The following is a 144,179-nucleotide window of genomic DNA, read 5'->3' as shown; positions in this document are numbered from 1 at the left end:
CCTTTCATTATGATCAATTGTGAACTGAAATTGATCACTTGGAATAGTGAGATGGCATTGGTACATGCCACCTTGATGGGATTGAATTGGAATCCCCTGGTATGTTTCTAACTCTACCATTTGGGGCAAGTCAGCTTGAGCATGTCCCAAATTATACATCTCTTCCCTCTCTTATTCCCACTCTTATGTTTAACAGGGATCACATTTCAGTTAAATTTTAACACTTAAAAATAACTGTGTATTAATTACAGAATTAAAACAGTCATATTAAGTGAAACAGACAAAAAAAAAAACTACTAAGAGGGATAATGTATTAAGTTGTTCATTAACAGTAAGGGCTATGCTGATCAAGTCACCATTTCTCATAGTGTCCATTTCACTTCAACAGATTTCCTTTTTGGTGTTCAGCCAGTTGTCACCGATCAGGGTGAACATATGGTATTTGTCCCTTTGGGACTGGCTTATTTCACTCAGCATGATGTGTTCCAGATTCCTCCATTTTGTTGCAAATGACTGGATTTCGTTGTTTCTTACTGCGGTATAGTATTCTAAAGAGTACATATCCCATAATTTCTTTATCCAGTCTACCGTTGATGGGCATTTAGGTTGGTTCCAGGTCTTAGCTATTGTGAATTGAGGTGCAATAAACATTAGGGTGCAGACCTCTTTTTTGTTTGCCCATTTAAATTCCTTTGGGTAAATTCCAAGGAGTGGGATGGCTGGGTCAAACGGTAGGGTTATCTTCAGGTTTCTGAGGAACCTCCAGACTGATAATTCCTGGAGCAAGGACAGTCTATTCAATAAATGGTGCTGGGAAAATTGGATTTCCACGTGCAGAATCATGAAGCAAGACCCCTACCTTACACCTTACACAAAAATCCACTCAACATGGATTAAAGACCTAAATCTACTACCTGACACCATCAAGTTACTAGAGAACATTGGAGAAACCCTTCAAGGTATTGGCACAGGCAAAGAATTTCTGGAAAAGACCCAGGAGGCACAGGCAGTCAAAGCCAAAATCAACTATTGGGATTGCATCAAATTGAGAAGTTTCTGTACTGCAAAAGAAACAGTCAGGAGAGTGAAGAGACAACCGACAGAATGGGAAAAAATATTTGCAAACTATGCAGCAGATAAAGGGTTAATAACCAGAATCTACAAAGAGATCAAGAAACTCCACAAAAACAAAACCAACAACCCACTTAAGAGATGGGCCAAGGACCTCAATAGACATTTTTCAAAAGAGGAAATCCAAATGGCCAACAGGCACATGAAAAAGGTCACTAGCCATCAGGGAAATGCAAATCAAAACCACAATGAGGTTTCACCTCACCCCGGTTAGAATGGCTCACATGCAGAAATCTACCAACAACAGATGCTGGCGAGGATGTGGGGAAAAAGGGACACTAACCCACTGTTGGTGGGAATGCAAACTTTCAAATAAATTTTTAAAAAATTTATGGTATATATACACTATGGAGTACTACTCAGCTGGAAAAGTGAAAATGAAATCCTGTCTTTTGCAACAAGATGGAGACAACTGGAAACCATTATACTTCATGAAATAAGCCAGTCCCACCGGCACTGTGGCTCACTAGGCTAATCCTCTGCCTGTGGTGCCAGTACCCCAGGTTCTAGTCCCAGCTGGGGTGCTGGGTGGCTGCTCCTCTTCCAGTCCAGCTCTCTGCTGTGGCCTGGGAGGGCAGTAGAGGATGGCCCAAGTGCTTGGGCCCTGCATCCGCATGGGAGACCAGGAGGAAGCACCTGGCTCCTGGATTTGGATCGGCTCAGTGCGCCGGCTAAGGCAGCCATTTGGGGGGTGAACCAATGGAAGGAAGACCTTTCTCTCTGTCTCTCTCTCTCTCACTCACTAACTCTGCCTATCAAAAAAAAAAAAAAAAAAAAAAAAAAGAAATAAGCCAGTCCCCAAAAGACAGATAAGACAGATATCATATATTTCCCTGCTCTGAGGTAACTGAGAGAGTACCTAAAATGTAATGTATTGGAGTGAAATGGACATTTTGAGATTCTATGATTGTTTACAGCCCTTGTCTCTTCCCTTGAGGAACAATGTTTGCTTTTTTTTCTTCATGCTATTTGTTGAACCCTTTTACTTAGAGTAGGGTTAACTTCACAATCATTGAGTAAACTGAAAATAGATCTTTGTGAAAATTAATAGTGGGGATGGGATAGAGAAGGAATAAGCATTGGGGTATGGGCAGGAGGAAGGGTAGGGTAGAAAGTATCACTCTGTTCCTAAATCTGTATATATGAAATACATGAAACTTATATCACTTAAATAAAATTAAAAAAAAAGTTTTGAAACTGTGGTATAGATGTGGTAAATATGAGTTTTTGAAAAAGTTTATCTCATTTGTGGCAGAATCTGGCCCAAATATTCATTAACTGGAATCATGAAGAAGTGTTCACCTAATCAGTGGTCAGGATTCAAAATCAGTAAAACAGTGATTCAAGCAAGAGCCAAAGCTTTACTCAGCTATCCATGAACTTGCTTTTTCGTTCATTTCAAATGAACATTTCTACTCACTGTGTTGTAAGAACTGTGTGAAAAGTAGAAACTTGAAGAAGAGAAAGCTATTGTAGCTATCTCTATGAACCTTCCAGCATTGGAAGCGTCACTGAATACGTGACTGCCAGTGCACAGAAGGTTTGAAGAATGTACAGTAATGATGTCCCTGAGTTGGTCTGGAGCTTTAAGAAGGCTTCTTAGAGGATGAGAAAAAAATTGCCTTGGTACCTGTAGCATAAGAGGTGTTACCATGGTGCAGGGAAAAAATATTTCCAATAGAAGTACTGCATAATGAGAGGGTCTTGAGTCAGCAACAAACATAGGCTTGTTTAAAGATTTCCAAGAAGATCAATTGATTGGCTCCTAGTTTGTGTGCTTTGGAGAAAAAAATTGATGAGAGCTGTTAATAAAATGGCCATATTCAGAAACTTTTAAGACATGTCAATAATTGTTGCTTTGGGGTGGGGCTTGGCCTGGCCAGCGGCATGCCGTGTCCCGGCCACATTGGGCTCTCCACAGACACCTGCTGAAACTGTGTCTTCCCTCCTCACGTCAATGGCTAACCTGTTACAATGGGCTACTTTGGATGGGGAGTTCTGGGTTTTTTTTAATGAGTTTGTTTGTGTTTGTTTTTCAAGAAAAGTACTTGTAGGTACTGCTAAAAAATAATTGTTGCTTTTTTTTTCTAAAATCTTCAAAAGATTTAAAAACAACAAAAATCTTGATAGATTTATGGCAGCCATTGGTATATGGAGAATGGAATGGAAGACTATAGGCATTAGAAAAAGAAAACTGGTTAGGGTTGTGTTAGACTTCTTCAGATAAACATTCTCTCTGACTCTCTCCATATATATATATGGAGATATATGTGTACACACACACACATATATACATGTACACATATATCTCCATATATGTGTGTGTGTGTGTGTATACCACCCCACTGTGTGTTTGTGTGTGTCTGTGTGTGTGTATGTGTGTGTGTCTGTGTGTCTATCTAGAGAAAGAGCATGTGTGAGAGAGATTTAAAGGACTTTTTTCAAGGGATTTTGAGCGATGACAAGTCCCAAATGGGTAGGGCTAGTAACCTGAAACATACCAGCCAGAGTTGATGTTGCAATCTAAAGTCCAAAACCAGTCTGAAAGCATAATCCTTCCTCTTAGGAGGACGTCAGTCTTTTAAGGCTTTCAGCTGATTGGACAAGGCACACTGACATTATGTAGGATAATTTGCTTTAGTCAGTGTTTGCTGATATACTTGTTAATCATATCTACAAAATCACCATCAGAACAAAATTCAGACTCTTGCTGGACTAAGCAACAGGACACCATAGCCTGTTAAGCTGACACACAAAATAAGCCATCACACAGATTCCATTTAATGTAAGAGGGGCAGCTTAAAGTAGATGTGATAACAATGAAGATGTAGACAAGTGGTAAATAACTGTTGGGCTCAATAATTACAAGACTAATGTCATGTTAGGAGTGTGGGTAGAGAAGGAATACAAATTATTCTCAGGCTGTGAATCCATAAATTGACTCAATGATTGTGCCTATGACTGGAGAGGAGCAAGTTGGGTATAGAAAAGAGATAGGGAAAGATAAATAAATATTCTAGTTGTCAGCACATAGAATTATGTTAAGATATCTATACAGCATAATATACGTAACGAATCTCAGGACAGAAGCTGGCTACATCCCTCAGTTTCCTGAGCTAGATGTGGGGCTGGCCGTGAAGAAATCACTCCAGAATTTTTTTTTCTACTCACTCTCTGAAGTATCCAGGAGACCTGCTTTTATACAGAGAATGTCACCTCTTTTGATCTGACAGAGGAATTCACAGGTTAGTCAGGGGCATCTTGTCCTTTTCTGGGAATCCCCATGTATCCAAGGCCAGAGAAAGGCGAAGAATATAGCCAAGAACATTAAGGATCTAAAACATATCATGCCCAGACAACCTTACTAGGAGAAAAATATCTCTAGCAACTTTACTTTCTACTGCACTTTTCATTCCATCTTAGAATTCATACTCAAACTAACTATAGTTATCATCCATACTTAGGATAGGATGTTGTTGAAAATGGGCATAATCTTACAGATTTTGAAGTGTATAATAACCAGAACATGCCATAGATAACTACATTTAAAATTAATTTAAAATATTTTTCAATACACTGTTATATGAAAGTTTGTTTTCTTATTTATAAATTCATTAGTGATAATTACCTTGTATTTCTAATTTAGTATTCAATTCTGAAATTCTACTGTACATTTACTTAAAAGTTCCATATTGGCAGGTTATATAGGAACAGACTTACCCAAGTATAGTCACTCAACTTCTTTTTATTATTATAATCATGAAGCATTATTATACAAAAGTTTTCAAAAATAAAGGAGTAACTAAGACAATGCTTTCCTACCAAGCTCTTTCTTTAGAGCCCCTTTTATCTCATTATTCCTGAGACTGTAGATGAGGGGGTTCAACATGGGAATCACCACTGTGTAGAACACAGACACTACTTTGTTCTGGTCAGTTGAGTAGCTGGACTTGGGCATCACATAAATGAATGTAGTGGTCCCATAGAACAGAGTGACTGCTGTGAGATGGGAGGTACAAGTGGAGAAGGCCTTGTGGCGCCCCTCAGTGGAGTGCATCTTCATGATGGAGGTGAGGATATAGATGTAGGAGACAGCTATGACAAACACTGTGACGGCAATGATGGAGCCAGCAGTAAACGATGGAACAACTGCAGGGACACTGACATCAGAACATGAGAGTTCAAGTAAAGGAGCAAAGTCACAGAAAAAATGGTTGACTCTGTTTGGTCCACAGAAGAGTAAAGAAAAGAAAATAAACGTAAAAGTAGAAGCATTAAGAAAACCACCTACATAAGCCACTATAAGTAACTGGACACAGACTTGTGTGGACATTTTGGTTGAATAAAGCAGTGGGTGACAAATTGCCACAAAACGATCATATGCCATGACAGCCAGAAGGCAGGCTTCAGCTGTCCCAAAGAAAGCAGCTGATCCAAGCTGGAAGTCACATCCAAAGTAGGAAATTGTGTTTTTCTCCCTTAAGAAGTTTACAAGCATGTTGGGTGTAACAGAAGATGACATACCCATGTCAGCAAAAGCCAGTTGGCTCAGAAAAAGGTACATGGGATGATGGAGCTGCGAAGAGATTCTGATAAGAACGATTGTGCTGAGATTGCCAGATATGGTCACCAGGTAGATGCATAGGAAGAGCAGGAAGAGCATGACTTGCAGCGTTGGGTCATCTGTTAAACCCAATAAAATGAACATTGAAACAGCAGTGTGGTTCCCATCCATCAAGGAATCCATGAGACAATATAGCTGCTGACAAAATCAACCTGTGATAATAAGAGTACATCAAAGAATGCACAAATATGAAGGGTCCCTTTTCATTAGTATGTGCATGGAGCTTATTACAAGCTAATCATTTATGTAAAGTTTGGACTAGGATTTTTTTTTTATTCTGGAGTCCCAGAATTTATATACTCATATTAATGTGTATTGAATCTTCCTGTATTTTAAAAATTGTTTTTACAGGAAATCCCAGAAAATTGCATAAAATAATGTATGCATTTCTACTTAACAGAGAGAGAGAGAGACATTTTCCATGAAATTATTCTCTCCCCAGTTGCCCACAACAGCTGGAGCTGAGCCAGGCTGAAACCAGTAGTCAGAATTCAATCCAGATTTCCCACATGGGTGGAAAGAACCCAGGTCTTTGAGCCATCCTCTGCTGTCTCCCAGGGGTGCGCATTAATGGAAAGCTGAAATTGGAATAATAGCCAGGACTCATAGTCACTGTGATGTGGGATGCAGGTACCCCAGGCAGCATCTTAAATACTGGACCAAATGCCTGCCTCTGCATTTCAATTTATAAAATATACCCAAGTATCTTTTAATCTAAAGCTTTAAAACTTTAGACTTGGGAAAACAACAGAAAGGAATCATAAGTCTAACAATGCTTTAAAGTATATAAATGTGGGTTTATGTAATGGAGACTTGAATCATTTATTGAATGATTTCTGAGTTCAAAATTACATATATAGATCTTTTTTAATTTCCATGAAATAATGTTTAATTATTCCTATTTTATAGATGAAGAATTTGCATTTTAAACTGTTAAGTAAAAAAAGTTAAATGACTTACCGAAAGTTGCATAAGAAATAGTAGAACCCGTATGAACTGCAGATATATTGCAGTCAGTCCTTTCCTTTAATAACTGTGCTGTAATGAAATTAAATACTAATTACACTGAAGTTTAGTACAGTTTTAATTTGGGGGATAACAGCTGGGTCTTTGAGTTTTGTGACAGCTAATACATAAAAGAGGTGCCTGGTTAGCCTCATAGTTCAAAATTTCTATCAGTTAAACAAGATTATTTATTTATTTTGCTAGTTATTTGTATTGAGAGGCTGGCAGGGAGGGAGGGAGGGAGGGAGGGAGACAGAGAGGCAGAGAGAGAGAGTGAGTGTGTGCTCCTATCCACTGGCTCACTCCCAAATACATATAATGGCCTGGGCTGAAGCTAGGAGCAGAAACTTAATTTAGGTCATCCACATGGCTGACAGGAACATAAATGCTTGAGCTGTTACCACTGGCTCCTAGAGTCTACATTAGAAGGGAACTGGAGGCAGGGAATTCAACCCAGACACTCTGGTGAGGGATACAGCATTTTAAATGTTAAGCTACATGCCCAACCCAAGACCAATTTTTAAAGGGGAAATACAGTGTTCTTGAAGGGATAAGGATGAAATGGAAAGAATTAGAAATTAAAGTTAGGAATGAGGTTACCTATTGTACAGTTATTAAATATTTTTAATATTTCCTATGAAAATATTTTGAAAGTACTTTCAAATAACATAATAATCATTTGTAAATAATGATTAGTAAGTACAGCATAATTGAATAAGTATTTATTCAAATACACTAAATCATTCAAATCAATCTTTTTCTAATTGGAGTATTATAGAATGAAATAATATCATCAACATAGTTTACTCAGGGATCAGCATTGTGGCATAACAAGTTAAGCCACTGTCTGCCATGGCAGTAAGCCATATGGGTGCTGATTCATGTCCCAGATGTTCCACTTCTAATCCGGTTTTCTACTAAAGTTCCTGGGAAAGCAGTACTTGGGCCCCTGCACCCATGTGCTAAGCCTGGATGAAGCTCCTGGTTCCTGGTTTCAGTCTCCCCCTCTCCCCGGCTGTTGCTGCCATTTTGGGGAATAGACCAGTGGATGGAAGATCTCTCTCTGTCTCTTCCTCTCTCTCTGTAACTCTTCCAAATAAATACATTTTTTAATATAAAAAGGCATAGCTTACTCAGACAGCTGAATATTGTTTGAGCCCAAAATATTAAAAAGTGTACAAGGTTTTACCCAGCTAGTGGCCAGGTTGATATTCATTCCCCAAGTTTTATGGTTTTATATCCTTGTCATTGTCCAAAGGGTTTGGTGAATGTGACATTAAATAATTCAGACCAGTATATAAAGAGGATATTTCCAAAAGATATATACTAACACTGTGTAACAAAAAAATATTTCACATCTCGTGAATATATTATCTTTATAGCTGAGTGCTGAGTTTTGTTAGTGTTAGAGACCATGTGAGGTTCCCTTACAGGAGGATAAATGAGAAATTTTGGTCAAGTGAATTGCATCTGTCCATGACAGTAATTTTAATATGGAAATTTAAGTTAATTCAGGCAAAGTCACTTGCTAGCCAATTGCCTGATTAAATCTTCCCTATTTCTCAACTACAGTTTGTGAATACAGATGCAACTTTAGAAAATGTATTCTCAAATCATAAACAGAAATCAGTAAACTCAGAACTGCCAAAATCTTACCTCTTGAACTAAGAACTTATTCATCTTAATAGTAATTAATTCAAAATCATGTATTATATAGCAGCCATGCTCTTTCATTGTTTTCCCTTGAAGACAAGTCTCTGAAGATTCTACAAGTTCAAATGTGTATTCTATAGCACCAGGGATCATTATCATATTCTCTAGTGCATATTGAGTATTTCAGTTCATAGAAACACAACTAATCTTCAGGGGTCCAGTCAATCCTCAGGTGATCATTTTTTTCTCTTTTTATGTTGTTTATAGATTTTAATTTGATTATTGAGACTAAAATATAATAAATTATCTCATAACTAAATATCGGTTATTAGTTTACTTTGGTATTTCAGGCTAAAGAATTCTAAATTGCAAACATAAAGTGGCAACTTTATTCTACCTTGTATTCATTTTTTTGTCATAATGATAAGTGTAGTACATTCTATTAGATATATTAGGGAATTTAGGGTGCAATGCCATTTGAATACTTGAATATTTTAAATAACTTATTTAATATATGTATATAACTTAATATTGAAAGAAACTAAATATTTTAAAAATTGGTTATATAGAAACCTTTGAAGTAAAAACAGGTTTGGATGACTTCCAGCTAAGGCTTGATTTCTTTTACTATGTGTCTCAAAGGGATGACTACCATTACTAGCCTGTATGACAAGATGGCTGCTGGTAGAAATAGTGAGCTTCTACTTGAAGACTCAGAATTATTCTCTTGTTAATCCTAATTTTACAAAATCCTTTCTCACCCTTCTAATGCTCCCTTGGTGTGTTTTGTCACTGGTAGTACTAACTGACTTTCATTCGGAACTTACGTTTTACAAAGCACTGTGATTTACACACATTTTCTTATTTAACCCTTACAAGTGTTTGGTTACCCAAGTTTTCCCGTTATCTTGTTTTATGGATGAATGAGTGTAGGCTTAGTTCAATTTACTTGTACAAATGCACTTAAGCTACTATTGTCACCAAGGCTTAAGTGTGCCAGTGATCACAGATTCCTTGCTTTGTGGATTTCTCTCCCCACCCTCAACTCCATGCCTATTTGGCTAACTCTGGCTAGACCTATAATCTGGTCCTGAGCACCAAACCAATGGTCAGAATCCTCATTTCCTCTCATGTGCCCATCAGAGAGAGTACCACGGATCTTTCATCCTAAATTCCTATAATTTTTCCATTTCCCATCATCCTACACTGCAGTAATTGTCCTAATTGATTTTCCTGCATGTACAGTGCCCTTCATCATACAGCTAAGATAATTTATTAAATAATTCCATTTTATTTTTTATTTTTTTAACTTTTATTTAATGAATATAAATTTCCAAAGTACAGCTTATGGATTACAATGGCTTCCCCCCCTCCATAACTTCCCTCCAACCCGCAACCCTCCCCTTTCCTTCTCCCTCCCCCCTTCCATTCTCATCAAGATTCATTTTCAATTCTCTTTATATATAGAAGATCAGTTTAGCATATATTAAGTAAAGATTTCAACAGTTTGCACCCACATAGAAACACAAAGTGAAAAATACTGTTTGAGTACTAGTTATAGCATTAAATCTCAATGTACAGCACACTAAGGACAGAGATCCTACATGAGGAGTAAGTGCACAGTGACTCCTGTTGTTGACTTAACAAATTGACACTCTTGTTTATGGCATCAGTAATCACCCTAGGCTCTTGTCATGAGTTTCCAAGGCTATGGAAGCTTGATCTGATCATATTCCGACAGGGTCATGGTCAAAGTGGAAGTTCTCTCCTCCCTTCAGAGAAAGGTACCTCCTTCTTTGATGACCTGTTCTTTCCACTGGGATCTCACTCACGGAGATCTTTCATTTAGGGTTTTTGTTTTTGTTTTGTTTTGTTTTGTTTTGTTTTCCACCAGAATGTTTTGGCTTTCCATGCCTGTAATACTCTCATGGGCCTTACGGGCTGATTCTGAGGCCAGAGTGCTGTTGAGAACATCTGCCATTCTATGGGTCTGCTGTGTATCTCGCTTAATGCTGTCACATAATTACATGCAGTTTACTTAAAATGGCTCATATTATAAAACAATGGTCCATTGCTCCATCATTACAAGTTCAAAATGTACTTCCCACAGGTGAGCACTTTTGACTCTGATTTCATGATTGAAATCCCTGAGTATCTGAAAATAATATGTTTTTCAAGTAAAAAAATTAGAATGCCTATCTGTGTTCCTTCAGTTTTCTCTTTTTAATTTGGATATAAATGAATCTTTGAGAAATCTGTTGTTTTTCCTTATGTGAAGGAATCTATACTACTAAACTACTACTCAAATAGTACTCTATACTTTGTGTGTCTGTGTGGGTGCAGTCTGTTGAAATCTTTACTTAGTATATACTACGTTGATCATCTGTTGAAATCTTTACTTAGTGTATACTAAGTTGATCGTCTGTTGAAAATGAATCTTGATGAAGGGATGGGATAGGGAGTGGGAGATGGGATGGTTGCAGGTGGGAGGGAGGTTATGGGGGGAAAAGCCACTATAATTCAAAAGTTGTACTTTGGAAATTTATATTTATTAAATAAAAGTTGAGAAAAGATTTATTTATTTGAGAGGCCCAGTTACAGACAGAGAGAGGGAGAGACAGAGAGGTCTTCCATCTACTGGTTCACTTCCCAAATGGCTACAGTGGTTGGAGCTGGGCTGATGCGATGCCAGACGCTTCTCCCGTGTGGTTGCAGGAGCCATTCTCCACTGTTTTCCCAAGCCATTAGCAGAGAGCTGGAGCAGAAAAGGAATAAAATAAAATAAAATAAAAGAACACAAAATGGTGCCATATGGGATGCTGGCGTCACAAGTGGAGGCTTAACCTACTATGCCGTAACGCCAGCCCCAAAACCAGTGGAATTTTTCTATTTAGGATGCATGGCAATTGCCAGGTTGGAGTGTAAATAGAAACAATGTTTCTGTAAAAGCCGAATGTCCCGAAATTTTCCAAAATTCAGCTTTTGCTGAAGCATTGTTTCTACCTGGACTAGCATGGCCTCTGATATGACCATGATGTTCTTGATGACATTGCTTTTGCTAAATTCAATAAAAACTTCAGAAAAAAACCCCAGATTGAACATTAGGATTTCCTCTGAGTGTGGTGTCCTGGAATAGAATTCCTGAAAGTTGGGGATGTGTTTTCAAGTTTCTGTGTTGATATTTGATTACTGTTTGGCTGACGTGACTTTTCTGGAAGAGGTGATGTACCTTCTACTTAACTGTTCTTTTCCTTTCTCTCACCCAAAATGATCTTATAAAATGGGTGTCACCCATAAGCCAGTGTAGCTAATTTGATAGTTGCATCATTTATCACCAGTATATTATATTCTGAGTGAATCTACTGTTTGCCCTGTGGATGCTTGCCTGATTTTTTTGGCTTCTTATTTCTAAATAGATAGAAAGCAATAAAAATACTATAAAATACAAGAACTTGTTAGAGGTTATGTATTACCATGCTCCCATGGGCTTTTCGGCCAGACCAGGAGGCCTTATGATCTGATTCTGAGGTCAGAGTGTTACTTAATGTGATTGTCATTATATGAGTCTACTGTGTAGACTGCTTCCCATGTTGGAACATTCTCTTCCTTTTAATTCTATTATTATTACCAGATGCTTGATCTTATTTATATGATCACTTTAACACTTAATACTATCTATATGTTCACTTTAACACTTAATATGATCACTTTAAAAATTAAGATGGTATTTTTACCACCGAGCTTAATAGGATTTAGAGTCCCATGGCAAGTTTTTAAACTGTACCCTTAGAAGTAAGTCTGTAGGAATGTATGCAGAACTATACAGCTTTACAGTTACAAGCTTCCTCCTTCCTCTCTTATTCCCACCCTTATTTTTTATTGAGATCTATTTTTAATTGACTTTACACACATATGATTAACTCTGTTAAGTAAGGAGTTCAATGAGTAGTATAAAAACACAAAAACACAAAGAAAAATGAAACTGCTCCTCGACACTCAAGACAAGAGCAGCTCAAGCCATCCCTTCTCAAAGTGTCAGTTTCACCTGTACATATTTTGTTTTAGGTGCTCTATTAATTCTCACAGATCAGGGAGAACATATGGTATATATCCCTCTGGGACTGGCTTATTTCACTAAGTATGGTGTTTTCCAGATTCATCCATTTTGTTGCAAATAACTGGATTTCATTTTTTTAACCACTGTGTAGTATTCCATAGTGTACATATTCCATAATTTCTTTAACTAGTCTTCACTTGATGGGCATTTAGGTTGATTCCATGACTAAGCTATTATGCACTGAGCTGCAAAAAACATGGAAGTACAGGTAACTCTTTTGTTTACTGATTTCATCTTCCTTGGGAAAATTCCCAGGAATCAAATGGCTAGGTCATATGGTAGGTCTATATTCAGATTTTTGAGGGATCTCCATACCGTTATCCATAGTGGTTTTACCAGTTTGCATTCTCACCAGCAGTGGATTAGGGTACATTTTTTCATGTCTGTTGGCCATTTGGATTTATTCTTTTGAGAAATGTCAGTTTAAGTCCTTTGCAAATCTCTTAACTAGATTGTTTGTTTTGTTGTTGTGGAGTTCTTGATATCTTTGTCGATTCTGGTTATTCTTTATTGGTTACATAATTTGCAAATAATTTCTGCCATTCTATCGGTTGCCTCTTCACTTCCCTGAGTGTTTCTTTTGACATACAGAAACTTCTCAGTTTGATGTAATCCCATTTGTTAATTTTGGCTTTGACTGCCTGTGCCTCTGGGGTCTTTTCCAAGAACTCTTTGCCTGTGCCAATGTCTTCAGGGTTTCCCCAATGTTCTCTAATAATGTGATGATGTAGAGTCATAGATTTAGATCTTTAATCCACGTTGACTGGATTCTTCTGTATGGTGTAAGGTAGGGGTGTTGTTTCATACTTCTGTATGTGGAAATCCAGTTTCTCAGCACCATTTGTTGAAGAGACTGTCCTTGCTCTAGGGATTGCTTTTAGCTCCTTGGTCAAATATAAGCTGGTTGTAGATGTTTGTATTGATTTCTGGTGTTTCCATTCTGTTCCATTGGTCTATCCATCTGTTTTTGTATGAGTACCAGGCTGTTTTGATTATCACTGTTCTGTAATATGTCTTGAAATGTGGTATTGTGATGCATCTGGATTTGTATTTGTTGTATAAGATTTCTTTAGCTATTTGAGTTCTCCTGTGTTTCCATATGAATTTCAGAATAATTTTTTTCTAGATCTGAGAAGAATATCTTTGATATTTTGATTGGTATCACACTGAACCTGTAAATTGCTTTCAGAAGAATGGAAATTTTGATGATATTGATCTTCCAATCCATGAACATGGAAGATTTTTCCATTTCTTTGTATCTTCTATTTCTTTATTTTATGTTTTGTAATTCTCACCCTAGAGATCTTTGACATTCTTGGTTAAATTTATTCCAAGGTATTGATATTTTTTGTAGCTACTGTGAATGAGATTGATCTTACGAGTTCTTTCTCAGCTTTGGCATTGTCTGTGTATTTTATAGCTGTGGGTTTTTGTGTATTGATTTTATATCCTGCTACTTCACCAAACTCTTCTATGAATTCCAGTAGTCTAAGTGGAGTCTTTTGGATCCCCTATATAAATGTACGTCATGTCATCTACAAATAGGGATAGTTTGACTTCCTCCTTCCCAATTTGTATCCCTTTGATTTCTTTTTTTGCCTAATGGCTCTGGCTAAAACTTCCAGGAATAGATTGAATAGCAATGGTGATAGTGGACAACCCTGTCTTGTACCAGATTTCAGTGGGAATGCTTCCAACTTTTCTCCATTCAATATGATGCTGGCCATGGATTTTTCATAAATTGCCATGATTATGTTGAGGAATGTTCCTTCTATACCCAGTTTGCTTAGAGTTTTCATCATGAAATGGTGATATTTTATGAATGACATGAAATATTTTATCATTAAATGGTTGTTTTTTATCAAATGCTTTCTCTGTATCTATTGAGATAATCATATGGTTTTTGTTTTGCAATTTGTTAATGTGATGTATCACATTGATTGATTTTTGAATGTTGAACCATCCCTGCACACTGGGAATAAATCCCTCTTGGTCTGGGTGGATGATCTTTCTGATGTGTTGTTGGATTCGATTGGCTAGAATTATGAGTTTTGCATCTGTGTTCATCAGGGAAATTGGTCTGTAATTCTCTTTCTCAGTTGGATCTCTTTTGGGTTTAGGAATTAGGATGATGCTGGCTTCATAGAAAGAATTAAGGAGGATTCCTTCCATTTCAATTGTTTTGAATAACTTGAGAAGAATCGGAGTTAGTTTTCTTTAAATGTCTGGTAGAAATCAGCAGTGAAGCCATCTGGTCCTAGGCTTTTCTTTGTAGTGAGGGCCTTTATTACTGCTTCAATTTCTTCCTTGGTTATGAGTCTGTTTAGGTTTTCTGTGTCTTCATGGCTCAGTTTAGGTAGGTTGTATGTATCCAGAATCTATACATTTCTTCTAGGTTTCCCAGTTTTTTGGCATACAGCCTTTTGTAGTAATTTCTGATGATTCTTTTTATTTCTGTGGTGTCTGTTATATTTCCTTTTTCATCTCCCATGTGGTGCAGGGCCCCAAGGACTTGGGCCATCTTCTACTGCTTTCCCAGGCCATGGCAGAGAGCTGGATGGGAAGTGGAGCAGCCAGGTCTTGAACCAGCACCCATATGGGATGCCAGCGCTTCAGACCAAGGCTTTAACCCGCTGTGCCACAGAGCCGGCTCCAAAGTTTTGTATTCCTTGAGGGGTGTCATGTGTGTTCCTTATTCTTGTTTCTTGAATTGGTGCATTTGTAGTTTGGCTTTTGTGAAGATACTTATTGATTCAGTCTTTGTTTCTGGTCCCCCCCCCCCCCCCGCTGTGGTAGCTTTTGTCTTTGTACTATGCCTCTGTAGATAAGTGGAGTGTCTGCTTTCATTGAGTATCTAGAGGCTTGTAGTGAGTGTGGCCAAGGAGCTCTGTTCAATTCTCCAGGGTTAAGGGTGTGTCTAAGGTGACACACCCAAGTTTGGTGTGATAAATCTCCTCTCTCTCTCTCTTTTTTTTAATCAGAAGAGAAGTTTATGCTGTTCAGATGAGCTCCTCTCCTCAAAGGAGACTGGTGCCTGAGCGCTAGCCCTAGTGGGTATAATATTCATCCACTCTACCCCAAAAAACACATTAGGATCTGTGCAGTCCTCAGTATAAGTTCAGATTCCTCAGCAATGTTTCTCACCAGGTAACCAGGAAGCCCTGAGTGTATGGAGTCTCCCACATTGACTGCCCAAGTCCCAGCCACACCATAATCTTCCAATACAACTCAGTTTTTTCACAGTCCTGGCATAGAAGCCTCCCACAGTCACCAGCTTACAGTCCACTGTTAGTTCTCCCTACCAGAGTCAGGAGTCTATACTTGGCTGGTTGCTGGGCACAGACATGAGCTGGCGCAGCTGTTATATATGTCCAAAATGGTGTCTGCTCTACTGGCTTGTCACATGATGCCGTTGTAAAGTTATCGGGGAGAGAGAAATGTGTCCCTCCTTTTTTTTCTCTCCTCTAGTTTGGCAGGTACATTATCCCCTATGAGATTCCAAGCTTAGTTCCCTCTAGGCTCTTCCTGCAGCTTTAGCACCAATGGCTTGGGCTGCTGTGGTCTGTTTTCGCCTCGTTTTCCAACGCTGGTGCACAGGCTCTTGGTTGCTGGAGTCCTGAGTTTTGGGCTTCCACCTCCTCCATGTAGGTCCACTGTGTTCCTCTAATTTGTGTAGAGTTTTCTCTGCAATTTTCTCCCTTACTCTTCCCTGAGACTGTACTCTCTACTTTATAAAAACTACTCGTGAACTAGAGCAGTAAACTCCCTCCCCACTCTGCCATCTTGAAATCTACCCAGGAGAATCCAGATACATTTTCTATTTTGCCTTTAATTTTTTTTTGTGATCCAGTTTTAAGTATATTCTCCTTTTTGCCATTGGATTATTGACATGAATGAAATACTTGGTTGCTTTTCTTATCAAAAGACAACACTACAGATTTCACATTGGGGATTTGTTTATCTCCCATATAGATTGACAAACGTTACTATGAAGATAGCTTTCCTCCATGGACTTCATATTGCATCTAAAATTAGTGGAGCTTTTGTATCTTGTGCAGACACTGAGGGTAGTCCATCAAAATAGAAGCTGTGTTACATTTATTTTTATTTTTAAACTTTTTTTTAGGAAAGAATATTTCAGATGAACATGTGGACCTCATCATCACTGAAGGAAAATTTCAGCATAGATCTGTAAGATTTCTAGATGACCATGGCCATTGTTTTCATGCTGTGGTAAGTAGCACATCCATAATTTTGGTAACCGAACTGGTGCTTTAGAAATATTGTTGTTTTTTTTTTTTAAGAGATGTGGCAGAATAATGCTTCTATTGCAACAGAATCAATTTTGGCTAACTGATGCTATGAACAATGGTAGGGCTGTCAACATTCAAAGCAGCAGAGGGAACATATCTCTATTTGGATATGATGTTTAGGTGAGGTGAAAAAAAGAAACCTTTTCATGCCTTTAGATATGAGTTTACAGTAGGTAATGATTGATTATGTGTCCTTTTTTAAAATTTAATTAAAGTTACACAAGTTTCATGTATTTCATATATACAGACTTCAGAACATAGTGACACTTCCCACCCAACCCTCCCTTGGTGTCCTTTTTTGATGGCTATAATAAGAATTTCAGCCACTGTAGCCTAAGACCTGATCTAAAAGATACCTAGACTAGCCATGTAATGTAATGTGGTGATTCTAAATATGTATCTATGTGACAGACATTTTCAAATATGTGAACTGTTGATCTGTGGGAGCTACTTTAAGATTGTAGGTAGAAGTGTTATACTTGGTCGAACTATGCTGAAGAGGGAAAGGGGGTGATTAGTTGAGCCCTTGCTGGGCTTTTAATTCCACTTGTTAATTCTACATGTATTGCTGTGGTTTTATTCACATACATCTGTTTGAAATTTTCTGTTACTGTTTTTTAAATGTGCAATACACATCAGCCTCACTGGGGTACTAAAGAGAAATGAATGTTTCAAACCAAAAAAGAAATACAATGTAATTAAAAATGGAAAGTAGATTTATGGCAGGTGAAATGGCAGTGGAGAAAATATTACATTAGTTATTTGTCTCACGTGGAAGAAGAATTTCCAAGTGGATAAGGCAGAGAGAAAGCACTTAAAAGTATTTAAAAGCAAGATTTATTAGAGTCAGAGACTTCCAGCCAGAGTGGCTTGGAGGGGCACTCCAAAAATGGCAAAAGCCAAAGAAACTGGTGTTATTGGGGTTTTCAAGCACAGTTTTGGAGGAAAAAAACTTGAAAATCAGATTGACATTTAGTTACAAGGCAAGGACAAAAATCCATCAAAAGACCTGATTTGCAATATTTTTACCCTGTCTGGCTTGCTCATGATAAAACAAAAGAACCATCAGAAGGGTGGGACACCTACTTTATTTTACAGTAAACTGTGAGCTCAGAAGCACAGAGTCACCATTCCCTTGCTATTCTCATGATAAGATTAGAGATTCCTGAGGAAGTAGGACAGGCACTTTTGATCTGGCTAAAGATAATGTTTGGGGGGAAAAAAACGCATTTTGACCCTTAATTTCCATTGGGACCATCCTGACTGCCTGTTAACCCATCTGACTCCTCACTCCTCACAGATGGAAGCAGACTTTTCTCAAAGCAATTCATGTAAATGACCAACAGGTATATGACAACATGTCCAGTATCACTAATCATCAAGGAAATGCAAGTTAAAACCACAATGACACATTAGCTCACTCAAGTGAGATTGACTGTTATTAAAAAGACAAAAGCTAACAAGTATTACCTAAGATGTGGAGAAAAGGGACCCCAGCACAATGTTTTTGGGAATATAAATTAGTACAGCTATTGTGGAAAACAGTTTGGAGGTTTCTCAAAAACTTAAAAATAGAATTATCAATTGATTCAGCAGTCTCACTACTGGGATTATAGCCAAAGGAAATGAACTGACTATCAAAAGACATGGCTCTCTTATGTTTATTGCAACATTGTTCACAAAAGCCAGGAAATGGTAGCAACCTAAGTATCTTTCATTTGATGGATAAAGAAAATATGGTACATATATGCAATAGAATACTATTCAACTGTAAAAAGAGATGAAATTATGTCATTTCTGACAACAGGGATGGAAATGGAGGCCCTTATCTTAATGGAAATTGGCCAAGCCCAGAAAGACAAAAACCACATGTTGTCACATGTGTGGAACCTTAAAAAACTGATCTCATAGAATTTGAGAATATAATAGTGATTATCAAAGACTGGTGAGAGTGGTGCAGGTGAGAGGCATGGGTACAGGTATTTTGAAAGGGTAGTATTTAACAGTTAGATAGGAATAAGAAGTTCTGGGGTTTTATTGCACAGCAGGGTAGCTATGGATAATGATAATATATTGTGTATTTCTCTAATGGTGATATAGCCAGAGGGAGAGCCTACTGGTCTACACTGTTTAAGTCTGACCTGGAGCCCTGAGAGGAACAGGGTGCCTGCTCTCCCAGAGGATAAGAAAAGGGGAACATCTCTCTCTCCCCACCTTCCCATCCCCCTCCCTCAATAGCACCCAGCTGAGAGAAGGCAGGCACCATTTTGGACATACATAGATAGCATCCGCTGCAGGTTTTGTGTGCGCACCCAGAAACTGGCAGGGACAGTTGCCATATTGTCAACAGAGGAAACTGCAGCAGCTCAGTTGCCTGTACCTGGCAAAGGGTGGGGAGAAGGAACCATTCAGCTGCAGAGACTCTTGTATGCAACTAGCATGATTGTGAAATGAGTAGAACAGTGACCAGTGGGTATTGTGCATGCATATGATCAAGGGATTTTACCAAAGGGAAAAATCTGTGTCCCCACTTACTCTGAGTCTGGCTGGGAGGATGGACGGGGGAAAGTCACCCACATAAGACTGTGAGTTGCCCCCAGCTTCTCACCATATCACAGGTTTTGGGTCTTAAACCACCTCTGGGAATACCTCAGGCTCATTGAGGATGGGACAGGCTAACAGAGCAGAGTGGATCATCTGCACCATATGAGGTTGGGAGCCATGTGTACTGAGACTCTGGGAACTCTGTGCATGAGAGGGTGCAGGGTGTAGGTGGTCTCTGAGCAATCACTGTGTGTGACTCCACATGCTCAGAGCTCCCTGATAGCCTGGGGTAGGTTATTGCAATAGAATCTGTGCTCATACTGAGGACTGCATAGATCTTTGTTCAGTTCATATGGCTGTACAGATGAGCATTGCACTTACTGAGGACTAACACCTGGGCATTGATCACCTTGGAACAGAGGAGGTGAGGGTATGATTATACCAACAGAGGTGGACATATCCCCCCGCCCAGGTCTGTTAACAAGAGATCTACCACACTCAATGTGGGTATCACCCTGGATATTCTCCCCACCCTGGAGCACTGACCTGAGCCCCCGGCCACATCCAGCACATACCTCCAAGTATTCACTGAATGAGCAGACATTCCACTAAGCCACAGAGGCATAGTTCAAATAAAAAGCCATCAGAGGAAAAACAAGTATTTCCTCAAATTCCTAAAAATTAACACAGAATTCAAGAAACAAGAATAAGGAAGACAACATGGGTCCCCTCAAAGGAACATGATAACACTTCAGTATTAGAATATGAAGATGAAAAGGTTGATGAAGTGCCTGAAATGGAGTTCAAATGATTAATCATAGGATTACTCAGAAGCAATGAGAAGCAAATCCACAAATTTAAGAAATTCATACCTAACATGAATGAAAAATTTTCACACAAGGTTAAAATTTTGAAGAGAAATAAAAATGAAATATTAGAAATGAATAATGCAATATGTCAAATAAAAATATGATGGAAAGCCTTAAAAACAGTGAGGCAAAAGAAAGAATATCTGAGCTAGAAGACAAATCTCTGGAGATTTTTCAGTCAGGCCGGAAAAAAGAAGAAATTAGAAAAAAAATAATGTTGGAGATTTATGGTATATGATCAAATGACTCAACATATGAGTCTTAGGAGTTCCAGAAATCACTGAAAGAATGGATGAGAAGGCCTGTTCAGTGAAATAATTACAGAAAACTTCCCCAATTTGAAGAAAGGAACATCCAAGTTCCTTAATATATATGACAGAAAAGATTTTCCCCACAACACACTGTATTCAAACATTCTACAGTAAAACATAAAGAAAAGATTCTAACATATATGTGAGAGAAATGCCAGATTACTTTCAGCGAATCTCCAATTAGGGTCACAGCTTACTTCCCATCAGAAATCCTAGAGGCTAGAAGAGAATGATGAGACATAGACCAAGTCTTAAGAGAAAAAAAAGTGTCAGCCCAGAATACTGTACCCTGCAAAGCTCTCATTTATGAATTATGGTGAAATAAAGATAATCCATAACAAACAGAAATTGAAAGAATTTGTCACAACTCATCCAGCCTTACAGAAGATGCTTAAGGATGTGCTATACACAGCAGTGCAGAAAGATAGTCATCATTATGAAAGAATGTGAAGGCAGAAAATCTCCCAGTAAAAGTACAAAGGGAATCCAAAGCAAACAGTAAGAATATTTATGAAAAAATGGAAGGGCCAAGTCGCTACTTATCAGTAGTAACCTTGAATGTAAGTGGCCTAACTCTCCAAATAAAAAATACAGACTGGCTGAATAAATTAAAAAACATGACCCATCTATTTGCTGCCTGCAAGAAACACACATCACCGCAAAGACAGACTGAAAGTGAAAGTGTGGAAAAAGATATTCCATGCTAATGGAAACTAAAAAAGAGCAAATGTAGCCATCATAATATCAGACAAAATATACTTTAACACAAAAACTGCTAAAAAAAGACAAAGAAGGGCATTATGTAATGACTAAGGGATAAGTTCAACAAGAAGATGTGACTATAGTAATATGGATATGCACCCAATGTCAGGGTGCCTGACTATATAAATGAAATATTAATGGATCTAAATGGAGACATAGACTGGATTGCAATAATAATGGGGGACTTCAACACCCAACTTTCATGAATGGACAGATCAACTAGAAAGAAAATCAACATGAAACAACAAGTTAACCTATACTATGGACCAAATGGACGTACATGATATTTACAGAATCTTTCAACTCACAGATGCAGAATACACATCTTCTCATCAGTGCATGGAACTTTCTCTAGGAAAGACCATATGCTAGGCCATAAACCAAGTCTCAGCAAATTAAAAAAAAAGCTAAATCATACCATGTATCTTTTCTGATCACAGTGGAATGAAGCTGGAAATTAACAAAGCAAGAATCTTGAGAACATATGCAAACTCATAGAAACTGAACAGCATGCTCCTGAATGAACAGTGGATCATAGAGAATGAAAAAATTTCTGGAAACAAATGAAGACTATAGTACAACATATCAAAACTTACGGGAGGGCCAGTGGTGTGGCACAGTGGGTAAAGCCACTGCCTGCAGTTTTGGCAGCCATATGAGCACTGGGTCAAGTCCTGGCTGCTCCACTGCTGACCCAGCTCTCTGCTATGGCCTGGGAAAGCAGTAAAAGATGGCCCAAGTCCTTGAGCCCCTGAACCCATGTAGGAGACCCAGAAGAAGCTCTTGGATCCTGGCTTAGGATCAGTGTAGCACCAGCCATTGCAACCATTTGGGGAGTGAACCAGTGGATGGAAGACCTCTCTATCTCTCTTTCTCTCTCTCTCTATGCATCTGCCTCTCTGTAACTCTGCCTTTCAAATAAATAGATACATCCTTTAAAAAAAAACTTAGGGGATACAGCAAAAGCAATGTTAAGAGGATAGTTTATAGCAGTTGGTGCCTACATAAGGAAATTGGAAAGGTGTCAAATAAATGAGCTAGCAGTGCATTTCAGGATTTAGAAAACAATAAATAACCCAAAATTAGTAGGAGGAAAGAAATAATCAAAATTAGAGAAGACATATACAGAAGTGAAATAAAAAAACAATATAAAAGATCAGTGAAAGGAAGAGCTGTTTTTTTTTTTTTTTTTTTTTTGACAGGCAGAGTGGATAGTGAGAGAGAGAGACAGAGAGAAAGGTCTTCCTTTGCCGTTGGTTCACCCTCCAATGGCCGCCGCGGCCGGCACGCTGCGGCCGGCGCACCACGCTGATCCAATGGCAGGAGCCAGGAGCCAGGAGCCAGGTGCTTTTCCTGGTCTCCCATGGGGTGCAGGGCCCAAGCACCTGGGCCATCCTCCACTGCACTCCCTGGCCACAGCAGAGGGCTGGCCTGGAAGAGGGGCAACCGGGACAGAATCCGGCGCCCCAACCGGGACTAGAACCCGGTGTGCTGGCGCCGCTAGGCGGAGGATTAGCCTAGTGAGCCACGGCGCCGGCCGAAGAGCTGTTTTTTAAAAAAAATATGCAAAATTGATACACTACTGGCCCAACTACCAAAGGGGAAAAAAAAACAAAGACCCAAATCAATAAAATCAGAGATGACAAAGGAGATGTGACAACAGACCACAGAAAATAAAAAGAATCATCAGGAATTACTACAAAGAGTCTATGTGCCAGCAATCAGAAAATCTAAAAGAAATGGATAGATTCCTGGATACATACAATCTATTACAATTGAGCCATGAAGGTAGAGAAAACTTAAATAGATCAATAACCGAAACAGAGATTGAATCAGTAATAAAGATCTTCACAACAAAGAAAAGCCCAGAACTGGACAGCTTCAATGCTGAATTCTACCAGACATTTAAAGTAGAACTAACTTCAATTCTTCTTAATCTATTCAAAGCAATTGAAAGAGAGGGAATCTTCTCAAACTCCTTCTATGAAATTAGCATCACCCTAACACCTAAATGAGAAAAACAAGAAACAACAGAGAAAGAGAACTGTAAACCAATATCCCTGAGGAAAACAGATAGTCATTAACAAAATACTAGCTAATTGAATCCAGCAAAACGCACAAAGATCATTCACCTGGACCAAATGGGATTTATCTCTGGTGTGCAGGGATAGTGCAACATTCACAAATCAATAAATATGATATATCACATTAACAAGCTGAAAAATAAAAACCATATGATTATTTCAATAGATACAGAGAAAGCATTTGATAAAATACAACATCCTTTCACGATGAAAACCTTAAGCAATTTGGGTTTAGAAGGAATATTCCTCAACACAATCAAGGCAATCTGACAGACCCACAGCCAGTATTTGATTAAATGGGGGAAAAGTTCTAAGCATTCCTACTAAGATCCAGAACCAGATAAGGATACCTCACACTTTCACCATTGGTATCCTGGAATTTTTAGTCAGAGCCATTAGGCAAGAAAAAGAAATCAAAATGATGTAATTGGAAAGGATGAAGAATTTTCTAAAAAAATTGGAAAGGATGAAGTCAAAATATCCCTGCTTGCAGATGACATGATTCTATATGTTGGGATCCAAAAGGTTCCACTGAGAGACTATTGGAACTCATAAAAGTGTTTGGTAAAGTGGCCAGATATAAAATTAACACGCAAAAATCAATAGCCTTTGTATACACAGACTATGTCATGGCTGATGAAGAACTTCTAAGATCAGTCCCATTCACAATAGCTACAAAAGAATTAAACACCTTGAAATAAATTTAACCAAGGAATTAAAATATCTATGATGAAAATTATCAATGATTAATGAAAGAAATAGTAGAAACCTCCCCCCCAATAGAAAAGTCTTCCATATTTGTGGATTAGAAGAATTAATATCATCAAAATGTCCATACTACCATTAGCAATTTATAGATTCAGTGCAATCCCAATCAAATACTTATGACATTCTTCTTGAATGTAGGAAAAACTATGCTGAAATTCATTTGGAAACACAGGAGACACCAAATAACTAAAGCAATCTTTACAACAGAAACAAAACTGGAGGTATCACAATACCAGATTTCAGGACATACTACTGGGGAATTGTAATCAAAACAGCTTGGTACTGGCACATAAGTAGACTAAATAGACTTGTAGACCACTGGAACAGAGTAGAAAATCCAGAAATCAATCCATGCATCTACATCCTACTAATCTTTCACAAAGTAGCTAAAATCAATCCTTGGAGAAATATACTCTCTTCAACAAGTGGTGCTAGGAAAACAGGATCTTCATGTGTAGAAATATGAAAACAAGACCCCTACCTTACACCTTACACAAAAATCAACTCAAAATGCATCAAGAACCTAAATCTATGATCCAATACCATCAAATTAAAAAAGGAGAGCACTGGGGAAACTGCATGATATTGGCATAGGCAAAGACGTCTTGGAAAAGACCATAGAAGCAGAGACAGTCAAAGCCCAAATTGACAAATGGGATAAAATCAAGTTGAGAAACTCCTGCACTGTCAAAGAAGCAGCAAAGTGAAGAGGCAACCAACAGAATGGGAGTAATTATTTGCAAACTCTGCAACTTATAAAGGATTAATAACAAGAATATATAAAGATATCAAAAAACTCAACAACAACAAAACAAACAATTCAAGCCAGCGCCGCGGCTCACTAGGCTAATCCTCTGCCTGCGGCACCAACACCCTGGGTTCTAGTTCCAGTTGGGGTGCTGGATTCTGTCCCAGTTGCTCCTCTTCCAGTCCAGCTCTCTGCTGTGGCCCAGGAAGGCAGTGGAGGATGGCCCAAACCCTTGGGCCCTGCACCCACATGGGAATCCAGGAAGAAGCACCTGGCTCTTGGCTTCAGATTGGCGCAGTGCACTGGCTGTAGTGGCCATTTTGGGGGGGTGAACCAATAGAGGGAAGACCTTTCTCTCTGTCTCTCTCTCTCTGTCTAACTCTGCCTGTCAAACAAGAACAACAACAACAATTCCGTTAAGAAATGGGCAAAGGACTTGAACAAACATTTTCCAAAAGAGGAAATTCAAATTGTCAACAGACACATGAAAAAACACTTAGGAGCATGACCCATCAGGGAAACACAAAAACCACAGTGAGGTTTCATGTCACCCCAGTTAGAATGGCTCTCATACAGATATCAACAACCAAAAATGCTGGCGAGGAAGTGGAGAAAAAAGTACCCTAATCCGCTGTTGGTGGCATTGTAAACTGGTACAGCCACTGTGGAAAACTGTATGTAGATAATTCAGAAATCTGAATGGAGATACTTCAGAAATCTGAATGTAGACCTACCATATGACCCAGGAACCCCACTCCTGGGAATTTACCGAAATGAAATGAAATCAGCAAATGAAAAAGTTATCTGTACTCCCATGTTTATTGTAGCTCAATTCACAATAGCTAAGATATGGAGTCAATACATGATCATTAACTTAAGCCTGTGTAAAGAAATTATTGTGTATGTATACCATGGAACTGCACAATAGCAAGAAAAAAAAGAAACCCTGCTGTTTGCAACAAAATGGATGCAACTGGAAACCATTATACTTAGTGAAATAATCCAGTACCGAAAAGACAAATGCCATATGTTTTTCCTGATCTGTTGTAACTTCTAGAGTAACTAAATGGTAATTTATAGAAGTGAAATTGTCACTTTGAAATGTGATGATTTTGAACAAACCTTGTCTTTACTATTGATGAATAGTTTTTATTTTCATACTATTTTTTTGAACTCTTTTCTTAGCATGGTGTTAATCTTATGAGTATAAAGTAACCTGAACATAGATATTTGTAAAATAAGAGTGAGAATAGGAGAGGGAAAACAAAGAATTGTTGAAGCATTGGCAGGAGGGAGGGTAGAGTAGACTGTATCACTATATTCCTAAATCTGTACATATTAAATACATGAAATGTGTATATCAAATAAACTTCAAGAAAAGATTATTCAATAAAAAGCAGCATTCAACATATCAGTGGTTAGGATTCAAAGACAACAGAATCAGTGGTTTAAGCAACTGAAAAAGTTTCATTAAGTCATTCAATAATATACTATTTTTTCATTCATGTATTTCACATATACATGTATGTTCACTTTGTTACAGGAACTGTGTAAAAATCAGTCTCCTGGAAAAGGGAAATTACTGTAGTAATGTGTGGGAGCAGTTAGCATCGTAGCAAAAATGTAAAGTAATTATATTTACATTTACAAAATTACATTTACAAAATTACAATATTACATTTACAAAAATGTAATTAAAAATGTAAAGTAATTATAACTGTAATGAGTGTTTTAAAAAAATATACAGTAGTCTGCAATAATGGTATTCTTATTTTGTTCTGGAGCTTCTGAAAGGGTTCCTAGAGAATGGTTGACAGTGTTTAGGTTTATACCTGTAGCATAAATAACTGTTACTAAGGTTAAGAAAAATGTGTTTTTCAGGTAGAAACTCTGTGTAAGAGATGTTCTTTTTTTAAGCTTTTATTTAATGAATACAATTTTCATAGATCCAACTTTAGGAATATAGTCATTTTCCCCCATATCTACCCTCCCACCCCTACTCCCATCCCACCTCCTACTCCCTCTCTCATCCCATTCTTCTTTAAGATTCATTTTTAATTAACTTTATATACTAAAGACTAACTCTATACTAAGTAAAGATTTCAGCAGTTTGCACACACACAATATAAAAAGTACTGTTTGAAAATAAGTTTTGCAGTTACTCCTCATAGTACAACTCATTAAGGACAGAGGTCCTACATGGGGAGCAAGTACACAGTGACCCCTGTTGTTGATTTAATAATTGAAACTCTTATGTATGACATCATGACATCAGTGATCACCTGAGGCTCTTGTCATGAGCTGCCAAGTCTATGGAAGCCTTTTGAGTCCACAAACTCTGTCAGTATTTAGACAGGGCCATAAGCAAAGTGGAAGTTCTTTCCTCCCTTCAGAGAAAGGTACCTCCTTCTTTGATGGCCCCTTCTTTCCACTGGGATCTCACTCACAGAGATCCTTCATGTAGGATATTTTTGCCACAGTGTCTTGGCTTTTCATGCCTGAATGCTCTCATGGGCTTTTCAGCCACATCTGAATGCCTTAACATTTGATTCCGAGGTCAGAGTGCACTTAAAGCGATTGTCATTTTCTGAGTCTGCTATGCGGACCACTTCCCATGTTGGACATTAACTCTTTTTTAATTATGTCTACTATTAATACCAGGTACTTGGTGCTATTTGTATGGTTTCTTTAAGACTTAATCCTATCTATATGTTCACTTTAGCACTTAATATGATCACTTTAACAATTAAGATGGCATTTTACAGCTTTACAATTACCAACTTCCTTCTCCCTCTCTTATTCCCCATTTTATTTTTTACTGAGATCTATTTTCAATTGACTTTGTATATATATATTACACTATATATAAATAATATATATTATATAATATATAATATTATAATATATATATGATCAACTCTATTTTAAGTAAAGAGTTCAACATTTAATATGAAAAGCGAAAAGAAAAAAAATATGTTCCTTGACAGTGAAGGCGAGGGGTGTTCAAGTAAGAGTTAGTCTTGAGGCAGGAGATAATATAGCTAGGTTTAAGGATTTGGAAGAAGACCAAATTATTGGTTCTTAGAATTGTGTGCTTACAAACCAAGAAGAAAAAATGTTCAGAGATTGAAAGGAAATATGTGTTATGTTCAGAAATTCATAGCACATGTTAAGTATTGTTGCTTTGATTCTAAGATATTTGGATTATAGACGTGGTTGGTGTATGCAAAATAAACTGGGTTAAGAGACAAAAGAAGAAAGCTGATTAGTTAGAGTTTGTACTTGGCTTCTTCAGAAAAAAATAGAAGCAAAGAAATCTCTAGATCTGTGTATTTGAATGGATTTAAAACAATTTATGGAAAATGTATATTATAAAAAAACTGCATGGATTTCAGATTGTTTTTGCACAAAATAAATTATATTTTAATTTCATTTCCATGAAGCTTCTAAAGTTTCCTTGTTTTTCAACCACAGAAAGCTTTCTTCTACTGAATATTCATGGGATACCGTTAAATCAAATTTCACCAAAATAACAAGTGTTCACTGAGAAAACAGTTTCCTTCTAAGCTCTCTCTTCAGAGCCCCTTTAATCTCATTATTCCTGAGACTGTAGATGAGGGGGTTCAACATGGGGATCACCACCATGTAGAACACAGACACTATCTTGTTCTGGTCAGTTGAGTAGCTGGACTTGGGCATCACATAAATGAATGTAATGGTCCCATAGAACAGAGTGACTGCTGTGAGGTGGGAGGTACAAGTTGAGAAGGCCTTGTGGCGCCCCTCAGTGGAGTGCATCTTCATGATGGTGATGAGGATGTAGATGTAGGAGACAGCTATGACAAACACTGTGACCACAATGATGGAGCCAGCAGTAAACGACGGAACAACTGCAGGGACACTGACATCAGAACATGAGAGTTCAACTAAAGGAGCAAAGTCACAGAAAAAATGGTTGACTCTGTTTGGTCCACAGAAGAGTAAAGAATAGAAGCATATGGTAAAAGAGCACGTGTTGAGGAACCCACCTATGTAAGCAAGTATGAGTAACTGGACACAGACTTGTGTGGACATTTTGTTTGTATAAAGCAGTGGGTTGCAGATTGCCACAAAGCGATCATATGCCATGGCAGCAAGAAGGAAGCACTCACTTGACCCAAAGAAAGCAGCTGATCCAAGCTGGAAGTCACATCCAAAGTAGGAAATTGTGTTTTTCTCCCTTAAGAAGTTTACAAGCATGTTGGGTGTAACAGAAGATGACATACCCATGTCAGCAAAAGCCAGTTGGCTCAGAAAAAGGTACATGGGATGATGGAGCTGCGAAGAGATTCTGATAAGAACGATTGTGCTGAGATTGCCAGATATGGTCACCAGGTAGATGCATAGGATGATCACGAAGAGGACGACTCGTAGCCCTGGATCATCTGTTAATCCCAGGAGAATGAACTCTGACACTGCAGTGTGGTTTCCACCCACCAGGGAATCCATAGGACAATGGAGATGCTGACAAAGTGAACCTATGATGAAAACAGTATATTAAAAATTTATGAACATTATATTGCCATTAATGTACACATGAAGATTATTAATAAATATGTCATTCAAGCAAAATTGGGACTAAGAATTGCTTTTTTATTCTACAATCCCAGAATCCATATTCTCATATTTATGTGTAATATATCTTTCTATATTTAAAAAGTAGCTTACAGCAGAAATAACAGAAATATATTGTTATTTAAGTATTTTAAAGTGTATCTTTAACTATAGATTCATACATTTGAGATTTATGAAAATAAAAACAAAGAATAGTAACTCTAACAAAAAGGATTAAAATGTTTAAGTATAGGTGTGTATAATAGAGACTAGCATTTTTGAATGATTACTAAATTAGGGGCCCAAGATTGAATTGAAAAGTATATAGATACAATTTTTTTGGCTTCATCGTTAAACTGATGATAAGGACTTGTGTCCCTCATTAGAATGCTTGGATTTAAGTCCCAGCTCCACCCCCAACTACAGGTTCCTGCTAGTGCAGACCCTGAGGGGCAGCAGTAGTGGCTCAAGCTATTGGGTTCTTGTCACCATGCGGGAGACCTGGATTCAGTTCCCAGCTCCCAGCTTTGGCCTGACTCCATATCAGTCCTGTTCATTACAGCCATTTGGCAAGTGAACCAGCAGGTTGCAGATGGGAACTCCCTATCTCTGTCTCTGTCTGCCTGTCTGTGTCTTAAATGGGAAAAAATTTATTTAGATAGGATGTTTCATTTTACTTTTCCTAAAATAATGTTATGTGCTTGTATTTTTTTATAGACAAGGAAACAGATTTTGAAAATCTTGAGTAAGCTACCTAAGGTTACATGAGAAGTGATAGTATCAGAACAGGACCACAGGCAGGCTCAACTCAGTCCATTTCTTCAGTAACTGTGCTAAACATGAAATTAAGTAATAGCTACAGTGAAGCTGAATACCCTTGTAAAGAGGGAATAACAGATTTAGCCTTTCATTTTTCTGATAGGTGATACATAATAAGGTTCATATTTGGTTATGTAGTTTACATTGTATCAGTTAAACAAGTCCATTAACTTTAAAAAGAAAAATTCAGTTTTCTTAATACAACAAGGAAGATATAGAAAGGAAGTTAAATTTATAAATGTAGCTACCTGTTGTGAATTTGTTAAATAGTTTTAATATTTCATATGAAAATGTTTAAGTAGAAATATCAGTGTAATCACAAGTAAAATGATCAGTATTTAGATCATAATTGAAGAATGTTTATTCAACTATGTCAAATGTTACAATGTTTTCTGAGTACAGTATTATAGAATGAAATCATATTATTTTAAAATAGTATATTCATAAAACTGAATAAAGCTTTATCCTAAAACATTAAGAAGTTTTCCCATATTCACCCAGCTAGTGGCCAGGTTGATGTTCATACTCAAAGTTTTACTGCATTATTTGTTCGTCTTTGTTCAAAAGATGTATGACGGTGATGCTAGAGCATTCAGGCCTGTACACAAATCAGGTCTTCCACAACCTATTTGCTAATAGTGTATAACAAAATTATTTCACATCTCATGAATATATTAGGATTACAGCTGAATGCTAACATAGATAGTGTTAAAGACCATAGTTCTAGTCTTATGGATAAACAAATTGGAAATCTTGGTTAACTGAATTCTATCTGTCTATTTACAATAATTTTGATGGTAGAAAATTCAGTTAATTCAGGTAAAGTCTTTTACTAGCCAGCTACCTGCTTATAAGTGCTGATTCTCAACTATGGCTTGTGAATACAGATACAACTTTAAAGGAAAAGATATATTCAAAAGGTAAATGAAATTGACTTACAAAAGCCCAAATATTACCTCTTGATAGAAGAGTTTGCTGTCATCTTACAGAAATAAGTTCTAAGTCATTGTTATAAAGCAGCTGTACTATCTTTCGTTATTGTTTTCACTTGGGGACAAATCTCTGAAGATTATACAAACTCAAATGTGAATTCCAAAGCACTAGGGATCATTATCACATTCTCAGGTGTGTATTGAGCAGTTTGTTTCACAAAAACACCATCCTCAAGGGTCACATCAGTTCTCAAATGATGTTTTTATTTTATGTCATTGACATACTTTCATTTCATAATCATTAAGAATGTATTATAATAGATTATCCCATAGCTAAATATTAGTCTTAAGTTTAATTTGATATTTTAGACTAAAGAATGCTAAACTATAAAGTAGAAACCTTAGCTTTAGTCATTCAGTATGTGTTCATTTTATAAGTATGTTGTAATGATAAATCTAAGATATTTCCTTAGATATCTTGGGGAATTTGGGGTGAGATGACATGTTAAATTGAATTTGAAATTAACAGTTATTTAAGATATGTTCATATTTTTACAGCAAAAGGTAAAATGCTTTCAAATTTGCATAGACAGAGACTTGTTGTAGGAATGTGCTTTGCAATATTTATTCCAGGCATTTGTCACTCTGTGATATAAGAATTCAAAGCATAGGTATAAATAAAGTGCAATAATAAGAGCAGGATTTGCTCAAAAAAATGAGTATACATATAGGCATAAGTGTGGGCAACTTCACAATGATAAAAACTCCCCAGGGGAGGGCCAGAGAGCTGCCCACAAGGAAAGAGCATGAGAAAAGGCAAAAAGAGAAGGGCACTCCTTTATGGGGTAGGGATGGTTCCCTAATTGAATATACAAATTGGGTGGGGTTTGGGTGGAGTTCATTGGGCATGATGTTTTCTGGGAGAGTTTCGTGGCATCTCCACATGGAGCTCATTGTACACATGCTTGTTGCATCCTCTCCGTCCTGGCCCTGGAGTAAACTCTGGAGCCTCATGGGAAAATGAGTATGCTGGATTGGCCTGCAAGGGTGCAGGGCTGCAGGAAATCTTCCAGCTTGGTTTTCTCTTCGTAACTCCCTGACTATTCTGGGTTGCATTTCACTGTGAAGTAAAAATAGGTTTGGTGTGATATTAATATCTCGGTTTTCAAGAGAAAATGATACTTAGGTATGTATATAATTTCTGCATATGAAGTGAGTGTCACAAAATGTTAAAACTATTAAATTATTTATTTATTATTTTATTTTCCCCCCAAAGAAAGCTTTTATTTAAGGAATACAGATTTCATGTATTTCATATGTACAACTTTAGGAATATAGTGATTCTTCCCACCATACCCACTCTCCCACTCATTCTCCTCCTCCCTCTCCCATTCCCAGTCCCATTCTTCACTAAGATCCATTTTCAATTAACTTTATACAGAGAAGACCAACTCTGCTAAGTAAAGAGTTCAACAATTTGCATTGTAAAAACAAAACAAAACAAAACAAGAGAGCTACTTGTTCAAGAATAGGTCCTTTTAAAACTTTGCCCAAGGGCGGGCAGGGAAGCAGGAGCAGTGAATCCCATTAGGATGGGTTTGGAGCTTGACAACACAGGTTGGGCCATATGGCCACCTGGCTTCCAGCAGTGGTGGCGGGGGCTGGAGCTTGGGATGTAAATCAGGGTGTAGATTGTGCCTACAATGTTTCCTAACATTCCCCCCTTTTGTTTTTTATAAAGCAGGCATTGTATGGCATTATATTGGCCCAAAAGTCCAGGAGGGGTAGAGGGACGATAATCTGTCTTTAGAGCTACTTCCTGCTGACATGGGGCGATGAGGTACTCTTTGCTGGCGTGGGGCGATGTCTCAATCGGCCATCTCCTGGGTGGGGAGCTGAGTATATCTTTTGGGACATTTTTAACTATTAGATCTCAAATACTTTGATCCTACTGTTGATATTATATCCTTGGCTTTTCTGTACCTTCAATTATATATATTTTGAACCATTTGCTATTGGTTTGCAGGATTCCTGCCTTGTCCTTTTTTGAAAATCTGCTTTTTTTCCATACATCATACTATATGATTTTTATTTTATGTTATTTTAATTGAAATAAAAGTGTATAACAGACCTTAAAAAAGTTAATGGAAAATTAGTGTTATGAAAAAAACTATTGATTTCAATGTTTTTGCATTAAAATTTTGTACTACTTGTTATAACATATTTAAACAGGAACTATCTGGAGGCACTAAAATGATATTAGTTCAAAAAGTACTATCAGAGTAAAATGAATTCTGTTAATATTGAAGTAAGAGAAAACATCAAATTTATGATAAAGCTTGAATTGAAGAATGGTGAAATCCTCAATACTTTATGAAAAGTTAATAGTAATAATGTGTCAAATAAGAAATTTATCAATGAATAATGTATTATAAAAGGGTAAAGATGATATTGAAGATGAAACCCCCAGCAACAGACAATCCACATTATTTGTGAGGATATATTTAGGCTTATTCATGCTTTAATTGAAGAGGACCAATGTTTATCAACAAACATGATAGTCCATAGCATGCCTATCATTTTATTCAGCTTATTTAATTTTTTTTCTTTTTAAATTTTTTTTATTTAGTAAATATAAATTTTCAAGTACAGTTTATGGATTACAATGGCTTCCCCCCCCCATAATTTCCCACCCATTCACACCCCTCCCATCTCCCGCTTCCTCTCCCGTTCCATTCACATCAAGATTCATTTTCAATTATCTTTATATACAGAAGATCGATCTAGTATATATTAAGTAAAGATTTCATCAGTTTGCACCCACACAGAAACACAAAGTGTAAAAATAGTTTCAGTACTAGTTATAGCATTACTTCAAATTGGACAACACACTAAAGACAGATCCCACATGAGAAGTAAGTACATAGTGACTCCTGTTGTTGACTTAACAATTTGACACTCTTGTTTTTGGCGTCAGTAATCTCCCTAGGCTCTAGTCATGAGTTGCCAAGGTTATGGAAGCTTTTTGAGTTCACTGACTTTGATCTTATTCCGACAGGGTCATAGTCAAAGTGGAAGTTCTCTCCTCCCTTCAGAGAAAGGTACCTCTTTCTTTGATGGCCCCATTCTTTCCACTGGGATCTCACTCGCAGAGATCTTCCATTTAGGTCTTCCTTTTTTTTTTTTTTTTTCCAGGGTGTCTTGGCTTTCCATGCCTAAAATACTCTCATGGGCTCTTCAGCCAGATCCGAATGCCTTAAGGACTGATTCTGAGGCTAGAGTGCTGTTTAGGACATCTGACATTCTATAAGTCTGCTGTGTATCCCGCTTCCCATGATGGATTGTTCTCTCCCTTTTTGATTCTATCAGCTAGTATTAGCAGACACTAGACTTGTTTGTGTGATCCCTTTGACTCTTAGACCTATCAGTGTGATCAATTGTGAACTGAAATTGATCACTTGGACTAGTGAGATGGCATTGGTACACGCCACCTTGATGGGATTGTATTGGGATCCCCTGGCATGATTCTAACTCCACAATTTGGGGCAAGTCCGATTGAGCATGTCCCAAAATGTACATCTCTTCCCTCTCTTATTCCCACTCTTATATTTAATAGGGATCATTTTTCAGTTAAATTTAAACACCTAAGAATAATTGTGTGTTAATTACAGAGTTCAACTAATAGTACTAGAACAAAACAAAGAGAAAATATTAAAATGGATAAAGTATTACATTGTACATCAACAGTCAGGACAAGAGCTGATCAGGTCACTGTTTCTCATAGTGTCCATTTCACTTCAACAGGTTTCCCCTTTGGTGCTCAGTTAGTTGTCACCGATCAGGGAGAACATATGATATTTGTCCCTTTGGGACTGGCTTAATTCACTCAGCATGATGTTTTCCAGATTCCTCCATCTTGTTGAAATGACCGGATTTCGTTGTTTTTGACTGCTGTATAGTATTCGATAGAGTACATGTCCCATAATTTCTTTATCCAGTCTACTGTTGATGGGCATTTGGGTTGATTCCAGGTCTTAGCTATTGTGAATTGATCTGCAATAAATATTAATGTGCAGACAGCATTTTGTTTGCCAATTTCATTCCTTTGGGTAAATCCCAAGGAGTGGGATGGCTGGGTCGAACGGTAGGGTTATATTCAGGTTTCTGAGGAATCTCCAGACTGATTTCCATAGTGGCTTGACCAGTTTGCATTCCCACCAACAGTGCGTTAGTGTCCCTTTTCACCACATCCTCACCAGCATCTGTTGTTGGTAGATTTCTGTATGTGAGCCATTCTAACCGGGGTGAGGTGAAACCTCATTGTGGTTTTGATTTGCATTTCCCTGATTGCTAGTGATCTTGAAAATTTTTTCATGTGTCTGTTGGCCATTTGGATTTCCTCTTTTGAAAAATGTCTATTGAGGTCCTTGGCCCATCTCTTAAGTGGGTTGTTTGTTTTGTTTTTGTGGAGTTTCTTGATTTCTTTGGAGATTCTGGTTATTAACCCTTTATCTGTTGCTTAGTTTGCAAATATTTTTTCCCATTCTGTCAGTTGCCTCTTTACTTTCCTGACTGTTTCTTTTGAAGTACAGAAACTTCTCAATTTGATGCAATCCCAAATGTTAATTTTGGCTTTGACTGCCTGTGCTTCTGGGGTGTTTTCCAAGAAGTCTTTGCCAGTACCTGTAACTTGCAGAGTTTCTCCAATGCTCTCTAAGAATTTGATGGTGTCGGGTCATAGATTCAGGTCTTTAATCCATGTTGAGTGAATTTTTGTGTAAGGTGAAAAGTAAGGGTCTTGCTTCATGCTTCTGCACGTGGAAATCCAATTTTCTCAGAACCATTTATTGAATAGACTGTCCTTACTCCAGGGATTGGTTTTGGATCCTTGATCAAATATAAGTTGGTTGTAGATGTTTGGGTTGATTTCTGGTGTTTCTCTTCTGTTCCATTGGTCTATCCATCTGTTTCTGTACCAGTACTATGCTGTTTTGATAACAACTGCCCTGTAGTATGTCCTGAAATCTGGTATTGTGATGCCTCCGGCTTTGTTTTTGTTGTACAAGATTGCTTTAGCTATTCGAGGTCTCCTGTGCCTCCATATGAATTTCAGCATCATTTTTTCCAGGTCTGAGAAGAATGTGTTCGGTATCTTGATTGGTATTGCATTGAATCTGTAAATTGCTTTTGGGAGAATGGACATTTTGATGATATTGATTCTTCCAATCCCTGAGCATGGAAGATTTTTCCATTTTTTGTATCTTCTTCTATTTCTTTCTTTAAGGTTTTGTAATTCTCATCATAGAGATCCTTAATGTCCTTGGTTAAGTTTATTCCAAGGTATTTGATTGTTTTTGTAGCTGTTGTGAATGGGATTGATCTTAGCAGCTCTTCCTCAGCCATGGCATTGCCTGTGTATACAAAGGCTTTGATTGTTGAGCATTGATTTTATATCATGCTACTTTGCCAAACTCTTCTATGAGTTCCAAGAGTCTCTTAGTAGAGTTCTTTGGATCCCCTAAATAAAGAATCATATCTGAAGTGAAATGGACACTATGAGAAATGGTGACTTGATCAGCATAGCCCTGACTGCTAATGGACAACTTAATACATTATCCCTCATAATATTTTTTTTTGTCTGTTCTACTTAATATGACTGGTTTAATTCTGTAATTATCACACAGTTATTCTTAAGTGTTGAAAATTAACTGAAATGTGATCCCTGTTAAACATAAGAGTGGGAATAAGAGAGGGAAGAGATGTACAATTTGGGACATGCTCAAGCTGACTTGCCCCAATTGGTAGAGTTGGAAACATACCAGGGTATTCCAGTTCAATCCCATCAAGGTGGCATGTGCCAATGCCATCTCACTATTCCAAGTGATCAATTTCAGTTCACAATTGATCATAATGAAAGGACTAAGAGTCAAAGGGAGCACATAAACAAGTCTAGTATCTGCTAACACTAACCGATAGAATAAATAAAGGGGAGAGTGATCCAACATGGGAAGTGAGATACTCAGCAGACTCATAGAATGGCAGATGTCCTAAATAGCACTCTGGCCTCAGAATCAGCCCTAAAGGCACTCGGATCTGGCTGAAAAGCCCACGAGAGTATTTCAGGCATGGAAAGCCAAGACACTCTGGCAAAAAGATCTCTGTGAGTGAGATCCCAGTGGAAAGAACAGGTCTTCAAAGAGGGAGGTGCCTTTCTCTGAAGGGAGGAGAGAACCTCCACTTTGACTATGACCGTGTCTAAACAAGATAAGAGTCGGAGAACTCAAGGGGCTTCCATAGCCTTGGAAACTCATGACTGGTGCATAGGGAGATTACTGATGCCATAAACAGGAGTGTCAAATTGTTAAGTCAACAACAGGAGTCACTGTGCACTTACTCCTCATGTAGGATCTCTGTCCTTAATGTGCTGTACACTGAGGCTTAGTGCTATAACGAGTACTCAAACAGTATATTTCACTTTGTGTTTCTATGGGGGTGCAAACGATTGAAATCTTTACTTAATGTACACTAAACTGATCTTCTGTAAAAAAAAAAGAAATTATCAATTCCCAACTTGACTCTCACTGGGATTAAACATGACAATAGGTCTGATCTGATTTCATCATCATTTAAAAAAAATCATCTATTATTTTTCACTTTATGTTTCTGTGTGGGAGCAAACTGTTGAAATCCTTACTTAAGGTATACTAAGCTGATCTTCTGTATATTAAGATAATCGAAAATGAATCTTGATGTGAATGGAACGGGAGAGGGAGTGGGAAAGGGGAGGGTTGTGGGTGGGAGGGACGGTATGGGGGGGGAAGCCATTGTAACCCATGAGTCGTACTTTGGAAATTTATATTCATTAAATAAAAGAAAAAAAAAAAGAAAATATGCTAGCCAGCGCTGCCACTCGATGGGCCAATCCTCCGCCTGCAGCGCCAGCACACGGGGTTCTAGTCCCAGTCGGGGTGCCAGATTCTGTCCCGGTTGCTCCTCTTCCTTTCCAGCTCTCTGCTGTGGCCTGGGAGTGCAGTGGAGGATGGCCCAAGTGCTTGGGCCCTGCACCCCATGGGAGGCCAGGATAGGTTCCTGGCTCCTGCCTTTGGATCAACGCGCTGCGCTGGCCGCAGCGCACCAGCGGCAGCGGCCTTTGGGGGGTGAACCAATGGAAAAGGAAGACCTTTCTATCTCTGTCTCTCTCTCTCACTGTCCACTCTGCCTGTCAAAAAAAAAAAAAAAAGAAAGAAAGAAAATATGATACACAAAAACCTACTGGACAACCAGCAGCACAGGGGCTGCCTGTGATTTGCAAAACTATTCTGCAATTTAGAAAAAATGATTCCTAAGTTGTCAGGAATTCGAGAGTCTTTCAAATGAGTGGACAACCAAAATTTTTACTGATAAACAACTTTCTCTTTAGGCCAATACTATAGAAATGGCCATACATACAATAAAATCATGGAACATGGCTCCTTTTAAATGGCAGCCATTAAAAACTTCTTGTGAAAGCCCTTTAAACATTTTGTACTGCACATCTATTTATCTTTATATCATTAATTTTGTTCTTTAGGGTACTTGCCCAAGATACCTGTTGCCTGTTCAAGATGTTCTCATGGGTAAGCCTTCCCACACAGTGCAGTGGTTCTGAGTCAAGTGTCTCTACTATTTACATTTTTAGCTACTTTACACAATTCTTAATCTCATTTGCATATACTCTATAACTCGAGGGTTATCACCTCCCAAACATGTTTACTTTCTCTCACCTTCTCAATGATGATTTTGAGTTGGTCACAAGTGTTATGTATAATGAGAATAAAAAGGGTCTGTAATTTATCAAACTCTTTTTTTTGTTTGACAGGTAGAGTTATAGACAGTGAGAGAGAAAGAGAGGGGGGTCTTCCTTCCATTGATTCACCCACCAAATGGCCACCACAGCCGGAGCTGCACCGATCCGAGGCCAGGAGCCAGGTGCTTCCTCCTGGTCTCCCTTGTGGATGCAGGGACCCAAGCGCTTGGGCCGTCCTCCGCTGCCCTCCCGGGCCACAGCGGAGAGCTGCACTGGAAGAGGAGCAACCGGGAATAGAACCAGCACCCATATGGGATTCCGGCGCCACAGGCGGAAAATTGACCAAGTGAGCCACGGCGCCGGCCCTCAAACTCCTTCTAAAGTTTAGGTAGGCAACAAACTCACTAATAGTCAAACTTGCCAGTGTCAGAAATATAGCTTAGAAAGTCAACACAGGGATATTAAAGGAAGTAATAATAGCACTCATTTTACCCCAAAAGTGTTTGCTAAACAGTTTCTACCTAGCAATTAATTGGTACACAAGATTTTGAAAAGAGAAATAAAGCTTTAGAAAACCAGTGTCAAAAGAGGAAGGGGCTGGCATTGTGGCACAGCAGATAAAGCCACCACCTTTGACACCAGCTGATTCCAGCTTCCTATAATTGTGCTTCCTTGGAGGTAGCAGATGATGGGTCAGTAATTGGGTTCCTGCCACCCACATGGCAGACTTCAAGGAGTTCCTAGCTCCTGGGTTCAGCCAGGCTCACCTTTGGCCATTGTAAACTTCTAGGGCAGGAACCAGAAGGGAGTTCTATCTGTCTGTCTGTATCTCTTTGTCTCTTAAATAAAATAAAATTATTAAAAATTAAAAAAAAAGAATCATATCATCTGCAAAGAGGGGTAGTTTGACTTCTTCCTTCCCAATTTGCATCCCTTTAATTTATTTTTCTTGCCTAATAGCTCTAAAACTTCCAGAACTATATTGAATAGCACTGGTGAGAGTGGGCATCTCTGTCTGGTACCAGATCTCAGTGGAAATGCTTCCAACTTTTCCCCATTCAATAGGATGCTGGCTGTGGGCTTTTCATAAATTGCTTTGATTGTATTGAGGAATGTTCCTTCTATACCCAGTTTGCTTAGAGTTTTCATCATGAAAGGGTGTTGTATTTTATCAAATGCTTTCTCTGCATCTATTGAGATAATCATATGGTTTTTCTTCTGCAGTCTGTTAATGTGGTGTATCACATTGATTGTTTTGTGCACATTGAATCATCCCTGCATACCAGGGATCAATCCCACTTGGTCTGGGTGGATGATCTTTCAGATGTGTTGTTGCATTCTATTGGCGAGAATTTTATTGAGGATTTTTGCATCTATGTTCATCAGGGAAATTGGTCTGTAATTCTTTCTCTATTGCATCTTTTTCTGGCTTAGGAATTAAGGTGATGCTGGCTTCATAGAAAGAATTTGGGAGGATTCCCTCTTCTTCGATTGTTCTGAATAGTTTGAGAAGAATTGGAGTTAGTTCTTCTTTAAACGTCTGGTAGAATTCAGCAGTGAATCCATCTGGTCCTGGGCTTTTCTTTGTTGGGAGGGCCTTTATTACTGTTTCAATTTCTGTCTCAGTTATGGGTCTGTTTAGGTTTTCGATGTCTTCCTGGTTCAATTTAGGTAGGTTGCATGTGTCCAGGAATCTATCCATTTCTGATAGATTTTCCTGTTTGCTGGCATACAAGTCCTTGTAGTAATTTCTGATGATTCTTTTTATTTCTGTGGTGTCTGTTGTTGCATTTCCTTTTTCATCTCTGATTTCATTGATTTGGGTCTTCTCTATTCTGTTTTTAGTTAGTTAGGCTAATGGGGTGTCAATTTTGTTTATTTTTTCAAAAAACCAGCTCCTCGTTTGGCTGATTTTTTGTACTTTTTTTGGATTCAATCCTGTTGAATTCTTCTCTGATTTTAATTATTTCTCTTCTCCTACTAGATTTGGGTCTGGTTTGCTGCAGATTTTCTAGATCCTTCAGATGCATTGAAAGCTCATCTATTTGGTGCCTTTCCAATTTCTTGATGTAGGCACCTATTGCTATAAACTTTCCCCTTAACACTGCTTTTGCTGCGTCCCATAAGTTTTGGTATGTTGTGCTGTTATCCTCATTTACTTCCAGAAAATTTTTGATTTCTCTTTTAATGTCTTCTATGACCCATTGTTCATTCAGGAGCATGTTGTTCAATCTCCATGTGTTTGCGTATGCTCTAGGGATTCCTGAGTTGCTAATTTCCTGCTTCATTCCTTTATGGTCTGAGAAACTGCATGGTATGATTCTAATTCTTTTGAATTTGCTGAGACTTGCTTTATGGCCTAGTATGTGGTCAATCCTAGAGAAGGTTCCATGTACTGCTGAGAAGAATGTAAATTCTTTAAGTGTAGGATGAAAAGTTCTGTAGATATCTGTTAGATCCACTTGGGCTATAGTGTCATTTAAATCTACTGTATCCTTGTTGATCTTCTGTCCTGTTGATCTGTCTATTTCTGAGAGTTGAGCATTGAAGTCCCTCAGTACTACTGTGTAGGAGTCTATGTCTTCCTTTAAGTCCCTTAACAAATCTTTTAAATAAACCAGTGTCCTGTAATTAGGTGCATATACATTGATAATTATTATATCTTCCTGTTGAATTGATCCCTTAATCATTATATAGTGTCCCTCTTTGTCTCTCTTAACAGTTTTTGTGGTAAAGTTTATGTTGTCCAATATTAAGATGGCTATGCCCACTCTTTTTTCATTTCTGTTGGCATGGTATATCTTTTTCCAGCCTTTCACTTTCAGTCTGTAGGGATCTTTGTTGGAAAGATGTGTTTCTTGTAAGCAGCAAATAGATGGGTTTTGTTCCTTAACCCAATCAGCCAATCGGTGTCTTTTAACTGGACAGTTCAGGCCATTAACGTTCAATGTGACTAATGATAAGTGGTAACTTTGCCCTGCCATTTGCCAAAGATAAGTTTTAATATATGCTTTGAATTCCCTGTGATCTTTTGCTGTGAGGTTTCCTTCCTTTACCTTCTTTCATATTGATGACCGTGTGTCTGTGTTTCTTGTTTAACCCATCTTTAAGCATTTTTTGCAGGGCTGGATGAGTGGCGACAAATTCTTTCAATTTCTGTTTGCTATGAAAGGTCTTTATTTCACCTTCATTCACAAATGAGAGCTTTGCAAGATATAATATTCTGGGCTGGCAGTTTTTCTCTCTTAGTACCTGGGCTATTTCTCGCCATTCCCTTCTAGCTTGTAGGGTTTCTTATGAGAAGTCTGCTGTGAGTCTATTTGGAGATCCTCTGAAAGTAATCTGACGTTTCTCTCTTGCACATTTTAGAATCTCTCTTTCTGTTTAACTGTGGTGAGTTTAATTACAACGTGTCGTGGTGAGGATCTCTTTTGGTCATGTTTACTAGTGGTTCTATGAGCTTCCTGTACTACGATGTCTCTGTCCTCCAAACCTGGGAAATTTTCTGCGATTATCTCACTAAAAAGGCCTTCTAATCCTTTCTCCCTCTCCATGCCTTCAGGAACTCCTAGAACCCAAATGTTGTTTTTTTTTCTTTGGTCTGACTGTATCCTTTCCTGTTCTATGTCTTCTAAGTCCGATATTCTCTCTTCTGCTTCACCCATTCTGTTTTTAAGGCTCTCTAATGTGTTTGTCATTTGATCTATTGAGCTCTTCATTTCATTATGATTTCTCGTCACTATCACAGTTTCCTGTTGTACCTGTTGTTTCGTTTCATTTTGATTCCTCCTTAATATTTCATTTTCACGAGAGAGATTTTCTATCTTGTCCATTAAGGATTTCTGTAGTTCAAGAATTTGTTTTTGAGAACTTCTTAATGTTCTTATCAATTTTTTGAGATCTGCTTCTTGCATTTCTTCTATCTCATCATCTTCATAATCTTGAATTGGGGTGTCTTTTTCATTTGGGGGCTTCATAGTGTCTTCCTTGTTCTTATTACCTCAGTTTTTGCATTTGTTGTTTGGCATATTGGAGTTATTTGGTTTCTTCACTGTGTTGTTTTTTCTTGTTATACTATGACTCTAGATTAAGTGGACTGTCTGTTTTTGATATAGCCTTAGAGGCATGAGTTGGGTGTGGCCTGAGAGCTCTGTCTGGTTCCTCAGGATTAAGGGTGCGCCAAAGGTGACACTCCCAGGTTAGGTTGGTAAATATCTCTCTCTCTCTTTCTTTCTTTCTTTTCTTTTTTTTTTTTTGATTCAAAACGGAAGTAATTCCACACAGCTGAACATAATTGGAGGCAGTTAGCAGGTGAATGATATACCCACAGGAGCCAGAGATCAGAAGCTCTTTCCCAAGGACCACACAGGGAATCTGTCCTGTCCTCAGTGTGGGCTCAAATTCTCCTGCAGTCTCCCACTGGGTTGCCAAAGTTACAGAATTGTAGCGTCTCTGGAGAGTACTCACGTGAATTCTGTGAGTTCTCTCCCCCACCATCTTTTTTTTCACAGTCTCAGTTCATTAGCACCACACATTCACTAGGTCCTAATCTCCTGTTATTTCATCCTCCCCCCCCCCCCCCAGAGTTAGGTTTTTCTGCTAGGCTCAGGGACAGTGCAGACCTGAGGTTGCCCTGCTTATGACGTATGTCCAAGATGGCGCCTGCTCTTTGTCTTGCTAGCCTATGAGAGGTGAGCAGAGAGAGAGATAAACTCGTGTCTGTATTGGTCACTTTTCTCTCTCTCTCTCTCTCTCTCTCTCTCTCTCTCTCTCTCTCTTCTAGTTAGCCTGGTGAACTTTTACCTATGGGGTTGTTTCCTCTAGTCTCCTCTTTCTGCTTGCCTGCCGGTGTCTTGGGCTATTGAGGTTCGGCTCACCTCGCGTTCCAGCGCTGGTGTGTTGAGTCTGCCGCTGGTGTCCCGAACTGTGGGCTCCCATGCTCTCCACGGAGGTCCACCAAAGTCTTAACTCCAGAGATTGATGTTTGCTCAAGTTTTACTGAGGCAGTTTGAGCTTCTTCAATTTTCCTCCTCCCCTTCCAGTGCTGTTACGCAGACTCTGCGACTCCTGCAGCTCCGGTGGCTCCGGCGGCTCCCATGGCTCGGCTTCCACGCGGTGGGCGACCTTGCTCTCCCCGTAGGTCCTCCGAGTCACAGCCACTACATTCGGAAGAGTTTCCTCTGCAATTTTTTCCTGATCTTTTTCCTGAGGCTACCATAACTCCACTTTTATTAAGCTATCTTTTCCCCGACTATCGGTGCGTGCCCTCACTATTCCGCCATCTTGGCTCTGCCCAGTCCGTGAATTCTCAGCTTATTTAATTTTAACTAAAAATTAAAGTAGAGAAAGCTTTCTCTTAACAGTGCAAAAACTGTTGCACACAGGTCAGATGCAGATAAGTGGAATTGAGATCTTGAAGTTTTGCTTTAGAGAATTCTAACACGATGTGAAACATGGCTTTGCCATTATGATGCTGAAGACAGCACAAAGTAATGACTACTAACACATGTAAGTGCTGCAATCAAAGCAAAAGTTAGACTGCTCAAGAATAAAGTTTAGATATTGGTGGTGTGCCATAGTGCATTAAACTGGCACCTGCGATGCCAGCATCTCATATGGGCACCAGTTTGTGTCCATCTGCACCACTTCTGATCCAGCTCCATGCTAGTGGCCTGGGAAAAATAATAAAAGATGTCTCATGTACTTGGGTCTCTGCCACTTATGTGGGAGACTTGGATGAAACTCTGGGGTCCTGGCTGTTGGCTTTGATCTGCCCTCACTCTGGCTGATAACAGCTATCTGGTAAGTGAACCAGCAAATGGAACATCCCTCTGTGTCTCTCTGACTTTCAAGTAAATTAATCTTTTTTTTTTTTTAAAAAGACAATCAAGGATACCATGTTTCCTCAGTTAATAATGTAAAAAAGACTGCAATGACATTGTTAATTGCTTAGGACCCTGGTTCTTTGGCAATAGAAAAAATAACTGATATTGCTTATAAATGTCTTGAAATTGATGAAACTTTCATTAAAAATCATTTATTTTTTATCTTTCATTCCATTTTTCAATGAATGTCTTTGAAATCCCTTCATGTTTTTAAAGATTTATTTTATTTTACTTGGAAAACAGAGTTATAAAGAGATGGATAAAGAGAGATAGAGAGAGAGAGAGAGAGAGAGAGAGAGAGAATCTTTCATATGTTGGTTCACTATCCAAATGGCCATGACAGAGAGACCTGGGCCAGTCTGAAGCCAGGAACAATAACTTTTTTTAAAAGTTTATTTATTTTATTTGAAAGTCATAGTTACACACAGAGAGAAGGAGAGGCAGAGAGAGAGAGAGAGAGAGAGAGAGAGAGAGAGAGGGAGAGATCTTCCATCCACTGATTCATTCCCCAAATGGCCGCAATGGCTGAAGCTGTGCCAATCCAAAGCCAGGAGCCAGGAGCTTCTTCCGGGTCTCCCACGCAGATGCAGGGACCCAAGGAATTTGGCCATCTTCCACTGCTTTCCCTGGCCATGGCAGAAAGCTGGATTGGAAGAAGAGCAGCTAGGACTTGAACCGGCGCCCATATGGGATGCTGGCACTGCAGGCTGGGGCTTCAACCCACTGCACCACAGCACCGGCCCCAGGAGCAGTAACTACATCCAGTCTTCCCACATGAGCAGCGGCCCAAGCATTTGGGCCATCTTCTGCTGCCCTCCAAAGCTTGGTAGCAGGTAGCTGGATTGCAAATGAAGTAGCTGGAACTTGAATCAGAGCTCATATGGGATGCTGGTGTCTCAGGTCATGGTTTAACCCACTACACAACACTGGCCCATCTCTTCATATTTAAATGTACAACTTATATATTCAAGGTTCTATGCACTGTGGAATGGTTAGATTTAGTTAACTAGCTTATACATTACCTCACATAGTTACCAATTTTGTGATAAGAATGTATGACATATATTAATCCTTGTCAGAAACATATATTGCAAATATTCTCTCCCATTCTCTAGATTATTTGTTGATTGCTTTCTTTGCTATGCAGAAGCCATTTGATGTAGTCTCATATATTTTTTGTAACTTGTATAAAGATTTAATTAAATGAAAGGCACAGTTCCAGAGAGAAGGAGAAAGAGAGAAAGATAGATCTACCATGCACTGGTTGACTCCCCCAAATGGCTGTAGTGGCCAGGGCTGGGCCAGGCTGAAGAAGAGATTCATCCAGGTTTCCACATTGGGGGCAGGGACCCAAGCACTTGGGCCATCTTCTGCTACTTTCTCAGGAGCATTAGGATCAGAAATGGAGCAGCTGGGACTCAAACCAGCACCTGTATGGTATTATGGTATTGCCTAACCTCCTGCACTACAACCCCATTCCATCATCTATTTTTATTTCATTTGCCTGTGCTTTTGATGTCCAAAATTTCATTACCTAGTCCAATTTCAGGAAGCTTTTCCATTGAGTTTTCTTCTGGAGCTTTCATGGTTTTGAGTCTTATATAAAGTGCTTAATACATTTTGACTTATTTTTTTAAAAATATTTATTTTGGCCATTGGAGGGTGAACCAACGGCAAAGGAAGACCTTTCTCTCTGTCTCTCTCTCTCACTGTCCACTCTGCCTGTCAAAAAAAAATATTTATTTTATTTATTTGAAAGAGTTACAGAGAGAGGTAGAGATGGAGAGAGAGAGGTCTTCATCCTCTGTTTCACTCCCTAAATGGCCACAACAGCTAGAGCTGAGCTGATCCAAAGCCAAGAGCCAGGAGCTTCCTCTGGGTCTCCCACATGGGTGCAGGAGCCCAAGGATTTGGGTAATCATTCGCTCTTTTCCCAGGCACATTAGCAGGGAGCTGGATCAGAAGTGGAGCAGGTGGGGCTCAAACCTATGCCCATAGATGATGCCTGTGCTGCAGGCCAATGCTTTTACCTGCTGTGCCACAGCACCTATGCCTTGACATAATTGTTGAGTAGCATATGAGTTGAGGATTTGATTTCATTCTATGGACTTGTAGTTTTCCTAGCACTGATTATTAAAAGGATTCTTTACAAATTGTGTTTCACTTGACCATTGATGAACATTAATTAACTATCAATGGATTTGTTTATGAACTTTCTATTCTGTTCTGTGAATAATAAATATGTTGTTTTGGATAGTAAGACTTTGAAAAGTATTTTGAACCCTGATATTATCATGTCTTCAAATTTGTTCTGTTTGCTCAACATTGCTTTGGCTCTTCAAAGTCTTTTCTGGTTCCTTAAAAGTTTTCCTGGTCACTTTTCTATTTCTATGCAGGAACTCCATTATAGGTCTCCCAAATGGGCAGCAGAAATACAAACATGTCGGCCATCATCTGCTGCCTTCCAGGCACATTGGCAGGAAGCTGGATTGGAGGTGAGGAGAAGCTGGGAGTTGAATCAGGCACTGTGGTATGGGATATGGGCATCTCAGATGGTGGCTTAAGCCATTGTACCACAGTGCCTATTCTTGCCACAGCTTGCTACAGTAGCCATACTATTTCAAATTCCTATCAGAAGTGCACAAGGTTCCAATGTCTCCACATCCTTATCAACACTTGCTATTTTCTGATTCTGAGAAATATCTGCTGGATTCTCAAAAGTGACTTTATGACTGCTGGCACCATGGACCACTAGGTTAATCCCATATGGGTGCCGGGTTCTAGTCCCGGCTGCTCCTCTTCCAGTCCAGCTCTCTGCTGTGGCCTGGGAAAGCAGTAGAAGATGGCCCAAGTGCTTGGGTGCCTGCACCCACATGGGAGACAAGGAGGAAGCACCTGGCTCTTGGCTTTGGATCTGTGCAGCGCCAGCCGTAGTGGCCATTTGGGGCATCAACCAACAGAAGGAAGACCTTTCTCTCTGTATCTCTCTCTCACTGTCTAACTCTGTCAAATAAAAAAAAAGTGACTTTATGACATACATATGTTTTTATAGGTTCTACTACTAAGATGGCAACAAGTCAACAATATGGTTTGATATACAATATTCTAAGAATACTAAAAAGCTTTAAATTTCCTGTATCTTATGAGTTAGCTATAAATGGTCTCATAAACAAGGTATTAGTTCAATGATATCTTTAATTTTTAACCACATGATAAATGTTGAAGCAGTATTTTAGACTATTATGCAACTGGAAAAATATCTCAATTGTCTATTGCAGGATGGTAGAATTAATTATAAATTCAAAGTATAACTTTCTAATCTTTTAATCAGGCAGTATGTTTTAATAAAAGCAAACTACTCATTAAATGTGATCATGGAACAACTTGAAATACACAGAACAAAGGATGACAAACATGACTGTCCAGGGTTCCCTCATTTTGTGACACTCAGATTTAACTTTTAGGAATGATAAAGGGTAATTTCGGTAGAGGGCAACATTCACATTTAGCTTCCATCTCAGGAGTCGACTTTCTAACTGCCTCAGCTGGGACAGGTTCATGACAGGCTGGCTGTGCTTGAGCCTGCTTTGCCAGCAGCTTTAGATCTGCCATGCACTTGGCAGTTGTCTCCTCTTCCTGCTGTGCACCGTGTGCTTCTCCACCCCGTTTATCATGTGCTCTTGTTCCTTTCCCTGCATCATACTCTGCAGAGATCTGATAGTCCAGGCAATTCTTCACCTCCTTGTATACTCTATGATGCTGTTCCCAGTAAGTCAGCTCCAAGGCCATAGCAATGTTATTCCTCTGCACATCAAAAAGGTAGTGGAGCCACTGAAGCAGAGGCTGCTGTGACTTCTCCAGTTTGTTTGGATTTGTTTGATGGAAGCCTGCTTCACCTCCTCTAGTTGAGTGATTTTTTTTTTGCTAATTGAGTTTATCAACAAATTTGCTAATTGAGGCACCATATTTTTAATTACATATGCAAGTAACCCTACTATTGATATGGTGGAGAAGGTCCCTGGGGTGATCACATGTATTTCTTTGGATAGACAGTTTAAGTTAAACCCAATTTCAAGCTTGTAGGGTCCTATTACACCAGTTTATGGATAAAGGAACTTGAAGAATTCTTCAGGGATCAGTGTAAGATAAACTTTTCCTCCATATTCAGGGAGAGGTGGTAGAGGGACACGACTTGGCTTCCCTGTGAGGCAGATTCTTGTTGCCTGCTGTACCCCTGAACCTAGAAGCCCTGCATTCTTTTTTTTTTTTTTTTTTTTTTTTTTTTTTTGACAGGCAGAGTGGACAGTGAGAGAGAGAGACAGAGAGAAAGGTCTTCCTTTGCCGTTGGTTCACCCTCCAATGGCCGCCGCGGAGGCGCGCTGCGGCCAGCGTACTGCGCTGATCCGATGGCAGGAGCCAGGAGCCAGGTGCTTTTCCTGGTCTCCCATGGGGTGCAGGGCCCAAGCACCTGGGCCATCCTCCACTGCACTCCCTGGCCACAGCAGAGGGCTGGCCTGGAAGAGGGGCAACCGGGACAGAATCCGGCACCCCGACCAGATTCATTTGAATCTGTTTTGTTTTTGTAACATTTTTAGTTTACATTATGGTCAAAGTCTTAGTGCTCTGCTCAATAAAGAGTTCAACAAATTCATAAAAATTTCAGCAGGGATACAGGCAAGGGCTATAAACTATAGTAAAATGAAAGTGTATTCAACTTCACCCACATAAAGTAAATTTTAAAATTCACAGTTCATTAAAACTATAGTATTATGTGATTCTTAACAACTTGACAAATATTTTAAACAAAATTTTACAAAACACTATATTTGCAGCAAAAATTATACATCCAGGCTTTTCTTTATTATTTTGTTTAAAATTTTACTCCCATATATAAGGAGAATGGGCAACATTTGTCTTTCTGTTTCCAACTTGTTTGACTCATATGATGTCCTTCAGTTGCAGCCATTTTGATGCAAATGATAGAATTTCATTATTTTACAGCTGAATAGTATTTTATTGTGTATATATATATATGCATACATTCATATGTATATGTATCATTTTCTTTATCCATTATCACATTATCTTGACTATTTTTGCTCAGGATCACCTTAGCTATGATGGGTCTTTTGTGATTCCATATGAATTTTAGGATTTTTTTCTCATTCTATAAAGATGTCATTTGGTATTTTGATAAGGATTGTATTGAATCTGTAGATTGCTTTAGATAGTATAGATTTTTTTAATCATATTAATTCTTCCAGTTCATGATCTAGGAATATCTGTCCATTTTTGTGTCTTTGATGATTTCTTTCATCAATGTTTTATAATTTTCATTGTAGAGATCTTTTTGCTTCTTGGTTTACATTTATCCCTAAATATTTGATTTTTTGGTTGCTATTGTGAATTGCATTTCTTTTTTTTTTTATTTTTATTTTGGTAAGTTTGTTCCTGGAATATAAAAAAGCTACTCTTTCCTTTTTTTACAGAAAGAAAGTTTTTTTGTGATATTGAAAAAATTAAGAAGTGAGTGATGTAGGAAGTTAAGACTGAGACATTAATACAAAGTTAGACTCACAATCAGATCTTATCTATAGACTAAAGTAGTCAAACAAAATACACAGTGTACATTCTGAAAAATCTTTTGGTCAGATTTTAATTATACAATTTGTGGTGGGGCAAAGACAAGATGAACAGTTGAACCCAATGAATGCTTATTTGATGATCAAGAAAATAGTTAATTTTTAATGAACTATCTTCATTTTCTCTTATGTTTTTCGATTTTTATTAATATAAAGAAGAGCAAATTTCATGTATTTCTCTTCTTTTTTGGTGTAAAAAAAGAGGTATTTATTGCAAAGCCAGAGCAATTAATGAGACATCTATTCTTAATTCCAGGGGTCTCCAAGGTCAGAGATAAAGGTTCTTTTTTGCATTTTTTAAAATTTTATTTTGTGTTTTTAGTTTTAAGATTTTTATCAAGTGAGAAAAATGAATAGGAGAATGAAGGCCCTATCTAAAAGAGAGATAAATCTGGATTCTTACTGAGCACCAGGAGCCAGCCACGTGGAAAAGCATGCAGGCCAGAAAGCATGGAGTGGATGGCCCAAAGGCCACGCACTCTGGATGCGCAGGAGCAGCCAGGGTCTGCAATGATGAAAAAGGGAAAAAAGGAAAAATTTTATTTAAGTAATATAAATTTCATGTATTTCATATATACAGATTTAGGAACATAGTGATACCTCCCACCACACTCTCCCTCCCACCCATGCTGCAACCCTTCTTCCTCCTTCCTCTTCTATTGCCATTCTAAATTTTTACAAAGATCTACATTGAGTTTACTTAATGATTGTTAAGTTAACCCTACACTAAGTAAAAGATTTCAACAAATAGTATGAAGAAAAAATATACTGTTCCTCAACAGTAGTAGAGACAAGGGCAGTAAACAATCATCGAATCTCAAAATGTCCATTTCATACCAATATATTATATTTTAGATACTCTATTAGTTAATGTATTTCATAGATACAGTTCCAGGAAGCTAACCACTCCCTCCCTCCCTCAATCCCCCTTTTTCCTTTCTTTATTCCTTTTATATTTGCAATAATATATTTTCTTTTTTATTTTATTTAAGGTAAACAAATTTCATGTATTTTATATAAACAGATTTAGGAACATAGTGATATTTCCACTCTACCTCTCTCCAGCCCACATTCCCACTTTTCGTCCTCCTTCCTCTCTTATTCCCTGTCTTAATTTTTACAAGGATCTACTTTCAGTTTACTTAACACTCATTAGATTAACCCTATACCAAGTAAAGAGCTTACAAAAAGTAAGAAGAAAAAACACGGTTCCTCAATAGTAGAGACAAAGGCTGTTAAAACTAATCAAATCTCAAATGTCAGTCTTACACATTACATTTTTGTATTCTGTTAATTACCACAGATCAGGGATAACATAGTATTTATCTTTTTGGGACTGGCCTATTTCACTAAGTATAATGGTTTCCAGTTATATCCATTTTGTTGCAAAAGGTAGGATTTTATTCTTTTTTATGGCTTAGTAGTATTCCATACTATATATGTATATCTTAATTTTTTTATCCAGTCATCAGCTGATGGACATCTGGGTGGATTCCATGTCTTAGCTATTGTGAATTGAGTCACAATAAACATGGGGGTACAAATAAATCTTTCATATGTTTATTTCATTTCCTTTAGGTAAATTCCCAGGAGTGGGATTGCTGGGTCACATGGCGTATCTATTTTCGGGTTTCTGAGGTATCTCCATACTGTCTTCCACAATGGGTGTAAAAGCTTGCATTGCCACCAACAGTGGATTAGGGCATCTTTCCCCCACATCCTTACCAGCATTTGTTGTTTGTTGATTTCTGTATGAGAGCCATTCTAACTGGGGTGAGGTAGATCTTCATTGTGATTTTGATTTGTGATGACTTGTGATCCTGAGGATTTTTTTCATGTTTATGTTGACCATTTGAATTTCCTCTCTTGAAAAAATGCCTGTTCAAGTCCTTTGCCCATTTCTTAACTGGATTGTTTGTTTTATTGTTGTTGAATTTTTTGAGATCTTTATAGATTCTGGATATTAATCCTTTATCAGATTCATAGTTTGCAAATATTTTCTTATAATTTGTTGGTTGCCTCTTCACTTTGTTGAGTGTTTCCTTTGTAGTGCAAAACCTTCTCAATTTGATTTTATCCCACTTGTCAATTTTGGCTTTGATTGCCTGTGCTTCTGGAATCTTTTTTTTAAAGATTTATTTGAAAGTTAGAGTTACACAGAGAGAAGAGAGGCAGAGAGTGGGGTTGGAGGAGTCTTCCATATGCTGGTTCATTCCCCAGTTGACTGCAATGGCTGGAGCTGAGCCAATCAAAACCAGGAGCCAGGAGCTTCTTCCAGGTCTCCCACATGGGCGCAGGGGCCCAAGGACTTAAAGCTATCTTCCACTGTTTTCCCAAGCCATAGCAGAGAGCTGGATTGGAAGTGAGTGGCCAGGTCTTGAACCAGCACCCATGTGGGATGCTGGCACTGCAACCGGCGGCTTTACCCGCTATGCCACAGCACCTGCCCCCTGGCATCTTTTCCAAGAAATGTTTGCCTATGCCAATGTCTTGCAGAGTTTCCCCCAGTGTTCTCTTCTAGTAATTTGATGGTATCATTTTGTACATTTAGATCATTGATTCATTTTGAGTTTATTTTTTATAAGGTGTAAGATACGGGCTTCATACTTACTTCTGCACACAGAAATCCAATTTTCCCAACACCATGCAGCACCATTTGTTGAAGAGACTGTTCTTTCTCCAAGGATGATTTTAGCTCCTTTGTCAAGGATTAGTAGGTTGTCAATGCAAGTTTTGATTTCTTGAGTTTCTACTCTCTTCCAGTGGTCTACATGTCCATTTCTGTGCTAGTAACAGGCTGTTTTGATTGTAACTGACCTGTAATATATCCCACAGAGTTTGATATGTTTCATATTCATTTGTTTCAGGAAATTTTTTATTTTATTTTTAATTTCTTCATTGATCCACTGGTCATTCAGTAACATATCATTTAATTTCCATGAGTTTGTAAGGTATTGTTCTTATTGATATCTAGCTTTATTCTTTTGTGATTTAATAGAATATATGGTATAATTTGAATATTTTAAATTTATTGAGACTTGATTTATGGCCCAATATATGGTCTAACCTAGAAAATGTCTTCATGTGCTTATGAAATAATGTGTATTCTAAAGCTGTTGAATACAATTTCAGTAAATATCTGTTAGGTCTGTTTACTCATTAATGTGGTTCAACTCATCTGTCTGTTGATTTTCTGTCTGTATGAATTGTCTATTGATGATAGTGGAGTGTTGAAGGCCCCCCACTGTTATTATATTGGGTCTCTCTCCCTCTTTAGGTTTTATAATAGTTGCTGTATACATCTGGGTGGTTTTGTGTTGGGTGCATATATGTTGAATCAGACCTGTCATTGATATGCAATCCCCTTCTTTGTCTCTTTTTTATAAGTTTTCATTTAAAGCCCACTTTTTCTGATATGAGTGTAGATACCACTGTTCATTTATGGTTTCCATTTGCATGGCATATCTTCTTCCCACTCTTCACTTTCAATCACACCTGCGATGTGTGTTTCTTGCAGGCAACCTTGAGTTGAGTCTTGTTTTGTTTTTTTTTTTTTTTTTTTTTTTTTTTTTTTTTATCCATCTAGTCAACCTGTCTTTTGACTAGGAGATTTAATCCATTTATATTCAAGTTCAATACTGATAGATAAGAGCTAACTACTGTCATTTTGTTGGTTGGTTACTGATTGAATCTGCTCTGTTAGTGATTTGGTACTGCCACCTGTTTTCATATTTATTTCTTATGTAGGACTCCTTTCAGGAGATAGATTTACTTACTTACTTACCTACTTATTTATTTGAAATACATAATCATAGAAAGGTGTTAGTGGTATAAAGAGAGTGTGTGAGACAAAGATAGAGATATAGGCATAGATATCTTCCATATACTAATTCATCCCAAAATGGCCACAACAGCCAGTTATGGGCCAGGCTGAAGCCAGGATCAAGGAGCTCCATCATGGTATTCCATATGAGTGACAAGGACCCAAATACTTGGACCATCTTTTGCTGCTTCCCAGGCACATTAGTAGGAAGATGGATCAGAAGCAGAGTTATTGAGACTTAAATAACTGCACTCTAATATGGGATGTCGGTATTGCAAGCAGAAGCTTTAATCCACTGTGCCAGCATGCTTTAGGATCATTTGTAAGGCTGCTCTGATGGTGAATTCTGTGTTTTTGATGATCTAGAAAATACTTTATTTCTTCTTCTAGAAATACTTTATTTTTCCTTTATTGGATATCCAGCAAAGATACAATTTTCTTGGTTTGAAGTTTTTTCCTTTCAAGGCTTGAATATATATCATCCCTCTCTTCTGACTTGAAGGGTTTCTGTTGAGAAGTCTGCTGGTTTTCCTTTGTATGTAACTTGAAATTTTTTCCCATTGCCTTTAGGATTCTCCCTTTGTCATTAAGTTTTGGCAGTTTGACTAAAATATGCCTTGGAGCGGCTTTATTTTTTTGGTTAACTCTTGTTGGGCCCCTTTAAGTTTCCTGTATCTGGATGTTCATATCACTTTTAATATTTGTGAAGTTTTCAGCTATTATTTCTTTCATTGGATTCTCATTGCCTTTGTCCTTCAAGTGTTCCTATGATATGTAAATTTGCTTAATAGTATCCCATATTTATGTGTGCTGTCTTTACATTTTTAATTGTTTTCTCTCTCTTTTTTAAGTGACTCTGTTATTTCAGAAGTCTTATCCTCCAGATCAGAAATTCTTTCTTCTACTTGGTCTATTCTGCTGCTGAAGTTCTCAATTTTTTTTTTTACTTTATTGAATGAAGTTTTCATCTCCTAAATTTCTGTTTTATCCTTTTTAGTTATTTCTGTCTCTAGACTGTATTTCTCATTCTTGTCATCTTTTGTTGTTTTTTTTTTTTTACTTTTATTTAATAAATATAAATTTCCAAAGTACAGCTTTTGGATTACAGTGGCTTTTTCCTCCCCACAACTTCCTTCCCACCCGCTATTGTTTTTATTTGTTTCTTTAAACTGTCTATCTGGAACCTCTTGCAGATTTTCAAAATTATAATTAAATAGTAATGTGCAGGAAGTAAAAAATGCCTGAGGGAATCATATACATTCTAAGACACATTTTTGACAAGTAGAAAAGAATGACAATAATTTCTACTGTTGAGAATAAGAGTAAGAACAACTATCACTGAAAAATCCCTATCATATGTTAAGGTTTTACAGACATTCTTTTGGCTATCACATTGTATGATATAAAGTTCTGGACTCTGGATAGCTAGAGCAGTTGTCTCAAGATAATTATCCCCAGTGGCTCAAGGCTCTCATTAGAATGCTTATGGTTCTAAGCTCCATCTGGGACAAATGAAGAAGATGACACTTCCTTTTATCTAACAGGAGACTATAAATTCATAGGGGGCTCACCACAGGCATTCAAAGGAAAAAGTTGCCTTAAAATTGGCCTGCAATTTAGATATATTTGAAATCAGAGGAAGAACTTCTGAAAGCAACACCTAAGATGTGAGACTGCAAATTCTCCCTGCAGCTTAATTACCTCATGATTTTAAAAGGCTGAGAGATGATGATTCTTTAGAAGATAGGAATTTTACAGAACTTTTATTCTTTACAATGAATGTCATTTTATATTTTTTAATCAAGCACCTGTGGGTGTTTATTGTCTGTTAGAAGATATTAAACTATTAGCACAGCTATAAACTAATAATGTTCCCAAGAAAATTGTATAGGGGAAACCTTGAAGATCTGAAAACAGAATAAGATAGCAAACTTAAGACAAAATACAGGAGTAGAAATTGGGTAAGTACTTGGAAAAATAAGAAGGCCAACATAGTCTTATAGCCATCATGGTTGCTAATGGCTACCAGGATCTTTGGGAGGAATGGAAATAATATTATACTGACATTTCTTTTATCATTACTACAATTGAATGGTATGAGGAAAGCAGAATTTGCCGTTGACATACATGAAAACTATCGCAGAAATCAAAGGTTCTCAACAAAATTAACTGAGACGGAGTAGGCAAACTACACATACCTAATAAGCCTGAAGATTTCTTTCACAGGAGAGATTTAATGTGAGTTTGTATTGGGCATGAATGTGTGGAGATGTATTATTTTGAAAGAGCTCTGCTATAATTCTTTTATGCTCCTTTGCAGAGGACCGTTTACAACCAAATGTGAATTGATACTACAGAATCAGGTAGTCTTTAGAATGTAGAAATAAAGTTTTTTTCTCCTAGGCTCTGAGCAACCTCATTTGGAATTTTGAAAAGTTTTGTTTGATTTGTTGTTGTTCAGTACTCATAATTAAGTGAGACTTTAAAAGGTAGCTATTATTATATTCACATTTCTTGGTGACATGATTCTTAAAATGTATTTAAAGAGCAGTAAACTATCTTCAGTATGTGTCCAAATTAAATATATTTGAATATATGTGTCTATCTTCAATATGAGTCCAAATAAAATATATGTAGAAGAAACCAATGCATTATGGAGGAATTAGTGAATGGACTGATTTAGTAATCATGGAAAGCTTTCTGGAAAAGGGGATTCCATTCTTTCCTATGGTCATTGAACTATTCTTGGTCAAAAACCTCATTCACTCTGCTTATGCTGGAAGTTGGAGGATACACAGTTTTATAGCCATTTCTGTCCTAATATAATAGTCAAGCATATCTTAAATTTTCAGGGCAGGTGTTTGGCTTGGTGGATAATTTACTGCTTAGAACACCCATGTCCAACATCAGAGTGTCTTGGTTTGAGTCTCTGCTCTGCTCCCAATTCCAGCTTCCTGCTAATGCACACCTTGGAAATCAGCAGGTAATGGCTCAAGCCTTTAGCTCTCTGCCACCCATGTGGGAAACCGATAGAGTTCCTAGCTACTCCTTTGCCCTAGCCAAAGGCATTTGGAGAGTGAACTAGCCATGGTATGAGAACAATCTTCTCAGTCTCTCTCAGCCTCTCAAAACATATAAACAACCTTGCCAATTATAGAAAATAGCAAGGCTAAACTAGAAGAGCCATGAAATGACATGGTATACTTAGTAAATAGTGGCTGCTCCTTATATAGAGGTTGGCTTCAAGGAATGAGCTTAACTGATCAAGACCTTTAACCCATGTTAGGCGCTTGCACTTCAGGAGATTTTGATTGTGCAAGCATGTGGTTTTCCCCATTCACAGTATCTTGCTATAAATATGCTGTGCAGGTGCACTCACCAGCTGTGTCATCCATGGTAAGTGAAGTACCTCTGTGAATCATAGATTCCTCATTATAAACAGGGCCATTAAAATGTGTTTGTTTTATTTACTTAACAAAGGCAGACAGAGGGGAGTTCCAATCCACTGTTTCACTTCCCAAAGGCCTGCAATGGCTGATGCTGGACCAGTGCAAAATCAGGAGCCCAAAACTCAACCCAGGTCTCCCATGTGGGCAGCAGGTTTCCAAATACTTGAGCTATCATCTGCTGCTTCCCAGTAAACAGAACAGCAGGAAGCTGGAATTGGGAACAAAACCTTGGCTCAAGTCCAGGCATTCTGATATGGGAGATAGGCATTCCAAGTGACATCTTAACTGCTACATCAAATACACACCCCTAAATAGGGTTATTTTAATTGCATTTATCTCTTAAGGAAGCTATGACAGCACATGAGACTGTATAACTGAAACAAGCAGTAAAGATTCAAGGTTGCCTATATTATTTTGTTTATAAGCAAAGGGCATCCAAAATCAATATATAATGAAGAAACATAGAATGATCATAAATTTGCCATTCAAAAGCAGATAATATGTAAAGGACAGGACTAGGAGAGGGAAGTTCATACATTAGCCCTAGGGAGTAAATACAGAGAAAGAGCAGAGATGATAATTTTAAAAAGATCAAGATGTTGACAGATGGAATTCTGTATTTATGGAGTGACTTATTAGGTAAAAGATGTGAAAGAAGAAAATGGAGTCAGAGGCTAACTCTCTAAATAAATAAGTAAATCTGTAAATAAATAAAAAAGGGAAATTGTAGCAAATTCTGATATAGGGGAATATGGCCAGTTCTGCTCAGACAACCTAGTATTCAATACTTGGAGGACATTCTGGCTTTGGAGTTTTCCAAATGAAAATGGACAGTTCTGTTTTTTTCTTTTTCTTTTTTGGTTTATAGAGGCTGGAATTTGAGAGTCATAAAATCAGTGGTAGCTGAAGCAATAGAGGTAAATGTGTATGTAATGGATTCAAAGATTTATCCAATTGATCTTCATTGAAGATTGCTTAGTAGAGTTGTTACCCACCCTTGGGTCTTTGTACTAAGTGTGATCTGTGCCTGTGATGTCCTCTCCTCTAATTATATGTTGACGTAATATTTTCCTCTTTTCTCTGTTTAAGTATGCTACCTCCTCAGAGAGGGTTTCTCTGACTACACAAATAATAGACATACACTTTCATGTCAGAGTTTCTGCGTGTCTGATTCTGTGTCATGTTTCCCATGCATAGAATTGTCTGACATATCACAGGCATTTAGTCAATTTAGTTGAATCAGTTTGTGTTCTGATAGTCACATAACTGCTCTGTCCCTTGCTTTCATGTTTTTTTTTTTAACTTTTTAAACAAACATATCTCTCCATTATGTTTTTCCCTGAACATATTTTTGGAAGATTTATTGATTGATTTGAAAGGCAGAGTTAGAGAAAGAGAGAGAGAGAGGTGTCTTTTCTCTATGTGAGTTCATTCCCCAGATGCCAAAAATGGCTGGGACTGGGCCAGCCTAGAGCCAAGTGCTATAAACTCCATCTGGGTCTTCCGCATGGTGGCAGGGACCCAAGCACTTGGGTCATTTTGTGCTGTTTTCCCAAGTGCAATAGCAGAGCTGGTTTGGAAGTGGAGCAGCCGGGACTCAATCTGCACTCACCTGGGATGTTGGCAACATAATCAGTGGATTAACTCTATGCCATAATGCCAGCCCCCCTGCCTTTGTGTTTTATAAAATCCGAAAGAAAATTCTTCACATAGATTTGTTGAGATCATAGAACATAGTGCTGCCAAACACTGGCATATTGTCTGGTATGTTAAAGATATTGAGTAGGTCTGACACTTGTATTCTTTGTAAACAAATGCAATGCAAAAAGAAGACAACAACACCTCATCTAACAGTATAATTGCTTTGTGTTTTATCTTCTTTTGTCTTTAAATTCTGTACAAACTTCAGAAGAAATTCCATCCAATGTTTCTTTCTTTCTCTCTCCCAGCCTTTGATTTCCTATACCTGTTCCTGTTTTTGTTTTGTTTTGTTCTTCACCTTTAACAGTGAATGAATGAAATATGGAGTTTATGGAATCTATGGAGACTATGTATATGACTATTCTGCCCTCATTTCCTACATGGATTTTGTGTTTAATGAACAATTAAAATACAAATATGACTTATAGAATTGTTCAAGGAACTTAAGTTGATTCTCTTCAGATGTGCACTACAAAGTAAACCACTTAAGTTTACCAGCTAAAAAATATTTTGGAGGTTCTGCTAAAAGCTCTTGGAAGTTTACTATAATATCATGAAAAGAATTTAATGTTCTAGAATGAGGAACCAACTTAAAATCATATATATTAATTTCATGTGAGTCCATTATTAGAAAACACTTCAGTGAGAAATTCTCAAGAACTTCAAAATTAGTGCTGTTTTAAAAACTGTTATTTTATGAACAATTGACTATATATATATATGTATGTATATCAAACTTCAATAATTGTCAAGAATAGAAACAAGTTACAGCATGCTAAATTAATTTGTTTGGCTTAGTCATTGTCACAAACTACCACCCTTGGAGACACTGCATTTTGGAGTACATTGATGAAGATAGGCTTATATTGAAAGAAATGTGAAAATTCATTTGGAAATTTTTACTAGTATCTCCAGGATTTTAAAAATATTACAAATGATTTAAATAATTGAATCGTTTCTTTCATAAAATCGACAGTTCATTAAGCACTTCTATATGCCAGCATACCATTAGATCACAGAAGACATTTGAAAAATATGAGATCTCAAAATCCAGTATATATGATTTTTATTAATATTTTGTGTTTTTCTTACAGACACAGAATGGAGAAAAGACATAAGTATCAGTTTTGTGAGTAGAATTCAAGAAGATATTTGGGTTCACGCTATGGAATCATACACCCTTTCATATTGGAATCATCCTTCTCGTCACTTGGACCCTGACCTTGAGTTCTATCAGGTACACCTAACTCCCTTTTGTGATGTTCTCTAAAAGTACATTTTACTTGCCCAAGTTCCCTGAATTGAAGCCCAGATGAAAGAAATGCATAAGAAGCTTTTGACTATTATCTCAGGATCCTGACCAAGAGCATCTTTACGTCACTGGTGGAAAGTGGCTCTACCTACTAGAATGGGCAACCACACTCGAGTGAGCACATTCCTTTTGTGGGGGTTTTCCAGTTTTCCAGACCTGCAGAATCTACTCTTTGTGGTGATTTTCTTCTCGCATGTGACCATCCTGGCTGCAAATGTGTCCATCATGGTGGCCATCAAGCTCAGTCACAGCCTTCACACCCCCATGTACTTTTTCCTCTTTGGCCTCTCTCTCTCAGAAACTTGCACCACTATGGTGATCATCCCCCGCATGTTACTGGACTTGCTATCAGAGAGCAAGACCATATCTCTTCCTGAGTGTGCCACACAGATGCTTTTCTTCTTTGGCTTGTCATCTAACAATTGTTTCATCATGGCTGCCATGTCCTATGACCGTTACACAGCCATCCACAACCCTCTGCACTATCAGACACTTATAACAAGAAAGATATGCATTCAGCTTATGATGGCCTCTTGTATCATTGGGTTCCTGGTTTCTCTGTGTGTCACCATCACTGTATTCAACTTGTCTTTCTGTAACGCCAACACTATTGACCATTTCTTCTGTGACATTGCACCTGTGGTCCACCTTGCTTGTGATTACACACCCCATCATGAAATGACTATTTTTGTGCTCTCTGCTTTTGTATTGGTTGGCAGCTTTATTTTAATTATGATTTCCTATATCTTCATTGTGTCCATAATTGTGAGGATGTCTTCTACAAAGGGGAGGTATAAAGCCTTCTCAACTTGTTCCTCTCACCTCACGGTTGTGTTTCTACACTATGGCTTTGCTTGCTTTGTCTACTTGAAGCCCAAGAACAGTGACACATTCTATGAAAACATGCTGATGGCTGTGATATATACAGTGCTAACACCACTGCTTAACCCCATGGTTTACAGTCTAAGAAATAAAGAAATGCAGATAGCCCTGAGGAAAGTTCTAGACAATGTCAATAGGTTTATCCCTCAGATAGTAAATAAAAGATCCAAGGATATTAAAAAAAACTTGCCAAGTGTTGATAAATAAAAGAGATGTAGAATTCTCTAAAATATTTATTATATTATTTATATTACATAAATTCATTATACTTATTACTTAGTGCACAAAGCAATAAAAGCATTGTCTTATTGCTGGTGTATCCTAGTCTTAGTCTTTTTCTACAACAAAATTCCATGTGGTTTCAAAATGTTTTAAATTGGTGGCCTGTGTTATGGCATAGTAGGCCAAACCTCTACCTGCAGTGCCGGCATCCTAGTGAGTGTTGGTTCATGTCCCAGCTGCTCTTCTTCTCTTCCAGCTCTCTGCTTATGGCCTGGGAAGGCGGTGAAGGATGGCCTAGGTGCTTGGACCCCTGCACACACATGGGAGACCTGGAAGAGGTTCCTGGCTTCAGATGGGTCCAGCTCTGGCTGTTGTGGCCATTTGGGGAGTGAACCAGCAGATGGAGGACATTTGTTTTCACCTCTCCATCTCTGTGTCTGTAACTCTGCCTCTCAGAAAATATTGAAATTTATTACAGCATATGAAAATATTTCAAAATGTTCATGGAAAATGGAATTAAAAGATAAGGTTATTTTGGGTGTAAAATATTTCTGAAAGTTATGCTTATGGATGGTCTTCAGAAAGTTCATAAAATATGTATTAGGAGAAAACTGCACAGATTTCAAAAACTATTTTGCACCAAAACGAACTTACCTTTTAACTAACTCTCTTTTTCTATAAAGCTTTTGATGTACCCTTGTATCTATATGTATACACAAACATGCACATATCTGTATGTAGTAAACATCAAAACATGCTTTGGAACACCATATTTTTATAACATTGCTTGCCTTTGTGGAAAGAAGTTTATACTAAGAAGGAAAAGAATGAGGAAGAGAGTGAGGGAATTGGGAGAGAACACACATAGTGGAAAAAAAATCACTATTCAAAAAAGGGGAAATCACAAACACACAAATTTAGAGTTTAAATGATGGAATGCAATAAATAAAAGTTTCAGAGAATCATCAGAAAATATTTTGTTCAACTCATACAAATATGGAAATAGATACAATATGTTAAAGGAAAAACTTAAGCATAAAAGAAACAATGCATAATGATTTGGAAAAATTTTTGTCCCATCTAGATTTCTTTTGCTAAATATACGAGACATATGACTCATGAATCCCTCAACATCTCAGCAGAATTTAGGAACAGAGATGGGATTATCTAGAGATAACACGTGAAACACCTTCTTTAATGGTGTGCATACCCTTAGCATACATGGCAGACCCAAAAGGTTCTCAGGAATTGTGCATCTTCAGACTTAAAGAAACAGAACAAAATGAAGGATGTCTGTCAGATTCTCAAAATTCTACAGGCAGGAAACAGACTGGTGAAACTACTCATATGTGCTGCCTTAAAGGAAAAGAAAATAGGACTCCAAGTTTGAACCTTTCATCTAAAAATGATACCTTGCATCTTGAGTCCATGGCTGTGGGCAGATAGGCTGGAGTTTACATACACAGATCTCAGGAAACGCCCCAAAGAAGGAGCCACAGGACCTGAGAGAGGAGCATCAAGCCAAAGTAGTATTTCCAGAACATTTAGAAGTTATCAAAAACAAATACATGGACTACAGAAATCCAAGCAGGACATGACAGAAAATCTCTCTCGTGAAAATGGAATCTTAAGGAGGAATCAAAATGAAATAGGAATTTAGTATAACATGAAATTGAGATATTGAAGAGAAATCAAAATGAAATGAAGAATGCAATAGAACAAATAAACACATTTGAGAGCCTTAAAAACAGAATCAGTGAGGCAGGAGAGAGAATATCAGACTTAGGAGACAGAGCACAGGAAAGTATACAGTCAAACCAAAGAAAAGAAGAGGAAATTAGAAATCTAAAAAATATTGTTGGGAATCTACAGGAAACTATTAAAAACCCAACATTCGGGTTCTAGGAGTTTCTGAAGGCATTGAGAGAGAGAAAGGATAAGAAGGCTTTTTAAGTGAGATACTAGCAGAAAGCATCCCTGGTTCAGAGAAAGAGACATCCAAGTACAGGAAGCACACAGAACTCCCAACAAACATGACCAGAAGAGATCCTCGCCAGGACACATTGTAATCAAACTCACCACAGTGAAACATAAAGAAAAGATTCTAAAATGTGCAAGAAAGAAACATCAGATTACTCTCAGAGGATCTCCAATTAGACTCACAGCAGATTCTCATCAGAAAAACTACAGGCAAGGAGGGAATGGTGAGATATAGCCCAAGTACTAAGAGAAAAAAATGCCATCCCAGAATATTATATCCTGAAAAGCTCTCATTTGTGAATGAAGGTGAAATAAAGACCTTTCACAGCAAACAGAAATTGAAAGAATTTGTTATCACTCATCCAGCCCTGCAAAAGATGCTTAAAGAAGTGTTACACACAGAAACACAGAAACAAGGCCATCAATATGAAAGAAGGTAAATGAAGAAAACCTCCCAGTAATAGATCACAGGGAGTTCAAAGCATATATTAGAAATATCTTTGGAAAAATGGCAGGGCAAAGTCACTACCTATCAATAGTCACATTGAATGTAAGTGGCCTCAACTCTCCAATTAAAAGACACAGACTGGCTGAATGGATTAAAACACAAACACATCTATTTGCTGCTTACAAGAAACACATCTTTCCAGTAAAGATTCATGCAGACTGAAAGTGAAAGGTTGGAAAAAGATATTCCATGCCAACAGAAACCAAAAAAGAGCTGGCGTAGCCATCTTAACATCAGACAAAATAAACTTTAACAAAAAACTGTTAAGAGAGACAAAGAGGGGCACTATATAATGATTAAGAGATCAATACAACACATGTAAGTATTAAAATATATATGCACCTAATTACAGGACACCGGTTTATTTAAAAGATATGTTAAGGGACTTAAAGGGAGACTTACATTCCAATACAATAGTATTTGGGGGACTTCAATACTCCACTTTCAACAATTAAGAGATCAAACAGACAGAAGATCAATAAGAAAACAGCAGATTTAATCAACTATAGACCAAATGGACATAACAGATATCTACAGAACTTTTCATCCAACACTTGAAGAATACACATTCTTCTCAGCAGTACATGGAACCTACTCTACGATTGACCACATACTAGGCCATAAAGCAAGTCTCAGCAAATTCAAAAGAATCAAATCATACCATGCATCCAGACCAAAATGGAATGAAGCTGGAAATTAGCAATGAAGGAATCCCTAGAGTATATGCAAACACATGGAGACTGAACAACATGCTCCTGAATGAACACTGAGTCATAGAAGAAATCAAAAAAGAAATCAAAAACGTTCTGGAAGTAAATGAGGATAACAACACAACATATCAAAACTTAGGGGATACAGCAAAAGTAGTGTTAAGAGGAAAGTTTATAGCAATAGGTGCCTACATCAAGAAATTGGAAGGCCGGCGCAGCAGCTCACTAGGCTAATCCTCTGCCTAGTGGCGCCGGCACACCGGGTTCTAGTCCCGGTTGGGGCGCCGGATTCTGTCCCGGTTGCCCCTCTTCCAGGCCAGCTCTCTGCTGTGGCCTGGGAGTGCAGTGGAGGATGACCCAGGTGCTTGGGCCCTGCACCCCATGGGAGACCTGGAAAAGCACGTGGCTCCTGGCTCCTGCCATCGGATCAGCGCGGTGCGCCGGCCGCAGCGCGCCGGCCGCGGCGCCCATTGGAGGGTAAACCAACGGCAAAAGGAAGACCTTTCTCTCTGTCTCTCTCTCTCACTGTCCACTCTGTCTGTTAAAAAAAATAATAATAAAAAAAAGAAATTGGAAAGGCACCAAACAAATGAGCTATCAGTGCTTCTCAGGATCTAGAAAAACAGCAGCAAGCCAGACCCAAAAATAGTAGGAGAAGAGAAATAATTAAAATCAGAGAAGAAATCAATAGGATTGAATAAAAAAAATTACAAAAAATCAGCCAAACAAGGGGCTGTTTTTTTTGAAAAAATAAACAAAATTGACACCCCATTGGCCCAACTAACTAAAAAAAGAAAAGACCCAAATCAATAAAATCAGAGATGAAAAAGGAAACATGACAACAGACACCACAGAAATAAAAAGAATCATCAGAAATTACTAAAAAGAGTTGTATGCCAGCAAACTGGGAAATCTATCAGAAGTGGATAGATTCCTGGACACATACAACCTACCTAAATTGAACCATGAAGACATAGAAAACCTGAACAGACCCATAACCCAGTCAGCAATTGAGTCAGTAATAAAGGCCCTCCCAACAAAGAAAAGCCCAGGACCTGATAGATTCACTGCTGAATTCTTCCAGATATTTAAAGAACTAACTCCAATTCTTCTCAAACTATTCAGAACAATCAAAAAAGAGGGAATCCTCCCAAATTCTTTCTATGAAGCCAGCATCACCTTAATTCCTAAACCTGAAAAAGATACAGCAGAGAAAGAGAATTACAGACCAATTTCCCTGATGAACATAGACACAAAAATCCTCAATAAAATTCTCGCCAATAGAATGCAACAACACATCTGAAAGATCATCCACCCAGACCAAGTGGGATTGATCCCTGGTATGCAGGGATGATTCAATGTGCACAAAACAATCAATGTGATACACCACATTAACAGACTGCAGAAGAAAAACCATATGATTATCTCAATAGATGCAGAGAAAGCATTTGATAAAATACAACACCCTTTCATGATGAAAACTCTAAGCAAACTGAGTATGGAAGGAACATTCCTCAATACAATCTAAGCAATTTATGAAAAACCCACAGCCAACATGCTATTGAATGGGGAAAAGTTGGAAGCCTTTCCCCTGAGATCTGGTACAGGACAGGGATGTCCACTCTCACCACTGGTATTCAATATAGAACTGGAAGGTTAGCCAGAGCCATCAGGCAAGAAAAAGAAATTAAAGGGATGCAAATTGGGAATGAAGAAGTCAAACTATCCCTCTTTTCAGATGATATGATTCTTTCTTTAGGGGACCCAAAGAACTCTACTAAGAGACTATTGGAACTCATAGAAGAGTTTGGCAAAGTAGTAGGATATAAAATCAATACACAAAAATCAATAGCCTGCCTTTGTATACACAGGCAATGCCACAGCTGAGAAAGAATTGCTAAGATTAATTTCATATACAATAGCTACAAAAGCAATCAAATACCTTGGAATAAACTTAACCAAGGATGTCAAAGATCTCTATGATGAGAATTACAAAATCTTAAAGAAAGAAATAGAAGAGGATACCAAAAATGGAAAAATCTTCCATGCTCATGGATTAGAAGAATCAATATCATCAAAATGTCCATTCTCCCAAAAGCAATTTGTAGATTCAATGCAATACTAATCAAAATACCAAAGACCTTCTTCACAGATCTGGAAAAAATGATGCTGAAATTCACGTGGAGGCACAGGAGACCTCGAGTAGCTAAAGCAATCTTGTACAACGAAGTTTCTACTTAGTTGATCTAAGGGATGGCCTGGGCATTGGAATATATAAAAGCTTCTCTGTTAATTTTAGTATACAGGTACCTTTGTAAACCCATGCTTTTGTGAGTTTAGTTTCCATGGACAGAAAAATCACTGGGAAAGTCCTCTCTCTTCTGCTTCAAATGTGTGATAAGTGGAAATTCTTCCTGGAGTCATGGATTATTGACCAGTGTTATTACTCCCCCGAGTTTATAAGAGTAATGTACCTCTTTTCAATCTTCCATCAATATTGGAGATAAAACTGAAGGAGAATCCAGATATATGTATTGCTCATCTATAACTGAAATGGTACTTGACCTAGTCCCTGAAGAAATTTGGGAGGTGGAAATGGCCATTTTATCTGTTCATTCATTCACTTAGAAAATGTTTCTTGAACATTAGCAGAATTTCAGTCTCTCTTCTAGAAATTATAAAATAATGATTTTCATAGTCAAGGACGCTTCCCTCATGGGGCTCATATTCTAGTAAGCAAGGCAGATAGTAAACTATAAACTAATATATATTGAGACAATGATCAGCTGCAGGTGCTGTAGAAGAAGTGAACAGTGAAATTTCCTGTAGCAACTACGTGCCATTGCTGCATTCCCTGGGAAACCTGAGCCTCTCATGCTAGGCCTCAGTTATCTGTTGGGTCAGCTGCGAACAGTGCTATGGTTTGAATGTTTACAACCCATAATTCAGATGTTGTCAACATAATACTATTAAGATATGAGCCTTTAGGAAGTGATTAGGCTATGAGGAATCCTTCCTGCATGACTGGAATTAGGTTCTCTCTCTCTCTCTCTTTTTTTTAGAAGACCGATGTTGCGAGTTTTTTTGTTTCTTTCATTTCTTTTCTTTTCTTTTTCTTTTTTTTTTTTTTTTACTTATTTGACAGGTAGAGTTATAGACAGTGAGAGAGAGAGACAGAGAGAAAGGTCTTCCTTCCATTGGTCCATTCCTCAAATCTTCAAATGGCCGCCGATCTGAAGCCAGAAGCCAGGCGCTTCCTCCTGGTCTCCTGTGCGCGTATAGGAGCCCAAGCACTTGGGCCATCCTCCACTGCCTTACTGGGCCACAGCAGGGAGCTGGACTGGAGGAGAAGCAACTGGGACTAGAACCCGGTTCCCACATGGGATGCCAGTGCCACAGGTGGAGAATTAACCTAGTAAGCCACGACGCCTGCCCTAGGTTCTCTTTTAAAAGGGCTTGAGGGTGGAGTTCATCCTTTTTGCTTTTCTGCCTTCTGCCATGTGAGGACATAGCATTCTTTGCCACTGGAGAATGCAGTATTAAGGTGCCATCTTAGAAGTGGAGAGCAGGATTCACTTGATCTTGGCCTACATAGTCTGCAAAATTATGACAGAATAATTTTCTATTCTTAATAAATTAAATATTTTGTTATAGTAGTACAGAGTGAACTAAAAAAGGTAGGCTTGCTTTTCTGAATGAATTGATGTTAGCAGAAGATAAGTATATAAATTCTGTATGTGTGAATATGTGTTTGTGTGTATGTTATTAATCTACCTGAGACCACAGAGATAATGTTGAGACCAAGATTTAAATACTGTCTTGCAATCTGCTTATGAAGACTGTATTCTTTTTTTTGACAAGCAGAGTGGACAGTGAGAGAGAGAGAGAGAGCAATAGAGAGAAAGGTCTTCCTTTACCGTTGGTTCACCCTCCAATGGCCACTGTGGCCAGCATGCTGCGGCTGGTGCACCATGCTGATCCTAAGCCAGGAGCCACGTGCTTCTTCCTGGTCTCTCTTGCAAATTCAGGGGCCCAAGCACTTGGGCCATCCTCCACTGCCTTCCCAGGCCACAGCAGAGAGCTGGACTGGAAGAGAGGCAACCAAGACAGAATCCGGTGCCCCGACCGGCAGAGGATTAGCCTATTGAGCCATGGTTCTGGCTTGAAGACTGTATTAAAACTTTTACCACTTCTTGATTAAATGTAATGTTCATCAATATAAAATATGCTTTCTTAAAGCCTTTAATAGTTTTTTTTCTATATATTACTATGCTTTCTTCTGTTTTCATTTTCCTGGTTATAATGTTTTATAGCCATTTTTTTTTATTTGACAGGTAGAGTTATAGACAGTGAGAGAGAGACAGAGAGAAAGGTCTTCCTTCCATTGGTTCACTCCCCAAATGGCCTCTACTGCCAGCACTGTGCCGATCCGAAGCCAGGAGCCAGGTGCCTCTTCCTGGTCTCCCATGTGGGTGCAGGGGCCCAAGCACTTGGGCCATCCTCCACTGGCCTTCTGGGCCACAGCAGAGAGCTGGACTGGAAGAGGAGCAACCAGGACTAGAACCCAGTGCCCATATGGGATGCCGGTGCCTCATGCAGAGGATTAACCAACTGAGCCATGGCGCCAGCCACACAGCCATTTGTTTTCAATCTTCTTCCAAATTCAACCCAACTTGCCATTTTTCTTTTGTTTCATTTTTTCTTTCCTCATAAGTGGTTGAGAAGATATAAAGTGTTCTTCAAAAAGTTCAATAAATTTATTTTCTTGTGAAAATTTTGAAATTCACATATATGGTTCATGGAATGCATATTATGAAAAACTAATCATGAATTTCCAATTTTGTGTTGAAGATTTACTTATTTATTTGAAAGGCAGAATTACAGAGAGAGAGAGAGAGAGAGAGAGATCTTCCATCTGCTAGTTCACTCCCCAAATGGCCACAAGGCCTGGAGTTGGGCCAGGTTGAAGCCAAGAGCCAGGATCTTCTGCATCTCCCATCTGTATGGGAGCACTTGGGCCATCTTGCTGCACATTAATAGGGAGCTGTATCGGAAGTAGAGCAGCTAGGACTCAACCCATGGTCCAAATGAGATATAGGCTCTGCAGATGATCAAACTATTTAAAAGTATTTTTCAATTTTTATTTACATTTTATTTGAAAGAGATCTTCTATCCACTGATTCACTACCCAAATGTCCACATCAACAAGGGCTGGGCCATACTGAAACCAATACACCAGAACACCATCTGGATCTCTCACATGGGTGGTAAGCACCCAACCACTTGAGCGGTTCCTGATGCCTCCTAGGAATGCATTAGCAAGACACTGAATCAGAAGTGAAGGATGCTAGTATTCAAACCTACAGGCACTTTAATATAGGATGAAGGTATCCCAGGCAGTAACTTAATGCCTGGTTCTTTGTGAACATTTTGAAGAACATTGTATATCCTCTTTCTAGAATTCTAAAGTTGCATTATGCCAAAGGAGTCAGTGAAGTTAATATAATCCTGGGCAAAATTATAAATGTACCTATTATCTGTTCCACATGACTCTTTTCTGGTAAGAATGGAGGAGTAATGTCAACAAAATTGCACAGAAAAAAGTCCCAGTCCTTGGATTCCCACAGAAACATCTATGTAACAATAATATATGAATCAAAATACCTTTATGAGAAATCCAGTATCCAGTTAAGAAGTTACAGTACCCTAGACATGCAAAAGGCAAGAACACCTGATTGAAACACAAGGAGAGAAATTTCACTTTACCCTGTTGGCCCTTCTCCTAGTCCAGCACATCTCAGTACTGACAAAGATCATCACATCCTGTAACTGCTTGCTCAGGGGTACAGAGATTGCAGCATGCATGCAACCTCCTGTTCTTTAAGTGAGCTGCTTGAGGGGCCAGTTTCTGTCCTACATTATCCAGAACACTAATGGACATAGCATACGCTTGCAGGAAAAGCTAAGAATGGAGGAAATGTACAGAGTTTTTGTATGTAGTTAAAGTTAAGTTGTTACCAGCTTTAACTAGATTTATAACTTTAAGATGTTATATGTAAAACTTGTGGTAAACACAAAGAAAACATCTCTGAAGATACACAAAAAGAGACAGGAATCAAAGAATACCACTTCAAAAACATAACAAATCACAAAGGAATACAACACAGGAGAAAAAGATGGTCAAAAAAAAGCATAAAAGAGAAAATAATTAACAAAATGACAAAAGTGATTTCTTATCATATTACCTTAAGCATAAAAGGATACAAATCTTTATTCAAAAATCACAGAGTAGCTGAAATACTTTTTTGAGAAAATCGAGACTCAACTATATGCCATCCCAAATAGATTTGCTTTATATTTAAAGGCATAAAGAGGCTGAAAATGAAGGGACAAGAAACAGTATTTCATACAAATTATAACCAAAAGAGAGCAGGGATATCAATATTTATACAAAACTGTTAATCAAAAACTTAAAAGAAGCAAAGGAGGTCATTATATAATGATAAAAGTTTAATTCATCTTGGGAAAAATATTTGCAAATTATGCAAGCGATAAAGGTTTAATAACCAGAATCTATAAAGAAATCAAGAAAATAACACACTTAAGAGATGGGCCAAGGACCTACATAGATATTTTTCAAAAGAGGAAATCTGAACGGCCAACAGACACATGAAAAAATGTTCAGGATCACTAGCCATCAGAGAAATGAAAATCAAAACCACAATGAGGTTTCACTTCACCCCAGTTAGAATGCCTTACATTCAGAAATAAACTAACAACAGATACTGGCGAGGATGTGGGGAAAAAGGGACACTAACCCACTGTTGGTGGGAATGCAAACTGGTTAAGCCACTATGGAAGTCAGTCTGGAGATTCCTCAGAAACCTGAATATAACCCTACCACATGACCTAGCCATCCCACTCCTTGGAATTTACCCAAAGGAATTTAAATTGGCAAGTCAAAGAGCTATCTGCACCTCAATGTTTACTGCAACTCAATTCACAATAGCTAAGACTTGGAATCAACTTAAATGCCCATCAAGAAAGACTGGATAAAAAAATTATGGGATATGTACTCTATAGAATACTACACAGCAGTAAAAAAAAAAGAAATCCAGTCATTTGCAACAAAGTGGAGCAATCTGAAACATCATGCTGAGTGAATTAAGCCAGTCCCAAAGAGACAAATATCATATGTTCTCCCTGATCGGTGACAACTAACTGAGCATCTAAAAGGAAACCTGTTGAAGTGAAATGGACATTATGAGAAACAATGACTTGATCAGCCCTTGTCCTGACTGTTAAGGAACAATTTACTGTTTTATTCCCTTTATTATTTTTTGTTCTACTTAATGCCATTGGTTGAACTCGGTAATCAACACACAATTATTCTTAGGCATTTAATTTTAACTGAAAAGTAATCCCTGTTAAATATAAGAGTGAGAATAAGAGAGGGAGGAGATGTACAGTTCAGCACATGCTCACTCGGACTTACCCCTAATGGTAGAGCTAGAAACCCGCCAGGGGATTCCAATTCAGCCCCATCAGGTGGTACGTTCCAATGCCATCCTACTAGTCAATGTGATCAGTTTAAGTTCACAATTGATTATATGATAGGATTAATGTCAAAGGGATCACATAAATGAGACTAGTGTCTGATAATAATGACTGATAGAATTAAAAAGGGAGAGAATGATCCAACATGGGAAGCGGGATGCACAGCAGACTCATAGAATGGTAGATGTCCTAAATAGCACTCTGAACTCAGAATCAGCCCTTAAGGCATTCTGATCTGGCTAAAAATCACATGAGAGTATTTCAGGCATGGAAAGCCAAGACAGTGTGGCTAAAAAAGACCTAAGTGAAAGATCTTTGTGGGTGAGATCCCAACAGAAAGAATGGGCCATCAAAGAAGACAGTACCTTTCTCTGAAGGGAGGAGAGAACTTCCACTTTGATGATGGCCTTTTCTAAATAGGGTCGGAGTTTGTGAACTCAAGAGGCTTCCATAACCTTGGCAGCTCATGAGAAGAGCCTCGGGTGATTACTGACGTCATAAATAATAGTGTCAATTGTTAAATCAACAACGGGAGTCACTGTGCTCTTACTCCCCATGTAGGATCTCTGTCCTTAATGTGTTGTACTATGCGAATTAATGGTAAAACTACTACTTAAACAGTACTCTATTCTTTGTGTGTCTGTGTGGGTGCAGTCTGTTGAAATCTTTATTTAGTATATACTAAGTTGATCTTCTGTGTATAAAGATAGTTGAAAATGTATCTTGATGAAGAATGGGATCAGAGAGGGAGTGGGAGATGGTATGGTTGCAGGTGGGAGGGAGGTTATGGGGGGAAAAGATGCTATAATTCAAAAGTTGTACTTTGGAAATTTATATTTATTAAATAAAAGTTGAAAAAGTTTCATTCCTCAGGAATATATTATAATTTTAAATATATATACTCACAATATCACAAGATTGAACAACATTACAGACCAAGTATTCTTAACAGACTATACAGAGCATTCCACACAACAATAGTAAAGTATGTATTATCAAGTGCACATGGAACTTTTTACCAAATAAATCTTCACATGTTGAATATCAAAAAGTAACAGAAGGAAAACCGGGATTTACAGAAATATATGGTAGAGTTAACTAGTACATTGTTAAATAAACAATGATTAGAGATCAGAAAGGAATTCAGAAAATATACCAATAAAAATGAAAACAGAAAAGCAACATACCAAAACTTACGGGATGCAGCAAAAGCAGTACTAAGAGGAGGATTTATGGCAAAAAAATACCTACATTAAGAAAGAAGAAAGAATTGAATTTAAAAATCCACTTTATCCCTCAAGGAACTTGGAAAGACAAACTAAAGGAGCCCTCCTAGACGTGTGCTGCTGCTCATTCATTCTGATCGTGTATGTGGAGTGCCTGCAATTTGGAAAGCCGTGACAGATAATTATGGAAATGTAATGCCAGTATACTGGAAATTGTCCCACACGAGGACCTTACATTTGCTTTCTCTGAACCTCTCTGAAAAGGGATAAGTAACAGTCTATTCTTCCATACATCAGATGATGAGGAGCAGAGAAAACACCTGGATACGGAACCCCTCTTCACTGCCAATCAGGTTATTGAAGAAACTGAAGAAATGATGCAGGAATCATCAGACCTGAAGATGATGAAACCCCTTGCAGTCAGATCAGCTGTCATTGCTTTCCCAGGAAATCCAAACTCTTAAGAGGTACAAGCAGTTATGAAGAGAGAGTGAAAGGCTCTCTGTATCTGAATTAAATGAACTACTGGAAGAAATCAAGACTGCCATTAAGGAGTACTCCTAGGAGCTGGTACAGCAGTTGGCCCAACGAGATGAACTGGAGTTTGAAAAGGAAATGAAAAAGAGCTTTATTTCTGTTCTGATTGAAGTGCAAAGCAAACAGAAGGAGCACAAAGAAACAGCCAAAATAAAAAGGAAACTCAAAAGTGGCAGCTCCCAGAATGCAAAGGAGTGAAGTCATGTGCCTGGCACATATTTGACCACAATCAGTCCTTATGATAATAAAAAAATGGACCACCATCTGTTGAAGATCTTCAAATATTAACAAAAATTCTTTGGGCCATGGAGAAGGACAGTGAGAAAGTCCTGAGCTTGTTAACCTATTATACACTGAAGGATTTGTGTCCCACGTAGAGCAGCGTTACTTCCAGAGCAATGCTGTCTTCTGTGGACTCTGGCTGGATTTCCCATAGCATTCTCATTATTCTGAAAGCTGCCTACCACAACCTTCCTGCTGTTGAAAACCCAGCTCACTTGAACTTGGGTTTGTGACTAAATATTACTAGATAATGACCTCACTAATTCTTTATATTATAGAACCAAGAGAAGGATGGCACTATTTTGAATTCTGGAGATGGTTTTTGATAAATCTGCTAAGAATTACCAACTGTTCTCTAAGTAGGGAGAAAGGGACAGTAATATTAGCCGTGTGTATGTGGTCACGTTTCATTAACTGGTCATGTGCTTGTTTGGGTTTGTATGCCTTTCTGTGAGGCAGATGCACTGAAGAGCTGGACATCAGCACTGGGAGATTCACACTATAGCGATTCTTTAGCAAGGGCAAGAACCAGCACTGATTTTTGTAAGAGAATCACAAGGAAAAGCATTACTTATCAGTATTGTCTACAAAGATTGAAATTCAACACACTTAGGCTGTTCATCAAGCAACACCAGAATATGCATTACTTCAGTTCAGTAGTGACCATTGATGCTGATTCTATAGCTTGCTGCTGCTCCTCTGACCCTTGTTTCACATTTAACCGTTAACTTGCCATTCATCTTCAGACTCTTGTATTGTTTTTTCTCCTGTGTCTGTGAAGTAGTGTCCCTTCTAAGGGGTTGGTATCCTTTAAGGTGCTTGAGAAACCGTATGCCACAGCATTGCCTGTCTCTCAGCCGTGTGTTCTGTTTCATTCACACCTGTGTACGTTCTTCAAGGACTAACTCTAGAGACAGCTACTCATGAATAATAATAATAAAGACAAACTAAGCCCACAATTAGCAGAAGAAAGGAAATGACAAGGATTAGAATAGAAATAAATGAAATAGAAAATGGAAAAGCTGAAATAGCTGTTGCAAAAAAAAAAAATAAAACTGAAAAACCTTTATCTACAGTGACTACAAAAAATAAGAGAAGATTCAAATAAATAAATGAGAAGACTTTATAGCAGATTCACAGAAATTGAAAGACTCATAGGAGACTACTGTGAACAATCACAAACAAAAAATTAGGTAACATCAAAGAAATGATGAATTAGAAACATAAAATCTGCCGAAACTGAGTATAAGCAAACAGAAAACCTTAACAGACCAACAAAGAGTAAGGAGATTCAATTGACAACCGGAAACCTCCAAAGTAAAAAAATGGACCAGATGGTTTCACTGGTACATTCTCCAAATATTTAAAAATTTAACAACAGTATTTCTCAAACTCTTCTTAAAAGACTGAAGGAGAGGGAATGCTTCCAAACTTGTTTTATGCAGTCAGCATTAACAAGCTACCAAATCCAGATAGGCACATTACATGAAAAAAAAAAAAAAAAAACTACAGAACAACATTCATGATGAGCATAAGCACAAATTCTCAGCAGTCTAGTAAAAAACTGAATTAAGCAGCACGTTTTAAAAGGCATTCACAAAAAAGATCATATACTGTTACCAGTTGCAGAGGGGAGGGCGGTTGCCAGAGCAAGTCTCGTGGGTTCTTTTCCTATAGAAAGAAAAAGCTGGGAAACAATTTGCAGAGGCAGAAACTTTTATTAGAAAAGAAACTTTTATTTGATTAGCAAGTGACAGCAAAAGTGTCTGGACCAAGAGGAGACCAGGCAGAGTGCCTGAGCAGGACACTGACTTTGAAGAAGTATCCTGGGTTTTTAAGGCATTACTGTCTGTTCACTGGGTCATCTTATAGGGGCTGCCCATTAGACATACATATATAGGGGATTTGACATACATATGTTGAATGGCTTGGGCTCATGGAGAGTGAGGGTCTCCTGGAGACTGTCTCCTTGGGGGCTCAGGCCCCTCCTCCTCTGGTAGCTCTGGGAGGAAGATTGCAGCCAGCCCTGGAAGTGTGATTTAAAGCTGCAAGGTCACACATGCAGCTCAAGAAGCTATTAGTGGGGGAGATGCCAGCTGGTCTGGAGACAGGCTTTCCAGCCACAGTTGACAGCTTGCTTCTGAAGGACATTCTACCTATGTCTGAAGGGGCTCACTGACCCACATCCCCACTGTATGGCCTCATATACCATGTCCAAATGGGATTTATTCATGTGATGCCAGGATGATTCAACATATGTAAGTCAATCAGTGTGGTACAGAATGAAGATTTAAAAAATCACGGAATCATCTCAATAGATGCAGAGAAATTATTTGACAAAATTCCATGCACTTTCATAATAAAAACTCAAGAAACTAGGTATGGAAGGAATTTACCTTAATATAATAAAAATGACATATTTTAAACCCACAACTAGTGTCATACTCAATGTTAAAGAAGTGAAAGATTTTCCTAAGATCAGGAACAAGGAAATGGTATCTACTTTTGTCACTTCTATTTATAGTTTCAGAAGTCAGAATAATTACACTAGAAAAAGAAATAAAAGGCATCCAAATAGAAGAGAAACAAAATTATGTCTGTGTGCCTATGACATGATCTTGTGTGTAGAAAACCATAGTCAACAACAACAATAAAAAGTGCCCAAACTAATAAGTGAATACAGTAAGTTTCTAGGATCGAAAATCAACACACAGAAAAAAGTTACTCTTACAGATACAAACAATGGACTATCTTAAGTAGAAATTTAAAAAAAAATCTCATTTACAAAAGTATCAAAAAGAGTGGAAGAAATATAAATAAAATTTACTAAGTAAAAGATTTATATGCAAAACTGTAAAACATTGGTGAATAAAATTGTGAAAGACGTAAATGGAAAGACATTTCATGTTCATGGATTGGAAGACTTCATAGGTTAAAATGTCCTTACTACCTAAGTGGTTAAAAGATGGGAAGTAATAGGGAGATTACTGATGCCATAAACAGGAGTGTCAATTTGTAAAGTCAACAACAGGAGTCACTGTGCACTTACTCCTCATGTAGGATCTCTATCCTTAATGTGCTGTACATTGAGATTTAATGCTATAACGAGTACTCAAACAGTATATTTCGCTTTGTGTTTCTATGGGGGTGCAAACTGTTGAAATCTTTACTTAATGTATACTAAAATGATCTTCTGTAAAAAAAAAAAAGAAGAAATTAGCAATTCCCAACTCGACTCTCACTGGGATTAAACATGACAATAGGTCTGCTCTGATTTCATCATCATTTAAAAAATCATCTATTATTTTTCAATTTATGTTTCTGTGTGGGAGCAAACTGTTGAAATCTTTACTTAATGTATGCTAAACTGATCTTCTGTATATAAAGATAATCGAAAATGAATCTTGATGTGAATGGAAGGGGAGAGGGAGTGGGAGGGGGGAGGGTTGCGGGTGGGAGGGACGTTATGGGGGGGAAGCCATTGTAATCCATAAGCCGTACTTTGGCAATTTATATTCATTAAATAAAAGTTAAAAAAAATGCAAAAAAAAATTCTGTGGAGGCCGGCACCGTGGCTCACTTGGTTAATCCTCCACCTATGGCGCCGGCATCACATATGGGCTCCGGGTTCTACTCCCGGCTGCTCTTCTTCCGGTTCAGCTCTCTGCTGTGGCCTGGGAAGGCAGTGGAGGATGGCCTAAGTGCTTGGACCCCTGCACCCACATGGGAAACCAGGAAGGAAGACCTGGCTTCTGGCTTTGGATCAGCGTAGCTCTGGCCATAGCAGCCATTTGGGGAGTAAACCAATGGAAGGAAGACCTTTCTCTCTGTCTCTCTCTCTCACTGTCTATAACTCTACCTGTCAAATAAATTTAAAAAAATTCCAATGTTCTCTAATAATTTGATGGTGTCAAGTCATAGATTTAGGTCTTTAATCCATGTTGAGTGGATTTTTGTGTAAGGTGAAAGGGGTCTTGCTTCATGATTCTGCACGTGGAAACCCAATTTTCCCAGTACCATTTATTGAATAGACTGTCCTTACTCCAGGGATTGGTTTTGGATCCTTGATCAAATATGAGTTGGCTGTAGCTGTTTGGATTGATTTCTGGTGTTTCAATTCTGTTCCATTGGTCTATCCACCTGTTTCTGTACCTGTACCATGCTGTTTTGATTACAACTGCCCTGTAGTATGTCCTGAAATCTGGTATTGTGATGCCTCCAGCTTTGTTTTTGTTGTGCAAGATTGCTTTAGCTATTCGAGGTCTCTTGTGTCTCCACATGAATTTCAGCATCATTTTTTCTAGATCTGTGAAGCATGTCTTTGGTATCTTGATTGGTATTGCATTGAATTTATAAATGGCTTTTGGGAGAATGGACATTTTGATGATGTTGATTCTTCCAATCCCTGAGCATGGAAGATTTTTCCATTTTTTGTATCTTCTTCTATTTCTTTCTTTAAGGTTTTGTAATTCTCATCGTAGAGATCTTGAACGTCCTTGGTTAAGTTTATTCCAAGGTATATGATTGTTTTTGTAGCTATTGTGAATGGGATTGATCTTAGCAGTTCTTTCTCAGCTGTGGCATTGCCTGTGTATACAAAGGCTGTTTATTTTTCTGCATTCATTTTATTTTATTTTTCTCCTTTTTTAAAATTTTATTTAGTAAATATAAATTTCCAAAGTACATTTTATGGATTGCAATGGCTCCCCCCCATAACTTCCCTCCCACTCACACCCCTCCCATCTCCTGCTACCTATCCCATTCCATTCACATCAAGATTCATTTTCAATTCTCTTTATATACAGAAGATCGATTTAGTATATATTAAGTAAAGATTTCATCAGTTTGCACCCACACAGAAACACAAAGTATAAAATATTGTTTCAGTACTAGTTATAGCATTACTTCACATTGGACAACACACTAAGGACAGATCCCACATGAGAAGTAAGTACGCAGTGACTCCTGTTGTTGACTTAACAATTTGACACTCTTGTTTATGGCGTCAGAAATCTCCCTAGGCTCTAGTCATGAGTTGCCAAGGCTATGGAAGCCTCTTGAGTTTGCCAACTTTGATCTAATTTAGACAAGGTCATAGTCAAAGTGGAAGTTCTCTCCTCTCTTCAGAGAAAGGTACCTCCTTCTTTGATGGCCCCATTTTTCCACTGGGATCTCATGCACAGAGATCTTTCATTTAGGACTTTTTTTTTCCAGAGTATCTTAGCTTCCCATGCCTAAAATACTCTCATGGGCTCTTCAGCCACATCTGACTGCCTTAAGGGCTGATTCTGAGACCAGAGTGCTATTTAGGACATCTGCCATTCTATGAGTCTGCTGTGTATCCCACTTCCCATGTTGGATCGTTCTCTCCCTTTTTGATTCTATCAGTTAGTATTCTCAGATATTAGTCTTGTTTGTGTGATCCCTTTGACTCTTAGACCTATCAATGTGATCAATTGTGAAATGAAATTGATCACTTTGACTAGTGAGATAGCATTGGTACTTGCTACCTTGATGGTATTGTATTGCAATTCCCTGGCATGTTTCTTTTTTTTTAAATAAATCTTTATTTTTTTATTTTTTATTTATTTTTTATTTTTTGACAGGCAATGTGGACAGTGAGAGAGAGAGAGACAGAGAGAAAGGTCTTCCTTTGCCATTGGTTCACCCTCCAATGGCTGCTGCGGCCGGCGCATCGAGCTGATCCGAAGGCAGGAGCCAGGTACTTATCCTGGTCTCCCATGGGGTGCAGGGCCAAAGGACTTGGGCAATCCTCCACTGCACTCCCTGGCCACAGCAGAGAGCTGGCCTGGAAGAGGGACAACCGGGACACAATCTGGCACCCTGACCGGGACTAGAATCCAGTGTGCCGGCGCCGCAAGGCGGAGGATTAGCCTAGTGAGCCATGGCGCCGGCCCATCCCTGGCACGTTTCTAACTCCACCATTTGAGGCAAGTCCTATTGAGCAGTCATTGATTTTATATCTTGCTACTTTGCCAAACTCTTCTATGAGTTCCAAAAGTCTCTTAGTAGAGTTCTTTGGATCCCCTAAATAAAGAATCATATTGTCTGCAAAGAGCGATAGTTTGACTTCTTCATTCCCAGTTCGTATCCCTTTAATTTCTTTTTCTTGCCTGATGGCTCTGGCTAAGACTTCCAGAACTATATTGAATAGCAGTGGTGAGAGTGGGTATCCCTGTCTGGTACCAGATCTCAGGGGAAAGGCTTCCAACTTTTCCCCATTCAATAGGATGCTGGCCATGGGTTTTTCATAAATTGCTTTGATTTTATTGAGGAATTTTCCTTCTATACCCAATTTGCTTAGAGTTTTCATCATGAAAGGGTGTTGTATTTTATCAAATGCTTTCTGTGCTTCTATTGAGATAGTCATATGGTTTTTCTTCTGCAGTCTGTTAATGTGGTGTATCACATTGATTGATTTGCGAACGTTGAACCATCCCTGCATACCAGGGATAAATCCCACCTGATCTAGGTGGATGATTTTACTGATGTGTTGTTGTATTCTATTGGCGAGAATTTTATTGAGGATTTTTGCATCTATGTTCATCAGGGAAATTGGTCTGTAATTCTCTTTCAATGCTGCATCTTTCTCTGGCTTAGGGATTAAGGTGATACGGACTTCATAGAAAGAATTTGGGAGGATTCCATATTTTTCAATTGTTCTGAATAGTTTGAGAAGAATTGGAGTCAGTTCTTCTTTAAATGTCTGGTAGAATTCAGCAGTGAATCCATCTGGTCCTGGGCTTTTCTTTGTTGGGAGGGCCTTTATTACTGTTTCAATTTCTGAATCAGTTATGGGTCTGTTTAGGTTTTCTTTGTCTTCATGGTTCAATTTAGGTAGGTTGCATGTGTCCAGGAATCTATCCATTTCTGATAGATTTCCCTGTTTGCTGGCATACAAGTCCTTGTAGTAATTTCTGATGATTCTTTTTATTTCTGTGGTGTCTGTTGTTAACGTTTCCTTTTTTTATCTCTGCTTTTATTGATTTGGGTCTTTTCTATATTTAGTTAGTTGGGCCAATGAAGTGTCAATTTTCTTTATTTTTTCAAAAAAAACAGCTCCTCGTTTTGCTGATTTTTTTGTAATTTTTTTTTGATTCAATCCTATTGATTTCTTCTCTGATTTTAATTATTTCTCTTCTCCTACTATTTTTGAGTCTGGCTTGCTGCAGTTTTTCTAGATCCTTGAGATAAATTGAAACTCATTTATTTGGTGCCTTTCCAATTTCTTGATGTAGGCACCTATTGATATAAACTTTCCTCTTAACACTGCTTTTGCTGAATCCCATAAGTTTTGGTATGTCGTCTTGTTATCCGCATTTACTTCCAGAAAATTTTTGATTTCTCTTTTGATTTCTTCTATGACCCATTGTTCATTCAGGAGCATGTTGTTCAGTCTCCATGTGTTTGCATATGCTCTAGGGATTCCTGAGTTGCTAATTTCCAACTTCCTTCCCCTATGGTCTGAGAAGCTGCATGGTATGATTCTAATTCTTTTGAATTTGCCAAGACTTGCTTTATGGTCTAGTATGTGATCAGTCCTAGAGAAGGTTCCCTGTACTGCTGAGAAGAATGTAAAATCTTTAGCTGTAGGATTGAAAGTTCTGTATATATCTGTTAGGTCCATTTGGGCTATAATGTTGTTGAAGTCTACTGTCTCCTTATTGATCTTCTGTCTGGTTTATCTATTTCTGAGAGTTGTGTATTGAAGTCCCCGAGTACTATTGTATTGGAGTCTAAGTCTCCCTCTAAGTCCTTTTTTTTTTTTAAACTTTTATTTAATGAATATAAATTTCCAAAGTACGACTTATGGATTACAATGGCTTCCCCCCCATACCGTCCTTCCCACCCACAACCCTCCCCTTTCCCACTCCCTCTCCCCTTCCATTCACATCAAGATTCATTTTCGATTATCTTAATATACAGAAAATCAGCTTAGTATACATTAAGTATGGATTTCAACAGTTTGCTCCCACACAGAAACATAAAGTGAAAAATAATAGATGATTTTTTCTTAAATGATGATGAAATCAGAGCAGACCTATTGTCATGTTTAATCCCAGTGAGAGTCAAGTTGGGAATTGATAATTTCTTTTTTTTTTTTTTACAGAGGATCAGTTTAGTATGCATTAAGTAAGGATTTCAACAGTTTGCACCCCCATAGAAACACAAAGTGAAATATATTGTTTGAGTACTCGTTATAGCATTAAATCTCAATGTACAGCACATTAAGGATAGAGATCCTACATGAGGAGTAAGTGCACAGTGACTCCTGTTGTTGACTTTACCAATTGACACTCCTGTCTGTGGCATCAGTAATCTCCCTATGCTCCAGTCATGAGTTTCCAAGGCTATGGAAGCCCTCTGAGTTCTCCGACTCTTATCTTGTTTAGACAAGGTCATAGTCAAAGTGGAGGTTCTCTCCTCCCTTCAGAGAAAGGTACCTCCTTCTTTGAAGACCTGTTCTTTCCATTGGGATCTCACTCGCAGAGATCTTTTGCCAGAGTGTCTTGGCTTTCCATGCCTGAAATACTCTCATGAGCTCTTCAGCCAGCTCCGAATGCCTTTAGGGCTGATTCTGAGGCCAGAGTGCTATTTAGGACATCTGCCATTCTATGAGTCTGCTGAGTATCTCACTTCCCATGTTGGATCACTCTCCCCTTTATTTACTCCATCGGTTAGCGTTAGCAGGTACTAGACTTGTCTATGTGCTCCCTTTGACTCCCGGTCCCTCCACCATGACCAACTGTGAACTGAAATTGATCACCTGGAACAGTGAGATGGCATTGGTACATGCCACCTCGATGGGATTGAATTGGAATCCCCTGGTATGCTTCCAACTCCACCACTTGGGGCAAGTCAGCCTGAGCATGTCCCAAATTATACATCTCTTCCCTCTCCCATTCCCACTCCCATGTTCAACAGGGATCACATTTCAGTTAATTTTCAACACTTAAGAATAACTGTGCATCAATTACAGAACTAAACCAGTCATATTAAGTAGAACAGATAAAAAAACTACTAAGAGGGATAATGTATTAAGTTGTTCATTAACAGTCAGGGCTATGCTGATCAAGCCACCGTTTCCCATAGTGTCCACCTCACTCCAATAGGTTTCCCTCTTGGTGTTCAGTCAGTCGTCACCGATCAGGGAGAACATATGGTATTTGTCCCTTTGGGACTGGCTTATTTCACTCAGCATGACGTGTTCCAGATTCCTCCATTTTGTTGCAAATGACTGGATTTCGTTGTTTCTTACTGCGGTATAGTATTCTAAAGAGTACATATCCCATAATTTCTTTATCCAGTCTATCGTTGATGGGCATTTAGGTTGTCTCCCTTTAAGTCCTTTAACAAATCTTTTAAATAAACCGGTGCCCTGTCATTAGGTGCATACACATTGATAATTGTTGTATCTTCCTGTTGAATTCATCCCTTAATCATTATATAGTGTCCCTCTTTGTCTCTCTTAACAGTTTTTGTGTTAAAGTTTATGTTGTCCGATATTAAGATGGCTATGCCCGCTCTTTTTCATTTCTGTTGGCATGGTATATCTTTTTCCAGCCTTTCACTTTCAGTCTGTATGGATCTTTGTTGGAAAGATGTGTTTCTTATAAGCAGCAAATAGATGGGTTTTGTTCCTTAACCCAATCATCCAATCTGTGTTTTAACTGGACAGTTCAGGCCATTAACGTTCAATGTTATTATTGATAACTAGTAACTTTGCCCTGTCTTTTGCCAAAGATATTTTCTAATATATGTTTTGAACTTCCTGTGATCTTTTGCTGTGAAGTTTCCTTCCTTTACCTTTTTTCATATTGATGATCTTGGAAAAGACCTTAGAGGCACATGCAGTCAAAGCCAAAATTAACATTTGGGATTGCATCAAATTGAGAAGTTTCTGTACTGCAAAAAAACAGTCAAGAAAGTGAAGAGGCAACCGACGGAATGGGAAAAAATATTTGCAAACTATGCTACAGATAAAGGATTAATAACCAGAATCTACAATGAGATCAAGAAACTCCACAACAACAAAACAAACAACCCAGTTAAGAGATGGGCCAGGAACTTCAGTAGCCATTTTTCAAAAGAAGGACTCCAAATGGCCAACAGGCACATGAAAAAAATGTTCAGGATCACTAGCCATCAGGGAAATGCAAATCGAAACCACAATGAGGTTTCACCTTACCCCAGTTAGAATGGCTCACATACTGAAATCTACCAACAATAGATGCTGGAGAGGATGTGGTGAAAAGGGACACTAACCCACTGTTGGTGGGAATTCAAACTGGTTAAGCCCCTATGGAAGTCAGTCTGGAGATTCCTCAGAAACCAGATTTTAGTGGTAATGCTTCTAGCTTTTCCCCATTCAATATGATTCTGAATTTGTATTTGTCATATATTGCCTTGATTATATTAAGGAATGTGCCTTCCATACCTAATTTGCTTAAGGTTTTGATTGTGAAAGAGTGTTGTATTTTATAAAATGCTTTCTTCGCATCTGTTGAGATAATCATATGATTTTTGTTCTTCAATTTGCATCAAATTACTAGAGGTAACATTCGGGAAACTGCAGCACATTGGTATAGGCAAAGACTTCTTGGAAAAGACCCTAGAAGCACAGGTAATCAAAGCAAAAATAGACAAATGGGATTCCATGAAGCTAAGAAACATTTTTTAGAAAGCTTTTATTTAATAAATATAAATTTGATAGATACAGCTTTTGGAATATAGTGGTTCTTCTCCCTATACCTACCCTCCCTCCCACCCCCAAACCATCCCACCTCCTACTCCCTCTCCCATCCCATTCTTCATTAAGATTCATTTTTAATCATTTCTATATACAGAAGATCAACTCTATTCTAAGTAAAGGTTTCGACAGTTTGCACCCACAAAGACACACAAAGTATAAAGTACTGTTTGAAGACAAGTTTTACCATTAATTCTCATAGTACAACTCATTAAGGACAGAGTTCTACATGTGCAGCAAGTGCACAGTGACTCCTGTTGTTGATTTAACAATTGATACTCTTATTCATAACATCAGTGATCACCTGAGGCTCTTGTCATGAGCTGCCAAAGCTATGTAAGCCTTTTGAGTGCACAAACTCTGTCAGTGTTTAGACAGGGCTATAAGCAAGCTAAGAAACTTCTGCACTGCAAAGGAAACATTCAGCAAAGTTAAGAGGCAACTGACAGGATGGGAAAAATATTTGTATACTATGCAACTGATAAGGGATTAATATCCAAAATCTATAAAGAGCTCAAGAAACTCAATAATAAAACAATCTAATTAATAAATGGGAAAAGGACTTTAAGAAGCATTTTTCAAAGGATGGAATTCAAATGGCCAAAAGACACATGAAAAACTTCTTGGGATCACTATCCATCAGGGAAATGCAAATCAAAAACACAAGTGTCACCTCACCACAGTTAGAATGGCTGTCATACAGAAATTAACAAACAATAAATGCTGGTGAGGATGTGGAGGAAAAGCTACCCTAATCCACTGTTGGTGGGAGTGTAAAGTAGTACATCCATTGTGGAAGACTGTATGGAAATTCCTCAGAAAGGTAAAAATAGATCTTCCATATGACCCAACCATCCCACTTATAGGAATTTACCCCAAAACATGATGAAATCAGCATATGAAAGAGTTATATGTACTCCCATTTTTATTACAGTTCAATTCACAATAGCTAAGGTGTGAAATCAGCCCAGATGCCCAACAACCAATGACTGAATAAAGAAAATGTGATACATATATATACACTATGGAATACTCCTTAGCTGTCAAAAAGAATGAAATCCTGTTTTGGCAACAAAATTGATACAACTGGAAACCATTATACTTAGTAAAATAATCCAGTCCCCAAAAGACAAATATTGTATGTTTTCCCTCATCTGTGGTAACTAATAGGGTCCAAAAATGTAATGTACATGAGCAAAATCAACACTTTGTGATTTGATTATTGTTTTACAGCCATTGTCTTTACTGTTGAGAAACAACGCTTTTCTTTCTTACTATTTGTTGAATTCTTAATGCAGTTTTAAGCTTATGATTATAAACTAAACTAAAGTGTGTTGTTGTAAAAAGTTAAAGAAAGAAGGAAGTGGGAGGGTGGGATGGGAAGTGTCACTGTTTTTAAATCTGTATATATGTAATACATGAGATTTGCTCCCCTTATATAAATACAAATTATTAAAAATAAAATATATATCTTGACTGGCTCCGTGGCTTGATAGGCTAATCCTCCACCTGCGGCACCGGCACACCAGGTTCTAGTCCGGTCAGGGTGCCAGATTCTGTCCTGGTTGCCCCTCTTCCAGGCCAGCCCTCTGCTATGGCCCAGGAGTGCAGTGGAGGATGGCCCAAGTCCTTTGGCCCTGCACCCCGTGGGAGACCAGGAGAAGCATGTGGCTCCTGGCTTAGGATCAGCGCGGTGCGCCGGCCACAGCGCGCCAGCCGCGGTGGCCATTGGAGGGTGAACCAACGGCAAAAGGAAGACCTTTCTCTCTGTCTCTCTCTCTCACTGTCCACTCTGCCTGTCAAAAATAAAAGAATAAAATAAAATATATATCTTTTAAATTTATTGAACATGTTGAAAAATAATAATAATAATAAATGGAATGAGATATGAGCCAACATTATGGTGGAGTGGGTTAAGCTGCTGCTTGCAATGATTGTATGCCATATCAGAGTGCTGGTTCAATGCCTGGTTTGACTGCTCCACTTCTGATCCAGCTCACAGCTAGTTGCTTGGAAGCTTAGCAGAGATTGGCCTCAGTAATTGGGCCCATGCCACCTGTATAGGAGACTGAGATTAGTTCATGGCATCTATCTTTGGCATGGCCCAGACCTAGCTGTTGTAGCTACTGGGGGCGTGAGTCAGGGAATGGGAGATATCTCTTTCTCTGACTCTCCCTTTTGCTCCATCACTGTGCCTTTCAAATAAATAAATCTTTAAAAATAGGTTAAATATTTCATGTATAACTGGAAACCTTGGAACTCCTAGAAGCAAACATTTAGTGAAAGCTCCATGACATCAGTTTGGTGAGTGATTACTCAGATATGATACTAAAGCAAGGTAACAAAAGCAAAAGTAAACAAGTGGACTATATCCAACTATGAAATTTCTTCACAGCAAAGGAAATAATCAGTAAAGTGAAAGGCATCCTATGAAATGTTAGATAACATATGCATATCATATATGTCATATATATGCTAACATATAAATATATGTTAATTTCCAAAATGTGCAAGGAAATATTTTAAGCAAAACATAATAACCTTATTACAAAATAAGCTAAGAAACTGAATAGACATTTCTCAAAAAAACACAGATGATCAGCAAGTATATTAAAGATTGCTCAGTGCCGCTTATCATGATGTGAAATACAAATCAAAAGCAAAATGGGTATCATCTCACACTTGGAAGAATGGCTATTGTAAAAAATGTAGATGAGGTGTTGTAGAGGATGTAGTGATTTATAATTCTTGTACACTGTTGGTGAGAACGCAAGATGGTACAGCTGGTACAGAAAACAGTATAGAGATGGGGCCAGCTCTGTGGCACAGTGGGTTAGTCTTCTGCCTGTGGTGCAGGCGTCCCATATGAGCACCGGTTCTAGTCTCGGATGCTCCACTTCCAATCCCACTCCCTGTAAATGTGCCTGGGAAAGCAGTGGAAGATGGCCCAAGTCCTTGGGTCCCTGCACCCATGTGGGAGACCCAGAAGAAGCTCCTGGCTCCTGGCTTTGGATTGGCTCAGCTTCAGCTGTTGCAGCCATTTAGGGAGTAAACCAGTGGATGGAAGACTTTCCTCTCTGCCTCTGCCTCTCACTGTTTGTAATTCTACCTCTCAAATAAATAAAATATTTTTTAAAAGGTATAGATCTTTTTCAAAAAAGTAAATATGCAAAATTTGTGATCCAGCTCTCCCATTTCCAAAAAAATGAAGTCAGTATTTCAAAGAGATAATAGCACTCCAATATTCATTGCAACACTATTCACAGCGATGAAGATGTAAAAACAATCTAATGTGTATTGAAGGATGAGTGGATAAACAAAATTTGGTATGTACATGTGATGGAAAACTATTCAGTCTTACAAAGAAGAAAATTCTGCAGTGAGTACAAAGTTTGTTAGCAAGACAAACAAATTCTAGATAACAGCTGTACAATATTGTATTTACAGTTAACAATATTTTATCATAATAAAAATTTTGTTAAGAAAGATCACATGTTGTGTACTCTTACCACAACAAAATAATTCTTAAAAATTATTAATTAATTTGATACTATGTACCCATCCCTCTGTAGAGTTCTATGAATAGAGTGTTGAACTAGGCAAATGAGATCCCTCCCTTATGGTAGTTGTAGGGCAGTAGGTAGTAATGACCTTATTTAAACTAGTTCCTATTTAATTTAAAGTGTTGTAAGTGTAAGATGTATTTCAGGCTTTTCTGAAACTGTTTACCAGCAGAATATGACTTAGTCTAGACTGTCAGGGCAACCTTCAATTCCAAAGCAAATTTAAACCTGAGACCTAAGACTCCTATGACTAGGAGTTACATTTCCATCAGGAGGGTAATAGTGAGATATGTGAGAAATCATAATACCATTTGACTATAGCACAGTGACTGTTACATAAAATATTTATTTTAGTAATTCAACACTAATTCAACAAATATCTGTTTTAGCACCTCCTGTATTTATAATATTAGACCATTAAATATGTATCCAAAACTAGTCATAACACTGAACCTTTGTACCAGGGAAAGAAAAAGATCTTCCACTATAATGAGTACCGATCAAGTGGCTTGGGCAAATGTTTTGTGGAATATGTGGTGAAAAGAATTATATTCTCTCAGATATAATCTGGAATACTTTCATGGAATCAGTAGCCTCCTATTTATACCATTCATCAGCCACAGTATTGCTTTAATACAACCTAAATGAGTTTTTTTTTTTTCTAGGACAGATGGCATTTCACATCATGTCTGTTTACTCATTTGTTGCGGTTTAGGTGTATGAGTTATAAGATTCTCCTAGCATGGATCATCAGGCTTAGCTCTGTTATGGAGAAAGTTGACCTATGTTGAAATACCAAACTATACCACATAAATATGTATAATTGTTGGGTTACTAAAAATTTAACTTAAATACTAAACAAACTCTTCCAGAAAACCCAAATTGTCTTTGAAGATAGGTGACATAAAAACCTGGTCCACAACAAATTGTCATATTTCAGAAATGTCACAGATTTCTGCAGCCACACCAGTCATTTTGATCTAAAAATCAATTTCATTGAAGAAAACTGTTGTAATTTCTGTTTCAAATCATTTACTTCAAAGACAAAATGGAGCCCCTGAGTATTTAGGAAAATTTCATTCATACACTTTCTTTTTTTTCTTTTTTCTTTTCTTTTTTTTTTTTTGACAGGCAGAGTGGACAGTGAGAGAGAGAGACAGAGAGAAAGGTCTTCCTTTGCCGTTGGTTCACCCTCCATTGGCCGCTGCGGCCGGCGCGCTGCGGCCGGCGCACCGCGCTGATCCGATGGCAGGAGCCAGGAGCCAGGTGCTTTTCCTGGTCTCCCATGGGGTGCAGGGCCCAAGCACCTGGGCCATCCTCCACTGCACTCCCGGGCCACAGCAGAGGGCTGGCCTGGAAGAGGGGCAACCGGGACAGAATCCGGCGCCCCAACCGGGACTAGAACCCGGTGTGCCGGCGCCGCTAGGCGGAGGATTAGCCTAGTGAGCCGCGGCACCGGCCCATTCATACACTTTCACATAATTATGTGTATATTTTATTTCTGTCCCAATAGATGTGTACATGTAATTTCTCTGTCCTAGGGGATCATCAGCGCAATTTTTCAAAACAAGTGAAGTAAGTAATTTGAGGCTATGTCCCAAATGACCAAAACTTCACTTAAATAAGGCTTTGCTGTACAGCAACAATTCCTTGGAGCCTGTCCCCAGTCTTGCAGCTAGATGTATCGCTAGTTTGTGCTTATTTGTATGGATACAGAAATATTTGAATCTCCTGCATATACTAGAAGTAACAAATTGACTATTTCAAGAAAAATTATAGAAATTGAGAACATATTACTTATATAAGTAGTGCTTGGTGTTTTCATCCACATCATATAAATAAACACAACAATTGAGGTATGTATTATTATTATCTCCTTTTTGCAGGAGAGGAAATGGAAGATCAGAGAACTTTTGCTAAGTTGCCTGAGATTCCATAGATGTAGTAAGAGGCAGAACTAGAAACTGATTCTAGTTTTAGATGGCTAAAAGGTCCATGGTATTTCTTTCTGCACACCACTTTGCCTTCAAGAGAACAACCACATCCAACTTGGAAAACATTTTTGTCTTTCTTACATCTATTTTCTTTAAAAATATAAAATTCATTTCTGGCTTGGGCCTTAGAGAATTATGACATGTACTCCTGTACTATTCATACCATGGTGTACCATTGTCATGATTCGCCTGTAACTTTAAACAGTTTGATAGAATGGTGGCAAAGAGCATGGCTGCTAATAATGATTCTTCAAACAAAGTTTCTTAAAGAAACAGCACATTATTTTGAAGAATATATGGTCTTTAGAGCTATGGGAAAGGATGAATACGACTGACATGTTCTCCTTGTCCTTCATCATGTGCTGTATTTTGAACAAAGGGATCATTATTCTGAAATGCAGATTAATCTATTTTTCAATGTAATTTGCTGGCTTCTCTGGACTGACTACTTCTATCCTGGCCATCCTAAGCCTCTCCCCTGTGTAAACTCTTCCAATTCTTATATCCCTATGGATGTTTACTAGAACTTTTATAACTAAAGCTTACCTGATCCAAATCCCAATTGCTCTTTGAATTATTTAATCCTAGTTCATAATGATTTTTATTGCCTCACAAAATCCCTAAGTATAGAAAGGTTTGGTGTAGGAGATACATCATGGGGTACTTTGGAAAATAGCTAGGATATTTGTCCATGAAACGGTAAAATTGTCCTCTTCATCTTAAATATAGACACTGGAAAGCTCTTGGTATCAATGTTATAACTAATGATGTGGTATATTTTATTCAAAGAAAAGGAGAAAGAGAAAAAAGGGAGGGAAGGAGCCATGGAGGGAGGGAATGAGAGTAAAAGAGATAGCAACTGTATAACTGTTTCTTATTCTAATTAACTATATAAATGGAAGTACCATTTATTAAGATAGAGAATACTGAGAAAGCATCATATTTGGAATAATAATGAAGAGAATCAAAAGCTGATCTTCTGTGAATGTTTAAGTTACTTTTTATGTTATTATAGTCACTGTTGTTATAAATAACCTATTTATATCTCATGTGCACATGAGGATTAGACTTGTTATGTGGCAACAAGTAGGAATACAATAGTTGGGTCCTAAGATAATTGAGCCTTCAATTTTAATACTCTGTGAAAAGAAAATTTGTGTGCACAGAGTATTCTAGAAATAAGGCAAGTTATTTAAAAATTAATTACAAGATTATGTTTAGATATATACATTAATAGTGGTGTCATTTCTACCAATTTAATCTTCTCTGATTCTAGTTTCAACAGGCACCATTAAATGGATAGATGGAGAATGACAATGACACAGCAGTGACAGAGTTCATTATTTTGGGATTGACTGATAACCCTATACTATGTGCCATCTTCTTTGTGGTTTTTCTAGCAGTTTATGTAGTTACTATAGTGGGAAATATCAGCATAATCATTTTAATCCGTTGCAGCCCACAGCTTCACACCCCAATGTATCTTTTCCTCAGCCATTTGGCCTTTGTGGACATTGGGTATTCCACATCTGTCACACCAGTCATGCTCATCAGTTTCTTAAGAGAAAAAACTACCATCCCTGTCACTGGCTGTATAGCCCAGCTTGGTTCTGATGTCACTTTTGGTACTACAGAATGCTTCTTGCTGGCCACCATGGCCTATGATCGCTATGTGGCCATCTGCTCGCCCCTACTCTACTCCACCCACATGTCCTCAACTGTATGTTTCCTCCTATTGGGGGCTTCCTACTTGGGTGGGTGCATGAATGCCTCATCATTTACAGGCTGTTTCATGAACCTGTCCTTCTGTGGCCCAAATAAAATCAACCATTTTTTCTGTGACCTCTTCCCCCTGTTGAAGCTTTCTTGTGGCCATGTTTATATCGCTGAAATATCTCCTTCCATCTCTTCTGGGTCAGTCCTTATAAGCACATTGTCTACCATTATTGTGTCCTACATCTACATTCTCCACGCAATTATGAAGATGCGCTCAACTGAGGGAAGGAACAAAGCTTTCTCTACCTGCACTTCCCACCTCACTGCAGTCACTTTGTTTTATGGGACAGTTTTGTTTGTTTATGTGATGCCCAAGTCAAGCTACTCAGCTGATCAGGTCAAAGTGGCATCTGTGATTTACACAGTGGTGATTCCCATGTTGAACCCTCTCATCTACAGTCTGAGGAACAAGGAGGTGAAAGAGGCATTGAAAAAGTTGGTGGCTAGAACACATTGGTTTTCCTGAATTAAATCAGACAGACATAACTCCGTATTTGAGAAACATTTGTGTTTGATATTTTAATGATATTTATGATTAATTTTATTATTTAAATTTTTTATACCTTTTTTAATTTTTTTAAATTTTAATGTTTACAAAATTTATGTATTTCATATATACAGATTCAGGAACATGGTGATACTTTCCACCCTACCCTATAGTGCAAAGCTCTTATAATAACTCCAATGTTTGCTTTCATTTATAAAGTTGTGTCATTTATAGGACACATGCCAGATTCAAATTAAATGTGGATTTTTAAGATAAAAATATTTCAGAAAATAGTTTCTAACTTCCCTTATTCAACAATTACAGAGTCCAATTTCAATAAAAGATTTAATAGGGCATTTGGCTCAGTGATTGGGATGTCACTTGGAATACTCACATCCATTATCACAGTACTGGAGTTTGAGTCCCAGTTCTGCTTCCAATTCTTTTTCTGCTTATGTGTACCTTGGGAGGTAACGGGTGATGGCTTGAAGGCTTAGGTCCATGCCACCTATATATTAGACCTAGTTTGAGCTCCTGGCTTCTGGCATCGGCCTGCCGTAGTTCCAGGTGTTGTGGACATTTGGGGAATGAAACAATATAAGACTGATATCCATTTGTATATCCCTCTGTCTCTCTCCCTTTCAAAAAAAATCAAATAGAGACATATTTTTATCAAAAATCCAATTCCTATAGTCTCTTGTAAAATAACATTTAGGAAATAAATTTTTAATTGATGTATATAATTGATAATGTTGACATGACAGATAATTTGGGTTACTTTTTCTAAAGATACTATCCTGCAGTAGTCAACAGATAATTAAACTTTTGGAAACAATAATGTTAGTATCTCAGAAAAATTTCTATTTTTTAATCATTTTATTTAAGCCAAGGCAAAAATCCTGATTCCCTCTCTTGGCCATTAAGATTTTCAACCAAGATAACACAGAAGAAAATCTGAATAAATCTCAACTGACTCTTCTCATCACTGAAGTCTTAGAATAAGATTTTGGAAGCAGACATTTCTTTGATTTGACTGGGACAGTATGACTTCTTTGAACAATAGCTTATGAATAGGAGAAATTATGGTTCAGGCAAAGATTTAAGTGCCACACATTTTTGTAATGTCTTTCAAGGAAATGTCCATCATTGCTGCCTCTCCCACAGCCTGGTTATTGTTTTTGCCTCCAAATTCATTCAGATTTCTCATTGACTACCACTGGCACACCTCTTCATCCTGCCTTCCATACTTCACTCTTCTATAGGGTTCATCCTCAGCTCTCTGCCTTTCTTCCTGCCTCCAAACAGCACCCTTGGACGACCTCATTTTCTCTTAGGAGGTCAGCTGCCACTTGTGTGTTGGTAGTATCCCTGTCTCCAGATAGAACTTTCCTTGGAGGACAGATGACTTCTTCATCAGCCTTTTCCCCAAGACTCTCAATTGTCCTAACTGAATCTATTGTATTTTTGCAGAAATATACCTTCTTCTCTATCTTCTTTCTAAATAAATGCCACCTCTTTGTGAAGCCTGGTTTGCTAACAGTTAGGATGGTCTTCACTGTACACACATCTAAATGGCTGGCCTCCTTTCTTCATTTTACTTCTCTCAAAAGGAAGAAATATCACAAACTGGCTTCATTTTATCTATGTCCCTTTAGTTTACAGGCTTAAGTGGTCGCCCAATGACTGTGATATATCCTGGAAAATATCTCTCCTGTGTATTTCAACTTGAAGGAATTCAAATAATTTAGTCACCATTTGTACAGGCTATGGTTGTAGCTGATGTTATTAGTACTTTTTAGGTAGGACATATGTTTACATTAATTTTCTTCTCCGAAGTTCTGAATCAACTAGAGAATGACAAAAGGAGAAGGTACATGGAAGAACAAAATATTACCTATAGAAATTAAAGATCTGAGAGAATGCAGTATATGGTTGTGAACACGTGTGTTTTCATGTTCTGAATCCCAGAATAAGATGTTCTTTGCTTCCCTATCACTGGCAGTACTATGCCTTTACCCATCAGCATACAGTATGCCAGGGCAGTCAAGAGTATCAAGAGAAGGCTTATTTCCAAGAAACAGGAGGAAGGAGAAGAGTTAGGATGCTTTTGGGGGATGAATTGTATCCCCCATATTATTATCCTAACTTTTATTCCCCAGTACCTCATATGGTGACTTTATTTGGGAATAGGTTCATTGCAGATATAGTTTGTTAAAATGAAGTCATACTAGAGTGACCCCTGATCCAATGATGGATATCCAGTTGAAAGGGGAATTATGGACACAGACAACACAGAAAAATGTCATGTAAAGATGAAGACAGAGATCTGGAATATACTGCAAAATGCTAAAGGGTGCCAAGGATTGCCAGCAAACATCCAGAAGCAGGGTAAAAGACATGAAACAAATTCTGTCTCGCTACCCTCAGAAGGAACTAAAAGTGCCAAAACTTCGGTCTTGGACTTCGAGCCTACAGAACTGTGAGACAATTCATTTTTGTTGTCTAATCCACCCAGTTTTGGCCCTTTGTTATTGTAATCCTAGCAAAATAATGTATCTGTATATCTAGTTTTTCCCTCGAAACCCACTTTGAGTTAATTACTCCTTCCAAGAGAGGAGGAACTGAAGACTTGGAAAGAAGCCACATGTGAGGTGTGCTAGTGAATGACTCTCCAAAAGAGGGGGGAAACATTAAGAATGGTACAAAGCAGGTTATTCAAAGAAAAAGAGTCAGTAAGTAAAGACCGATGATACTAACAATATCCACATTGGGAACAATCGGAAACCCATTTCATCAGTTATTTTCAAGTCTTTGATTTACTGAGGAGTACAGATTGTTGCCTAGAAAGCAGAGATTTGAACTAGAATGATTTTTTTTAAAAGATTCTGTCCTGCTATGTTATCAAGAGCCTCTTAGCCTAAAACATTTTGTGGAAACTGTTCTCTTCTGAAATGGATTGGTACTTCTGGAGTTGTAGATGTTTCTTATGATTCTGTGAAACACTTTGTGTAACGGAATATTGGAGGTTAAAAGCAAAGGAGCAAGGGGTGAGTTCTTCGGGGTAATAAAATCATGTGTATATTATGATTGGTGGTGGTTATTCAGGTGTATATATATATATACACATATACACACACAAATATATTTATATATATATTTGTCAAAAATCATCAACCTGTAAATATGTTTAAGTTCAGTGTGTGGAAATTATATATCAATAAAATTATTTTTAAAAGGGTTCTACAAGAGAATTATTTGTTTTCCCTTTCATTTTTCCTCCCTTTTATTTGCTTTTTAGTTATAAAAAAGGAAGAAATGCCATGTATTTTATTAAAAGATTTTTATTTATTTATTTGACAAGCAGAGTTACAGACAGTCAGAAAGACAGAAAGAAAAATCTTCTTCCGTTGGTTCATTCCCCAAATGGCCGCAATGGCCGGAGCTGTGCCAATCTGAAACCAGGAGCCAGGTGCTTGTTTCTGGTCTCTCATGTGGGTGCAGGAGCCCAAGCACTTGGGCCATCCTCCACTGCCTTCCCAGGCCATAGCAGAGAGCTGGACTGGAAGAGGAGCAACCAGGACTAGAACCGGCACCCATATGGGATGCCGGCACTGCAGGCGGAGGATTAACCTACTGTGCCACAGCGCCAGCCCAATGCCATGTATTGTTTTAAGAACACTTTTATTTAATGAATACAAATTTCATAGGTACGACTTAGGAATATAGTGGTTCTTCCCCTCATACGCGCCCTCCGACCCCCCACTTCTCTCATCCCATTCTTCATTAAGATTCATGTTTAATTAACTTTATATACAGAAGACCAGCTCTATACTAGGTAAAGATATCCACAATTTGTACCCACACAAAGTATAAAGTACTTTTTGAGAATAAGTTTTAGATTTAATTCTCATAGTTCAACTCACTAAGGATTGAGGCCCTACATGGGGCCCTACAGTGACTCCTGTTGTTGATTTAACAATTGACACTCTTATTTATGATGTCAGTGATCACCTGAGGCTCTTGTCATGAGCTGCCAAGGCCATGGAAGCCTTTCGAGTCCAAAAACTGTGTCAGTATTTAAACAGGGCCATAAGCAACGTGGAAGTTCTCCCTTCAGAGAAAGGTGGACCTCCTTCTTTGATGGCCCCTTCTTTCCACTGGGGTTTTACTCACTGAGATCCTTCACGTAGATCATTTTTTGCCATGTCTCTTGGCTTTCCATGCCTGAAATGCTCTCATGGGCTTTTCAGCCGGATCCAAAACCCTAAGAGCTGTTTCTGAGGTCAAAGTGCTGTGTAGGGTGTTTGTCATTTTATCAGTCTGCTCTGTGGACTGATTCCCATGTTGTAACATTCTCTCCTTTTTATTCTATCTATTGTTACTACCAGAAACTTGGTCTTATTTATATGATTCCTTTGATACTTAATCCTATCTGTATGATCAATTATACACTTAATATGATCACTTTAACACATAAGATGGCATTATTACCACCCAGCTTACCGAATTTGCAGTCCATGGTAGCTTTTAGTTTTACCCTTCGGGGTTAGTCTGTGGGAATATATGCAGACCTGTACAGCTCCTCCCTTTCTTATTCCCGTTCTTACTTTTTACTGAGAACTATTTTCAATTCACTTTATACATCTATGATTTTTCTATGTTAAGTAAAGAGTTCAACCAAAAGTATTAAGTAGAAATAAAATAATAATAATAATAAATAAAATAAAATAATAAACTGATCCTCGACAGTCAAGACATATTGTCAATATGGTATTTGTCCCTTTGGGACTGGCTTATTTCACTAAATATGATGTTTTACAGATTTCTCCATTTTGTTACAAATGACTGGATTTCATTGTTTTTACCACTTTTATAGTATTCCAGAGTACATATCTCATAATTTCTTTATCCAGTCTTCAGTTGACAGGCATTTGGGTTGATTCCGTGTCTTAGCTATTGTGAATTGAGCTGCAATAAACTTGAGGGTGCAGATAACTCTTTTCTTTGCTAATTTCACTTCCCTTGGGTAAATTCCAAGGAGTGGGATGGCTGGATTGTATGGTAGGACTATATTCAGATTTCTGAGATATCTCCAAACTATCCTCCATAGGGGTTTTACCAGTTTACATTTCTACCAAGAGTGGATTAGGGTACTTTTTTCCCACATCCTCACGAGCATGTGTTATTTTTTGATTTTTGTATGAAAGCCATTCTTTCTTGGATGAGGTGAAACCTCATGTGATTTTGTTTGCAATTCCCTGACAGCTAGTGATCCTGAGCATTTTTTCATGTGTCTGGTGGCCATTTTAATTTCCTCTTTTGAGAAATGTCTGTTTAAGTCCTTTGCCCATTTCTTGACGGGTTGTTTGTTTTGTTGTTGAGTTTTTTGATCACTTTAAATATTCTGGTTATTAATCTTTTATCAGTTGTGTGGTTTGCAAATAATTTCTCCCAATCTATTGATCACCTTTTTACTTTCCTGACTGTTTCTTTTGCTGTACAGAAGCTTCTCAATTTGATGTAATCCCATTTGCTAATTTGGCTTTTATTGCCTGTGCCTCTGGGGTCTTTTCCAGGAACCTTTGCCTTTGGCAATGTCTTACAGGGTTTCTCCAATGTTTTCTAGTAATTTCATGGTATTGGGTCATAGATTTAGGTCTTTAATGCATTTCAAATGGGTTTCTGTGTTAAGGTGTAAGGTAGGGGTCCTGCTTCATATGTCTGCATGTGGAAATCCAGTTTTTCCAGCACCATTATTGAATTGACTGTTCTTGCTCCAGTGAATGGTTTTAGCTCCTTGGTCAAATATGAGTTGATTGTAGATGCTTGGATTGATTTCTAGTATTTCTATTCTGTTCCATTGGTCTATCCAATGGAACCAGTACCTGTTTTTTTTATTATTATTATTATAACCGCATTGTAGTATGTCTTGAAATCTGGTATTGTGATACCTCTGGCTTTGTTTTTGTTGTATAAGATTGCTTCAGCTATTCAGGGTCTTCTGTGTTTCCAAATGAATTTCAGCATAATTTTTTTTTCTTAATCTGAGAAGAGTGTCTTTGGTATTTTCTTTGGTATTGCATTGGATCTGTAAATTATTTTTGGAAGAATGGACAGTTTGATGATATTGATTCTTCCAATCCATGAAAATGAAAGCTTTTTCCATTTTTGTCTCTTCTTTTATTTCTCTCTTTAAAGTTTTGTAATTCTCATGGTAGGGATCTTTGAAATCCTTGGTTAAATTTATTCCAAGGTATTTGATATTTTGTTTTTATTGTGAATGTGATTAACCTTAGAAGTTTTCTCTTGTGGAATTTTATGTGTATAAAAAGGCTGTTGATTTTTGTGTGTTGAATTTAGATCCTGCTATTTTACCAAGCTCTTCTATGAGTTTCAGTAGTCTCTTAGTGGAGTCTTTTGGGTCCCCTAGATATTGCACCATGTCATCTGCAGATATGGAGAGTTTGGCTTCAACTTTACCTACTTGAATCACTTTGATTTCTTTTTCTTGCCTTATGGCTCTGGCTAGAACTTCCAGAACTATATTGAATAACAGTGGTGAGAGTGAGCATCCTTGTCTGGTTCTGGATTTCAGTGGGAATGCTTCCAGCTTTCCCCAATCAGTGGGAAGCTGGCCATGGGCTTGTCATAAATTACCTTGTGTTGAAGAATGTTCCATCTAAACCCAATTTGCTTAGAATTTTCATCATAAAAGAGTGTTGTATTTTATTTTATTTTTTTAATTTTTGACAGGCAGAGTGGATAGTGAGAAAGAGAGAGAGACAGAGAGAAAGGTCTTCCTTTGCCATTGGTTCACCCTCCAATGGCCACTGTGGCCAGCGCGCTGCGCTGATCCAATGGCAGGAGCCAGGTACTTCTCCTGGTCTCCCATGGGGTGCAGGGCCCAAGGACTTGGGCCATCCTCCACTGCACTCCCTGGCCACAGCAGAGAGCTGGCCTGGAAGAGGGGCAACCGGGACAGAATCTGGCACCCCGACTGGGACTAGAACCTGGGGTGCCGGCGCTGCAAGGCGGAGGATTAGCCTAGTGAGCCGCGGCGCCGGCCAGAGTGTTGTATTTTATTAAATGCTTTCTCTGCATCTATTGAGATAATCATATGGTTTTTGTCCTCAGTTTGTTAATGTGAAGTATCACATTGATTGATTTGTGAATGTTGGACCATCCATGCATACAGGTATAAATCCCACTTGGTCCAGGCAAATGATCTTCCTGATGTGTTTTTGGATTAGATTGGACAGAATTTTGTTGAGATTTTTGTGTCTATGTTCATCATGGAAATGGATCTATAGTTCTCTTTCTCTGTTGTATCTTTTTCAGGTTTAGGAATTAAGGTAATGCTCGCTTCATAGAAAGAATTTGTGAGGATTCCCTTCATTCAATTGTTTTGAAATACTTGAGAAGAATTGGAGTTAATTCTTCTTTACATGTCTGGTAGAATTCAGCAGTGAATCCATTTGGTCCTGGGCTTTTCTTTGTTGGGAAGGCCTTTATTACTGATTCAATTTCTCACTGGGTTATGGGTCTGTTTAGGTTTTCTATGTCTTCCTGGTTCAATTTAGGTACCTTGTATGTGTCTAGGAAGCTACCCATTTCTTCTAGTCTTCACAGCTTGTTGACATGCAGCTCCTTGTTGTAATTTCTGATGCCTCTTTTTATTTCTGTGGTATCTGTTGTTACATTCCTTTTTCATCTCTAATTTTATTTTTTGGGTCTTCTCTCACCTTTTTTTGTTTAGTTGGGCCAATGGTGTGTCAGTTTTGTTTGTTTTTTCAAAAAATAGATCTTCATTTTGCTGATTTTTTGTTGTTGTTGTTTCAATTCTGTTGATTTCTTCTCTATTTTCTTCTACTGGTTTTGAGTTTGGTTTACTGTTGTTTTTCTAGATCTTTGAGGTGCATAGATAGATCATTTATTTTATGTCTTTCCAGTTTCTTGATGTATGCACCAATTGCTATAAACTTTCCTCTTAACACAGCTTTTGCTGTATCCCACAAATGTTATGCTGTATTGTCGTCTTCATTTGTTTCCAGAAATTTTTTCTCTTTCAATTTCTTCTATTACCCACTGTTCATTCAGAACACATTGTTCATTCTCCACGTTTGCATATTTTGTAGAGATTTTTGAGTTGTTGATTTCCAGCTTCATTGCATTGTGGTTCAAGAAGATGTATGGTATGATTTTCATTTTTTTTAATTTGCTGAGACTTGCTTTATAGCCTAGCATGTTTTCAATCCTATAGAAAGTTCCATATACTGGAGAGAAAAATGTGTACTCTGTGGCTGTAGGGTGGAAGGCTCTGTAGATATCTGCTAGGTCTATTTCATCTATGGTGCCAATTAACTCTGTTGTTTCCTTTTGATTTCTGCATTGCTGAAAATGGGGCATTGAAGTCACTCATCACTATTGTATTTCAGTCTATAGCTCTCTTTAAATCCCTTGATATTTCTTTTAAATAACCAGGTGCCTTGTAATTAGGTGCATATACATTTTAATAGTCACATATTCCTGTTGAATTGATCCTTTAATCACATTTATTTATGTATTTCCTGGCTTTTTCATTTTGTTCATCTTTGGCATCCATTGTCATTTTCTTCACTGGGTGATGGGCAATAAGGATAAAAATTTGTACACACTCTAGATGAGAATATCTTCTTCCAAAATATTTTTATTTCCTTCTGTCAGGAAAATATATCATTGGATTGATGCCTTTGAGAAAATGGAAATATTGTGCCAAAACAGATCCTTCACATAAAGAAACAACTTAGGTCACTTTATACAACGTAACCCCCTAACTTGCATCCTAATAGAATGGAGGTAGTATTTCCAGTGTGGACTGGATATTGTGATTTTGGGGAATGATCTTTTACTAGCTTGGTATTATATATACATAAGGTACAGCCCTTTGAGTAATTGAGTAATTTGAATATGAATGTTGCTAATACACAATGGAGGCATTCCTGCCAGACCCAGACAAGTAGAGTCAGGAGGTCATGAAGGGAAGGGTTTCCAGGGGTGCAGGGCTAACTCATGTTTGTTTGCCTGACATAAGGAACACAAGACCTTCTGAAACCCAGATGAAATTCTTTCACATCCCAGTCGTGTGTTATGTGCCTTAAACACCTTCTTGTCCTTCATGTCTTCTCTTATTTCTGTAGCAAGGTTTATTCAAGACCACAGAAGTTCAAATAAGAAATTAGTCCAGAAATGTCTGTCTCTATCAGTGAGCTGACACCAGCTCCTTCAGTGACTTCTGTGATCAGTGAACCTGGATTCAGAGCAGCTTAGATGGACTTCTCCTTTTTGCCTTTAAAAGCTTCCTGTTACTGGGGCCGGAACTATAGAGTAGAAGGTTAAGCCTCTGCCTGCAGTGCCGACATCCTGTAAGGGCACAAGATCCAATCCCAGCAGCTCCACTTCTGATCCATCTCCCTGCTGAAATGCCTGTGGAAGCAGTAGAAGATGGCTTCTGGCTTCTGGCTTTGGCCTGGCCGAGCCCTGGCTGAAGCAGTCATTTGTGGAGTGAACCAGTAGATAGAAGATTGGTTCTCTCTCTCCCTCTCTCCCTCTCTCCCTCTCTCCCCCTCCCTCCCCACTCTGTATTAAAAAATACATACATAAATAAAAATAACAACTTCCTGTTACCCCAGTCTCTCCAAATGGACCTAATGGCTTGACACAGCCTTGCACTCTGGATTATAATCTCCTGTCACTCACTCAGAAATGAATTCAATTCCTCTAAGAGCCTGACCTATAAAAACCTGTGTCAACAAGACTTATTTTCCTGTGACTTGTGGGAACCAGAAGTCTAAAGCACAAGCAAATTTTTCCATTGAGAGGCAAACAGAAACTGACAGAAGGGGCCTGATAAGAATCAGGTGAGCTTTAAGGCCTGGCCAGATATGATGCCCAGGCCTATATATCTCTTCATATGGGGTACCAGAAGAAACACCATAAGGAGGTGTGAACCTCTTTAGGGAAGGCACCCTGTTGACTTCCATTACCTAGCTGGCCTGGGAGGAGAGCTGGCCTGATTAGAAGAAATTTTCTCTGAAAGAAAATTTACAGTTCTGCCTGCAAAGTTACTAACCCTACTTGGCCGTCCCTTCAGCAGTGGTGGTTACTTTGGAGCTGGGCCAAATCTAGGGCTTCTCAGCTTAGAGCCAACAACGTCTGTTGTTCTGACCTGGGAGACTTTGACTCCAGGGCAGTTTTGTTTCCAGTGACAACTGTTGGCTGGAAGAGCTGCCAGGGCTCTCCAAAAGCTGACTCCTGAGTCCATGTGAAGCCCTGGCTCTCCACATCAAAAACCAATGCCATTTGCAGTGGGCTGACCGGGCAGATCACTGGATAAAGCAGCCATTAATCTGTGTGCCGCCAATTTCACATGCTACTGCTGCCCAGCCTGCTCCTCTTTCCTCCTGGTTTCTGGTAAAGGAGACCACGGAGGCAGCCATTAGGAGGATGCAAGTCAAGGGGGTGTTCAGTCCCCCCTTTGGTGGACTTTCTTTGGTGGACTGAGATAGGAATCTAGTCACAGACATGTTCTGATAGTAGTTTCTCCGTGAGGCGGACAGTACCCACGAGGAAAGCTATGTCCTCAAATTCTTAAAAATTTTTGGAAAGTATATTTTTCATTTTATACAAATAAGTCATACTATAAGCATATATACTCATATATGTAATTTTATCAATAAATTATGAAAAGCAGATGGGACTTAGTCTGTTCACGTTTAAGATAAATTACTTTTTCAGTATAAACATGCTTTCCAGAGAACTCTCTTTTCTCTTACACTTATCCAGTGATCCAGTGAAGTGAGTGACTTGAAATATCCTCCTCACTTTGCTGCCTCATGGCCTAACCTTTTGCTGAAATTCTTTTTCCCATATTAGTTACTTATTGAGTACATTTCCTATCATCACTTTAAAATTGGCTGAATCACAGTCACTATGTTATCATATCACAGAAACATTAAGCAAGTACCCACTCTCTCCCTTCTTGAATCATAAAGATAAGAACAAGGAATAGGACCTCAGGAGTGAAAGGTAAAAGAAAAAAAAAATCCCTACTTGCGAATGTCTATTATGATGAATAAGCGGTGTAAGAAGGGGCGGGTTATCTGGAAATGTTACGATTGAATTGAAAATTAGAGAAGAGCAGTCTGTGTGAAGGAGTTTTTCTCCTTTAGCTTGGCTTTGAATCTAACAGGGTTTGCTCTTGGGAGAGCAGCGGACATAGTGTGAATGATAACACATTTTACAAATACTTGAATCTAGTCTCTTTCCTTCCTATTCTACCCTGGGACTTCAGTTGGTGGACTGCTGCCAGCAACAGCACCTACTCAACTAAATTGGAACTGTAGGAGTCGCTCTGGGATATTCCTTCTTCCTAATCTCCCACGTCTTACAATCAACAATTTCTGCCAGTTCTCTCCCAAATTTTCCTCAAAGCTTTTCTCTCCATATTTTCTATCAAACTGCTTAAAACATTTATCTTCTGTCTCCTGGAGCATTTTCTCTTAGCCGAGTTATCCATAGAAATAAACTTCACTCTGTTGTTACAGTGATCTGAACACATTAACCATTTTACTTCCTTGCATGAAGCCTTTTAATAGTCCCTCACTGGATAAAATGCACCTTAAAATGTAATTTATGACTCTTTGTGAACTGCTTCTATTTGACATCTATCACCATTTCTCCTCAATCCATTATTAAAACTTCATAAATGTTAAAAGACTTGCAATTCCTCCAACTATCCTACCCTTTCATTCTTACATGCCATTTCCCATGTTACCTCTTATACCCAGGGCACTTTTCTGATGCCATTATCTTACTTTATCTAATTATATTATACAACTAAGTTTTAGTGCTTTATTCTGCAGAAAGTGTTATTTTATAGTCGTGGCTGGCAAAAGTACCATGACCACCCCGACCTGCTTTTGGAATACTGGTCCTCATTGTACTTCCTGTATTATAAGTACCAAATCACTTTGAAACTATCTACACAAATACGTAGGTTTTACACAGTGTAGTATGTGTTTTGAGGTCAGACAGTGGTTTCAGTGTTTTGCATCAGCACAATTCCTGGCACATAAACACTCAGTAAACCATTATATTGAACTGAACTAAATCTAACAAAACTGAAAGTACATCCTTCTGGGTTCTGTGTCCCTCTAAATGCAAAATAAATAACTGGGGAGAGAAAGGCCTTGGAAAGGTCATGGGGATTTACTTTGTGACTACAGCTGACCGTTAGTGGAAAGTGGACCATATTCTCTCAGTGTGCAAAGGGGAAATTCAGACATCTGTTCTGCTGTTTTGGGGACAGCTGTATTGTTTTGCATGCCTAGAATGTATCAACTATTTTCCACATGTTACTGAATTTTCTTTATTTTTAATGTTTTGTTATTGTAAATACTATATTAAAATGAGATATTCAAAATAGTGCCTACAGAACTATTATTTCACCATTTTCTTTTTTATAACTTTGTATTAATATAGACAAGGATATTTAATGTATTTCATAGATACAATTCTAATAATAGAGTGATACTTTCCTCCCAACATCCTTCTTGCCACCTTCCTTTCTTTTTTTAATTTTTGCAGTAATATATTTTCAGTTTTCTTTATTACCATAGGTTTAATGCTCCACTTGTTAAAGAATTCACCAAGTAAAAAGTAGAGAGATCGCTGTTCCACAGGAATATAAATAAGGGCTGTAAATGATAGTCAAATCACAAGATGATAATTTCACTTGTATATATTAACTACCACAAATCAATGAAAATGTATGATATTTGTCTTTTGGGTTCTGGCTTATTTCACTAAGTATAATGGTCTCCAACTACATCCATTTTGTTTCAAAAGACAAGATTTCATTCTTTTTTATGGCTGAGTAGTATTCCATCATGTATATATACCACATTTTCTATAGCTGGTCATCAGTTGATAAATATCTGGGTTGATTACATATCTTAGCTACTGTGAATTGAGTTGCTATAAGCATGGGGGTATAGGTAACCCTTTCATATGTTCTTTTCATTTCCCTTGATAGATCTGTTTTCAGATTTCTGAGCAATCTCGATTCTGTCTTACATGGTGGTTGGACCAGTTTATATTCCTATCAACAGTGAATTAGGGTACCTTTTTCTCCACCATTTTCTATGTTTTAATTTATCTTCTTATCTTTCAATATTTGTTCTGTATTTTCCACTAAAAATATTAAACTCTATAGTTTCCTCATATTTCTCACCCTATTATACTCACATGAGGACAATTGAATTCTAAGACTTTCATTCAGATTCCATAAGCTGTTGTATCAGTATTTGCTTTAGATTCCTGTTTGCCAGATAATCTATCCTCACTCTTTCCAGTTTTTTGATGATGATGTAAATGAAAACAGGTTATTATCGTAAGAAAAAAAAACCAGAGTGATTTGTAACAAAGTTTCTAGCTTTTTAAAAACAGGTTTTGATTTCTTTATAGGTCCAGATTCATGGAATTATAATTATTGTTAACATATTAATTGCAAGCTTAGACTTTAAGATCTCTTTTTAGATCCACAAGTAAGGATTATATTATGCCGATGTGAGATTGTATGTTTTATGAATGTTTAAATATGGACAGGATTCTAACAAAATCATGTGTCCAGATTGTCCATGGGTTGATTATCCATGGGTTGATTGTTCATGGTGTCCAGATTGATTTCCTAAAGATGAGGATCAATAGGTTTTCCCACCCTTACTCTTGTTTTAGAGACTGTACTATGTTGGCCCTTGGTAGGTAAAATTTGTTTAAGAGATTTATGCAACATACCAGCTTAGGCTGGATTACCCTGCTCAGATCTTTTCATCATTACCAATACTAACATCTTTGGACTGATTGTGGCAGTATGGTATAGATTAAGTACGTGGACTATAGGAAGAAAAGACTAAAATATATACCTATCTTGACAAGGTGTTTGATCTCTGTAAGACTCAAGTTTTCTCATCTGTTAATTAAGGGGAACTTATAATACCTACATCACAGAATTATTGTGAAAATTAAATAGGAATCATGGTGGCTTTAGAACCAGACTTTCTGGATTAAAATACTAATTCCACATCTGCGTAACTGGGGTTGTACTTAACATTTCTATGGCCATGTGATTTAGTTGTAAAACACAAATAATGGTGCACCTTTTGGGGATGTTGTGAAGAATAAATGAGTTCATTGCATAATGCACTTAGAATGGGACCTGGCACATAGTGAGCACAAATTATTGTTTGCTAAATAAAATAAAGGAAAAATGTTTTGGTATCCTTAGGAATTCAACAATAGTGGTAATTATTACTACCTTTAATACTGATGCTAAGCTGTCTTTTAATTGAAACACAAATTTATTGAGATTATTTAGCACAAAGAAATATGATTAAAATTAAAGCAGTCAGTTAAGCAGCCTCTGAGTACGTACTAAGTGTGACATGAGTAGATGAAAACTATACAGTTCATCTTAAATACAAAGAATGGATCCTAGAATACATATTTTGACAATTTTCTTTCTCAGAGCCTCCTTTACATCCCTGTTCCTCAGACTATAAATGAGGGGGTTCAACATGGGGATCACCACCGTGTAGAACACAGACATCACCTTGTTCTGGTCAAGTGAGTAGCTGGACTTGGGCATCACGTAAATGAAGGTAATCGTCCCATAGTAGAGAGTGACTGCAGTGAGGTGAGAGGTGCAGGTAGAGAAAGCTTTGTGGTGCCCCTCTGTGGAGTGCATCTTCAAGATGGTGATGAGGATGCAGATGTAGGAGACAGCTATGACAAACACTGTGACCACGATGATGGAGCCAGAAGAGATGGAAGGGATAATTTCAGTAATGGAGACATCTGAGCAGGAAAGTTTCAACAAAGGGGAGAAATCACAAAAAAAGTGATCTATCTGATTCGGTCCACAGAAGGAAACGCTCAATAAAGAACTAGTAAACGTGGAAGCATTCACACAGCCACCCAGATAGGAGGCCGCCACGAAGACAGTGCAGACTCCAGGGGCCATGTGGGTGGAGTAGAGCAGGGGTGAGCAGATGGCCACGTAACGATCATAGGCCATGGCAGCCAGCAGGAAGCACTCAGCTGTCCCAAACATCACCACAGAATAGAGCTGGGCTTCACAGCCAATGACAGGAAGAACTATTCCATGACCAAGGAATCCCATAAGCATTATAGGTGTGACTGATGTGGTAATTCCAATGTCCACAAAAGCCAAATGGCTGAGGAAGAGGTACATGGGGGTGTGAAGGTGGGAGCAGCTTCTTATTAAAGTGATTATGCTGACATTGCCTACTAAAGTGACAACATAGATTCCTAGAAACATCACAAAGAAGATGACACAAAGTGTAGGGTCCTCTGTCAACCCCACAAGGATGAATTCTGTCACAGTGCTGTGGTTTCCAACCTCCATCTCCTCTGTGACTTGTTCCTGTTGAGGGAGATTCAAATATTTTTTAATAAGTTCATTACACACATTCCTAGTTTCTGTTTGTTATTTCTGACATTTATTTACTGTGACTGTGACTTCATCTTCTGCCCAATCTGTAAAGAAAGATGGTTTATAGGATTGAGGCTTCTTTTCTTGTGGTTGCTCATTCCTGTTTGTATAAAATGTAAATTGTTCAAACTCAGTCTCTGGGACCTCAGTTAAGTATTTTTCATCTCTAATATTTATGTATAAATTCATTTGAAACCATGACTCCTGGGTGAATCTCTGCGCTAAGGTCTAGATCTATAGTTTCAGTTACATATCAGGACCCTCCTTTTGGAAATTCCACCAGCGCCTCATTCATATCAACCTCATCCTATTCCTTGACAACTACTCTTACATTTTGTATCTGGGAAATGACACCACCATCCACCTAGTCTCTCCTGTCTGCAACATGGTATTACTCTTAGCCTTCTTCCTCTAATCATACCGCATCTAATAAAATTTTATTGATTCTGTCATCAATTGAGCTCCCAGTATTGTGTCTTTATCACTTGTTTCCATTTGCTACATGATCCAGCAACACTACACCTAGGTATTAATCCTGAAGAAATGAAGACTTATATTTACTTAAATGCCTATACATTAATGTCTATAGCACCTCTATTCATAATTGCCACATACTTTAGGAATTGCAAATATCATCCAACAAGTATACTGATAAACACACTACTATATCCATGCAATAGGATACTACTTAGCAAAAAAGGAAAAATATCATTTGGATAAATTTCCAAGTCACGTCAAATGAAAGAAACCATTCTCAAAAGATTACACACTATCTGATTCAATTAATATGATATTCTTGAAAAAATATATTTGTGGAGACAGATAAGTGTTTTTCAGAAGTTTGAAGTGGACAGAGATGAATTCTAAAGGGTTAGATCAAAGGATTTTGGTAGTTTGTGTATCTCTTATGTATCCTGATTGCATTGATGATTATACACAAGTCTGAAAGTGAGTTAAAATGCTTGGAGATATTTACCAAACCATGATATTTGCTGTATGTTACTTTTAACATAAAAAGGAGGGCTAATATTCCTACAAATTAGATCAAGCACCAGAAGGATAGTATCCAAAATATGATGGATTAAAGAGAATAATCCCATTACCAGTTGTTTTAAAGCAATAATTTTTAAAAAGTATACTATTTTCCAAAGAAGGATATGCTCATGATTTGCAATAATGAAAATACTAAACTTAAGTTTTCCCTACTGGTCTTTGCTTTCTTGAATTCCTGCATGTATTTCCATTAAAGAGTTTAGTAATTTGGTGTTTTTATGACATTTTGCTGTGACAAATCTCTTATGTTTGGAGGCAGTCTTTCAAAAGCAGAATTGATAACTGATAAGAGAAGATGACAATTTCAGGGCATGCTGAAGATTCAGTGAAAAGTAGAATATAAAGTTATAAGAATGAGAAAATAGACTTGTGAAAAATTTTAAGCATTTCTGCCAAATATAAAATAAAAAAACTGGGGGCTGGTGCTGTGGTATAGCAGGTTGAGCTGTCACCTACAGCACCAGCAACCCATATGGGCACTGGTTTGTGTCCCAACTGCTTCAGCTCCCATCCAGATCCCTCTACTGCTCCTGGGAAAGCAGCAGAATATGGCCCAAGTGCTTGGACCCCTGCAGCCACATGGGAGACCCAGATAAGGCCCCTGGCTCCTGGCTTCTGTCTGGCCCAGTCCTGGCCATTGCAGGCATTTGGGGAGTGAGCCAGCAGTTAGAAGACTTCTTTCCCTCTACCTCTATCCCTCTGTGTAATTTAACCTTTCAAATAAATAAATAAATTGTTAATAATAATAATAATAATAAATTTAAACTGGGATTTATTTCAGACCTAAAAATTTCACTTGTACACCTTTTTCATTCCATTAACTTCAGCTAAATAACATCTCTTTAAGTAATTGCTATTGATTTACAATTTTTTGCATGCTTTTTTTTTAATATTTCCACATTATTTAACTGAAAAGCCCATATAATCCATTTTGATTTCTCTTAATTTTCAGGTATATGTATGTAGAATTTATATACTTGTAATCCTATTGAATGTTCTATTTTGTAATTGACATTTTTACTTAGTATTATCTGTAAAATATTACATGTTTTTAAGTAATCTTCACAACCAAAATACATCAAACTCAGGATGATATTTATGGAACTCCAGAGTCCATCTTCAACCACTTTTTTAAATGCTTCTCTCTACCTATACTTCCTTGCAAATTTTCTACTTTTTGAAAGTCCTGTGAACAGTCACTGAGGTTTACTATTCAATGCTATTGGTTCTACTTTTCACAGAAACACAATTTTCTGTGAACAATATTTTTGCTATTCCTAAGGTCTTGGATATTTACTGTAAATGACTAATAGCTGTAAATAGTGTCTTAAAATGTCTGAATTTTTTTTAAAAAATTCTAAATTTACTTCAGAACAGGTGGGCATTTAGTTTTTCCAATGATGAGACCTAGAGTTATTTGAGTGAATTGTGAGGCATGATGAATCAATAGTTAAGAACCTGCAACTCATTAAAAATGTATTCTCTTCTTTGAGTGATCTTCATTGGGTGTGCTTAAATTACCCAAATGGCAGACAGCTTACTGCCTTTGCTGTTAACGCTATCATTTTAAAAATGTATTAATTTATTTCAAAGAGTTACAGAGAGAGGCAGAGGGAGACAGATCCTCACCTGCTGGTTCACTCCACAAAAGGCTGCAATGTCCGGGCCTGGGCCAGGCCAAAGCCAGGAGTCAGGAACTTCATCCAGGTCTCCCACGTGAGTGTCAGGGGCCCAAACACATGGATCATCCTCCGCTGCTTTTCCCAGGCCTTTAGTAGGGAGCTGGATTGGAAGTGGAGCAGCCAGAAATCAAACCAGTGCCCATATGGGATCATGGTGTCACAGATGGTGACTTTACGTACCACACTGCAACACCGGGCCCTAGCTCTATCATTGAAAAAAATGATATTTAGGGGTGGGTCTCTGGCAAACCAAGTTAAGCCACCACTTGGGATACCAATGCCCTGTAATGGTATGTCTTTTTCAAGGCTTGGCTACTGTACATTTCCTATCTAGCTCCCTGCTAATATGCCTGGGAGGTAGTGGATGGTCCCCAACTGCTTGGGTTCCACTTGGGAGACCAGGATGAAGATCCTGGCTTCTGATTTCAGCCTGTCCTGGCCCTGGCTTTTGTGAGCTTGTGGGGGGTGAACCAGCAGGTAGAACATCTCTTTCTCTCTCTTTTTTTCTCTATCACTCTGCCTTTAAAATGAGTAAATCTTTTGAAAACATGGCTGATGATCTTATCAGTTGTTCCCATGTGTGTTTAATGGTACAATGCGTATACTTTCTATATAAAATTGCTGAAATATTTTAATACAGCGACCACACATCCATTGACTTCACTTTTCTTAAATCAAGCATCCATGGTTCCTTTGGCTGTCTCGCCTGTAGCATACTTTTTACCTTCCCCTCCATGCTCTTTGTCAGCATCTAAAAATACTCTGAGGAATAAGGCCAAACCCTGAGCAGCATAAGTGCATTTTTACTACTGGACTCAAGCAGATGTCAGTGGGGGCAACATTGCTTTCATTTCTGAGCCTCAATCTGTGATGGCAGCAGTCATGGAGACTGGAGTCAGCAATCGTACTTCTCCCTTTGACCATCTGTATTAGGATGCATAAATCTCTGACTCATCATTTGCATTAGTAAAATGAGATTATTTTCCCCTATAGTGAAGCTTTGTTTGAAATTAAAAGAAATATCTATAAAGTCCCCAGAGGTATTTGGTCATGTGTGAGGGTTTAGTAACTAATTTTCACTAAATAAAAATGAAGTATTCATATAGTTTCAATTACTCATTTTTTATAAGAAGTATAATTGTCCTTTAATACATGTCAGGAGATTTTCACGAATTCCAAAATAAAGCAAGAAGTGCAGCATCTAATCGCTTCTTGGTTCTAGACTATGCCATTCATATATATATATATATATATATATGTATGTACATATATATATATAAAACATATGTATGTGTGTGTGTATATATATATACCAACTGATACTTGTCCTTCCCTTCCTCTCCTCTGTTCACCTACAGTCTGTTCTAGAGTTCTCCATTTTGACATAACTTTTATGCTTGTCCACCCACATCAGGCACTTTGACATTTAAATGTCCTTTCTCTCAATGCATTGTTCATCTTTGATGATGAATGACAGTCTGAGTTTCATCCAACACAATATCAGGTTGTTTCTTTCTGATTTCCTTTTCATATTTTCATTAGCATAAGCTTATTAATGGCTTTGGCTGCTGCAGACTAACTGTCCCAAGGAATGAAGGGCAGGCTGCTTTGTGTGTTCTCTGTGTAACTATTCCATGATCCATGTTTGTGGAAACCTCACAATTTCTATCAGAATCATAGCTAAGGTTGGGGGTAGTTCTTTTATTTTAATAAAATTGAATGTTGAATATAACACTCACCTTCAGAGCCAAAATTATTGAATCTGAATTCCAAAAATAACTTCAGAAAGCAAGGTTTTCCGCTTAGTTTTATGGGTGGTGAAGGGGTGAAGACTTACAATATGAAATGTTGACGTCCCACCTTGGATAAAGAATGCAGTTACATCGTACATGCTGGGAGGATAGAGGTGGATGTCTTTGTATGTCTGGCAGGAAATAAAGGAAACCTCTAATAGAGTGTAGCAAAGCCCCTAGGGCTATTGTTGCTTGCCCCCTTTGAGAGAAAGGTCCTTGGGTTGTACAGAAATAACATAGGGAGCCAGGTGACTAATTAAAATCTTGGCTGGCCCTCCCCAAAGGGGCATCAATATGCCAGGGTATACTTTATATTATGTCTTTTTTTTTTTTTTTTTTTGACAGGCAGAGTGGACAGTGAGAGAGAGACAAAGAGAGAAAGGTCTTCCTTTTGCTGCTGGTTCACCCTCCAATGTCCGCCGCGGCCAGCGCACTGCAGCCAGTGTACGGCGCTGATCCGATGGCAGGAGCCAGGTACTTATCCTGGTCTCCCATGGGGTGCAGGGCCCAAGCACTTGGGCTATCCTCCACTGCACTCCCTGGCCACAGCAGAGAGCTGGCCTGGAAGAGGGGCAACCGGGACAGAATCCGGCGCCCCGACCAGGACCAGAACCCGGTGTGCTGGCGCCGCAAGGTGGAGGATTAGCCTAGTGAGCCGCAGCGCCGGCTATATTATGTCTTGTTCCCCCTGTCTCATGACATTTATATTATGTCTTGTTCCCCCTGTCTCATGTGAAGGAGAGAGTTTTTGGTTTCCCAGAAGCCTACCCTATGTTTAGAACAATTATCTGCTAAAATGGGGTCAGTGTGATGATGTAAGAGTGTTTTTCAATTGAAATAACCTTTGAACTAAATTGAAAAGGAGTTAAAGGAAGGAATAGAAATGAAGAAATTTGTTACTGAGTTGATGGCCATTTAACTGCAGGGCAAAACCCCAAGATGATTCTTTTTGGAAGTCTGTATACTCAGACTTACGTATCTTATACTCAGCACCCCCAGAGGCAGCTTTACTGGCTGCGCCACAATGCTGGCCCCAAAAGAGTAATTTTTAATGTATATAACCTAATAAAAATGGGTTTCTTTTAGCAAATAAGGTTTTACCACCTTCCTAAAAGTTGCTGATCCATGGAGGCTTGGGCAAAAAATGATCCTTCATGTAAACAGTGGCCTTTGGAACCAAAAAACCTAGGTTCAGTTTGAGGTACACGTACTTAGTAAAATTGTTCACATTATTTGAGATGTAAGTTCATGATCAGTGGATAACTTTATTAACACTGAGTTAACAATTTCTATCTCATAAAACGGTCATAGGTTTTAAATAGGATAGCATGTATAAGATGTGGGAAAATTAACTGATGCTGTCTATTTGTCTTAAACATACATGACAGAAAGAATACAGTGCCTTATCAGTATTGACTGACAATTCACAGTTATCAGATTCAGGAGGGACCTTGTTAAATTTTACAAACTTTTCTGTTTGATCCTCAGTGCTAAACATAATCTTCTTTGAGATTTATGACATGCCAACTGTCGCTCCTCCGCGGGCTCGCGGGAGAACGACACCGGACCGGACGCTGTTGTTTAAGCGAATGACTCTGCGTTGTGCGCTCAAGTTTGCTCCTGTGCTAACCGCATTCTAACTGCATTCCACTTGGTGTGCTTCCGCATTCTTGTTATTCTTTCGGCGCGTGGTGTGAGATGTCTGCGGTGCCTCACCGCGCTTAAGCGAATCCCCACCGCGCTGCTTCTATCTCGCCTTTATAGTCCTCTCCCACCAATCCGTGCTCTGCTGCCCACGTGCTGAGCACGCTGTTCTCCTCCAATCAGAGGTTGGATCAGGAATCAGCTAATTGACGAAGCAGCTGTGTAAGATTTGTTTACTCCCTCTCAACGCCATATGGTGGGAGATCAGGCGCATAGAGTTAGTCTCAATAGTCTCAGTAGTCTATTCTAGTCTGGATAGTCTCAGTACTTATTTCGCCATGTTGCAGGAGACGGGCCCTGCTCCCCACAGGGCCCTGCTCCCCAAACCAACCATCACACTTCCTTCCTGCCCCATTGATCTTCCTGCCACTGCTCATTCACTGAGAACTTTTGTATTCACATCAGAAATTTCTTCTTTATAGCTGTTTTTGACGGCGATTTCAAAACCTAAAAAGCTCAACTAACAATGTAATCTCAAATTTGCTCTACTTTCTTAACTCCAAAACACTCTGTTCATCCATACTCTACATATGAAACCTATGATGTTCATACCATAAATTTCACCAATTGTCAATTGTATTCAATCACTCAAACATCTCAGATTATGGTCAGAAACCAGCAGGAACTAGCCTACTGTCCAACAGAAGTAAGGGTATTGGCTCAATATAGACAGGAGGCTCTATAGGACCCTCACATACTTCCCACAATGAAGAGGAGGCAAATACCTATTAAAAGATTGAGAGGAGTCATATGGAAGGATTCTGAGAAGGAAATTAGGGATGTGAGTTTGATCTTGGGGCAGACTTCTGTTTTTGAAGTGATGTTAGGAGAAGTAGGGATTGGGACCTGTCTTAAGGTGATGATCACAGTTAAACATTTGGGTATCCCTGGTAATCTGAGGGAATAGATAATCAGACCTGGGTACATTATTAGTAAGATAACAGTGGATACTTCAAAATGGGATAATGATGGCATTTATAGTGACTTATCTGCATTTGTCTTCCCAGTCTGATGAATGACAGGGATATTTTTTTAGTTCCAACAAGGTATATTTTTCTGGAAATATTCATTTCTTACTGCTTATCAAACTTGTTGGTATAAAGCTGTTCATAATTTTTGAGTTTTTGTTATTTGAAAGAGAGATAGATTATCTGCTATTAACAGTCTCCAAATTCCCGCAACAGCTGGCGCCGAACCTGGCTGAAGCCAGCTACTCAGAACTCAACCCAGGTCTCCCATGTGTGAGGCAAAGATATAAGAACTTGAGTCATCACCTGCTGCCTAGCTGAGTATGCATTAGCAGGAACCTATATCAGAAGACACACTGATATGGGATATAGGCATCCTTATATACTACAAAGACCACCTCTACAATAAATGTTTATATTTTTAGATTTTATTATTTTGTTTTTACAATAATTTACTACTGTATTTTTATTTATGACAAGTGTTTGCCCATAAAATGATGTGCATAATGCACATATAAATATGGGGTCAGACTCACATACTTTGACATAGAATGACAAACCTAAGCACTTATGAGGCCCATCAGTTACTTGTTTTGAATTATTATAATGAATATTTATTATATTTATTATTTTATTTGAAAGAGCATCAGAAAGACAGAAAGAAAGAAAGATCCCCTATCTGCTAGTTCACTCCCTAAATGGCTGCAACAGCCATGACTGGAGCAGGCTGAAAGCAAGAGCCTGGAACACTGTCCGGGGCTCCTACATGGGTGTCAGGGGTCCAAGAACTTGGGCCATCACCTGGTGACTTTTCAGGCTTATAAGCAGAAAACTGGATTGGAAGCAGAGTAGCCAGGACTTGAATCTGCACTCTGATCTGAGGTCCTGACATCAGGTAATACAACCATGGCCCTGTCTACAGTGTTTTTTTAAACCTTTATTATCCCTACAAAATGGATATTTAGGTCTCCATTTGCATGTCTTATTTATATAATTAATACCACTGAGTTTTTCTTTATTAATATTCCTGTGTTTTTTTGATTTTTAATAAGGCTTAGGGTGGGAGGCAGATTAGGGGAGGGAGACACATGAAGAGAAGTCTTCCTTCCCCAAGTGCAGGCATCAGCTGTGACTAGGCCAGATGGAAGCCAGGAGCCAGGAACTCCATCCAGCACTCCCACCTGGGTGACAGAGACCCAGAACATGAACCATCATCTGCTTCCTCCAAAGGTACACATTCTCCAGAAGCTGGATCAGAAGCAGAGGAAGGACTCAATACCAGGCACTCTGATGTACGATGTGGGCGTCCCAAGCAGTAGTGTCATTAGCTGTGCCACCACACTCATCCCTGTGGTTTTTGATTTTGCTAATATCATTGAATGAAAAAGCCCTAGACTTCTTTATTTTCTTTATTAGACATTTTCTTTATGTTCTCTTTTTCCTATTATTTATTAATATAAAGAAAATAGATTTCATGCATTCCATACGTACATTTCCAAGAAGACAACCACACCTCCTTCCCTCCTCCCTCCCCTTTGTGCCTCCCTCTCTCCCTCCTTTCATCATTGTTTGCAAAGACATAATTTTAGTCCATGTTATATTCACAGGCTTAATTCACCACCAGCCATAATATTCAACAAGTAAAAAGTAGGAAGATCACATTTCCACGGTCTTTCTTGGCTTTCTTGAATTGAAAAATGTATATTGAAGGTGATTTCATTGTTTTCAGTTTTTCCTTTAAGTTACTTTCTAGCACATTATCTTGAATCTGCATCATATTTCCCTTTTTCCTACTATGATAATAATTTTGAATGATATCATGGGCATTGTGAAAGATAGATTTAAGAGATGGGATTGTGTTATAGTCCTTCAAAATATATCTATTATATTAATATACTAAAATTTTTTCATTCAGTTATGGACATTTGGGTTCATTCTGGTTTTTGGCTTCTATTAAAAAAAGCTTCTATAAGTATCTACATACAGGTCATTGGGTAGACAAATGTATTTCTCTTGAATAAACACATAGTGTTGGGATTGCTGGTTGTTATGCTTGGTGTATGTTTAAAATTTATAACAAATTGCAGAACAGTTTTTCAAAATGCAGGACCATTTTCCATTTCCACCTACATTGCACTTAAGTTCTGTTTGCTGTGTGTACTAGCACTTAGTATTGTCAATTTTTTAAAAAGTAAAAATTCTAATATGTGTGTAGTATTAGCACCTTTGTTCTTTAATTTGCATTTGCCTAGTGACTGGTTGCATCAGTTTCAAGTACTTTTTGCCAATCGTGTCTCTTTTATGAAGTGTCTATTCAAATATTATACCCATTTAAAAAGTTGAGTTATTTTTCTCTTGTCATTGATTTGTAAGAACTCTTTATGTGTTAGGATACAAGTCCTTTAATTGAAATATATTCTGTAAATATTTTATTAGTCTGTTATTTTATTTTTTTAAAGATTTATTTATTTATTTATTTATTTGAAAGTCAGAGTTAAACAGAGAGAAAAGGAGAAGCAGAGAGAGAGAGAGAGAGAGGTCTTCCATCTGCTAGTTCACTCTCCAATTGGCCGCAATGGTTGGAGATGCACCAATCCAAAGCCAGGAGCCAGGAGCTACCTCCAGGTCTCCCACATGGGTGCAGGGGCCCAAGGACTTCGGCCATCTTCTACTGCTTTCCCAGGCCATAGCAGAGCACTGGATCAGAAGAGGAGCAGCAGGGACTAAAACCGGCGCCAACGTGTGATGCCAGCACTTCAGGCCAGAGCATTAACCCATTGCGCCTCAGCGCCGGCCCCTTAAATTTTCATTTTTTTTTTCATAGGCAGAGTGGACAGTAAGAGAGAGACAGAGAGAGAAAGGTCTTCCTTTTCCGTTGGTTCACCCTCCAATGGCCACTGCAGCCGGCGCACCGTGCTGATCTGAAGCCAGGAGCCAGGTGCTTCTCCTGGTCTCCCATGCGGGTGCAGGGCCCAAGCACTTGGGCCATCCTCCACTGCACTCCCGGGCCACAGCAGAAAGCTGGACTGGAAGAGGAGCAACTGGGACAGAACCCCGACAGGGACTAGAACCCGGGGTGCCGGCACCGCAGGTGGAGGATTAGCCTAGTGAGCCGTGGCGCCGGCTTAATTTTTTATTTTACTTGAAATGTAGAAAGAGGTATCCCATCTACTGGTTCAATCTCCAAATGCCTGCAAAAGCCTGGAAACCAAAACTCCATCTGGGTCTCCAACAATGGTGGCAGGAACCCGGTTACCTCTTGCCACCCCCATGGTACACATGAGCAGGAAAATGGAATCAGGAATTGAGCTGGGACTCTAACCCAGGTACTCTGACACGGGATGTGAACATCCCAAACTGCATCTTAACCATTAGCACCAAATACCAACTCCACCATTTTCATTTTTAAAAAGTGTCTTTCAAAGTTCTTAAAGCATTCATTTTTATGAAGTCCTGTACATCATTTCATTTTTTTTCATGGTTGAAGTATTTGCTGTCATATTTAAGAAATTTTATCCTCACCTCATTCAGTAAGGTTTTCTCTATACTGTTTTTCTTGTTTTATTTCCTGGATATTCTATTATGTTGTTTTACATTAGTTACAGCATCTTTATTTGTTTTTAGATTATTTATTTATATTTACTTATTTATTTGAAGGGCAGAGTTGGAGAGTGGGAGAGACAGAGAGGTCTTCCATCTGCTGGTTCACTCCCCCAGTAGCTGCAATAGCCAGGGCTGTGCCAAGCTGAAGCCAGGAGCCTGGAACTCACTGGGGTCTCCTACATGGGTGGCAGGGGCCCAAGGGCTTGGCTGTCTTCCCCTGCTTTGCCAGACACATTAGCAAGGAATTGGATGAGAAGGGAGCTGGAGCATCTGTCATGTGACCTGGCACCCATATGGGATGCCAGCATTGTAGGAACCTGCTATGCTGCAATGCTGGTCTGTAAGATGTAGTTTAAATTTGCATTTGTATTACATTTGAGGTGAGTGTTGAGATTTTACTTTAAATTTGATGTTTAATTGTCTCAGCCCATTTTCTTGAAAAATTGTTCTTCTGAATTTCATTGTCATTTCTGTAAAAAAAAATCAATTATAGATGTGTGGATATATTTTGGAGCCTTTAAAAATACCAGCACTGCGGCACAGGTTAAAGCCCTGGCCTGAAGCGCTGGCATCCCACATGGCTGCAGGATCCAGTCCCAGCTGCTCCTCTGCCGATCCAGCTCTCTGCTGTGGCCTGGGATAGCAGTAGAAGATGGCCCAAGTCCTTGGGCCCCTACACCCACATGGGAGACCCTGCAAGAAGCTCCTGGCTCCTGGCTTCAGATCGGCACAGCTCTGGCCGTTGCAGCCATCTAGGGAGTGAACCAGTGGATGGAAGACCATTCTTTCTGTCTCTCCCTCTCTCTCTGTAACTTTTTCAAATAAATAAAAATAAATCTTAAAAAAAATCCATTAAGCTATATGTTTATCCTACCACAATCTTTTGATTACTGTTTACTGATTTATAGTAAGACTTAAAATTAGGTCATCTGAGTCTCTCATATTTGGTTCCCTTTTCCAAAATTGTTTTGTCTTTTTCCAAATCAATTTTAGAATATTTATCAAATTCTGTTTTCAAATTTACTGAAAATTTTATTGCTAATGCATTGAATTCATAAATCATTTTAGGAAAGAATTGATGCAATAATATTGAAAATATGAAATATTGTGAATGTCTCAATCTATTAGGATTTTCTTTTATTTTATCATCCATAGTTATTTGTTTTCAGCATACTTATCCGGCCTATATTTTATTAGGTTTATCTCTAAGCATTTCATATTTTTGGTGTTGTTTTGAATAGTATTGATTTATATTTTAACATGAATTTGTTTTAATTTTCAAGTGCTTTTTGCTAGTATATAATTAAATTTTGCATTTTGACCCTGTGTGCTATGAATGGGTTAATTTAAATTAAAAATTAAAATAATTTTAAAAAATTGACTTTTGTCTGCCCGGCCTCAGTCACAGGCATGCAGGTATGTTCGTTCATCCTCTGTCCTTGCGCCCCATTTCCTACACTTTCCTCTTTCCAACCGCAGGAGTTGCTGTCTCCAGCCCACCTCCAGGGTCTGCTGAGGGAAGCCGGAAGAGACCTGTGACCTGGATAACCTGCCAGAGACTCAGCCACCAGAGAGGAGTCCACTCCCCTGCCACTGCTGCCAGCACGCCCCGACCACCTGCTCCCCTTTCCCTCAGCTCCATTCACAAGGCAGCCGGCTTCTCCAAAGTGGTATGATTGAAGGGACCATAATTTCATCGAATTTTATGTTGAAGACTGTAAATATGTTAATATAAATTTTGAACAATCCAAACTTACATTCAGTTGTCTTGGAAGAAGGGATCATTTTAAACATTTAAATGAAATTAATCTTTTCCACTGTATTGATCCAAATGATTCGAAGCACAAAACAGATTAATTTTATGTTGTTAACTGAAAGAAGAATCTGGCCAGTCATGAGCAGGGTTACAAAAAAAAAAAAAAAGAAAGAAAAAAGAAAAAAGAGCAAAGCTTAATTGGCTTAGTGTGGACTTCAATGATTAGAATAACTGGGAAGATGATTCACATGAAGGCATGTCTGAATTTGATCACTCCTCTGAATTGATGAACAACATGGGTGGACATGAGGATTCGATTTAACAGAAGGAGATGGAGCAGATGACGAATCACAAGATGGTGATGCTGACAAAATGTCAGATTTGGAGTAAGGAATGCTGTCATCACCTGCGTTTTGAGAAACTTCTCTGCAAAGTTTTGAATTGAGAGAATTCATGAGTTGATAGCTCTAAAGGCAGATGCTGTGTAGGCTTCCTTTAGCCCATTTTTCAGCCTGTTTTTAAAGGATTCACTAAGGGTTGATAACATACAATTTTATGGGGCAATTTTAAGTAGCAACTTTGTGCATAAACATTTCCCAGACTTCCATGAAACTGTTGAGGTCCTAGATAACTGACACAGCAGTTGTGATCAATAAAAACAGTTCACCTAAGTCTCCTTTACTTCCTAACATACTGACAGGATGGGAAACTCTCAGCTGAGGGAGAGATGTAAATACATTTTAGATTTTAGGACATGCACACAGAGTGACTGCCACCTTACACGTAAGCTGCTGGTGCTCTGGCGTGTCCTTCAGGATTGCTCCACTAATGTTTATTTTCCAAAACACATACTGCACATTATTACATGTAAGTTATCTCTTGTCAGTGCTCCAGCTGTATCTAAGCCAAAACTAGTGAATGCCCTAACTTAGAAGCTTTTTGAAGCCTTTTCATTTGTTATTGTTTGGCCCTAAAACTTTTACACCTCTTAGTATGGAGGACAAAGAAAGCTGTGCATTGTTGCTTGACAGTCTATACAGATTTATATTTGCACTGTTAGTATGGCAAATTTTTGAAAAGGTGTTAACACATTATGGGAATTTTTTATTTCTTATTTTGATTTAGATTATACCAGGGTTGAAAAACTTTGGTTTTTCATGGCATATTCATGACAGTAGCGACTTTTGAAAAGTGTCTACATTCTTTCTAATAAACTGTTGGAAGGCCTAAAAAAACTGACTTTTTTTTGAATTTCCTATATTCATTTACAAATTCCCTCACCATGTATAGATTTTTAAGTTGTACTACTCAGAACTTATAATAGTGTCAAAAGTTAGAGTGAGAGTGTACTTTCTAATCTTATTTCTTTTTTTTGAAGAAAAGTCTATATAACTAATGTGATAGTGAAACAGTATATGATGAACAAAACAACAAAATAGTAATGAAAGAAGTAAAATAACTGAACGAGTCAAGAGGAATATTGTGTCCATGGACTGGATGACAACATTTCAATGATACAAATTTTCATATTGATATATATCTATATAGTGTTAATGCAATTATTGTCTTAAATTACAAAAAGTTACTTACTAATGAAAAACAATCTGACTCTAAAATTTATATGGAAAGAAAAATAATTGCTAAAAAACAATAAAGAAACACAACCCAAATTAAAGATTGTGTGGCAACAGTACTCAAGACAGTGTGAGCCGGCGCCACAGCTCACTAGGCTAATCCTCCGCCTGCGGCGCCGGCACACAGGATTCTAATCCTGGTCGGGACGCCGCATTCTGTCCCAGTTGCCCCTCTTCCAGGCCAGCTCTCTGCTGTGGCCAGGGAGTGCAGTGGAGGATGGCCCAAGTGCTTGGGCCCTGCACCCGCATGGGAGACCAGGAGAAGCACCTGGCTCCTGGCTTCAGATTGGTGCAGCACGCCGGCCGCAAGGTGCCAGCCAGAGTCTTGGGGGGTGAACCAACGGAAAAGGGAAGATCTTTCTCTCTGTCTCTCTCTCACACTAACTCTGCCTGTCAAAAAAAAAAAAAAAAGATTCTTTTTCTCTCTCTCTCATTCCCCTTTTCTTAAAAAAAATAAAAAAGAAGACAGTGTGGTATTAGTGGAGAGACAGACATACATCTATGGAAAGGAATAGAGAATTTGGAAATGTGTTCACACAAGTACAACCAAGTGATCGTAAGTTATAAAAGCAATTCAAATGATAGTCTTTTCATCAAATGATGTTGGAATAATGGGACTTTGATAAGCAAAAGTAAGTGCACAAATGATCCTGACTCAAAACTGAAACCTCACACCTAATAACAAAAATTAACTTAAAATGGACCACAGACCAAAATGTAAAGTTTAAGACTATAAAACAACACTTTAAATTTTTAAAAGATTTATTCATTTATTTGAAAGGTGAAGTTACAGAGAGGCAGAGGCAAAGGCAGGGAGAGGGAGAGAAAGAGAGAGAGATCTTCCATCCTCTGGTTCGCTCCCCAATGTCCACAAAGGCCAGGGCTCTTGGCCAGATAGAAGCCAAAAGCTAAGAGCTTCATTTGGGTCTCCCATGTGGGTACAGGGACCCAAGCACTTGGGTCATCTTCTGCTGCTTTCCCAGGAGCATTAGCAGGGAGCTGGATCAAAGTGGAGCAGCTGGGATGTGAACCAGGCCCATATGGGATGCTGGGGGTGCTGGCAGCAGCTTAACCCACTATACCACATCTCCAAACTTGACTATAAACCTCTTACAGGAAGACATAAAAATCTTTATGACTAGGGTGACAATACAAAAATGCAATTGATAAATTTAAAGAATGAAGCACTATAGCAAAAATTAAAACTTTTGCTTCCTGAAAGGCTCTGTTGACAAGATTAAAATACAAGCCATGTAATGGGAGAATGAATCTGTAAATCACAAACTGGACAGAGTACTCCTATATGGAACATTGTTAACAGTCACTCCAAGGAAACAAACCAAGAAGAAAATGGACAAACAGGCCGATTTGAACAGGCACTTTATTAAGACATGTGATAGCAAGTAAGTACATGGAAACATGTTCAAAATCGCTAATCATTAGAAAAGTAAAATTAAAGCCATAAAAAACACTATATAGATATATATCAATATGAAAATTTGTATCATTGAAATGTTGTCATCCAGTCCATGGACACAATATTCCTCTTGACTCGTTCAGTTATTTTACTTCTTTCATTACTATTTTGTTGTTTTGTTCATCATATACTGTTTCACTATCACATTAGTTATATAGACTTTTCTTCAAAACAAAAAATGGTGAAAATACTAACGCAGGGAAGGATATGCAGAAACTGGATCACTAATATAAGACGTATGACACTGAATCTGCTAGAGCCTTGTTCCTGGACTTCACAGGCACCAAGAATATGAAAAACATGCCTTTTCAATTTGTATCCTTTTGATTTCTTTTTATTGCCTAGTGGCTCTGTCTAAAACCAGAACTATATTGAATGGCAGTGGTGAACGTGGTCATCATTGTCTGGATCCAGATCTTAATGGAAATGCTTCCAGCTTTTCCCCATTTCTTTTTTCTTTATTTTTTTAACTTTTTAGCAAATATAAATTTGGAAAGTACAGCTTATGGATTACAATGGCTTTTCCCTGCCCCCCATAACTTCCTTCCCGCCCGCAACAATCCCAACTCCCGCTCCCTCTCCCATTCCATTCACATCAAGATTCATTTTCAATTCTTTATATACAGAAGATCAATTTAGCATATATTAAGTAAAGATTTCAACAGTTAGCTCCCACACAAAACATAAAGTGTAAAATACTGTTTGAGTACAAGTTATAGCATGAATTCACATTGAACAACACATTAAGGACAGAGATCCTACAAGAGGAGTAAGTGCGCAGTGACTCCTGTTGCTGACTTAGCAAATTGACCCTCTTGTTTATGGCGTCTGTAATCTCCCTAGGCTCTAGTCATGAGTTGCCAAGGCTATGGAAGCCCCCTGAGCTCGCCGACTTTATCTTATTTAGACAAGGTCATAGTCAAAGTGGAAGTTCTCTCCTCCCTTCAGAGAAAGGTACCTCCTTCTTTGATGACCTGTTCTTTCTACTGGGATCTCACTTGCAGAGATCTTTCATTTAGGTTTTTTTTTTTTTTACCAGAGTGTCTTGGCTTTCCATGCCTGAAATACTCTCATGGGCTCTTCAGCCAGATCTGAATGCCTTAACGGCTGATTCTGAGGCCAGAGTGCTGTTTAGGACATCTGCCATTCTATGAGTCTGCTGAGTATCCCGCTTCCCATGTTGGATCGTTCTCTCCCTTTTTTATTCTATCAGTTAGTATTAGCAGACACTAGTCTTGTTTGTGTGATCCCTTTGACTCTTAGACCTATCAGTGTGATCAATTGTGAACTGAAATTGATCACTTTGACTAGTGAGCATTGGTACATGCCACCTTGATGGGATTGAAATAGAATCCCCTGGCACATTTCTAACTACCATTTGGGGCAAGGCAGCTTGAGCATGTCCCAAATTGTACATCTCCTCCCTCTTATTTCCACTCTTACATTTAACAGAGATCACTTTTCAGTTAAATTTAAACACCTGAGAATAATTGTGTGTTAATTAGAGTTCAACCAATAGTATTAAGTAGAATAAAAAATGCTAAAAGGGATAAAGTATTAAGTTGTACATCAACAGTCAGGACAAGGACTGATCAAGTCACTCTTTCTCATAGTGTCCATTTCAACAGGTTTCCTTTTTGGTGCTTGGTTAGTTGTCACTGATCAGGGAAAACATATGATATTTGTCCCTTTGGGACTGGCTTAATTCACTCAGCATGATGTTTTCCAGATTCATCTGTTTTGTTGCAAATGACCGGATTTCATTGTTTTTGACTGCTGTATAGTATTCTATAGAGTACATGTCCCATAATTTCTTTATCCAGTCTACTGTTGATGGGCATTTGGGTTGATTCCAGATCTTAGCTATTGTGAATTGAGCTGCAGTAAACATTAATGTGCAGACAGCTTTTTTGTTCGCCAATTTAATTTCCTTTGAGTAAATTCCAAGGAGTGGGATGGCTGGGTCAAACGGTAGGGTTATCTTCAGGTTTCTGAGGAATCTCCAGACTGACTTCCATAGTGGCTTGTCCAGTTTGCATTTCCACCAACAGTGGGTTAGTGTCCCTTTTTCCCCACATCCTCGCCAGCATCCGTTGTTGGTAGATTTCTGAATGTGAGCCATTCTGACCGGGGTGAGGTGAAACCTCATTGTGGTTTTGATTTGCATTTCCCTAATGGCTAGTGATCCTGAACATTTTTTCATGTGTCTGTTGGCCATTTTGATTTCCTCTTTCGAAAAATGTCTATTGAGGTCCTTGGCCCATCTCTTAAGTGGGTTGTTTGTTTTGATGTTGTGGAGTTTCTTGATCTCTTGTAGATTCTGGTTATTAACCCTTTATCGGTCGCATAGTTTGCAAATATTTTTTCCCATTCTGTCGCTTGCCTATTCACTTTCCTGTTTCCTTTGCAGTACAGAAACTTCTCAATTTGATGCAATCCCAAATGATAATTTTGGCTTTGACTGCCTGTGCAGTCTGTGTTCATCAGGTATATTGGTCTGCAGTTCTATTTCTTGTATCTTTTTTCTGGTTTTGGAATTAAGGCACTGCTAGTCTCATAGAAGGAGTTTGAGAGGGGTTCCCTCACTTTGAATTACTTTTGAATCATTTAAGATGAATTGACATTAGCTCTTAAAATATTTGGTAGAATTCATCAGGGAAGCCTGTGTGTTTCTTTATTGCAAGCATCTCAGTCTTGGTCATTGGCTTAGTAGGTACTCTGTGTCTTTGTGCCTCTATTTGATTAAATCATATGTGCCCCTGTATCTTCTAGATTTTGCAAATTGTTGACACATAGCTGTTTTTAGTTATTCCTGATGATTCTTTTTATTTCTGTAATATCTCTTTTTCATCTCTGATTTCATTAATTTTGATCTCCCTTTTTTGGTTGGTTTGGCCATTGATTTACCGATTTTGTTAATTTTCTAAAAATTATATTTTTACTGATCTCTGGTATTTTTATTTCAATTTTATTTTCTAGTTCTTAATATTTCTTTCCTCCTACTAATTTTGGGTTTGGTTTGCTCTGGGGTCTCTAGGTCCTTGAGATGCATTATTGGATAGTTCTTTGATACCTTTCCAATTTCTTGATGTAGGCACTAATTGCTAGAATCTTTCCTCTTGGAACTGCTTTTGCTGTATTCCTTAAGTTTTCATATGCTTTGTTATCATCATCATTTGTTTTCAGGAATTTTTCAGGTCTTTTTAAATTTTATTTTTGTCTGTAAGCCACTGTTCATTCAGAAGCAGGTTGTTCAGTCTCAGTGTTTTTGTTTTCTACAGTTTTGTATGCTATAGATTTTCAGCTTTATTCCATTTTGATCAGGAAACATACAAGGGATGATTTCAGTTTTTTTGAATTCATAGATGTAGGATAAAATGTTCTATAGATGTCATATCCATTTGGTGCATAGTGTAGATGAGCTCTATTGTTTTGTTTTGTTTCTCGTTGATCTGTCACCTGATGAAAGTGGGATGATGAAGTCCCCATTATTTTTGTATTGGAGCATTTGCCTCCCTCTAGAGCCATTAATATTTGTTTTAAAATGTACTTGAATGGAGAATGTTAGAGCTCTGCATTGCTGTCTCTGAGGTATATGAAATCAGTCAAGAAGCCCAAAAGAATCAGTACTCGCTTTACTGTTCCTCAAGTCCTGAAGTCCCTAAGCGGTCCACCTTTCTTTCATCACTCAAAGTCTTCCTCCCCTTGTTTGTTGTGTACATCCAGGGTTTCTTTTTGGTAATATGGGGGAGATCTTAAGAGGAATGGTTTTACCTCATCTCCTATGGAACTAGAAACATACTTTAAAACATTTTTAAAAACTTAGTGGCTTATTGATTTTATTTGAAATAATTAAGGCAAGTTTAATTACCATATTCACATGTAGACATCTCTATACTTTGAACAGAAAGTCTTTTTATTTTTTTAATTTATTTTTTAAATATTTTATTTATTTATTTGAGAGGTAGAGTTACAGACAGTGAGAGGGAGAGAGAGAAAAAGGTCTTCCACCCATTGGTTCACTCCCCAAATGGCCTCAATGGCTGGAGTTGAGCTGATCCAAAGCCAGGAACCAGGAGCTTCCTCTGGGTCTCCCACGTGGGTGCAGGGACCCAAGCACTTGGGCCATCTTCTATTGCTTTTCCAGGCCACAGCAGAGAGTTGGATTGGAAGTGGAGCAGCTGGGACTAAAACTGGCACCCATATGGGATGCTGGTGCCTCAGATTAACCTACTGCATCTCTGCATCGGTCCCAGAAAGTGTTTTCTAAAAAGAAATGTGCCAGAGACAAAGTCCTCTTGTGGGACAATATTCTCAAATAGTTCCTCACTCCACCCCTCGCCACAGTATGTGACTTAAAAGAAGTCAAATTGTAAAGAAGATATTGTAATCTTTATCTTTTGTGTAACTGTTATGTTATCTCATTTACATCCTATTTAAAATGAACATGGGGGAAGAAACATAATAGGAGTATTCTGAGGATTTACTGAATTCATTCTTGTAAATCACTAACAACAGTACCTAGAATGGAGTCAACAATCTGGTATTGTCAACTGCTATTGCTAATACATTTACTTCTGTAATTCCACTACTAACATTTGACATTAAGCTCTACTGTCCAACTTTGCAAATATATAATTTAGGGTATTGTGATTACACATTTTTTTTACTTAAGTAAACAGGAATACTAGTTGTTAATCTGGGTTAAAACATTTTGAGGTAGGGTCAAGCTGGGTTGCATATCATATTAGGCTGCCACTTGTGACTCCAGCCTCTAATATCAGAGGGCTGGTGCTAGTCCCAGCTGGTCTGCTTCCACCCAGCTCCCTGCTAATGTGCCTTGCCAGACAGCAGAACATAGCCCAAGTAATCAGGTTCCTGCCACCCATGTGGGAGACCCAGATGGAGTTCCTGCCTCCTGAGTTCAGCCTGGCCTATACCTGGCTATTGAGACCATTTAGAGAATGAACCAGGGGATGGAAGATCACTGTCTTTCCCACTCTGCCTTTCAAATCAGTAAAGAAATAAAATCTTTTTTTGTGTGTAGAAAAATTTTGAGGTAGTGGTCTAGATATGGTAAATATGAGTTTTTGTAAAAGTCACAGATGTAGCAGAATTAGATCCAAACATTCAGTAATTCTATCATGAAGAAATGTTCAACTGATGAGTAGTAAGAATCCAGTTAGGAAAAACAGTGGCTTCAGCAAGAGCAAAAGTTTAACTTAGCCATCCATTAATTTATTAGTTTTTCATTCATTCATATCAAATACGCATTTAAACTCATTGTTCTGTAGTAACTGTGTGAAAATTAGAAACTTGAGGAAGAATAGTTACTGTAACTATCTGTATGAAGCTTCCATTATTGTAGTGATAACAAACACAGAATATGTGACTACCAGTTCATTGTGGGTTTGAAGAATATGCTCCCACAGCTCTATAAGGAGATGATGGCGTCCTTACTTTAATCTAGAGCTTTTGTTCTCACAAGATACTGCATTTGAAAGAGTAGAGAAAGAGAAAGAGAGAGAATCTTCTATCTGCTGGTTCACTCCCCAGATGGCCACAATGCCCAGGGCAAGCCAAAATCAAGATCCAGGAGCTCCTTACAGGTCTCCCATGTGGGTGGCAGGGAGCCAAGCACCTGGGCCATCTTCTGCTGCTTTCCCCTGGTGCCTTAGCAGGGAGCTGGATCAGAAGTGGGGCAGCCATGATGTGAACTGGTGTACATATGGGACACCAGTGTTGTGGGCACTGGCATTACTTGCTATGGTACAACACTGCTCCTGATCTAGAGCTTTAAAGAGGCTTTTTGGAACATGGGAAAAAACATTTTGTTCTGTACCTGCAGTGTAAGAGGTTTTGCCCTGCCTGGTGCAGGGAAAAATATTTCCAATAAAGTACTACATATTAGAGGGTCGTGAGGCAGCAACAAACATGGGCCTCCCTCTCGCATCTACCCTCCTTTTTCCTTCCTTTATTTTTCTTTTAATGCTTGCAATGACATACTTTCAATTTACTTTATAGCCACAAGCTTAGTCCTCCATTAAATAAAGAATCCAACAAGTAGTAAGTAGAAAGACTAATGTTCCTCAGGAGGGTAGACAAGGGATATAAACAGTAATCATATCTCAAGATGTCCATTTTGCTAATATATACATATTATATTTTTGTACCCTTTTCTCCACATCCTCGCCGGCATTTGCTAATTTTTGATTTTTGGATGATAGCCCTCTATTGGATGAGGTGAAACCTGATTGTGGGTTTTCTTTGCATTTCCCTGCTAGTTAATGTTCCTGAGCATCTTTTCGTATGTCTGTTATTTTTGAAAACACCAAATCTTTACATTTATGGCTGTGATTGGTGTAAGGAGAATGAAATGGAAGACAGCAACAGAAGAAGCAAGTTGATTAAGATTGTATTTATCAGACTTCTCTAGAGAAACGATTCATATCCATTTCTCTCTGTCTCTCTCTTCCTGCTGTCTCTTTTCCTCTCCTTCTCCCTCTCTTTCTGCCTCTCTCTCTCCTTTCACTTCTCTCCATGTCTGAGATTTTAAGGGTTTTGCTCATGCAGTTGTGAGAGCTAGCATGTCCAAAATGTGTAGGGTAAGTTGAAAAAAACATGAGCCAGAATTGATGTTGCATCTGAAGGCAGAATTCCTTCCTCTTGTGAGGTTCCCAGTCTTTTCTTTTGAGGCCTTCAAATGATTGGACAAGGCCCACCAGTATTGTGGAAGACAATAGGCTTTATTTAATGTCTGCTGATTTAAATGTTAATCACAACCACAAAAACACCATGTGAATAACATTTAGACTCATGCTGCACTAAACAACAGGACACCATAGCCTAGTCAAATAGACACATTAAATATTACCCCTGTGATGGTTAATTTTAACTCAATGTTAAGAGAAGCAGCTGGAAGTGTAAGTGGTGACAGAGAAGGTGGAGATAAGTGGTAGGTAACTGTTGGCCTCAGGCCTCAGAAAGTATAAGACTCATCTAATATAGGAGTGTGGGTGAAGATGAATAAAATTATTCTCATGCTTCTGAATCCATGAATTGATTGATTAATGGTGCCTATTACCAGAGACTAAGAAGTGGGTATACAAAAGTGATAGGGAAAGATAAATAAACATTCTGGTTTTCAGCATATGGATATAAACCAAGATTCTCCAGGGAACAAACTAAGTCCCTTAATATTCTTTGCTGAATGTGGAAGGGAACATGATGAAGTCACTCCAGAAATTTGTTCTGATCATTCCCTGAGGAGTCCAAGAAGCCTTCTACTTCTTCAGAGGATGTGGCTTCTTGTGATCTGACCGAGGCATACATAAGTTAGTCAGGGGCATCTCCTCCTTTCCCATATATCCAAGGCTGGAGTTCAAGGCCAAGAAAATAGAATCTGACAGATTTAAAGCCCATTATTGTCAGATAACCTTATTGGAACAAAAACACCTCCAAAGTATAGTCAGTTATATTTTGTCATGTCATCTCAGAATTTATATCCATACTTAACTGTAGTTATGCACACTTAGCATAAGATGCTATTGAAAATAGACATAACCTTAAAGAACTGGAAGTATAACATGGAAATTCCACAATTTACTAAATTTGGAAAAATAGCAATAGTTAAAAATAATTTTCCTACATTTTATGTGAAACAGTATGTTTTTAAATTATGAGTTAAATATATTAAAGATATCTTACCATGAGACTCTGATTTACTATTTGATATTTGAAAATCCACTCCCTATGTTGATTGAAAAGTTTCACTCCGGATACAGATATATTCCAACTGTAGTTACTCAATTGCCTTTTATTATCATATTCATGGGATATTATATCAAAATCTACAAAAACAGCAGCGGTCACCAAGACAATACTTTCCTTCCAAGCTCTCTTTTCAGAGCCTCTTTAATCTCATTATTCCTGAGACTGTAGATGAGGGGGTTCAACATGGGGTTCACCACCATGTAGAACACAGACACTATCTTGTTCTGGTCAGTTGAGTAGCTGGATTTGGGCATCACATAAATGAATGTAACAGTCCCATAGAACAGAGTGACTGCTGTGAGATGGGAGGTACAGGTGGAGAAGGCCTTGTGGCGCCCCTCAGTGGAGCGCATATTCAGGATTGTGATGAGGATGTAGATGTAGGAGACAGCTATGACAAGCACAGCAACCACAATGATGGAGCCAGCAGTAAGTGAGGGAACAAGAACAGGGATACTGACATCGGAACAGGAGAGTTCAACTAAAGGAGCAAAATCACAGAAGAAATGGTTGACTCTGTTTGACCCACAGAAGAGTAAGGAATGGAAGCATATGGCAAACGGCCAGGTATTGAGAAAACCAACTGCATAAGTTATGATGAGTAACTGGACACAGACATGTGTAGACATTTTGGTTGAATAAAGCAGGGGGTTGCAGATTGCCACAAAGCGATCATACGCCATGACAGCCAGGAGGAAGCCCTCAGCTGTACCAAAGAAAGCAGCTGAGCCAAGCTGAATGGCACATCCAAAGTAGGAGATTGTGCCTCTCTGTCTTAAGAAGTTTACAAGCATGTTGGGTGTAACAGAAGATGAAATACCCATATCAACAAAAGCCAGTTGGCTCAGAAAAAGGTACATGGGATGATGGAGCTGAGAAGAGATTCTGATAAGAACGATTGTGCTGAGATTGCCAGATATGGTCACCAGGTAGATGCATAGGATGATCACGAAGAGGACGACTCGTAGCATGGGATCATCTGTTAAGCCCAATAAAATGAACCCTGACACTGCAGTGTGGTTCCCATATATCAGGGAATCCATGAGCCAATGTAGCTGTTGTAAAATCAACCTGTGATGAAAAGAGTTCTTCAAAGATTGTATAACTGTGAAGGTTTCCTTTCATTAATGCATACATGTATGTTATTATAAACACAAAATGATTCATGCAAATTTTATATTAAATATGTTTTATATTCTGGATTCCCAGAGTGTATATACTCATACTAAGGTGTATTGAGTCTTCCTATATTTAAATTTCTTTTTGTAGGAACTTCCAAAATTCATTTGAAGTAATGTCTGTCTCTGTCACTGTGTGTGTGTGTTTGTATATTTATTGTTATTTGAAAGAGATAAAGAGGGGCCGGTGTCATGGCATACTAGGTTATTCCTCCTCCTGCAGCACTAGCATCCCATATGGGTGCTGGTTCTAGTCCCGGTTGTTCCTCTTTCAGTCTAGCTCTCTGCTGTGGCCTGGGAAGGCAGTGGAGGATGGCCCAAGTGCTTGGGCCCCTGCACCTGCATGGGAGACCAGGAGGAAGCACCTGGCTCCTGGCTTCAGATCGGCGCAGCTCCGGCTGTTGCGGCCACTTGAGGGGTGAACCAACGGAAGGAAGACCCTTCTCTCTGTCTCTCTCTGACATGCTGTCTGTAACTCTGCCTGTGTACTAAATAAATAAAATCTTAAAGAGAGATAAAGAAATCTTCCATCTACTGGTTGACTTCCAAATGCACAGAACAGCTGGGGTTGGGCCAGACTCAAGCGAGGAGCCTGAATTTCGATCAGGGATTCTTATGAGTGGCAGGGATCCAAGTCCTTGGACCATCCTCTGCTGCTTCCTAGGGTGCACATAACAGAAAGCTGGGATTGGACAAGGAGCCAGGACTCACGCCCATTCTCTCTACTATGGGATGCAGACACCCCAGGCAACATCTTATTACTACACCAAATGCCTGCCTCTGCATTTGTATTTATAAAATATACCTAAGTTTCAAAGTTTTAAATTTTTAGGTTAAAATTCACAAAAAATACAAAGAGGAATTAGAAGTATAACAGAAGGAAGTAAAATATTTAAATATAGGATTAGATAATGGAGTAATAGCTACTGTTTATACAGTAATTACTAAGTTCCTGGCATAGGATTCAAAATTTTATATACAGTTCTTTATAAAAGTCAATGTAATAACATTTAATACTTTTACTATTCCAATTTTATAGATGAATAATTTGGGCTTGAAAATATTAAGTAACTTACCTAAACTTACAGGGGAAATAGTGAATCACATTATGAATTTCAGATTGATTGCAGTCTCTTCCCTTAATAGTTATAATAATTAGATATTAATTGAATTTAATGATTATTTATTAAGAATTACATTGAATTTTAGTACACTTGTAATTTGGGAATAACAGATGTGCCATTTACTTTTTTGACAGCTAATGCATAAATGAGGTGCCTAGTTCCATAGTTAAAAATTTCAGTCAGTTAAACAAGTACATTTAAATTTTTTAACTTTCATTAATGTAAGGATTTCTTTTTTTTTATTTGACAGAAAGAGTTTAGACAGTGAGAGAGAGACAGAGAAAGCTCTTCCTTCCATTGGTTCAATCCCCAAATGGCCGCTGTGGCTGGCGCTGCGCCAATCCGAAGCCAGGAGCCAGGTGCTTCCTCCCATGCGGGTGCAGGGCCCAACCACCTGGTCCATCCTCCACTGCCCTCCCGGGCCACAGCCAAGAGCTGGACTGGAAGAGGGGCAGCCGGGACTAGAACCTGCTGCCCATATGAGATACTGGCGCTGCAGGCAGAGGGTTAACCAAGTGAGCCACGGCACCGGCCCTAATGTAAGGATTTCATAAATACGATTCTAAGAAGATAAACGTATTTCTCTTCCTTCCTTTTTTCGATCTCCCCTTCTTTCCTTTTTTCCCTTTAATTTTTGCAATAACATTCTTTCAATTTACTGTATTACCACAGGCATAATATACCACTAGCCATAATTTTCAACAACTAAAATCTAGAAAGACTGTGTTCCACAGAAAAGTAGACAAGGGCTATAAACAATACTCAGATTTTAATCTGTCAGTTTCATTCTCTGACATTTTTTGTATACTATATGAATTACCACATATCAAAGAAAACATGATATTTGTCTTTTGGGGACTGGCTTACTTCACTAAGCATTAAATTTATTTTGAATTTGAGAAGCAGGGAGAAAAAGAGAGAGAGCACCTATTCACTAGTTCACTTTCCAAATGCTTGCAATGGCCAGGGCTAGTGCCACCAGCCAGGAACTGAATCCAGGTCTTCTGCATGGTTGACAGGAACCCAAGTACTTGAACTGTCACCACTGCCTCCTAGGTTCTGCATCAGAACGGAGGTGGAGTAAGGGAATAGAACCCAAATCCTATGGTGTGGGACACAGCATCTTAAATACTAGGCTGACCTCCCACCCCGAGACCATTTTTTAAAAAGGAGAACATTATTTCTTGAAGGGACTGGGAAGAAATAGAAAAAAATTAGAAATTAAGGTTAGATTATGAATGAGATTGTCTATTATAAGGTTATAAAATATTTTTGCTGTTTCCTATGAAAATCTTGCTTTGAAAGTAGTTTCAGTTCACATTATAATTATATGCAAATGATTATATGATTAACATTTAGAACATACATGAAGAACGCTTATTTAAATACATCAAACATTACAGTGTTTTCTAATCAGAGTATTAAAGAATGAAATAATATTGTTTTCAGCCTAGTATACTTGTATAACTGAATAAAGTTTCAGCCTAAAACGTTAAGCTTACCCAGGTTCATCCAGCTAGTGACCAGGTTGATGTTCATACCCCATGTTTTATGGCTTTATAGCCTTCTTGGTTCAAAGTATCTGATGATGTAATGCTAGAGCTTTCGACCTATACACAAAGTATATATTCCACTGGATACTTAGTAACAGTATGTAGCAAAAACATTTCACATCTGGAGAATATATTAGTGTTATGGCTGAATGCTAAGTTTAAACAGTATCAAAGGCATGTGAGGTTCTGTTCTTGGTGGGTTAAATGAGAAATCTTGGTCAAGTGAATTACATCTGTCAACTTACAATAATTTGAATGTGTAACTTAAGTCAATTCACACACAAAGTCACTTGCTAGCCAACTGCCAAATTATATTTACTCTGTTCCTTAACTATGGCTTGTGAATACAGATACAACTTAAAAAAAAAAAAGTGCTCTTAGGGGCTGGTGCTGTGGCACAACAGATTAAATCCCCAGCCTGCAGCACTAGCATCCCATATGGGTGCCAGTTCAAGTCCCAGCTGTTCCACTTCTGATCCAGCTCCCTTGTAATGCACCTGAGAAAGCAGCAAAGGATGGCCCACATACTTGTGCCCCTGCACACATGGGATACCTGGAAGAAGCTCCTGGCTCCTGCCTTCGGATTTCCTCAGCTCCAGCTGTTGTGGCCATTTGGGGAATGAACCAGTGGGTGGAAGACCTTGCGCTCTCTCTCTGTCTCTACCTCTTTCCGTAACTCTTTCAAATAAATAAAATAAATCTTTAGATAGATAGATAGATAGATGCCTGCCTGCCTGCCTGCCTGCCTGCCAGGGATAGCACTATAATAACTAATCTTAAAAAAAAAAAAGTGCTCTCAGATAGTAAATGGAAATCATTAAACCACAGTGACTCACAAAAGCAAACTCTTGCCACTGGAAATAAGAATTCACTCAACATAGCAGTATTAAAATCAAAGCCATATATCATATAGTACCCATGTTTTATTTCATTGTTTTCCTTTGAGAACAAGTCTCTGAAGATTCTAAAAATTCTAGTGTGATTTCTAAAGCACCAGAGATCATTATCACATTCCCCAGTGCATATTGAGCAGTTCAGTTCACACAAACACAACTAACTAATCTTCAGGGGTCCTGTCAATTTTCAAGTGATTTTTTTATCTTTTTTTTTTTTTTATGTTGTCAGTATAGTTTAATTTGATAGTTATTAAGTATAATGTAATAAATCTCATAGCTAAATATTGTTACTAAGTTTAATGTTTCAGGCTAAAGAATACTAAGCTGCAAACATAAAGTGGCAACTTTTGTTTTATTCATTCGGTATGTGTTCATTTTTTATTGTAGTGATTAATGTAAGACCGTCCATTAAATATCTTGGGAAATTTGGGCTACGATGCCATGTCAAGTTGAATTTTAAATAATACATTTATGACTCCTGAGTAACAGTTATTTAAGATATGTACATAATTTTAATTTCAGAAGAGAGAAACAAAATACTTTTGTGTTTGTTGAATAGAGACTTGTGAAGCAAAAACGGGTTTGGATGACTTCCAGGTTAGACTAATTTCCTTGAACTATGTGCCTCAAAGGGATAATGATAATTTAGTAGCTGGTAGTAGAAATCAACTTCCACTTGAAGACTCATTCTAGTTCTCCTGATAATCCCAATCTTATGAAGTCCTGTGACATCCTGCTGATGCCTCATTGGCATAAGTGTTTCATTGCTGGTGGTACTAACCAACCTTCATTCAGAGCTTATGCTTTACCAAGCCCTATGCTTAATATTTTGGAAACATTATCTCAGTTAATCTTTAAGGTGACTGAAGTAATCGCATTATCTTGTTTTACAGATGAGGGAGCCTAGGCTTAGTGTATCTATTTGCACAAATATACTTAATTGATAAAATTAAATCTAAGCTTAAAATTTAGGACAGACTGAATTTTAGAATGTATGCCTTGAACTACTGTGAGCAACACTTCATTGCGTCAGTAACTACTGAAGGCTCCCTGATTTGTGGGTGTGCCTCCCACCTTCAATACCATACCTAATGACATAAACGTTTGCTAGTCCCATGGTCTGGTCCTGAGTACCAGACCAATGATTAGGATCCTAATTTCCTATCATGTGCTCACCAGAGCAAATGCTGCTCACCTTTAATCCCAAATTCTATTTATATAGGAGTTTTAGAGTAACAAAGTTAGAGTGATACAGAGCAAATTAGTGATTGTCAGGAATTGAGGAGGTAGACAAATGCTGATTTTAACTCTTGTTGATGTTCCTATGGAACTGTGGTCCTGTACTTTTTACTTGTTGAATATTATGGTTAGTAGTGCATCAAGCCTGTGATTTTAGAGTGGACTGAAATTATGCTTTTGCAAAAATTAAGGAAGGAAGGTAAGTGGAGGACATTATCATTATCTTCTTAGAATTGTACCTGTAAAATCTATTCTCTTACTATTAATAAAATTTTTGAAAAGAAAAAAAAAGAGGAAAAGGTAACATAAGACAAATTCTGTGTGGTAAATAGCAAAATTTGCTGTTTTCCATTTTGGAGTTAATTATTTGAGTGCATCTGTGTGACAAATTTCATAGACCTCTATAGATGTACCTACATAAAAATTAATCCTATGAGGGAAACTATGATAAACAAATTTGGATATAATCAGAGGTAACGTGAGTGAGAAGGCTGGAGCCACATTTTTATAATCCTGGAGGTGAGGGTGAACACTGCTGAGCTGTAACTGAATGCCCAGAAGTAATATAGTTCAAAACTGCATGCAAAACAAAGACTTTCTGGACCACCAAAAACTGAAAGAATTCATCATCAGTATGTAAACATTATAAGAAATGTTAAAAGTTGTACTTCAGGCAGAAAGCAAATACCAAGAGGAAAAACTAAGGTTTCTATTCATAGAAGAATGGTGAAATATCTTAGAATATTCACATAATAGAATACATTTTAGTTATAATAGGAAACAAACAATTGGTACACATGACCATATAAATAAATTTTGTGCAAACTGTTGAAATCTTTACTTAGTATATACTAAATTGATCTTCTGTATATAGAGATAATTGAAAATGAATCTTGATGTGAATGGGATGAGAGTGGGAGATGGGAGGGTTGCGGGTGGGAGGGAGGTTATGGGGGGAAAAAGCCACTATAATCCAAGAGTTGTACTTTGGAAATTTATATTTATTAAATAAAAGTTGAAAAATACATAAAAACAAATTAGTCTTACAAATAAAGAACACTTTTTACTCCATTGATATAAGCAGTTAGAATGAAGCCATAGTGGGAAAATGATCAGAACAGTCAGAACAGTGGGTGCCTGTGGGGCAAGAGCTATGTCAACTAGAGAGGGTTATGAGGGGATTTTCTGTTATGTGTTAATGTTCTGTATCATGATAGGCGTTTAAATTACACAATTTTATGAGATTTTTGCATTTTACTTTAATAAAGTTTCATATAAAATAAAAATATAGAAAGTATTAGATACTATTTGGCAGAAGAGGAAAGATTTCTAGTATCTTTAGTTTCTGCAGAGTAAAATATCCTTCCGTGAGTAGGACAGGCATAGTAGGGCCCACCCCTCCACACACACACACACACACACACACACACACACACAGATTCCACATCTAATCACAGAAACTGGAAGTATGCTAGGTTGCTTAGCAAAGAAAAAATTGAAGTTGCATTTTAGATTAATTGCTATTTACTGTCTTTGAAATAGAGATTATCCTGTATTACCAGGGTAAAGACAATATCATTATAAGTATACTTAAAAGGAGAAGAAAGAGGTGGCTAAAAAGTTTAAGGGAAAGATGGGACCACAAAACAGGGATATAGCAGATGGCACAAGTGAAAGAATGCAGTTGTCCCTAGAATCTGGCAAATCTAAGAAAATGGATGCTACCTTGACTTCAGCCCAGTGGTACTCATATTGGCCTTCCAACCTCAAGAACTGTAAGATAACATATTTGTATTGCTTTAAGACACTAAGTTGTAGTAATTTGTTAGAGCAACATATTATTTAGTATAATAGTTAGCAATCAGATCCTACCTCTATACCTTGGTACATAGAACCATGCATCCTGGCTCATATTTTTGTTTATGGCACCTTTGTAATTCCGTAGGCAACAATCCAGACTTACAGATGTTTCTTAGATGGCCCCATAACCAAGCCTCCAATATGCCAGATCAGCCTCCTACCATTTTTTTTTTTTTTTTGACAGGCAGAGTGGACAGTGAGAGAGAGAGAGACAGAGAGAAAGGTCTTCCTTTGCCGTTGGTTCACCCTCCAATGGCTGCCGCGGCCGGCGCGCTGCGGCCGGCGCACCGCGCTGATCCGATGGCAGGAGCCAGGAGCCAGGTGCTTATCCTGGTCTCCCATGGGGTGCAGGGCCCAAGCACCTGGGCCATCCTCCACTGCACTCCCTGGCCACAGCAGAGGGCTGGCCTGGAAGAGGGGCAACCGGGACAGAATCCGGCACCCCGACCGGGACTAGAACCCGGTGTGCCGGCGCCGCAAGGCGGAGGATTAGCCTAGTGAGCCGCGGCGCCGGCCAGCCTCCTACCATTTGGCTAGCCAGACCTGTGAGTAATGGAGTAAGACCAGGGTCTAATTGAAATACTCTGCTGTCAGGTTGGTTCTGCAATGGTGGTAACCATATCAATTTTGGCAAAGGGACATCCAAAGAAAAGTTAATCTGGAGACCCATATGGATCACATATAGCATAAGACAGAGTATTTGTAGTCAGCCAGTATGGACCAGGAAATGTGGGTGTTATTTCTTTCAGAACTTAAAGAAATTGAACTTAATGTTGAAGACAGAAAAATCATTCCTCATGAATAAAGAGAAAATTGTATGATGGAACATGTTGTAAGATTGACCTAGTCTTTAAATTTTTCTTAAAGAAAAAAAGATTTATAAAATATTATACTTTTTATTTTATAATCAAATAGAAAAGACAGTTGATGAACAAACACAAATGGAGTCTTTAACAATGTAAACAAACTTAAATTCCAAAAAATTAAAATTAATATGGTTCAAGAAGAGCATTTTTAGGACTATTGTAACAGTTTCAGTGAAATTATACATAAAGTATCAAGAATTTTCAGTCCCAGAAGCAATGGGAATATTTGAGAAAAATTGGTTCAACAGACATTATGAAGAGTGGAGCATACAATTCTGAAGATTGAAACAACCTTATAAAAACAGTACACTTCTTTATTGCCAAAGGAGCCAGTTAATCCAGGTTAAACCCCAGGAGGCTCTCATTTAGAGACTTCTTAAAGTATTTGATGGAATAAATCCCTAAAAATGGAAGAACTGTAGCTCAGGGACAACTTCTGGGATCTTCTCAGTTGACTAGCTCATGCTCATCTGCAGATACTGCAGGAGGATTCCTGTTGGTCAGGCTTAGTTCACAGGATCATAGAAGCTTTTCAACTACCTGCATCACTGGTTTCAACCCTTAGATCACTGTAGTGTGTAGGGACCACCTATATCAGATGAAGAGCTCTTAGATAACAACACTATTCTATTCCTCATTATGGGAGTTTGAAATGCGTCCTTTCCTGTTTAATTCCAAAGACTGCATTCAGAGAGCACAAAACTTAATGTGAAAAGACTTGTGCTTATATATGCAAGAATAACTATATTGTGGGTTTATTTTTTGCAGCATGTTCCTATCTTAGTGAATCCTCGTTTTTACACTGAAAATTTTGATAACAAGACATTGACATTTATGAGTCTAGGATACTGTGAATACAAATTGAAATTTACTTAGTACATTATCCTTGAACCTTCATTAGGGGTCATTATTATATATATTTATTATGAAAGTCAGGTTTCTTATGATCTCCAGTGGGTCCTAGCCATCAGTTTCCTCACAGCCTCTTTAACCTCCTTGTTCCTGAGACTGTAGATGAGGGGGTTCAGCATGGGGATCACCACTGTGTAGAACACAGATACCACTTTGTTCTGGTCAGTTGAGTAGCTGGATTTGGGCATCACATAAATGAATGTAATGGTCCCATAGAACAGAGTGACTGCAGTGAGGTGGGAGGTGCAGGTGGAGAAGGCCTTGTGCCGTCCCTCTGTAGAGCGCATCTTCAGGATTGAAAAAAGGATGTAGACATAAGAGAGAGCAATGATAAACACTGTGATCACAATGATGGAGCCCGATGAGGTGGCTGGAACTATTTCAGAAATAAAATCGTGAGAACAAGAAAGCTTTAAAAGTGGTGAATAGTCGCAGAAAAAGTGATTGACTTTATTTGGCCCGCAGAAGGACAGACTTAACAGACAGCCAGTGAATGTCCAAGCATTCCCACACCCACCTAAGTAGGACATGCCCACTAAGAAAATGCAGATTCTGGGGGACATGTGGGTGTTGTAGAGAAGGGGTGAGCAGATGGCTACATAGCGATCATAGGCCATGGCAGCTAGCAAGAAGCACTCAGCTGTCCCAAATGTCACCACAGAACAGAGTTGGGCTACACAACCAGCAATAGGGATTAAAGTTCCTTTCCTGAGGAAACCCATAAGCATGACTGGTGTGACTGATGAAGAGTACCCAATGTCTACAAAGGCCAAATGGCTGAGGAAAAGGTACATTGGAGTATGAAGCTGAGGGCTGCTTCTGATTAACATAATTATGCTGACATTGCCCAGTAAGGTGACCACATAGATCCCAAGAAACACAATAAATAAAATTGCACAAGCTGTGGTATCTTCTGTTAACCCCAATAGAATGAACTCTGTCATTGTTGTGTAGTTTCCAGTCCCCATCTCCATTGAGAATGAGGTTCACTGAAAGCAAAACAAGTGGTGTTAAAATTCAATAAAACAGTATTACTTGCATACTAGCAAGGCAATAAAAATCACAAAACATAAGGCACTCATTTGCAAATTTGAGGAGAAATACTTTCATATAATACCTCATGTAAGAACTGTATAATATAGATGTTCTATGATAGATAGGCAGAAATATTACAGAAACCACTTTTTAAAATTTGATACAGTCAACTCATGTTTGAAACATGTTGTCAGGTGAGGTACATTTTAAGGAATAGAGAAAATCTAAAATGTGAGACAGTTTTTTTTCCCTTCAAGAATGCGGTGTCAAATACACTGAACATACACACATACACACACACACCAGTTATTGACATCCCTGTGCTCAGCTAGCCACATTGTTACACTTTAATTATTAACAGCCAAGCTTCAATAATGCTATATGTGAATTAACTGAGCAATAACACTATTATAAACATCATGAATTAAGGTGTTGAACTTAAGATCCTAGCTTCCTTATCTTTGTATGGTACAGAGATAAGAACATTGTTAAATAGGTATGGACTCCAGGCTGAATGAATATATAAACTTGTAAAGCAAAGTATATGGCACAAAATCAGAATGGGTATGAGCATCATTATGGCATGCAGTCAACATGCTGAACAGAAATTCCATGACCTTTGGACTATACAGGCCAGTAATGAGATTTTAGTTTTGTCAGGGGTGATCTTTAGTATCTTACACAATTAACAAAAGCCGTTCATTCCTTTAAAAGCAATCTCAAAGTATCTTGTTTTAAATCACATAATGTACATAGTAATACCAGCCATTCATAGAAGTAAATGGATGTAGAACAATTGATTAATACTTTGAAATAACTTCAATATAAATATGAGAAGCGAGTTTTCTCAGATCATTGTAAGGAAAATTTTTACCTGTAGGTGTATGTACTTCAACATTAAGGACAAATGCCAAATAAGTATCAGTGTAAGGTACAGCTATATTTATAAGACATACAGTCTTTTGGGATATAGCCCCTTGAGTACATCACTTGTTTACAAAGACTGAAAACCCTTCAGGGCAGTGAAAATTATGGGTACATATGGTCAAATAATACACATTGTCTAAGAACATTTCTGAGTTTGCTTTTGTGTGTATAATAAGAGTGTTTTAAATAAAAACCTTTAATGGATTGCTAGAACATTCTAAGTGTATTGG

The 144,179-nt window shown here is 38.2% G+C and overlaps 7 protein-coding genes and 3 pseudogenes across 8 annotated transcripts; 4 read left to right on the top strand and 6 right to left on the bottom strand.

Moving 5' to 3' along the window:
- Nucleotides 1-4,933: 4,933 nt before the first annotated feature.
- Nucleotides 4,934-5,882, bottom strand: LOC100339449 (olfactory receptor 5P76-like). The gene has a single exon (XM_002708782.3). The coding sequence runs from the start codon at nucleotides 5,876-5,878 to the stop codon at nucleotides 4,934-4,936; it is 945 nt and encodes a 314-aa protein (XP_002708828.3). The 5' UTR covers nucleotides 5,879-5,882.
- Nucleotides 5,883-28,469: 22,587 nt separating this feature from the next.
- LOC100339699 (olfactory receptor 5P6) lies at nucleotides 28,470-29,417 on the bottom strand. Its single transcript, XM_002708783.3, has one exon. It carries the CDS (start codon nucleotides 29,415-29,417, stop codon nucleotides 28,470-28,472), a length of 948 nt encoding a protein of 315 aa, XP_002708829.1.
- Nucleotides 29,418-48,397: 18,980 nt separating this feature from the next.
- LOC100345395 (ATP synthase peripheral stalk subunit b, mitochondrial pseudogene) lies at nucleotides 48,398-60,929 on the bottom strand (annotated as a pseudogene).
- A 38-nt stretch (nucleotides 60,930-60,967) lies between these two features.
- On the top strand, nucleotides 60,968-61,960 carry LOC103344993 (olfactory receptor 10T2-like). Its single transcript, XM_051827095.3, has one exon. It carries the CDS (start codon nucleotides 60,968-60,970, stop codon nucleotides 61,958-61,960), a length of 993 nt encoding a protein of 330 aa, XP_051683055.3.
- A 1,236-nt stretch (nucleotides 61,961-63,196) lies between these two features.
- On the top strand, nucleotides 63,197-74,870 carry LOC149128416 (fasciculation and elongation protein zeta-2 pseudogene; annotated as a pseudogene).
- Nucleotides 74,871-83,576: 8,706 nt separating this feature from the next.
- LOC100339956 (olfactory receptor 5P4) lies at nucleotides 83,577-93,345 on the top strand. Of its 2 annotated transcripts, XM_089303549.1 has the most exons (2): nucleotides 83,577-83,585; nucleotides 92,407-93,345. In XM_089303549.1, exons 1-2 carry the CDS (start codon nucleotides 83,577-83,579, stop codon nucleotides 93,343-93,345), a joined length of 948 nt encoding a protein of 315 aa, XP_089159675.1. The 2 variants fall into 2 exon arrangements, with proteins under 2 accessions (XP_089159675.1, XP_002708830.3); XM_002708784.4 differs by lacking the exon at nucleotides 83,577-83,585 and having other exon boundaries at nucleotides 92,401-93,345.
- A 14,530-nt stretch (nucleotides 93,346-107,875) lies between these two features.
- Nucleotides 107,876-108,832, bottom strand: LOC100345910 (olfactory receptor 5P1-like). Its single transcript, XM_070060158.2, has one exon. It carries the CDS (start codon nucleotides 108,827-108,829, stop codon nucleotides 107,876-107,878), a length of 954 nt encoding a protein of 317 aa, XP_069916259.2. The 5' UTR covers nucleotides 108,830-108,832.
- Nucleotides 108,833-114,964: 6,132 nt separating this feature from the next.
- On the top strand, nucleotides 114,965-121,865 carry LOC103350939 (prostaglandin E synthase 3 pseudogene; annotated as a pseudogene).
- A 10,589-nt stretch (nucleotides 121,866-132,454) lies between these two features.
- LOC100340464 (olfactory receptor 5P6-like) lies at nucleotides 132,455-133,402 on the bottom strand. Its single transcript, XM_002708786.4, has one exon. The coding sequence runs from the start codon at nucleotides 133,400-133,402 to the stop codon at nucleotides 132,455-132,457; it is 948 nt and encodes a 315-aa protein (XP_002708832.1).
- An 8,614-nt stretch (nucleotides 133,403-142,016) lies between these two features.
- On the bottom strand, nucleotides 142,017-142,961 carry LOC100346171 (olfactory receptor 5P80-like). Its single transcript, XM_002708601.4, has one exon. The coding sequence runs from the start codon at nucleotides 142,959-142,961 to the stop codon at nucleotides 142,017-142,019; it is 945 nt and encodes a 314-aa protein (XP_002708647.4).
- Between the last annotated feature and the right edge of the window lie 1,218 nt (nucleotides 142,962-144,179).

This window comes from Oryctolagus cuniculus, chromosome 1, assembly GCF_051225735.1.
Source record: "Oryctolagus cuniculus isolate XC-2025 breed Fujian yellow rabbit chromosome 1, ASM5122573v1, whole genome shotgun sequence".
Lineage (NCBI taxonomy): Eukaryota > Metazoa > Chordata > Mammalia > Lagomorpha > Leporidae > Oryctolagus > Oryctolagus cuniculus.
Note: the sequence above shows the minus strand (reverse complement) of the source record. Positions and strands in the feature narration are given on the sequence as shown.

Bases quoted from the DNA above. Each gene is read 5' to 3' on its own strand.
- LOC100340464 (XM_002708786.4), bottom strand. From the start codon at position 133,402: ATGGATTCCCTGATATATGGGAACCACACTGCAGTGTCAGGGTTCATT.
- LOC100339699 (XM_002708783.3), bottom strand. From the start codon at position 29,417: ATGGATTCCCTGGTGGGTGGAAACCACACTGCAGTGTCAGAGTTCATT.
- LOC100346171 (XM_002708601.4), bottom strand. From the start codon at position 142,961: ATGGAGATGGGGACTGGAAACTACACAACAATGACAGAGTTCATTCTA.
- LOC100339449 (XM_002708782.3), bottom strand. From the start codon at position 5,878: ATGGATTCCTTGATGGATGGGAACCACACTGCTGTTTCAATGTTCATT.
- LOC103344993 (XM_051827095.3), top strand. From the start codon at position 60,968: ATGGGCAACCACACTCGAGTGAGCACATTCCTTTTGTGGGGGTTTTCC.
- LOC100345910 (XM_070060158.2), bottom strand. From the start codon at position 108,829: ATGGAGGTTGGAAACCACAGCACTGTGACAGAATTCATCCTTGTGGGG.